Here is a 144179-nt window from a genome sequence, read left to right on the forward strand (position 1 = left end):
ACCTAACCGGCAGAAAATATTTTTTTGAAAAATCCCTAAGCCCCGGGGTCACAATTTCAGCAAACATCTGACTTTGGGCAATTCACTCAAAAATGGTGCCAAAAGCCTGAAAATGCTCTCCTGAAAGGTTTGGCACTCGAAACAGAAGGCTTTTTATCACAGGACAAGAAATCAGCCCTCAAAAACTTAAGCGGCAGAAAATATTTTTTTGAAAAAATCCCTAAGCCCCGGGGTCACAATTTCAGCAAACATCTGACTTTGGGCAATTCACTCAAAAATGGTGCCAACCGGTTTCAAATGCTCTCCTGAAAGGTTTGGCACTCGAAACAGAAGGCTTTTTATCACAGGACAAGAAATCAGCCCTGAAAAACCTAACCGGCAGAAAATATTTTTTTGAAAAATCCCTAAGCCCCGGGGTCACAATTTCAGCAAACATCTGACTTTGGGCAATTCACTCAAAAATGGTGCCAAAAGCCTGAAAATGCTCTCCTGAAAGGTTTGGCACTCGAAACAGAAGGCTTTTTATCACAGGACAAGAAATCAGCCCTCAAAAACTTAACCGGCAGAAAATATTTTTTTGAAAAAATTCCTAAGCCCCGGGGTCACAATTTCAGCAAACATCTGACTTTTGGCGATTCACTCAAAAATGGTGCCAACCGGTTTCAAATGCTCTCCTGAAAGGTTTGGCACTTGAAACAGAAGGCTTTTTATCACAGGACGAGAAATCAGCACTCAAAAACTTAACCGGCAGAAAATATTTTTTTGAAAAAACCCCTAAGCCCCGGGGTCACAATTTCAGCAAAAATCTGACTTTTGGCAATTCACTCAAAGATGGTGCCAAAAGCCTGAAAATGCTCTCCTGAAAGGTTTGGCACTCGAAACAGAAGGCTTTTTATCACAGGACAAGAAATCAGCCCTCAAAAACTTAAGCGGCAGAAAATATTTTTTTGAAAAAATCCCTAAGCCCCGGGGTCACAATTTCAGCAAACATCTGACTTTGGGCAATTCACTCAAAAATGGTGCCAACCGGTTTCAAATGCTCTCCTGAAAGGTTTGGCACTCGAAACAGAAGGCTTTTTATCACAGGACAAGAAATCAGCCCTCAAAAACTTAACCGGCAGAAAATATTTTTTTGAAAAAATCCCTAAGCCCCGGGGTCACAACTTCAGCAAAAATCTGAATTTTGGCAATTCACTCAAAAATGGTGCCAAAAGCCTGATAATGCTCTCCGGAAAGGTTTGGCACTCGAAACAGAAGGCTTTTTATCACAGGACAAGAAATCAGCCCTCAAAAAACTAACCGGCAGAAAATATTTCTTTGAAAAAATCCCTAAGCCCCGGGGTCACAATTTCAGCAAAAATCTGACTTTTGGCAATTCACTCAAAAATGGTGCCAAAAGCTTGAAAATGCTCTCCTGAAAGGTTTGACACGCGAAACAGAAGGCTTTTAATCACAGGACAAGAAATCAGCCCTCAAAAACTTAACCGGCAGAAATTTTTTTTTGAAAAAATCCCTAAGCCCCGGGGGCACAATTTCAGCAAAAATCTGACTTTTGGCAATTCACTCAAAAATGGTGGCAAAAGCTTGAAAATGCTCTCCTGAAAGGTTTGGCACGCGAAACAGAAGGCTTTTTATCAAAGGACAAGAAATCAGCCCTCAAAAACTTAACCGGTAGAAAATATTTTTTTGAAAAAACCCCTAAGCCCCGGGGTCACAATTTCAGCAAAAATCTGACTTTTGGCAATTCACTCAAAGATGGTGCCAAAAGCCTGAAAATGCTCTCCTGAAAGGTTTGGCACTTGAAACAGAAGGCTTTTTATCACAGGACAAGAAATCAGCCCTCAAAAACTTAACCGGCAGAAAATATTTAGTTGAAAATATCCCTAAGCCCCGGGGTCACAATTTCAGCAAAAATCTGACTTTTGGCAATTCATTCAAAAATGGTGGCAAAAGCTTGAAAATGCTCTCCTGAAAGGTTTGGCACGCGAAACAGAAGGCTTTTTATCAAAGGACAAGAAATCAGCCCTCAAAAACTTAACCGGTAGAAAATATTTTTTTGAAAAAACCCCTAAGCCCCGGGGTCACAATTTCAGCAAAAATCTGACCTTTGGCAATTCACTTAAAGATGGTGCCAAAAGCCTGAAAATGCTCTCCTGAAAGGTTTGGCACTCGAAACAGAAGGCTTTTTATCACAGGACAAGAAATCAGCCCTCAAAAACTTAAGCGGCAGAAAATATTTTTTTGAAAAAATCCCTAAGCCCCGGGGTCACAATTTCAGCAAACATCTGACTTTGGGCAATTCACTCAAAAATGGTGCCAAACGGTTTCAAATGCTCTCCTGAAAGGTTTGGCACTCGAAACAGAAGGCTTTTTATCACAGGACAAGAAATCAGCCCTCAAAAACCTAACCGGCAGAAAATATTTTTTTGAAAAATCCCTAAGCCCCGGGGTCACAATTTCAGCAAACATCTGACTTTGGGCAATTCACTCAAAAATGGTGCCAAAAGCCTGAAAATGCTCTCCTGAAAGGTTTGGCACTCGAAACAGAAGGCTTTTTATCACAGGACAAGAAATCAGCCCTCAAAAACTTAAGCGGCAGAAAATATTTTTTTGAAAAAATCCCTAAGCCCCGGGGTCACAATTTCAGCAAACATCTGACTTTGGGCAATTCACTCAAAAATGGTGCCAACCGGTTTCAAATGCTCTCCTGAAAGGTTTGGCACTCGAAACAGAAGGCTTTTTATCACAGGACAAGAAATCAGCCCTCAAAAACCTAACCGGCAGAAAATATTTTTTTGAAAAATCCCTAAGCCCCGGGGTCACAATTTCAGCAAACATCTGACTTTGGGCAATTCACTCAAAAATGGTGCCAAAAGCCTGAAAATGCTCTCCTGAAAGGTTTGGCACTCGAAACAGAAGGCTTTTTATCACAGGACAAGAAATCAGCCCTCAAAAACTTAACCGGCAGAAAATATTTTTTTGAAAAAATTCCTAAGCCCCGGGGTCACAATTTCAGCAAACATCTGACTTTTGGCGATTCACTCAAAAATGGTGCCAACCGGTTTCAAATGCTCTCCTGAAAGGTTTGGCACTTGAAACAGAAGGCTTTTTATCACAGGACGAGAAATCAGCACTCAAAAACTTAACCGGCAGAAAATATTTTTTTGAAAAAACCCCTAAGCCCCGGGGTCACAATTTCAGCAAAAATCTGACTTTTGGCAATTCACTCAAAGATGGTGCCAAAAGCCTGAAAATGCTCTCCTGAAAGGTTTGGCACTTGAAACAGAAGGCTTTTTATCACAGGACAAGAAATCAGCCCTCAAAAACATAACCGGCAGAAAATATTTTTTTGAAAAAATCCCTAAGCCCCGGGGTCACAATTTCAGCAAAAATCTGACTTTTGGCAATTCACTCAAAGATGGTGCCAAAAGCCTGAAAATGCTCTCCTGAAAGGTTTGGCACTCGAAACAGAAGGCTTTTTATCACAGGACAAGAAATCAGCCCTCAAAAACCTAAGCGGCAGAAAATATTTTTTTGAAAAAATCCCTAAGCCCCGAGGTCACAATTTCAGCAAAAATCTGACTTTTGGCAATTCATTCAAAAATGGTGGCAAAAGCTTGAAAATGCTCTCCTGAAAGGTTTGGCACGCGAAACAGAAGGCTTTTTATCAAAGGACAAGAAATCAGCCCTCAAAAACTTAACCGGTAGAAAATATTTTTTTGAAAAAACCCCTAAGCCCCGGGGTCACAATTTCAGCAAAAATCTGACCTTTGGCAATTCACTTAAAGATGGTGCCAAAAGCCTGAAAATGCTCTCCTGAAAGGTTTGGCACTCGAAACAGAAGGCTTTTTATCACAGGACAAGAAATCAGCCCTCAAAAACTTAAGCGGCAGAAAATATTTTTTTGAAAAAATCCCTAAGCCCCGGGGTCACAATTTCAGCAAACATCTGACTTTGGGCAATTCACTCAAAAATGGTGCCAAACGGTTTCAAATGCTCTCCTGAAAGGTTTGGCACTCGAAACAGAAGGCTTTTTATCACAGGACAAGAAATCAGCCCTCAAAAACCTAACCGGCAGAAAATATTTTTTTGAAAAATCCCTAAGCCCCGGGGTCACAATTTCAGCAAACATCTGACTTTGGGCAATTCACTCAAAAATGGTGCCAAAAGCCTGAAAATGCTCTCCTGAAAGGTTTGGCACTCGAAACAGAAGGCTTTTTATCACAGGACAAGAAATCAGCCCTCAAAAACTTAAGCGGCAGAAAATATTTTTTTGAAAAAATCCCTAAGCCCCGGGGTCACAATTTCAGCAAACATCTGACTTTGGGCAATTCACTCAAAAATGGTGCCAACCGGTTTCAAATGCTCTCCTGAAAGGTTTGGCACTCGAAACAGAAGGCTTTTTATCACAGGACAAGAAATCAGCCCTCAAAAACCTAACCGGCAGAAAATATTTTTTTGAAAAATCCCTAAGCCCCGGGGTCACAATTTCAGCAAACATCTGACTTTGGGCAATTCACTCAAAAATGGTGCCAAAAGCCTGAAAATGCTCTCCTGAAAGGTTTGGCACTCGAAACAGAAGGCTTTTTATCACAGGACAAGAAATCAGCCCTCAAAAACTTAACCGGCAGAAAATATTTTTTTGAAAAAATTCCTAAGCCCCGGGGTCACAATTTCAGCAAACATCTGACTTTTGGCGATTCACTCAAAAATGGTGCCAACCGGTTTCAAATGCTCTCCTGAAAGGTTTGGCACTTGAAACAGAAGGCTTTTTATCACAGGACGAGAAATCAGCACTCAAAAACTTAACCGGCAGAAAATCTTTTTTTGAAAAAACCCCTAAGCCCCGGGGTCACAATTTCAGCAAAAATCTGACTTTTGGCAATTCACTCAAAGATGGTGCCAAAAGCCTGAAAATGCTCTCCTGAAAGGTTTGGCACTTGAAACAGAAGGCTTTTTATCACAGGACAAGAAATCAGCCCTCAAAAACATAACCGGCAGAAAATATTTTTTTGAAAAAATCCCTAAGCCCCGGGGTCACAATTTCAGCAAAAATCTGACTTTTGGCAATTCACTCAAAGATGGTGCCAAAAGCCTGAAAATGCTCTCCTGAAAGGTTTGGCACTCGAAACAGAAGGCTTTTTATCACAGGACAAGAAATCAGCCCTCAAAAACCTAAGCGGCAGAAAATATTTTTTTGAAAAAATCCCTAAGCCCCGAGGTCACAATTTCAGCAAACATCTGACTTTTGGCAGTTCACTCAAAAATGGTGCCAACCGGTTTCAAATGCTCTCCTGAAAGGTTTGGCACTTGAAACAGAAGGCTTTTTATCCCAGGACGAGAAATCAGCACTCAAAAACTTAACCGGCAGAAAATATTTTTTTGAAAAAATCCCTAAACCCCGGGGTCACAATTTCAGCAAAAATCTGACTTTTGGCAATTCACTCAAAGATGGTGCCAAAAGCCTGAAAATGCTCTCCTGAAAGGTTTGGCACTCGAAACAGAAGGCTTTCTATCACAGGACAAGAAATCAGCCCTCAAAAACCTAAGCGGCAGAAAATATTTTTTTGAAAAAATCCCTAAGCCCCGAGGTCACAATTTCAGCAAAAATCTGACTTTTGGCAATTCATTCAAAAATGGTGGCAAAAGCTTGAAAATGCTCTCCTGAAAGGTTTGGCACGCGAAACAGAAGGCTTTTTATCAAAGGACAAGAAATCAGCCCTCAAAAACTTAACTGGTAGAAAATATTTTTTTGAAAAAACCCCTAAGCCCCGGGGTCACAATTTCAGCAAAAATCTGACTTTTGGCAATTCACTCAAAGATGGTGCCAAAAGCCTGAAAATGCTCTCCTGAAAGGTTTGGCACTTGAAACAGAAGGCTTCTTATCACAGGACAAGAAATCAGCCCTCAAAAACATAACCGGCAGAAAATATTTTTTTGAAAAAATCCCTAAGCCCCGGGGTGACAATTTCAGCAAAAATCTGACTTTTGGCAATTCACTCAAAGATGGTGCCAAAAGCCTGAAAATGCTCTCCTGAAAGGTTTGGCACTCGAAACAGAAGGCTTTTTATCACAGGACAAGAAATCAGCCCTCAAAAACCTAAGCGGCAGAAAATATTTTTTTGAAAAAATCCCTAAGCCCCGAGGTCACAATTTCAGCAAAAATCTGACTTTTGGCAATTCATTCAAAAATGGTGGCAAAAGCTTGAAAATGCTCTCCTGAAAGGTTTGGCACGCGAAACAGAAGGCTTTTTATCAAAGGACAAGAAATCAGCCCTCAAAAACTTAACCGGTAGAAAATATTTTTTTGAAAAAACCCCTAAGCCCCGGGGTCACAATTTCAGCAAAAATCTGACTTTTGGCAATTCACTCAAAGATGGTGCCAAAAGCCTGAAAATGCTCTCCTGAAAGGTTTGGCACTCGAAACAGAAGGCTTTTTGTCACAGGACAAGAAATCATCCCTCAAAAACATAAGCGGCAGAAAATATTTTTTTGAAAAAATCCGTAAGCCCCGGGGTCACAATTTCAGCAAAAATCTGACTTTTGGCAATTCATTCAAAAATGGTGGCAAAAGCTTGAAAATGCTCTCCTGAAAGGTTTGGCACGCGAAACAGAAGGCTTTTTATCACAGGACAAGAAATCAGCCCTCAAAAACTTAACCGGTAGAAAATATTTTTTTGAAAAAACCCCTAAGCCCCGGGGTCACAATTTCAGCAAAAATCTGACTTTGGGCAATTCACTCAAAAATGGTGCCAAAAGCCTGAAAATGCTCTCCTGAAAGGTTTGGCACTCGAAACAGAAGGCTTTTTATCACAGGACAAGAAATCAGCCCTCAAAAACTTAAGCGGCAGAAAATATTTTTTTGAAAAAATCCCTAAGCCCCGGGGTCACAATTTCAGCAAACATCTGACTTTGGGCAATTCACTCAAAAATGGTGCCAACCGGTTTCAAATGCTCTCCTGAAAGGTTTGGCACTCGAAACAGAAGGCTTTTTATCACAGGACAAGAAATCAGCCCTCAAAAACCTAAGCGGCAGAAAATATTTTTTTGAAAAATCCCTAAGCCCCGGGGTCACAATTTCAGCAAACATCTGACTTTGGGCAATTCACTCAAAAATGGTGCCAAAAGCCTGAAAATGCTCTCCTGAAAGGTTTGGCACTCGAAACAGAAGGCTTTTTATCACAGGACAAGAAATCAGCCCTCAAAAACTTAACCGGCAGAAAATATTTTTTTGAAAAAATCCCTAAGCCCCGGGGTCACAATTTCAGCAAACATCTGACTTTTGGCGATTCACTCAAAAATGGTGCCAACCGGTTTCAAATGCTCTCCTGAAAGGTTTGGCACTTGAAACAGAAGGCTTTTTATCACAGGACGAGAAATCAACACTCAAAAACTTAACCGGCAGAAAATATTTTTTTGAAAAAATCCCTAAGCCCCGGGGTCACAATTTCAGCAAAAATCTGAATTTTGGCAATTCACTCAAAAATGGTGCCAAAAGCCTGAAAATGCTCTCCTGAAAGGTTTGGCACTCGAAACAGAAGGCTTTTTATCACAGGACAAGAAATCAGCCCTCAAAAACTTAACCGGCAGAAAATATTTTTTTGAAAAAATCCCTAAGCCCCGGGGTCACAACTTCAGCAAAAATCTGAATTTTGGCAATTCACTCAAAAATGGTGCCAAAAGCCTGATAATGCTCTCCTGAAAGGTTTGGCACTCGAAACAGAAGGCTTTTTATCACAGGACAAGAAATCAGCCCTCAAAAAACTAACCGGCAGAAAATATTTCTTTGAAAAAATCCCTAAGCCCCGGGGTCACAATTTCAGCAAAAATCTGACTTTTGGCAATTCACTCAAAAATGGTGCCAAAAGCTTGAAAATGCTCTCCTGAAAGGTTTGGCACGCGAAACAGAAGGCTTTTTATCAAAGGACAAGAAATCAGCCCTCAAATACTTAACCGGTAGAAAATATTTTTTTGAAAAAACCCCTAAGCCCCGGGGTCACAATTTCAGCAAAAATCTGACTTTTGGCAATTCACTCAAAGATGGTGCCAAAAGCCTGAAAATGCTCTCCTGAAAGGTTTGGCACTTGAAACAGAAGGCTTCTTATCACAGGACAAGAAATCAGCCCTCAAAAACATAACCGGCAGAAAATATTTTTTTGAAAAAATCCCTAAGCCCCGGGGTGACAATTTCAGCAAAAATCTGACTTTTGGCAATTCACTCAAAGATGGTGCCAAAAGCCTGAAAATGCTCTCCTGAAAGGTTTGGCACTCGAAACAGAAGGCTTTTTATCACAGGACAAGAAATCAGCCCTCAAAAACCTAAGCGGCAGAAAATATTTTTTTGAAAAAATCCCTAAGCCCCGAGGTCACAATTTCAGCAAAAATCTGACTTTTGGCAATTCATTCAAAAATGGTGGCAAAAGCTTGAAAATGCTCTCCTGAAAGGTTTGGCACGCGAAACAGAAGGCTTTTTATCAAAGGACAAGAAATCAGCCCTCAAAAACTTAACCGGTAGAAAATATTTTTTTGAAAAAACCCCTAAGCCCCGGGGTCACAATTTCAGCAAAAATCTGACTTTTGGCAATTCACTCAAAGATGGTGCCAAAAGCCTGAAAATGCTCTCCTGAAAGGTTTGGCACTCGAAACAGAAGGCTTTTTGTCACAGGACAAGAAATCATCCCTCAAAAACATAAGCGGCAGAAAATATTTTTTTGAAAAAATCCCTAAGCCCCGGGGTCACAATTTCAGCAAAAATCTGACTTTTGGCAATTCATTCAAAAATGGTGGCAAAAGCTTGAAAATGCTCTCCTGAAAGGTTTGGCACGCGAAACAGAAGGCTTTTTATCACAGGACAAGAAATCAGCCCTCAAAAACTTAACCGGTAGAAAATATTTTTTTGAAAAAACCCCTAAGCCCCGGGGTCACAATTTCAGCAAAAATCTGACTTTTGGCAATTCACTCAAAGATGGTGCCAAAAGCCTGAAAATGCTCTCCTGAAAGGTTTGGCACTTGAAACAGAAGGCTTTTTATCACAGGACAAGAAATCAGCCCTCAAAAACCTCACCGGCAGAAAGTATTTTTTTGAAAAATCCCTAAGCCCCGGGGTCACAATTTCAGCAAACATCTGACTTTGGGCAATTCACTCAAAAATGGTGCCAAAAGCCTGAAAATGCTCTCCTGAAAGGTTTGGCACTCGAAACAGAAGGCTTTTTATCACAGGACAAGAAATCAGCCCTCAAAAACTTAAGCGGCAGAAAATATTTTTTTGAAAAAATCCCTAAGCCCCGGGGTCACAATTTCAGCAAACATCTGACTTTGGGCAATTCACTCAAAAATGGTGCCAACCGGTTTCAAATGCTCTCCTGAAAGGTTTGGCACTCGAAACAGAAGGCTTTTTATCACAGGACAAGAAATCAGCCCTCAAAAACCTAAGCGGCAGAAAATATTTTTTTGAAAAATCCCTAAGCCCCGGGGTCACAATTTCAGCAAACATCTGACTTTGGGCAATTCACTCAAAAATGGTGCCAAAAGCCTGAAAATGCTCTCCTGAAAGGTTTGGCACTCGAAACAGAAGGCTTTTTATCACAGGACAAGAAATCAGCCCTCAAAAACTTAACCGGCAGAAAATATTTTTTTGAAAAAATCCCTAAGCCCCGGGGTCACAATTTCAGCAAACATCTGACTTTTGGCGATTCACTCAAAGATGGTGCCAACCGGTTTCAAATGCTCTCCTGAAAGGTTTGGCACTTGAAACAGAAGGCTTTTTATCACAGGACGAGAAATCAACACTCAAAAACTTAACCGGCAGAAAATATTTTTTTGAAAAAATCCCTAAGCCCCGGGGTCACAATTTCAGCAAAAATCTGAATTTTGGCAATTCACTCAAAAATGGTGCCAAAAGCCTGAAAATGCTCTCCTGAAAGGTTTGGCACTCGAAACAGAAGGCTTTTTATCACAGGACAAGAAATCAGCCCTCAAAAACTTAACCGGCAGAAAATATTTTTTTGAAAAAATCCCTAAGCCCTGGGGTCACAACTTCAGCAAAAATCTGAATTTTGGCAATTCACTCAAAAATGGTGCCAAAAGCCTGATAATGCTCTCCTGAAAGGTTTGGCACTCGAAACAGAAGGCTTTTTATCACAGGACAAGAAATCAGCCCTCAAAAAACTAACCGGCAGAAAATATTTCTTTGAAAAAATCCCTAAGCCCCGGGGTCACAATTTCAGCAAAAATCTGACTTTTGGCAATTCACTCAAAAATGGTGCCAAAAGCTTGAAAATGCTCTCCTGAAAGGTTTGGCACGCGAAACAGAAGGCTTTTTATCAAAGGACAAGAAATCAGCCCTCAAATACTTAACCGGTAGAAAATATTTTTTTGAAAAAACCCCTAAGCCCCGGGGTCACAATTTCAGCAAAAATCTGACTTTTGGCAATTCACTCAAAGATGGTGCCAAAAGCCTGAATATGCTCTCCTGAAAGGTTTGGCACTTGAAACAGAAGGCTTTTTATCACAGGACAAGAAATCAGCCCTCAAAAACTTAACCGGCAGAAAATATTTAGTTGAAAATATCCCTAAGCCCCGGGGTCACAATTTCAGCAAAAATCTGACTTTTGGCAATTCATTCAAAAATGGTGGCAAAAGCTTGAAAATGCTCTCCTGAAAGGTTTGGCACGCGAAACAGAAGGCTTTTTATCAAAGGACAAGAAATCAGCCCTCAAAAACTTAACCGGTAGAAAATATTTTTTTGAAAAAACCCCTAAGCCCCGGGGTCACAATTTCAGCAAAAATCTGACTTTTGGCAATTCACTTAAAGATGGTGCCAAAAGCCTGAAAATGCTCTCCTGAAAGGTTTGGCACTCAAAACAGAAGGCTTTTTATCACAGGACAAGAAATCAGCCCTCAAAAACTTAAGCGGCAGAAAATATTTTTTTGAAAAAATCCCTAAGCCCCGGGGTCACAATTTCAGCAAACATCTGACTTTGGGCAATTCACTCAAAAATGGTGCCAACCGGTTTCAAATGCTCTCCTGAAAGGTTTGGCACTCGAAACAGAAGGCTTTTTATCACAGGACAAGAAATCAGCCCTCAAAAACCTCACCGGCAGAAAATATTTTTTTGAAAAATCCCTAAGCCCCGGGGTCACAATTTCAGCAAACATCTGACTTTGGGCAATTCACTCAAAAATGGTGCCAAAAGCCTGAAAATGCTCTCCTGAAAGGTTTGGCACTCGAAACAGAAGGCTTTTTATCACAGGACAAGAAATCAGCCCTCAAAAACTTAAGCGGCAGAAAATATTTTTTTGAAAAAATCCCTAAGCCCCGGGGTCACAATTTCAGCAAACATCTGACTTTGGGCAATTCACTCAAAAATGGTGCCAACCGGTTTCAAATGCTCTCCTGAAAGGTTTGGCACGCGAAACAGAAGGCTTTTAATCACAGGACAAGAAATCAGCCCTCAAAAACTTAACCGGCAGAAATTTTTTTTTGAAAAAATCCCTAAGCCCCGGGGTCACAATTTCAGCAAAAATCTGACTTTTGGCAATTCACTCAAAAATGGTGGCAAAAGCTTGAAAATGCTCTCCTGAAAGGTTTGGCACGCGAAACAGAAGGCTTTTTATCAAAGGACAAGAAATCAGCCCTCAAAAACTTAACCGGTAGAAAATATTTTTTTGAAAAAACCCCTAAGCCCCGGGGTCACAATTTCAGCAAAAATCTGACTTTTGGCAATTCACTCAAAGATGGTGCCAAAAGCCTGAATATGCTCTCCTGAAAGGTTTGGCACTTGAAACAGAAGGCTTTTTATCACAGGACAAGAAATCAGCCCTCAAAAACTTAACCGGCAGAAAATATTTAGTTGAAAATATCCCTAAGCCCCGGGGTCACAATTTCAGCAAAAATCTGACTTTTGGCAATTCATTCAAAAATGGTGGCAAAAGCTTGAAAATGCTCTCCTGAAAGGTTTGGCACGCGAAACAGAAGGCTTTTTATCAAAGGACAAGAAATCAGCCCTCAAAAACTTAACCGGTAGAAAATATTTTTTTGAAAAAACCCCTAAGCCCCGGGGTCACAATTTCAGCAAAAATCTGACTTTTGGCAATTCACTTAAAGATGGTGCCAAAAGCCTGAAAATGCTCTCCTGAAAGGTTTGGCACTCGAAACAGAAGGCTTTTTATCACAGGACAAGAAATCAGCCCTCAAAAACTTAAGCGGCAGAAAATATTTTTTTGAAAAAATCCCTAAGCCCCGGGGTCACAATTTCAGCAAAAATCTGACTTTTGGCAATTCACTCAAAAATGGTGCCAAAAGCTTGAAAATGCTCTCCTCAAAGGTTTGGCACGCGAAACAGAAGGCTTTTTATCACAGTACAAGAAATCAGCCCTCAAAAACCTAACCGGCAGAAAATATTTTTTTGAAAAATCCCTAAGCCCCGGGGTCACAATTTCAGCAAACATCTGACTTTGGGCAATTCACTCAAAAATGGTGCCAAAAGCCTGAAAATGCTCTCCTGAAAGGTTTGGCACTCGAAACAGAAGGCTTTTTATCACAGGACAAGAAATCAGCCCTCAAAAACTTAAGCGGCAGAAAATATTTTTTTGAAAAAATCCCTAAGCCCCGGGGTCACAATTTCAGCAAACATCTGACTTTGGGCAATTCACTCAAAAATGGTGCCAACCGGTTTCAAATGCTCTCCTGAAAGGTTTGGCACTCGAAACAGAAGGCTTTTTATCACAGGACAAGAAATCAGCCCTCAAAAACCTAACCGGCAGAAAATATTTTTTTGAAAAAATCCCGAAGCCCCGGGGTCACAATTTCAGCAAAAATCTGACTTTTGGCAATTCACTCAAAAATGGTGGCAAAAGCTTGAAAATGCTCTCCTGAAAGGTTTGGCACGCGAAACAGAAGGCTTTTTATCAAAGGACAAGAAATCAGCCCTCAAAAACTTAACCGGTAGAAAATATTTTTTTGAAAAAACCCCTAAGCCCCGGGGTCACAATTTCAGCAAAAATCTGACTTTTGGCAATTCACTCAAAGATGGTGCCAAAAGCCTGAATATGCTCTCCTGAAAGGTTTGGCACTTGAAACAGAAGGCTTTTTATCACAGGACAAGAAATCAGCCCTCAAAAACTTAACCGGCAGAAAATATTTAGTTGAAAATATCCCTAAGCCCCGGGGTCACAATTTCAGCAAAAATCTGACTTTTGGCAATTCATTCAAAAATGGTGGCAAAAGCTTGAAAATGCTCTCCTGAAAGGTTTGGCACGCGAAACAGAAGGCTTTTTATCAAAGGACAAGAAATCAGCCCTCAAAAACTTAACCGGTAGAAAATATTTTTTTGAAAAAACCCCTAAGCCCCGGGGTCACAATTTCAGCAAAAATCTGACTTTTGGCAATTCACTTAAAGATGGTGCCAAAAGCCTGAAAATGCTCTCCTGAAAGGTTTGGCACTCGAAACAGAAGGCTTTTTATCACAGGACAAGAAATCAGCCCTCAAAAACTTAAGCGGCAGAAAATATTTTTTTGAAAAAATCCCTAAGCCCCGGGGTCACAATTTCAGCAAACATCTGACTTTGGGCAATTCACTCAAAAATGGTGCCAACCGGTTTCAATTGCTCTCCTGAAAGGTTTGGCACTCGAAACAGAAGGCTTTTTATCACAGGACAAGAAATCAGCCCTCAAAAACCTAACCGGCAGAAAATATTTTTTTGAAAAATCCCTAAGGTCACAATTTCAGCAAACATCTGACTTTGGGCAATTCACTCAAAAATGGTGCCAAAAGCCTGAAAATGCTCTCCTGAAAGGTTTGGCACTCGAAACAGAAGGCTTTTTATCACAGGACAAGAAATCAGCCCTCAAAAACTTAAGCGGCAGAAAATATTTTTTTGAAAAAATCCCTAAGCCCCGGGGTCACAATTTCAGCAAACATCTGACTTTGGGCAATTCACTCAAAAATGGTGCCAACCGGTTTCAAATGCTCTCCTGAAAGGTTTGGCACTCGAAACAGAAGGCTTTTTATCACAGGACAAGAAATCAGCCCTCAAAAACCTAACCGGCAGAAAATATTTTTTTGAAAAATCCCTAAGCCCCGGGGTCACAATTTCAGCAAACATCTGACTTTGGGCAATTCACTCAAAAATGGTGCCAAAAGCCTGAAAATGCTCTCCTGAAAGGTTTGGCACTCGAAACAGAAGGCTTTTTATCACAGGACAAGAAATCAGCCCTCAAAAACTTAAGCGGCAGAAAATATTTTTTTGAAAAAACCCCTAAGCCCCGGGGTCACAATTTCAGCAAACATCTGACTTTGGGCAATTCACTCAAAAATGGTGCCAACCGGTTTCAAATGCTCTCCTGAAAGGTTTGGCACTCGAAACAGAAGGCTTTTTATCACAGGACAAGAAATCAGCCCTCAAAAACCTAACCGGCAGAAAATATTTTTTTGAAAAATCCCTAAGCCCCGGGGTCACAATTTCAGCAAACATCTGACTTTGGGCAATTCACTCAAAAATGGTGCCAAAAGCCTGAAAATGCTCTCCTGAAAGGTTTGGCACTCGAAACAGAAGGCTTTTTATCACAGGACAAGAAATCAGCCCTCAAAAACTTAACCGGCAGAAAATATTTTTTTGAAAAAATCCCTAAGCCCCGGGGTCACAATTTCAGCAAACATCTGACTTTTGGCGATTCACTCAAAAATGGTGCCAACCGGTTTCAAATGCTCTCCTGAAAGGTTTGGCACTTGAAACAGAAGGCTTTTTATCACAGGACGAGAAATCAGCACTCAAAAACTTAACCGGCAGAAAATATTTTTTTGAAAAAACCCCTAAGCCCCGGGGTCACAATTTCAGCAAAAATCTGACTTTTGGCAATTCATTCAAAAATGGTGCCAAAAGCTTGAAAATGCTCTCCTGAAAGGTTTGGCACGCGAAACAGAAGGCTTTTTATCAAAGGACAAGAAATCAGCCCTCAAAAACTTAACCGGTAGAAAATATTTTTTTGAAAAAACCCCTAAGCCCGGGGGTCACAATTTCAGCAAAAATCTGACTTTTGGCAATTCACTCAAAGATGGTGCCAAAAGCCTGAAAATGCTCTCCTGAAAGGTTTGGCACTCGAAACAGAAGGCTTTTTATCACAGGACAAGAAATCAGCCCTCAAAAACTTAACCGGCAGAAAATATTTTTTTGAAAAAATCCCTAAACCCCGGGGTCACAATTTCAGCAAAAATCTGACTTTTGGCAATTCACTCAAAGATGGTGCCAAAAGCCTGAAAATGCTCTCCTGAAAGGTTTGGCACTCGAAACAGAAGGCTTTCTATCACAGGACAAGAAATCAGCCCTCAAAAACCTAAGCGGCAGAAAATATTTTTTCGAAAAAATCCCTAAGCCCCGAGGTCACAATTTCAGCAAAAATCTGACTTTTGGCAATTCATTCAAAAATGGTGGCAAAAGCTTGAAGATGCTCTCCTGAAAGGTTTGGCACTCGAAACAGAAGGCTTTTTATCACAGGACAAGAAATCAGCCCTCAAAAACGTAACCGGCAGAAAATATTTTTTTGAAAAAATCCCTAAGCCCCGGGGTCACAATTTCAGCAAACATCTGACTTTGGGCAATTCACTCAAAAATGGTGCCAACCGGTTTCAATTGCTCTCCTGAAAGGTTTGGCACTCGAAACAGAAGGCTTTTTATCACAGGACAAGAAATCAGCCCTCAAAAACCTAACCGGCAGAAAATATTTTTTTGAAAAATCCCTAAGGTCACAATTTCAGCAAACATCTGACTTTGGGCAATTCACTCAAAAATGGTGCCAAAAGCCTGAAAATGCTCTCCTGAAAGGTTTGGCACTCGAAACAGAAGGCTTTTTATCACAGGACAAGAAATCAGCCCTCAAAAACTTAAGCGGCAGAAAATATTTTTTTGAAAAAATCCCTAAGCCCCGGGGTCACAATTTCAGCAAACATCTGACTTTGGGCAATTCACTCAAAAATGGTGCCAACCGGTTTCAAATGCTCTCCTGAAAGGTTTGGCACTCGAAACAGAAGGCTTTTTATCACAGGACAAGAAATCAGCCCTCAAAAACCTAACCGGCAGAAAATATTTTTTTGAAAAATCCCTAAGCCCCGGGGTCACAATTTCAGCAAACATCTGACTTTGGGCAATTCACTCAAAAATGGTGCCAAAAGCCTGAAAATGCTCTCCTGAAAGGTTTGGCACTCGAAACAGAAGGCTTTTTATCACAGGACAAGAAATCAGCCCTCAAAAACTTAAGCGGCAGAAAATATTTTTTTGAAAAAACCCCTAAGCCCCGGGGTCACAATTTCAGCAAACATCTGACTTTGGGCAATTCACTCAAAAATGGTGCCAACCGGTTTCAAATGCTCTCCTGAAAGGTTTGGCACTCGAAACAGAAGGCTTTTTATCACAGGACAAGAAATCAGCCCTCAAAAACCTAACCGGCAGAAAATATTTTTTTGAAAAATCCCTAAGCCCCGGGGTCACAATTTCAGCAAACATCTGACTTTGGGCAATTCACTCAAAAATGGTGCCAAAAGCCTGAAAATGCTCTCCTGAAAGGTTTGGCACTCGAAACAGAAGGCTTTTTATCACAGGACAAGAAATCAGCCCTCAAAAACTTAACCGGCAGAAAATATTTTTTTGAAAAAATCCCTAAGCCCCGGGGTCACAATTTCAGCAAACATCTGACTTTTGGCAATTCACTCAAAAATGGTGCCAACCGGTTTCAAATGCTCTCCTGAAAGGTTTGGCACTTGAAACAGAAGGCTTTTTATCACAGGACGAGAAATCAGCACTCAAAAACTTAACCGGCAGAAAATATTTTTTTGAAAAAACCCCTAAGCCCCGGGGTCACAATTTCAGCAAAAATCTGACTTTTGGCAATTCATTCAAAAATGGTGCCAAAAGCTTGAAAATGCTCTCCTGAAAGGTTTGGCACGCGAAACAGAAGGCTTTTTATCAAAGGACAAGAAATCAGCCCTCAAAAACTTAACCGGTAGAAAATATTTTTTTGAAAAAACCCCTAAGCCCGGGGGTCACAATTTCAGCAAAAATCTGACTTTTGGCAATTCACTCAAAGATGGTGCCAAAAGCCTGAAAATGCTCTCCTGAAAGGTTTGGCACTCGAAACAGAAGGCTTTTTATCACAGGACAAGAAATCAGCCCTCAAAAACTTAACCGGCAGAAAATATTTTTTTGAAAAAATCCCTAAACCCCGGGGTCACAATTTCAGCAAAAATCTGACTTTTGGCAATTCACTCAAACATGGTGCCAAAAGCCTGAAAATGCTCTCCTGAAAGGTTTGGCACTCGAAACAGAAGGCTTTCTATCACAGGACAAGAAATCAGCCCTCAAAAACCTAAGCGGCAGAAAATATTTTTTCGAAAAAATCCCTAAGCCCCGAGGTCACAATTTCAGCAAAAATCTGACTTTTGGCAATTCATTCAAAAATGGTGGCAAAAGCTTGAAGATGCTCTCCTGAAAGGTTTGGCACGCGAAACAGAAGGCTTTTTATCAAAGGACAAGAAATCAGCCCTCAAAAACTTAACCGGTAGAAAATATTTTTTTGAAAAAACCCCTAAGCCCCGGGTTCACAATTTCAGCAAAAATCTGACTTTTGGCAATTCACTCAAAGATGGTGCCAAAAGCCTGAAAATGCTCTCCTGAAAGGTTTGGCACTTGAAACAGAAGGCTTCTTATCACAGGACAAGAAATCAGCCCTCAAAAACATAACCGGCAGAAAATATTTTTTTGAAAAAATCCCTAAGCCCCGGGGTCACAATTTCAGCAAAAATCTGACTTTTGGCAATTCACTCAAAGATGGTGCCAAAAGCCTGAAAATGCTCTCCTGAAAGGTTTGGCACTCGAAACAGAAGGCTTTTTATCACAGGACAAGAAATCAGCCCTCAAAAACCTAAGCGGCAGAAAATATTTTTTTGAAAAAATCCCTAAGCCCCGAGGTCACAATTTCAGCAAAAATCTGACTTTTGGCAATTCATTCAAAAATGGTGGCAAAAGCTTGAAAATGCTCTCCTGAAAGGTTTGGCACGCGAAACAGAAGGCTTTTTATCAAAGGACAAGAAATCAGCCCTCAAAAACTTAACCGGTAGAAAATATTTTTTTGAAAAAACCCCTAAGCCCCGGGGTCACAATTTCAGCAAAAATCTGACTTTTGGCAATTCACTCAAAGATGGTGCCAAAAGCCTGAAAATGCTCTCCTGAAAGGTTTGGCACTCGAAACAGAAGGCTTTTTGTCACAGGACAAGAAATCATCCCTCAAAAACATAAGCGGCAGAAAATATTTTTTTGAAAAAATCCCTAAGCCCCGGGGTCACAATTTCAGCAAAAATCTGACTTTTGGCAATTCATTCAAATATGGTGGCAAAAGCCTGAAAATGCTCTCCTGAAAGGTTTGGCACTTGAAACAGAAGGCTTTTTATCACAGGACAAGAAATCAGCCCTCAAAAACCTAACCGGCAGAAAATATTTTTTTGAAAAATCCCTAAGCCCCGGGGTCACAATTTCAGCAAACATCTGACTTTGGGCAATTCACTCAAAAATGGTGCCAAAAGCCTGAAAATGCTCTCCTGAAAGGTTTGGCACTCGAAACAGAAGGCTTTTTATCACAGGACAAGAAATCAGCCCTCAAAAACTTAAGCGGCAGAAAATATTTTTTTGAAAAAATCCCTAAGCCCCGGGGTCACAATTTCAGCAAACATCTGACTTTTGGCGATTCACTCAAAAATGGTGCCAACCGGTTTCAAATGCTCTCCTGAAAGGTTTGGCACTTGAAACAGAAGGCTTTTTATCACAGGACGAGAAATCAGCACTCAAAAACTTAACCGGCAGAAAATATTTTTTTGAAAAAATCCCTAAGCCCCGGGGTCACAATTTCAGCAAAAATCTGAATTTTGGCAATTCACTCAAAAATGGTGCCAAAAGCCTGAAAATGCTCTCCTGAAAGGTTTGGCACTCGAAACAGAAGGCTTTTTATCACAGGACAAGAAATCAGCCCTCAAAAACTTAACCGGCAGAAAATATTTTTTTGAAAAAATCCCTAAGCCCCGGGGTCACAACTTCAGCAAAAATCTGAATTTTGGCAATTCACTCAAAAATGGTGCCAAAAGCCTGATAATGCTCTCCGGAAAGGTTTGGCACTCGAAACAGAAGGCTTTTTATCACAGGACAAGAAATCAGCCCTCAAAAAACTAACCGGCAGAAAATATTTCTTTGAAAAAATCCCTAAGCCCCGGGGTCACAATTTCAGCAAAAATCTGACTTTTGGCAATTCACTCAAAAATGGTGCCAAAAGCTTGAAAATGCTCTCCTGAAAGGTTTGGCACGCGAAACAGAAGGCTTTTAATCACAGGACAAGAAATCAGCCCTCAAAAACTTAACCGGCAGAAATTTTTTTTTGAAAAAATCCCTAAGCCCCGGGGTCACAATTTCAGCAAAAATCTGACTTTTGGCAATTCACTCAAAAATGGTGGCAAAAGCTTGAAAATGCTCTCCTGAAAGGTTTGGCACGCGAAACAGAAGGCTTTTTATCAAAGGACAAGAAATCAGCCCTCAAAAACTTAACCGGTAGAAAATATTTTTTTGAAAAAACCCCTAAGCCCCGGGGTCACAATTTCAGCAAAAATCTGACTTTTGGCAATTCACTCAAAGATGGTGCCAAAAGCCTGAATATGCTCTCCTGAAAGGTTTGGCACTTGAAACAGAAGGCTTTTTATCACAGGACAAGAAATCAGCCCTCAAAAACTTAACCGGCAGAAAATATTTAGTTGAAAATATCCCTAAGCCCCGGGGTCACAATTTCAGCAAAAATCTGACTTTTGGCAATTCATTCAAAAATGGTGGCAAAAGCTTGAAAATGCTCTCCTGAAAGGTTTGGCACGCGAAACAGAAGGCTTTTTATCAAAGGACAAGAAATCAGCCCTCAAAAACTTAACCGGTAGAAAATATTTTTTTGAAAAAACCCCTAAGCCCCGGGGTCACAATTTCAGCAAAAATCTGACTTTTGGCAATTCACTTAAAGATGGTGCCAAAAGCCTGAAAATGCTCTCCTGAAAGGTTTGGCACTCGAAACAGAAGGCTTTTTATCACAGGACAAGAAATCAGCCCTCAAAAACTTAAGCGGCAGAAAATATTTTTTTGAAAAAATCCCTAAGCCCCGGGGTCACAATTTCAGCAAACATCTGACTTTGGGCAATTCACTCAAAAATGGTGCCAACCGGTTTCAAATGCTCTCCTGAAAGGTTTGGCACTCGAAACAGAAGGCTTTTTATCACAGGACAAGAAATCAGCCCTCAAAAACCTAACCGGCAGAAAATATTTTTTTGAAAAATCCCTAAGCCCCGGGGTCACAATTTCAGCAAACATCTGACTTTGGGCAATTCACTCAAAAATGGTGCCAAAAGCCTGAAAATGCTCTCCTGAAAGGTTTGGCACTCGAAACAGAAGGCTTTTTATCACAGGACAAGAAATCAGCCCTCAAAAACTTAAGCGGCAGAAAATATTTTTTTGAAAAAATCCCTAAGCCCCGGGGTCACAATTTCAGCAAACATCTGACTTTTGGCAATTCACTCAAAGATGGTGCCAAAAGCCTGAAAATGCTCTCCTGAAAGGTTTGGCACTTGAAACAGAAGGCTTTTTATCACAGGACAAGAAATCAGCCCTCAAAAACATAACCGGCAGAAAATATTTTTTTGAAAAAATCCCTAAGCCCCGGGGTCACAATTTCAGCAAAAATCTGAATTTTGGCAATTCACTCAAAAATGGTGCCAAAAGCCTGAAAATGCTCTCCTGAAAGGTTTGGCACTCGAAACAGAAGGCTTTTTATCACAGGACAAGAAATCAGCCCTCAAAAACTTAACCGGCAGAAAATATTTTTTTGAAAAAATCCCTAAGCCCCGGGGTCACAACTTCAGCAAAAATCTGAATTTTGGCAATTCACTCAAAAATGGTGCCAAAAGCCTGATAATGCTCTCCGGAAAGGTTTGGCACTCGAAACAGAAGGCTTTTTATCACAGGACAAGAAATCAGCCCTCAAAAAACTAACCGGCAGAAAATATTTCTTTGAAAAAATCCCTAAGCCCCGGGGTCACAATTTCAGCAAAAATCTGACTTTTGGCAATTCACTCAAAAATGGTGCCAAAAGCTTGAAAATGCTCTCCTGAAAGGTTTGGCACGCGAAACAGAAGGCTTTTAATCACAGGACAAGAAATCAGCCCTCAAAAACTTAACCGGCAGAAATTTTTTTTTGAAAAAATCCCTAAGCCCCGGGGTCACAATTTCAGCAAAAATCTGACTTTTGGCAATTCACTCAAAAATGGTGGCAAAAGCTTGAAAATGCTCTCCTGAAAGGTTTGGCACGCGAAACAGAAGGCTTTTTATCAAAGGACAAGAAATCAGCCCTCAAAAACTTAACCGGTAGAAAATATTTTTTTGAAAAAACCCCTAAGCCCCGGGGTCACAATTTCAGCAAAAATCTGACTTTTGGCAATTCACTCAAAGATGGTGCCAAAAGCCTGAATATGCTCTCCTGAAAGGTTTGGCACTTGAAACAGAAGGCTTTTTATCACAGGACAAGAAATCAGCCCTCAAAAACTTAACCGGCAGAAAATATTTAGTTGAAAATATCCCTAAGCCCCGGGGTCACAATTTCAGCAAAAATCTGACTTTTGGCAATTCATTCAAAAATGGTGGCAAAAGCTTGAAAATGCTCTCCTGAAAGGTTTGGCACGCGAAACAGAAGGCTTTTTATCAAAGGACAAGAAATCAGCCCTCAAAAACTTAACCGGTAGAAAATATTTTTTTGAAAAAACCCCTAAGCCCCGGGGTCACAATTTCAGCAAAAATCTGACTTTTGGCAATTCACTTAAAGATGGTGCCAAAAGCCTGAAAATGCTCTCCTGAAAGGTTTGGCACTCGAAACAGAAGGCTTTTTATCACAGGACAAGAAAACAGCCCTCAAAAACTTAAGCGGCAGAAAATATTTTTTTGAAAAAATCCCTAAGCCCCGGGGTCACAATTTCACAAACATCTGACTTTGGGCAATTCACTCAAAAATGGTGCCAACCGGTTTCAAATGCTCTCCTGAAAGGTTTGGCACTCGAAACAGAAGGCTTTTTATCACAGGACAAGAAATCAGCCCTCAAAAACCTAACCGGCAGAAAATATTTTTTTGAAAAATCCCTAAGCCCCGGGGTCACAATTTCAGCAAACATCTGACTTTGGGCAATTCACTCAAAAATGGTGCCAAAAGCCTGAAAATGCTCTCCTGAAAGGTTTGGCACTTGAAACAGAAGGCTTTTTATCACAGGACAAGAAATCAGCCCTCAAAAACTTAAGCGGCAGAAAATATTTTTTTGAAAAAATCCCTAAGCCCCGGGGTCACAATTTCAGCAAACATCTGACTTTTGGCAATTCACTCAAAGATGGTGCCAAAAGCCTGAAAATGCTCTCCTGAAAGGTTTGGCACTTGAAACAGAAGGCTTTTTATCACAGGACAAGAAATCAGCCCTCAAAAACATAACCGGCAGAAAATATTTTTTTGAAAAAATCCCTAAGCCCCGGGGTCACAATTTCAGCAAAAATCTGACTTTTGGCAATTCATTCAAAAATGGTGGCAAAAGCTTGAAAATGCTCTCCTGAAAGGTTTGGCACGCGAAACAGAAGGCTTTTTATCAAAGGACAAGAAATCAGCCCTCAAAAACTTAACCGGTAGAAAATATTTTTTTGAAAAAACCCCTAAGCCCGGGGGTCACAATTTCAGCAAAAATCTGACTTTTGGCAATTCACTCAAAGATGGTGCCAAAAGCTTGAAAATGCTCTCCTGAAAGGTTTGGCACTTGAAACAGAAGGCTTTTTATCACAGGACAAGAAATCAGCCCTCAAAAACCTAACCGGCAGAAAATATTTTTTTGAAAAATCCCTAAGCCCCGGGGTCACAATTTCAGCAAACATCTGACTTTGGGCAATTCACTCAAAAATGGTGCCAAAAGCCTGAAAATGCTCTCCTGAAAGGTTTGGCACTCGAAACAGAAGGCTTTTTATCACAGGACAAGAAATCAGCCCTCAAAAACTTAAGCGGCAGAAAATATTTTTTTGAAAAAATCCCTTAGCCCCGGGGTCACAATTTCAGCAAACATCTGACTTTTGGCGATTCACTCAAAAATGGTGCCAACCGGTTTCAAATGCTCTCCTGAAAGGTTTGGCACTTGAAACAGAAGGCTTTTTATCACAGGACGAGAAATCAGCACTCAAAAACTTAACCGGTAGAAAATATTTTTTTGAAAAAACCCCTAAGCCCCGGGGTCACAATTTCAGCAAAAATCTGACTTTTGGCAATTCACTCAAAGATGGTGCCAAAAGCTTGAAAATCCTCTCTTGACAGGTTTGGCACTTGAAACAGAAGGCTTTTTATCACAGGACAAGAAATCAGCCCTCAAAAACCTAACCGGCAGAAAATATTTTTTTGAAAAATCCCTAAGCCGGGGTCACAATTTCAGCAAACATCTGACTTTGGGCAATTCACTCAAAAATGGTGCCAAAAGCCTGAAAATGCTCTCCTGAAAGGTTTGGCACTCGAAACAGAAGGCTTTTTATCACAGGACAAGAAATCAGGCCTCAAAAACTTAAGCGGCAGAAAATATTTTTTTGAAAAAATCCCTAAGCCCCGGGGTCACAATTTCAGCAAACATCTGACTTTGGGCAATTCACTCAAAAATGGTGCCAACCGGTTTCAAATGCTCTCCTGAAAGGTTTGGCACTCGAAACAGAAGGCTTTTTATCACAGGACAAGAAATCAGCCCTCAAAAACCTAACCGGCAGAAAATATTTTTTTGAAAAATCCCTAAGCCCCGGGGTCACAATTTCAGCAAACATCTGACTTTGGGCAATTCACTCAAAAATGGTGCCAAAAGCCTGAAAATGCTCTCCTGAAAGGTTTGGCACTCGAAACAGAAGGCTTTTTATCACAGGACAAGAAATCAGCCCTCAAAAACTTAAGCGGCAGAAAATATTTTTTTGAAAAAATCCCTAAGCCCCGGGGTCACAATTTCAGCAAAAATATGTCTTTTGGCAATTCACTCAAAAATGGTGCCAACCGGTTTCAAATGCTCTCCTGAAAGGTTTGGCACTTGAAACAGAAGGCTTTTTATCACAGGACGAGAAATCAGCACTCAAAAACTTAACCGGCAGAAAATATTTTTTTGAAAAAATCCCTAAGCCCCGGGGTCACAATTTCAGCAAACATCTGACTTTGGGCAATTCACTCAAAAATGGTGCCAACCGGTTTCAAATGCTCTCCTGAAAGGTTTGGCACTCGAAACAGAAGGCTTTTTATCACAGGACAAGAAATCAGCCCTCAAAAACCTAACCGGCAGAAAATATTTTTTTGAAAAATCCCTAAGCCCCGGGGTCACAATTTCAGCAAACATCTGACTTTGGGCAATTCACTCAAAAATGGTGCCAAAAGCCTGAAAATGCTCTCCTGAAAGGTTTGGCACTCGAAACAGAAGGCTTTTTATCACAGGACAAGAAATCAGCCCTCAAAAACTTAAGCGGCAGAAAATATTTTTTTGAAAAAATCCCTAAGCCCCGGGGTCACAATTTCAGCAAACATCTGACTTTTGGCAATTCACTCAAAGATGGTGCCAAAAGCCTGAAAATGCTCTCCTGAAAGGTTTGGCACTTGAAACAGAAGGCTTTTTATCACAGGACAAGAAATCAGCCCTCAAAAACATAACCGGCAGAAAATATTTTTTTGAAAAAATCCCTAAGCCCCGGGGTCACAATTTCAGCAAAAATCTGAATTTTGGCAATTCACTCAAAAATGGTGCCAAAAGCCTGAAAATGCTCTCCTGAAAGGTTTGGCACGCGAAACAGAAGGCTTTTTATCACAGGACAAGAAATCAGCCCTCAAAAACTTAACCGGCAGAAAATATTTTTTTGAAAAAATCCCTAAGCCCCGGGGTCACAACTTCAGCAAAAATCTGAATTTTGGCAATTCACTCAAAAATGGTGCCAAAAGCCTGATAATGCTCTCCGGAAAGGTTTGGCACTCGAAACAGAAGGCTTTTTATCACAGGACAAGAAATCAGCCCTCAAAAAACTAACCGGCAGAAAATATTTCTTTGAAAAAATCCCTAAGCCCCGGGGTCACAATTTCAGCAAAAATCTGACTTTTGGCAATTCACTCAAAAATGGTGCCAAAAGCTTGAAAATGCTCTCCTGAAAGGTTTGGCACGCGAAACAGAAGGCTTTTAATCACAGGACAAGAAATCAGCCCTCAAAAACTTAACCGGCAGAAATTTTTTTTTGAAAAAATCCCTAAGCCCCGGGGTCACAATTTCAGCAAAAATCTGACTTTTGGCAATTCACTCAAAAATGGTGGCAAAAGCTTGAAAATGCTCTCCTGAAAGGTTTGGCACGCGAAACAGAAGGCTTTTTATCAAAGGACAAGAAATCAGCCCTCAAAAACTTAACCGGTAGAAAATATTTTTTTGAAAAAACCCCTAAGCCCCGGGGTCACAATTTCAGCAAAAATCTGACTTTTGGCAATTCACTCAAAGATGGTGCCAAAAGCCTGAATATGCTCTCCTGAAAGGTTTGGCACTTGAAACAGAAGGCTTTTTATCACAGGACAAGAAATCAGCCCTCAAAAACTTAACCGGCAGAAAATATTTAGTTGAAAATATCCCTAAGCCCCGGGGTCACAATTTCAGCAAAAATCTGACTTTTGGCAATTCATTCAAAAATGGTGGCAAAAGCTTGAAAATGCTCTCCTGAAAGGTTTGGCACGCGAAACAGAAGGCTTTTTATCAAAGGACAAGAAATCAGCCCTCAAAAACTTAACCGGTAGAAAATATTTTTTTGAAAAAACCCCTAAGCCCCGGGGTCACAATTTCAGCAAAAATCTGACTTTTGGCAATTCACTTAAAGATGTTGCCAAAAGCCTGAAAATGCTCTCCTGAAAGGTTTGGCACTCGAAACAGAAGGCTTTTTATCACAGGACAAGAAATCAGCCCTCAAAAACTTAAGCGGCAGAAAATATTTTTTTGAAAAAATCCCTAAGCCCCGGGGTCACAATTTCACAAACATCTGACTTTGGGCAATTCACTCAAAAATGGTGCCAACCGGTTTCAAATGCTCTCCTGAAAGGTTTGGCACTCGAAACAGAAGGCTTTTTATCACAGGACAAGAAATCAGCCCTCAAAAACCTAACCGGCAGAAAATATTTTTTTGAAAAATCCCTAAGCCCCGGGGTCACAATTTCAGCAAACATCTGACTTTGGGCAATTCACTCAAAAATGGTGCCAAAAGCCTGAAAATGCTCTCCTGAAAGGTTTGGCACTCGAAACAGAAGGCTTTTTATCACAGGACAAGAAATCAGCCCTCAAAAACTTAAGCGGCAGAAAATATTTTTTTGAAAAAATCCCTAAGCCCCGGGGTCACAATTTCAGCAAACATCTGACTTTTGGCAATTCACTCAAAGATGGTGCCAAAAGCCTGAAAATGCTCTCCTGAAAGGTTTGGCACTTGAAACAGAAGGCTTTTTATCACAGGACAAGAAATCAGCCCTCAAAAACCTAACCGGCAGAAAATATTTTTTTGAAAAAATCCCTAAGCCCCGGGGTCACAATTTCAGCAAAAATCTGACTTTTGGCAATTCATTCAAAAATGGTGGCAAAAGCTTGAAAATGCTCTCCTGAAAGGTTTGGCACGCGAAACAGAAGGCTTTTTATCAAAGGACAAGAAATCAGCCCTCAAAAACTTAACCGGTAGAAAATATTTTTTTGAAAAAACCCCTAAGCCCGGGGGTCACAATTTCAGCAAAAATCTGACTTTTGGCAATTCACTCAAAGATGGTGCCAAAAGCTTGAAAATGCTCTCCTGAAAGGTTTGGCACTTGAAACAGAAGGCTTTTTATCACAGGACAAGAAATCAGCCCTCAAAAACCTAACCGGCAGAAAATATTTTTTTGAAAAATCCCTAAGCCCCGGGGTCACAATTTCAGCAAACATCTGACTTTGGGCAATTCACTCAAAAATGGTGCCAAAAGCCTGAAAATGCTCTCCTGAAAGGTTTGGCACTCGAAACAGAAGGCTTTTTATCACAGGACAAGAAATCAGCCCTCAAAAACTTAAGCGGCAGAAAATATTTTTTTGAAAAAATCCCTTAGCCCCGGGGTCACAATTTCAGCAAACATCTGACTTTTGGCGATTCACTCAAAAATGGTGCCAACCGGTTTCAAATGCTCTCCTGAAAGGTTTGGCACTTGAAACAGAAGGCTTTTTATCACAGGACGAGAAATCAGCACTCAAAAACTTAACCGGTAGAAAATATTTTTTTGAAAAAACCCCTAAGCCCCGGGGTCACAATTTCAGCAAAAATCTGACTTTTGGCAATTCACTCAAAGATGGTGCCAAAAGCTTGAAAATCCTCTCTTGACAGGTTTGGCACTTGAAACAGAAGGCTTTTTATCACAGGACAAGAAATCAGCCCTCAAAAACCTAACCGGCAGAAAATATTTTTTTGAAAAATCCCTAAGCCGGGGTCACAATTTCAGCAAACATCTGACTTTGGGCAATTCACTCAAAAATGGTGCCAAAAGCCTGAAAATGCTCTCCTGAAAGGTTTGGCACTCGAAACAGAAGGCTTTTTATCACAGGACAAGAAATCAGCCCTCAAAAACTTAAGCGGCAGAAAATATTTTTTTGAAAAAATCCCTAAGCCCCGGGGTCACAATTTCAGCAAACATCTGACTTTGGGCAATTCACTCAAAAATGGTGCCAACCGGTTTCAAATGCTCTCCTGAAAGGTTTGGCACTCGAAACAGAAGGCTTTTTATCACAGGACAAGAAATCAGCCCTCAAAAACCTAACCGGCAGAAAATATTTTTTTGAAAAATCCCTAAGCCCCGGGGTCACAATTTCAGCAAACATCTGACTTTGGGCAATTCACTCAAAAATGGTGCCAAAAGCCTGAAAATGCTCTCCTGAAAGGTTTGGCACTCGAAACAGAAGGCTTTTTATCACAGGACAAGAAATCAGCCCTCAAAAACTTAAGCGGCAGAAAATATTTTTTTGAAAAAATCCCTAAGCCCCGGGGTCACAATTTCAGCAAAAATATGTCTTTTGGCAATTCACTCAAAAATGGTGCCAACCGGTTTCAAATGCTCTCCTGAAAGGTTTGGCACTTGAAACAGAAGGCTTTTTATCACAGGACGAGAAATCAGCACTCAAAAACTTAACCGGCAGAAAATATTTTTTTGAAAAAATCCCTAAGCCCCGGGGTCACAATTTCAGCAAAAATCTGAATTTTGGCAATTCACTCAAAAATGGTGCCAAAAGCCTGAAAATGCTCTCCTGAAAGGTTTGGCACTCGAAACAGAAGGCTTTTTATCACAGGACAAGAAATCAGCCCTCAAAAACTTAACCGGCAGAAAATATTTTTTTGAAAAAATCCCTAAGCCCCGGGGTCACAATTTCAGCAAACATCTGACTTTTGGCGATTCACTCAAAAATGGTGCCAACCGGTTTCAAATGCTCTCCTGAAAGGTTTGGCACTTGAAACAGAAGGCTTTTTATCACAGGACGAGAAATCAGCACTCAAAAACTTAACCGGCAGAAAATATTTTTTTGAAAAAACCCCTAAGCCCCGGGGTCACGATTTCAGCAAAAATCTGAATTTTGGCAATTCACTCAAAAATGGTGCCAAAAGCCTGAAAATGCTCTCCTGAAAGGTTTGGCACTCGAAACAGAAGGCTTTTTATCACAGGACAAGAAATCAGCCCTCAAAAACTTAACCGGCAGAAAATATTTTTTTGAACAAATCCCTAAGCCCCGGGGTCACAATTTTAGCAAAAATCTGACTTTTGCCAATTCACTCAAAGATGGTGCCAAAAGCCTGAAAATGCTCTCCTGAAAGGTTTGGCACTTGAAACAGAAGGCTTTTTATCACAGGACAAGAAATCAGCCCTCAAAAACCTAACCGGCAGAAAATATTTTTTTGAAAAATCCCTAAGCCCCGGGGTCACAATTTCAGCAAACACCTGACTTTCGGCAATTCACTCAAAAATGGTGCCAAAAGCCTGAAAATGCTCTCATGAAAGGTTTGGCACTCGAAACAGAAGGCTTTTTATCACAGGACAAGAAATCAGCCCTCAAAAACTTAAGCGGCAGAAAATATTTTTTTGAAAAAATCCCTAAGCCCCGGGGTCACAATTTCAGCAAACATCTGACTTTGGGCAATTCACTCAAAAATGGTGCCAACCGGTTTCAAATGCTCTCCTGAAAGGTTTGGCACTCGAAACAGAAGGCTTTTTATCACAGGACAAGAAATCAGCCCTCAAAAACCTAACCGGCAGAAAATATTTTTTTGAAAAGTCCCTAAGCCCCGGGGTCACAATTTCAGCAAACATCTGACTTTGGGCAATTCACTCAAAAATGGTGCCAAAAGCCTGAAAATGCTCTCCTGAAAGGTTTGGCACTCGAAACAGAAGGCTTTTTATCACAGGACAAGAAATCAGCCCTCAAAAACTTAACCGGCAGAAAATATTTTTTTGAAAAAATCCCTAAGCCCCGGGGTCACAATTTCAGCAAACATCTGACTTTTGGCGATTCACTCAAAAATGGTGCCAACCGCTTTCAAATGCTCTCCTGAAAGGTTTGGCACTTGAAACAGAAGGCTTTTTATCACAGGACGAGAAATCAGCACTCAAAAACTTAACCGGCAGAAAATATTTTTTTGAAAAAATCCCTAAGCCCCGGGGTCACAATTTCAGCAAAAATCTGAATTTTGGCAATTCACTCAAAAATGGTGCCAAAAGCCTGAAAATGCTCTCCTGAAAGGTTTGGCACTCGAAACAGAAGGCTTTTTATCACAGGACAAGAAATCAGCCCTCAAAAACTTAACCGGCAGAAAATATTTTTTTGAAAAAATCCCTAAGCCCCGGGGTCACAATTTCAGCAAACATCTGACTTTTGGCGATTCACTCAAAAATGGTGCCAACCGGTTTCAAATGCTCTCCTGAAAGGTTTGGCACTTAAAACAGAAGGCTTTTTATCACGGGACGAGAAATCAGCACTCAAAAACTTAACCGGAGGAAATATTTTTTTGAAAAAATCCCTAAGCCCCGGGGTCACAATTTCAGCAAAAATCTGAATTTTGGCAATTCACTCAAAAATGGTGCCAAAAGCCTGAAAATGCTCTCCTGAAAGGTTTGGCACTCGAAACAGAAGGCTTTTTATCACAGGACAAGAAATCAGCCCTCCAAAACTTAACCGGCAGAAAATATTTTTTTGAAAAAATCCCTAAGCCCCGGGGTCACAATTTCAGCAAAAATCTGACTTTTGGCAATTCACTCAAAGATGGTGCCAAAAGCCTGAAAATGCTCTCCTGAAAGGTTTGGCACTCGAAACAGAAGGCTTTTTATCACAGGACAAGAAATCAGCCCTCAAAAAACTAACCGGCAGAAAATATTTCTTTGAAAAAATCCCTAAGCCCCGGGGTCACAATTTCAGCAAAAATCTGACTTTTGGCAATTCACTCAAAAATGGTGCCAAAAGCTTGAAAATGCTCTCCTGAAAGATTTGGCACGCGAAACAGAAGGCTTTTTATCAAAGGACAAGAAATCAGCCCTCAAAAACTTAACCGGTAGAAAATATTTTTTTGAAAAAATCCCTAAGCCCCGGGGTCACAACTTCAGCAAAAATCTGAATTTTGGCAATTCACTCAAAAATGGTGCCAAAAGCCTGAAAATGCTCTCCTGAAAGGTTTGGCACGCGAAACAGAAGGCTTTTTATCACAGGACAAGAAATCAGCCCTCAAAAAACTAACCGGCAGAAAATATTTCTTTGAAAAAATCCCGAAGCCCCGGGGTCACAATTTCAGCAAAAATCTGACTTTTGGCAATTCACTCAAAAATGGTGCCAAAAGCTTGAAAATGCTCTCCTCAAAGGTTTGGCACTCGAAACAGAAGGCTTTTTATCACAGGACAAGAAATCAGCCCTCAAAAAACTAACCGGCAGAAAATATTTCTTTGAAAAAATCCCTAAGCCCCGGGGTCACAATTTCAGCAAAAATCTGACTTTTGGCAATTCACTCAAAAATGGTGCCAAAAGCTTGAAAATGCTCTCCTCAAAGGTTTGGCACTCGAAACAGAAGGCTTTTTATCACAGGACAAGAAATCAGCCCTCAAAAACTTAACCGGCAGAAAATATTTTTTTGAAAAATCCCTAAGCCCCGGGGTCACAATTTCAGCAAACATCTGACTTTGGGCAATTTACTTAAAGATGTTGCCAAAAGCCTGAAAATGCTCTCCTGAAAGGTTTGGCACTCGAAACAGAAGGCTTTTTATCACAGGACAAGAAATCAGCCCTCAAAAACTTAAGCGGCAGAAAATATTTTTTTGAAAAAATCCCTAAGCCCCGGGGTCACAATTTCAGCAAACATCTGACTTTGGGCAATTCACTCAAAAATGGTGCCAACCGGTTTCAAATGCTCTCCTGAAAGGTTTGGCACTCGAAACAGAAGGCTTTTTATCACAGGACAAGAAATCAGCCCTCAAAAACCTAACCGGCAGAAAATATTTTTTTGAAAAATCCCTAAGCCCCGGGGTCACAATTTCAGCAAACATCTGACTTTGGGCAATTCACTCAAAAATGGTGCCAAAAGCCTGAAAATGCTCTCCTGAAAGGTTTGGCACTCGAAACAGAAGGCTTTTTATCACAGGACAAGAAATCAGCCCTCAAAAACTTAAGCGGCAGAAAATATTTTTTTGAAAAAATCCCTAAGCCCCGGGGTCACAATTTCAGCAAAAATATGTCTTTTGGCAATTCACTCAAAAATCGTGCCAACCGGTTTCAAATGCTCTCCTGAAAGGTTTTGCACTTGAAACAGAAGGCTTTTTATCACAGGACGAGAAATCAGCACTCAAAAACTTAACCGGCAGAAAATATTTTTTTGAAAAAATCCCTAAGCCCCGGGGTCACAATTTCAGCAAAAATCTGAATTTTGGCAATTCACTCAAAAATGGTGCCAAAAGCCTGAAAATGCTCTCCTGAAAGGTTTGGCACTCGAAACAGAAGGCTTTTTATCACAGGACAAGAAATCAGCCCTCAAAAACTTAACCGGCAGAAAATATTTTTTTGAAAAAACCCGTAAGCCCCGGGGTCACAATTTCAGCAAAAATCTGACTTTTGCCAATTCACTCAAAGATGGTGCCAAAAGCCTGAAAATGCTCTCCTGAAAGGTTTGGCACTTGAAACAGAAGGCTTTTTATCACAGGACAAGAAATCAGCCCTCAAAAACCTAACCGGCAGAAAAAATTTTTTTGAAAAATCCCTAAGCCCCGGGGTCACAATTTCAGCAAACATCTGACTTTCGGCAATTCACTCAAAAATGGTGCCAAAAGCCTGAAAATGCTCTCATGAAAGGTTTGGCACTCGAAACAGAAGGCTTTTTATCACAGGACAAGAAATCAGCCCTCAAAAACTTAAGCGGCAGAAAATATTTTTTTGAAAAAATCCCTAAGCCCCGGGGTCACAATTTCAGCAAACATCTGACTTTTGGCGATTCACTCAAAAATGGTGCCAACCGGTTTCAAATGCTCTCCTGAAAGGTTTGGCACTTGAAACAGAAGGCTTTTTATCACAGGACGAGAAATCAGCACTCAAAAACTTAACCGGAGGAAATATTTTTTTGAAAAAATCCCTAAGCCCCGGGGTCACAATTTCAGCAAAAATCTGAATTTTGGCAATTCACTCAAAAATGGTGCCAAAAGCCTGAAAATGCTCTCCTGAAAGGTTTGGCACTCGAAACAGAAGGCTTTTTATCACAGGACAAGAAATCAGCCCTCCAAAACTTAACCGGCAGAAAATATTTTTTTGAAAAAATCCCTAAGCCCCGGGGTCACAATTTCAGCAAAAATCTGACTTTTGGCAATTCACTCAAAGATGGTGCCAAAAGCCTGAAAATGCTCTCCTGAAAGGTTTGGCACTCGAAACAGAAGGCTTTTTATCACAGGACAAGAAATCAGCCCTCAAAAAACTAACCGGCAGAAAATATTTCTTTGAAAAAATCCCTAAGCCCCGGGGTCACAATTTCAGCAAAAATCTGACTTTTGGCAATTCACTCAAAAATGGTGCCAAAAGCTTGAAAATGCTCTCCTGAAAGATTTGGCACGCGAAACAGAAGGCTTTTTATCAAAGGACAAGAAATCAGCCCTCAAAAACTTAACCGGTAGAAAATATTTTTTTCTAAAAATCCCTAAGCCCCGGGGTCACAACTTCAGCAAAAATCTGAATTTTGGCAATTCACTCAAAAATGGTGCCAAAAGCCTGAAAATGCTCTCCTGAAAGGTTTGGCACGCGAAACAGAAGGCTTTTTATCACAGGACAAGAAATCAGCCCTCAAAAAACTAACCGGCAGAAAATATTTCTTTGAAAAAATCCCGAAGCCCCGGGGTCACAATTTCAGCAAAAATCTGACTTTTGGCAATTCACTCAAAAATGGTGCCAAAAGCTTGAAAATGCTCTCCTCAAAGGTTTGGCACTCGAAACAGAAGGCTTTTTATCACAGGACAAGAAATCAGCCCTCAAAAAACTAACCGGCAGAAAATATTTCTTTGAAAAAATCCCTAAGCCCCGGGGTCACAATTTCAGCAAAAATCTGACTTTTGGCAATTCACTCAAAAATGGTGCCAAAAGCTTGAAAATGCTCTCCTCAAAGGTTTGGCACTCGAAACAGAAGGCTTTTTATCACAGGACAAGAAATCAGCCCTCAAAAACCTAACCGGCAGAAAATATTTTTTTGAAAAATCCCTAAGCCCCGGGGTCACAATTTCAGCAAACATCTGACTTTGGGCAATTCACTCAAAAATGGTGCCAAAAGCCTGAAAATGCTCTCCTGAAAGGTTTGGCACTCGAAACAGAAGGCTTTTTATCACAGGACAAGAAATCAGCCCTCAAAAACTTAAGCGGCAGAAAATATTTTTTTGAAAAAATCCCTAAGCCCCGGGGTCACAATTTCAGCAAAAATATGTCTTTTGGCAATTCACTCAAAAATCGTGCCAACCGGTTTCAAATGCTCTCCTGAAAGGTTTTGCACTTGAAACAGAAGGCTTTTTATCACAGGACGAGAAATCAGCACTCAAAAACTTAACCGGCAGAAAATATTTTTTTGAAAAAATCCCTAAGCCCCGGGGTCACAATTTCAGCAAAAATCTGAATTTTGGCAATTCACTCAAAAATGGTGCCAACCGGTTTCAAATGCTCTCCTGAAAGGTTTGGCACTTGAAACAGAAGGCTTTTTATCACAGGACGAGAAATCAGCACTCAAAAACTTAACCGGCAGAAAATATTTTTTTGAAAAAACCCCTAAGCCCCGGGGTCACGATTTCAGCAAAAATCTGAATTTTGGCAATTCACTCAAAAATGGTGCCAAAAGCCTGAAAATGCTCTCCTGAAAGGTTTGGCACTCGAAACAGAAGGCTTTTTATCACAGGACAAGAAATCAGCCCTCAAAAACTTAACCGGCAGAAAATATTTTTTTGAAAAAATCCCTAAGCCCCGGGGTCACAATTTCAGCAAAAATCTGACTTTTGGCAATTCATTCAAAAATGGTGGCAAAAGCTTGAAAATGCTCTCCTGAAAGGTTTGGCACGCGAAACAGAAGGCTTTTTATCAAAGGACAAGAAATCAGCCCTCAAAAACTAAACCGGTAGAAAATATTTTTTTGAAAAAACCCGTAAGCCCCGGGGTCACAATTTCAGCAAAAATCTGACTTTTGCCAATTCACTCAAAGATGGTGCCAAAAGCCTGAAAATGCTCTCCTGAAAGGTTTGGCACTTGAAACAGAAGGCTTTTTATCACAGGACAAGAAATCAGCCCTCAAAAACCTAACCGGCAGAAAATATTTTTTTGAAAAATCCCTAAGCCCCGGGGTCACAATTTCAGCAAACATCTGACTTTCGGCAATTCACTCAAAAATGGTGCCAAAAGCCTGAAAATGCTCTCATGAAAGGTTTGGCACTCGAAACAGAAGGCTTTTTATCACAGGACAAGAAATCAGCCCTCAAAAACTTAAGCGGCAGAAAATATTTTTTTGAAAAAATCCCTAAGCCCCGGGGTCACAATTTCAGCAAACATCTGACTTTGGGCAATTCACTCAAAAATGGTGCCAACCGGTTTCAAATGCTCTCCTGAAAGGTTTGGCACTCGAAACAGAAGGCTTTTTATCACAGGACAAGAAATCAGCCTGTTAGGGATTGATTAGCTGCTTGTGCGTAAAAACGTGCTCCCTCAGAGTTTGTGCGACCCCACAAACCTCCGTGTGTGACGGAGCTCCTCAGACATGTCTGCTCTAGTCACTAGTAGAGTCCGACAGTGGCTGTCTGCGGAAGCGTTTCCAGCAAAGGAGCTCCTTAACGGAAACGCGTCTCCTGGACTCACGGCGTGACAGTTTCCGGCGAGGTGTGGGTCTCCCTATGGGAGACTCAGATACCTCCCCACTGTTCTCGCTGGAAGCTTCCCTGAGCCCTCCCTCCTGCTCGCATTCCCTCAGAGACCCACTCCTCCCCCTGCTGGTCCCTGCTTCAGCTGTTGAGTCTCTTTCTTCCTCCCTGAGTCCCTCCACCACCTGATGCTCCGATGGCAGTTCCCTGACATCCACCTCCCCTCCAGGGCCCCCCTCACCCCCTCCCATTTCCTCTCCCCTGGGAGGTGAAGGGCTAAAACCCCGAAACGAATCTTCCTCATCTTCCGACGTCTCGAACAATTCCCTCCATCGATCGTCGTCCTGGCTCGCTGAATCCTCTTCCTCTTCAGAATCTGGGAACCCCTCCAACTCCTCTTCCTCGTCGGTGGTGGCAAAGTATTCCCTTCGGAACCTCGCTACAGGCTGAGGTTTACGTGGGAACCTCTGATGAAAGGTCTCTATTAAAACTTCGTCATTGACATCCTCTGCCCTAACCCAGGTGTTTTCCGACTCCGGTTCCCCTTCCCACATTACCAAATACTCTACTTGATCTCCCTTCCACCTGGAATCGAGGATCTCCGCTACATGGTAGCTGTGTTCCTTCTCCTCCATTGCTGGTCCCCTAGTGACCCTCCCTTCACTGTCTCCTCTATACGGTGACAGCAACGACCTGTGAAAAACTGGGTGCAGCTTCATGTGGTTCAGTAACCGGAGCCTGAAAGCCACTGGATTGACCTGCTGCATGACTTCAAACGGACCCAGCCTTTTGGGTCTTAATTTCTTACAACCTCCTTTGAACGGCAACCCTTGGGTTGACAGCCACACCTGGTCCCCCACCCTGATGCTTTCACCTTCCCTTCGGTTTTTGTCTGCCTGCCTCTTATATTCCTCCTTAGCCCTGTTTAAGTTGAGTTGGAGCTGGCGATGGATCGCTTCCATTTCTTCAACGAACTGTTCTGCAGCTGGAACGCTCCAGTTCTCCCCCTCCCCCCCTGGGAAGGCTCTGGGATGGCACCCGTGATTAGCCAAAAAGGGGCTCATCCCCGTGGACACGTTCTCTGCATTGTTGTAGGCAAATTCTGCCAACGCCAGCTTCTCCACCCAATCATTCTCTCTGTCATTAACATAACACCTCAAATATTGTTGGAGAACCCCATTTGCTCTTTCCGCCTGCCCGTTGGTTTCTGGATGACGGGCCGTTGAAAAATTAACCTCTACATGCAGTAAGCTCATGAGCTTCCTCCAGAACCTGGAAGTAAATTGTTTCCCTCGGTCTGAAACCACCCTCAAGGGGGCGCCATGCAACCGAAACACATTCTCTACAAACAATTTGGCTGTTTCTTCTGCTGTGACCGCATGTGAGCAGGCTATAAAGTGGGCCATTTTAGTTAACAGGTCTACTACAACCATGATGGCTGTTTTCCCTCTAGACCTTGGCAGATCAGTCATGAAATCTATTGCCACTGCTTCCCACGGTCTTTCAGGTGTGGGCAGTGGTTCTAATAAACCAGCCGGCGCCCGCCTCTCCCCCTTGGCTCTTTGGCATTGTTCACACCCTCTCACATACTCCCGCACATCTTCCCTGACCTTGGGCCACCAAAATTCCCTGGTAACCAGCCACATGGTCTTGTGTTGCCCAAAATGCCCTGCTGTGGGGCTATCGTGCAGCTGCTTGAGTACCTTCTCCCTCAATTCCCCTTCAGGTATATATAACGCTCCCTTATAATACAATGCCCCGTTTCTCTCCTCAAAACCACCGGATTTGTCTTCCTCCCTCCTGAGATCCCTGAGTTTGTCCTGGGCGTATGCATCCTGCACCGTACCCTCTACCAATTCCCTTTGCCCCACCAAAGTCGCCCCACACACCCAGCGGTCCTCTGGAATGATATGGGTTTCTTCGGGTGCTCCCTCCCCCTCCAAATATTCAGGTTTGCGTGAGAGAGCGTCCGCCCTAACATTCTCTGGGCCTGGCACGTAACAAATCTCAAAGTTAAATTTGGAGAACTCCTGGGCCCATCTCAACTGCCTTTGGTTGAGCACTCGCGCAGTTCTCCAATACTCTAGATTTTTATGGTCCGTGCACACTTGCACCTTATGTTGTGCACCAACTAGCAGATGCCTCCATCTCCGGAACGCCTCATGAATAGCAAGAAGTTCTCGGTCGTACACCGTGTAGTTCCTCTCGGATTTGTTCAGCTTTCGCGAAAAGAAGGCACACGGTCGCCACTCTGACTCCTCCTTCCCCGGCTGCAGAAGAAGCACCGCCCCTATGGCTCTGTCAGATGCGTCTGTTTCAACCCTTAGCTTCTTTCGTAAATCCACATGCAGAAGTTGTTCTTCAGAGGCGAAGGCCCTTTTCAGCTCCTCAAACGCTCGCTCCGCCTCCGCCGTCCATACAAACTTCTTTTTACTGCTGAGACAGTCAGTGATGGGCGCCGTCAGATGGGCGAAGTTGCGGATGAACTTACGATAAAAGTTTCCAAACCCTAGGAACCTCTGCACATCCTTCTTGGTTTTGGGTGTTTTCCATTCCAGCACTGCCTGTACCTTGCCGGGATCCATGGCCAATCCCTTGTCTGACAGGCGGTACCCCAGGAATTCCACCTCCTTGGTATGGAACCGACACTTCTCCAGTTTGACCCACAGCCTGTTGGCTTGCAGTCTGCTCAACACTTCTCTGACGTCTCTCACATGTTGCTCCTCATTCTCCGAATACACCAACACATCATCTAGGAAAGCAACGCAATTCTTGTAGAGCAAAGGGCCCAGTACGTGGTTCATAAAAGATTGAAAACACGCTGAGCCTGCTTGTAATCCAAATGGCATAACGAGGTATTCAAATGCCCCCAAAGGGGTAAACATGGTGGTTTTCCATTCATCCCCTTTCCTTATGCGTATCAGGTTGTACGCCCCCCTTAGATCCAGCTTTGTAAAAATCTTTCCCTTCCTCACCCTGGTCAAAATATCATCAATTCTGGGCATAGGGAAAGCCACCGGTTCAGTCACTGCATTTAACCTCCTAAAATCGCATACAAGTCTCGGCTTGTCCGCGTTTTTTTTGTCCACAAAGAACACTGGGCTACCCCCTGCTGCTTTGGACTCTCTGATGAAGCCTCTCTTCAGGTTCTTGTCAATAAACCCTCGCAACTCCTGCATTTCTCTGTCTGACATGGCATACAACTTGCCCACGGGAAGCTGTGCTCCAGGGAGTAAATTGATCTGGCAATCAAAGGGTCTATGAGGTGGTAGTTGGTCAGCTTCCTTCTCGCTGAACACGTCGCTGAGATCTGCATACTGTGGTGGTACCTTCACCTTCTCCATTACTTCAGTCCCTGCTAGGGTGGCTTGGGCCCCTGCTGAACCCTTTTCCCCTTTGCAGTGTTCTAAGCAATGTGCTGAACCAAAGGACACCACTCTTTGATGCCAGCCAACCAGCGGATCATGTAGAGCTAGCCAGCTCATTCCCAAAATAATGGGAGCGCCTCCCAGGGTGGCCACATTAAACGCTATCAGTTCTGTGTGCCTTGCCACCCTCATTATCATTGGGACAGTCTGCAAGCTGACTCCTCCTCCCAACAACTCCCTGCCATCAATCGTGGTCACCTGCAGGGGGTTGCTTAAAGGGATAGTCTGTATCTGGTGTTCAGCAGCGAACTCCTTGCTCATAAAATTGCAGGAGCTGCCTGAGTCCAATAGCGCCTTTATTTTTAGGGGGTGCCCATTTTGCAGCTCTAGCGACACTTCAATCACTAGAGCAGGTCGAGGAGCTTCTGGCACGGGCACTTTCACTGCTCTTTGGCCTGGCTGCAGTGCCCCGATTGTGGCAACCAGGCGTTGGCTTTTACCTGCTCCGTTCCCCCCTGTTCTCCCCCCTCAACAGCTCCCACCATCCCTTGCCATTCCTTCCTCTGGGGGCAGACTCTGGCAAAGTGGCCTGGCTGTTGGCAGAGATAGCATTTCCGGGGGCCCTTTCCCTCCTTCTTAGCCCCCTCGCTGGTTTTTGAAAATGCGCGCGCGCGCGCTGTTCCGATTTCCATCGGCTCTGCCGGCGGGAAAGCTGGCTCAGGAATGTCTGGAATGCGGAACTCCTTCCAACGTTCCCCTCTCCCTTCCCGCCTCTCCAAGGCTCTTGCCTCCTGCCGCGCTCCTATGGTCAGCGCAGATTTGGTCAGCTGATCCATAGACTCCGCCCTGGGGCTCCGTGACAGCTCGTCTTTCACCGCCGAAGAAAGACCTTCTTCAAATAGCATTTGAATGGGTGCCGCCGATAAATCCCAACTCAGTCTGTGAATCAGCATAGTAAACTCAGTCCAGTACTCACGGACAGATCGACTTCCCTGCTTACAAGCCATTAGCTGTCTGCGCACCGCCCCTTCCTCAATATCGCTGGAAAACATGATATCCATTGCACGAAAGAACTTCCTCGTGTCCTTTAGTATGTCATTGTGCGTTGCCATTAGGGGTCGAACCCAGTCTCTCGCCCCTTTCTCAAGATGCCCAATTACGAAAGCAACTCGCGATTCCTCATCAGGGAACTCATCGAACTGCACATTAATGGCATATTGCATCTCTGTCCTAAAGGCATGGTAATCCTTGGGGTCCCCCCCAAATTTTTGCACCAATCCTGGTACCTTTCTGGGGAATTGAGTGGCTCTCCCCTTCTTGTCTGCATCCTGAGCCCTTCTCTCCTCCAGCCTCGCCGTCTGCAGCGCCAGTTGGACCTCCAACGCTCGGTATCTATCTTCCAAGCTTGGACCAGCTCCAGCCCCCGCTCCTCCGGTTCCGGTTGGTTCGCTCATGATGCTTTCTCTTGCACAGGCAGCGTACAGAGACTGTCGGACTGCTGTTAGGGATTGATTAGCTGCTTGTGCGTAAAAACGTGCTCCCTCAGAGTTTGTGCGACCCCACAAACCTCCGTGTGTGACGGAGCTCCTCAGACATGTCTGCTCTAGTCACTAGTAGAGTCCGACAGTGGCTGTCTGCGGAAGCGTTTCCAGCAAAGGAGCTCCTTAACGGAAACGCGTCTCCTGGACTCACGGCGTGACAGTTTCCGGCGAGGTGTGGGTCTCCCTATGGGAGACTCAGATACCTCCCCACTGTTCTCGCTGGAAGCTTCCCTGAGCCCTCCCTCCTGCTCGCATTCCCTCAGAGACCCACTCCTCCCCCTGCTGGTCCCTGCTTCAGCTGTTGAGTCTCTTTCTTCCTCCCTGAGTCCCTCCACCACCTGATGCTCCGATGGCAGTTCCCTGACACAGCCCTCAAAAACCTAACCGGCAGAAAATATTTTTTTGAAAAAATCCCTAAGCCCTGGGGTCACAATTTCAGCAAAAATCTGACTTTGGGCAATTCACTCAAAAATGGTGCCAAAAGCCTGAAAATGCTCTCCTGAAAGGTTTGGCACTCGAAACAGAAGGCTTTTTATCACAGGACAAGAAATCAGCCCTCAAAAACTTAACCGGCAGAAAATATTTTTTTGAAAAAATCCCTAAGCCCCGGGGTCACAATTTCAGCAAACATCTGACTTTTGGCGATTCACTCAAAAATGGTGCCAACCGGTTTCAAATGCTCTCCTGAAAGGTTTGGCACTTGAAACAGAAGGCTTTTTATCACAGGACGAGAAATCAGCACTCAAAAACTTAACCGGAGGAAATATTTTTTTGAAAAAATCCCTAAGCCCCGGGGTCACAATTTCAGCAAAAATCTGAATTTTGGCAATTCACTCAAAAATGGTGCCAAAAGCCTGAAAATGCTCTCCTGAAAGGTTTGGCACTCGAAACAGAAGGCTTTTTATCACAGGACAAGAAATCAGCCCTCCAAAACTTAACCGGCAGAAAATATTTTTTTGAAAAAATCCCTAAGCCCCGGGGTCACAATTTCAGCAAAAATCTGACTTTTGGCAATTCACTCAAAGATGGTGCCAAAAGCCTGAAAATGCTCTCCTGAAAGGTTTGGCACTCGAAACAGAAGGCTTTTTATCACAGGACAAGAAATCAGCCCTCAAAAAACTAACCGGCAGAAAATATTTTTTTGAAAAAATCCCTAAGCCCCGGGGTCACAACTTCAGCAAAAATCTGAATTTTGGCAATTCACTCAAAAATGGTGCCAAAAGCCTGAAAATGCTCTCCTGAAAGGTTTGGCACTCGAAACAGAAGGCTTTTTATCACACGACAAGAAATCAGCCCTCAAAAAACTAACCGGCAGAAAATATTTCTTTGAAAAAATCCCTAAGCCCCGGGGTCACAATTTCAGCAAACATCTGACTTTTGGCGATTCACTCAAAAATGGTGCCAACCGGTTTCAAATGCTCTCCTGAAAGGTTTGGCACTTGAAACAGAAGGCTTTTTATCACAGGACGAGAAATCAGCACTCAAAAACTTAACCGGCAGAAAATATTTTTTTGAAAAAATCCCTAAGCCCCGGGGTCACAATTTCAGCAAAAATCTGAATTTTGGCAATTCACTAAAAAATGGTGCCAAAAGCCTGAAAATGCTCTCCTGAAAGGTTTGGCACTCGAAACATAAGGCTTTTTATCACAGGACAAGAAATCAGCCCTCCAAAACTTAACCGGCAGAAAATATTTTTTTGAAAAAATCCCTAAGCCCCGGGGTCACAATTTCAGCAAAAATCTGACTTTTGGCAATTCACTCAAAGATGGTGCCAAAAGCCTGAAAATGCTCTCCTGAAAGGTTTGGCACTCGAAACAGAAGGCTTTTTATCACAGGACAAGAAATCAGCCCTCAAAAACTTAAGCGGCAGAAAATATTTTTTTGAAAAATATTTCAGCAAACATCTGACTTTGGGCAATTCACTCAAAAATGGTGCCAACCGGTTTCAAATGCTCTCCTGAAAGGTTTGGCACTCGAAACAGAAGGCTTTTTATCACAGGACAAGAAATCAGCCCTCAAAAACCAAACCGGCAGAAAATATTTTTTTGAGAAATCCCTAAGCCCCGGGGTCACAATTTCAGCAAACAACTGACTTTGGGCAATTCACTCAAAAATGGTGCCATAAGCCTGAAAATGCTCTCCTGAAAGGTTTGGCACTCGAAACAGAAGGCTTTTTATCACAGGACAAGAAATCAGCCCTCAAAAACTTAACCGGCAGAAAATATTTTTTTGAAAAAATCCCTAAGCCCCGGGGTCACAATTTCAGCAAAAATCTGAATTTTGGCAATTCACTCAAAAATGGTGCCAAAAGCTTGAAAATGCTCTCCTGAAAGGTTTGGCACGCGAAACAGAAGGCTTTTTATCACAGGACAAGAAATCAGCCCTCAAAAACTTAACCGGCAGAAAATATTTTTTTGAAAAAATCCCTAAGCCCGGGGGTCACAATTTCAGCAAAAATCTGACTTTTGGCAATTCACTCAAAGATGGTGCCAAAAGCCTGAAAATGCTCTCCTGAAAGGTTTGGCACTCGAAACAGAAGGCTTTTTATCACAGGACAAGAAATCAGCCCTCAAAAACTTAAGCGGCAGAAAATATTTTTTTGAAAAAATCCCTAAGCCCCGGGGTCACAATTTCAGCAAACATCTGACTTTGGGCAATTCACTCAAAAATGGTGCCAACCGGTTTCAAATGCTCTCCTGAAAGGTTTGGCACTCGAAACAGAAGGCTTTTTATCACAGGACAAGAAATCAGCCCTCAAAAACCTAACCGGCAGAAAATATTTTTTTGAGAAATCCCTAAGCCCCGGGGTCACAATTTCAGCAAACATCTGACTTTGGGCAATTCACTCAAAAATGGTGCCATAAGCCTGAAAATGCTCTCCTGAAAGGTTTGGCACTCGAAACAGAAGGCTTTTTATCACAGGACAAGAAATCAGCCCTCAAAAACTTAACCGGCAGAAAATATTTTTTTGAAAAAATCCCTAAGCCCCGGGGTCACAATTTCAGCAAAAATCTGACTTTTGGCAATTCACTCAAAAATGGTGCCAAAAGCCTGAAAATGCTCTCCTGAAAGGTTTGGCACTCGAAACAGAAGGCTTTTTATCACAGGACAAGAAATCAGCCCTCAAAAACTTAACCGGCAGAAAATATTTTTTTGAAAAAATCCCTAAGCCCCGGGGTCACAATTTCAGCAAAAATCTGACTTTTGGCAATTCACTCAAAGATGGTGCCAAAAGCCTGAAAATGCTCTCCTGAAAGGTTTGGCACTCGAAACAGAAGGCTTTTTATCACAGGACAAGAAATCAGCCCTCAAAAAACTAACCGGCAGAAAATATTTCTTTGAAAAAATCCCTAAGCCCCGGGGTCACAATTTCAGCAAAAATCTGACTTTTGGCAATTCACTCAAAAATGGTGCCAAAAGCTTGAAAATGCTCTCCTGAAAGATTTGGCACGCGAAACAGAAGGCTTTTTATCAAAGGACAAGAAATCAGCCCTCAAAAACTTAACCGGTAGAAAATATTTTTTTGAAAAAATCCCTAAGCCCCGGGGTCACAACTTCAGCAAAAATCTGAATTTTGGCAATTCACTCAAAAATGGTGCCAAAAGCCTGAAAATGCTCTCCTGAAAGGTTTGGCACTCGAAACAGAAGGCTTTTTATCACAGGACAAGAAATCAGCCCTCAAAAAACTAACCGGCAGAAAATATTTCTTTGAAAAAATCCCTAAGCCCCGGGGTCACAATTTCAGCAAAAATCTGACTTTGGGCAATTCACTCAAAAATGGTGCCAACCGGTTTCAAATGCTCTCCTGAAAGGTTTGGCACGCGAAACAGAAGGCTTTTTATCACAGGACAAGAAATCAGCCCTCAAAAACCTAACCGGCAGAAAATATTTTTTTGAGAAATCCCTAAGCCCCGGGGTCACAATTTCAGCAAACATCTGACTTTGGGCAATTCACTCAAAAATGGTGCCAAAAGCCTGAATATGCTCTCCTGAAAGGTTTGGCACTCGAAACAGAAGGCTTTTTATCACAGGACAAGAAATCAGCCCTCAAAAACTTAACCGGCAGAAAATATTTTTTTGAAAAATCCCTAAGCCCCGGGGTCACAATTTCAGCAAACATCTGACTTTGGGCAATTCACTCAAAAATGGTGCCAAAAGCCTGAAAATGCTCTCCTGAAAGGTTTGGCACTCGAAACAGAAGGCTTTTTATCACAGGACAAGAAATCAGCCCTCAAAAAACTAACCGGCAGAAAATATTTCTTTGAAAAAATCCCTAAGCCCCGGGGTCACAATTTCAGCAAAAATCTGACTTTGGGCAATTCACTCAAAAATGGTGCCAACCGGTTTCAAATGCTCTCCTGAAAGGTTTGGCACGCGAAACAGAAGGCTTTTTATCACAGGACAAGAAATCAGCCCTCAAAAACCTAACCGGCAGAAAATATTTTTTTGAGAAATCCCTAAGCCCCGGGGTCACAATTTCAGCAAACATCTGACTTTGGGCAATTCACTCAAAAATGGTGCCAAAAGCCTGAATATGCTCTCCTGAAAGGTTTGGCACTCGAAACAGAAGGCTTTTTATCACAGGACAAGAAATCAGCCCTCAAAAACTTAACCGGCAGAAAATATTTTTTTGAAAAATCCCTAAGCCCCGGGGTCACAATTTCAGCAAACATCTGACTTTGGGCAATTCACTCAAAAATGGTGCCAAAAGCCTGAAAATGCTCTCCTGAAAGGTTTGGCACTCGAAACAGAAGGCTTTTTATCACAGGACAAGAAATCAGCCCTCAAAAAACTAACCGGCAGAAAATATTTCTTTGAAAAAATCCCTAAGCCCCGGGGTCACAATTTCAGCAAAAATCTGACTTTTGGCAATTCACTCAAAAATGGTGCCAAAAGCTTGAAAATGCTCTCCTGAAAGGTTTGGCACGCGAAACAGAAGGCTTTTTATCACAGGACAAGAAATCAGCCCTCAAAAACTTAAGCGGCAGAAAATATTTTTTTGAAAAAATCCCTAAGCCCCGGGGTCACAATTTCAGCAAACATCTGACTTTTGGCAATTCACTCAAAAATGGTGCCAACCGGTTTCAAATGCTCTCCTGAAAGGTTTGGCACTCGAAACAGAAGGCTTTTTATCACAGGACAAGAAATCAGCCCTCAAAAACCTAACCGGCAGAAAATATTTTTTTGAGAAATCCCTAAGCCCCGGGGTCACAATTTCAGCAAACATCTGACTTTGGGCAATTCACTCAAAAATGGTGCCATAAGCCTGAAAATGCTCTCCTGAAAGGTTTGGCACTCGAAACAGAAGGCTTTTTATCACAGGACAAGAAATCAGCCCTCAAAAACTTAACCGGCAGAAAATATTTTTTTGAAAAAATCCCTAAGCCCCGGGGTCACAATTTCAGCAAAAATCTGACTTTTGGCAATTCACTCAAAGATGGTGCCAAAAGCCTGAAAATGCTCTCCTGAAAGGTTTGGCACTCGAAACAGAAGGCTTTTTATCACAGGACAAGAAATCAGCCCTCAAAAACTTAAGCGGCAGAAAATATTTTTTTGAAAAAATCCCTAAGCCCCAGGGTCACAATTTCAGCAAAAATATGTCTTTTGGCAATTCACTCAAAAATCGTGCCAACCGGTTTCAAATGCTCTCCTGAAAGGTTTTGCACTTGAAACAGAAGGCTTTTTATCACAGGACGAGAAATCAGCACTCAAAAACTTAACCGGCAGAAAATATTTTTTTGAAAAAATCCCTAAGCCCCGGGGTCACAATTTCAGCAAAAATCTGAATTTTGGCAATTCACTCAAAAATGGTGCCAAAAGCCTGAAAATGCTCTCCTGAAAGGTTTGGCACTCGAAACAGAAGGCTTTTTATCACAGGACAAGAAATCAGCCCTCAAAAACTTAACCGGCAGAAAATATTTTTTTGAAAAAATCCCTAAGCCCCGGGGTCACAATTTCAGCAAAAATCTGACTTTTGGCAATTCATTCAAAAATGGTGGCAAAAGCTTGAAAATGCTCTCCTGAAAGGTTTGGCACGCGAAACAGAAGGCTTTTTATCAAAGGACAAGAAATCAGCCCTCAAAAACTAAACCGGTAGAAAATATTTTTTTGAAAAAACCCGTAAGCCCCGGGGTCACAATTTCAGCAAAAATCTGACTTTTGCCAATTCACTCAAAGATGGTGCCAAAAGCCTGAAAATGCTCTCCTGAAAGGTTTGGCACTTGAAACAGAAGGCTTTTTATCACAGGACAAGAAATCAGCCCTCAAAAACCTAACCGGCAGAAAATATTTTTTTGAAAAATCCCTAAGCCCCGGGGTCACAATTTCAGCAAACATCTGACTTTCGGCAATTCACTCAAAAATGGTGCCAAAAGCCTGAAAATGCTCTCATGAAAGGTTTGGCACTCGAAACAGAAGGCTTTTTATCACAGGACAAGAAATCAGCCCTCAAAAACTTAAGCGGCAGAAAATATTTTTTTGAAAAAATCCCTAAGCCCCGGGGTCACAATTTCAGCAAACATCTGACTTTGGGCAATTCACTCAAAAATGGTGCCAACCGGTTTCAAATGCTCTCCTGAAAGGTTTGGCACTCGAAACAGAAGGCTTTTTATCACAGGACAAGAAATCAGCCTGTTAGGGATTGATTAGCTGCTTGTGCGTAAAAACGTGCTCCCTCAGAGTTTGTGCGACCCCACAAACCTCCGTGTGTGACGGAGCTCCTCAGACATGTCTGCTCTAGTCACTAGTAGAGTCCGACAGTGGCTGTCTGCGGAAGCGTTTCCAGCAAAGGAGCTCCTTAACGGAAACGCGTCTCCTGGACTCACGGCGTGACAGTTTCCGGCGAGGTGTGGGTCTCCCTATGGGAGACTCAGATACCTCCCCACTGTTCTCGCTGGAAGCTTCCCTGAGCCCTCCCTCCTGCTCGCATTCCCTCAGAGACCCACTCCTCCCCCTGCTGGTCCCTGCTTCAGCTGTTGAGTCTCTTTCTTCCTCCCTGAGTCCCTCCACCACCTGATGCTCCGATGGCAGTTCCCTGACATCCACCTCCCCTCCAGGGCCCCCCTCACCCCCTCCCATTTCCTCTCCCCTGGGAGGTGAAGGGCTAAAACCCCGAAACGAATCTTCCTCATCTTCCGACGTCTCGAACAATTCCCTCCATCGATCGTCGTCCTGGCTCGCTGAATCCTCTTCCTCTTCAGAATCTGGGAACCCCTCCAACTCCTCTTCCTCGTCGGTGGTGGCAAAGTATTCCCTTCGGAACCTCGCTACAGGCTGAGGTTTACGTGGGAACCTCTGATGAAAGGTCTCTATTAAAACTTCGTCATTGACATCCTCTGCCCTAACCCAGGTGTTTTCCGACTCCGGTTCCCCTTCCCACATTACCAAATACTCTACTTGATCTCCCTTCCACCTGGAATCGAGGATCTCCGCTACATGGTAGCTGTGTTCCTTCTCCTCCATTGCTGGTCCCCTAGTGACCCTCCCTTCACTGTCTCCTCTATACGGTGACAGCAACGACCTGTGAAAAACTGGGTGCAGCTTCATGTGGTTCGGTAACCGGAGCCTGAAAGCCACTGGATTGACCTGCTGCATGACTTCAAACGGACCCAGCCTTTTGGGTCTTAATTTCTTACAACCTCCTTTGAACGGCAACCCTTGGGTTGACAGCCACACCTGGTCCCCCACCCTGATGCTTTCACCTTCCCTTCGGTTTTTGTCTGCCTGCCCCTTATATTCCTTCTTAGCCCTGTTTAAGTTGAGTTGGAGCTGGCGATGGATCGCTTCCATTTCTTCAACGAACTGTTCTGCAGCTGGAACGCTCCAGTTCTCCCCCTCCCCCCCTGGGAAGGCTCTGGGATGGCACCCGTGATTAGCCAAAAAGGGGCTCATCCCCGTGGACACGTTCTCTGCATTGTTGTAGGCAAATTCTGCCAACGCCAGCTTCTCCACCCAATCATTCTCTCTGTCATTAACATAACACCTCAAATATTGTTGGAGAACCCCATTTGCTCTTTCCGCCTGCCCGTTGGTTTCTGGATGACGGGCCGTTGAAAAATTAACCTCTACATGCAGTAAGCTCATGAGCTTCCTCCAGAACCTGGAAGTAAATTGTTTCCCTCGGTCTGAAACCACCCTCAAGGGGGCGCCATGCAACCGAAACACATTCTCTACAAACAATTTGGCTGTTTCTTCTGCTGTGACCGCATGTGAGCAGGCTATAAAGTGGGCCATTTTAGTTAACAGGTCTACTACAACCATGATGGCTGTTTTCCCTCTAGACCTTGGCAGATCAGTCATGAAATCTATTGCCACTGCTTCCCACGGTCTTTCAGGTGTGGGCAGTGGTTCTAATAAACCAGCCGGCGCCCGCCTCTCCCCCTTGGCTCTTTGGCATTGTTCACACCCTCTCACATACTCCCGCACATCTTCCCTGACCTTGGGCCACCAAAATTCCCTGGTAACCAGCCACATGGTCTTGTGTTGCCCAAAATGCCCTGCTGTGGGGCTATCGTGCAGCTGCTTGAGTACCTTCTCCCTCAATTCCCCTTCAGGTATATATAACGCTCCCTTATAATACAATGCCCCGTTTCTCTCCTCAAAACCACCGGATTTGTCTTCCTCCCTCCTGAGATCCCTGAGTTTGTCCTGGGCGTATGCATCCTGCACCGTACCCTCTACCAATTCCCTTTGCCCCACCAAAGTCGCCCCACACACCCAGCGGTCCTCTGGAATGATATGGGTTTCTTCGGGTGCTCCCTCCCCCTCCAAATATTCAGGTTTGCGTGAGAGAGCGTCCGCCCTAACATTCTCTGGGCCTGGCACGTAACAAATCTCAAAGTTAAATTTGGAGAACTCCTGGGCCCATCTCAACTGCCTTTGGTTGAGCACTCGCGCAGTTCTCCAATACTCTAGATTTTTATGGTCCGTGCACACTTGCACCTTATGTTGTGCACCAACTAGCAGATGCCTCCATCTCCGGAACGCCTCATGAATAGCAAGAAGTTCTCGGTCGTACACCGTGTAGTTCCTCTCGGATTTGTTCAGCTTTCGCGAAAAGAAGGCACACGGTCGCCACTCTGACTCCTCCTTCCCCGGCTGCAGAAGAAGCACCGCCCCTATGGCTCTGTCAGATGCGTCTGTTTCAACCCTTAGCTTCTTTCGTAAATCCACATGCAGAAGTTGTTCTTCAGAGGCGAAGGCCCTTTTCAGCTCCTCAAACGCTCGCTCCGCCTCCGCCGTCCATACAAACTTCTTTTTACTGCTGAGACAGTCAGTGATGGGCGCCGTCAGATGGGCGAAGTTGCGGATGAACTTACGATAAAAGTTTCCAAACCCTAGGAACCTCTGCACATCCTTCTTGGTTTTGGGTGTTTTCCATTCCAGCACTGCCTGTACCTTGCCGGGATCCATGGCCAATCCCTTGTCTGACAGGCGGTACCCCAGGAATTCCACCTCCTTGGTATGGAACCGACACTTCTCCAGTTTGACCCACAGCCTGTTGGCTTGCAGTCTGCTCAACACTTCTCTGACGTCTCTCACATGTTGCTCCTCATTCTCCGAATACACCAACACATCATCTAGGAAAGCAACGCAATTCTTGTAGAGCAAAGGGCCCAGTACGTGGTTCATAAAAGATTGAAAACACGCTGAGCCTGCTTGTAATCCAAATGGCATAACGAGGTATTCAAATGCCCCCAAAGGGGTAAAACATGGTGGTTTTCCATTCATCCCCTTTCCTTATGCGTATCAGGTTGTACGCCCCCCTTAGATCCAGCTTTGTAAAAATCTTTCCCTTCCTCACCCTGGTCAAAATATCATCAATTCTGGGCATAGGGAAAGCCACCAGTTCAGTCACTGCATTTAACCTCCTAAAATCGCATACAAGTCTCGGCTTGTCCGCGTTTTTTTTGTCCACAAAGAACACTGGGCTACCCCCTGCTGCTTTGGACTCTCTGATGAAGCCTCTCTTCAGGTTCTTGTCAATAAACCCTCGCAACTCCTGCATTTCTCTGTCTGACATGGCATACAACTTGCCCACGGGAAGCTGTGCTCCAGGGAGTAAATTGATCTGGCAATCAAAGGGTCTATGAGGTGGTAGTTGGTCAGCTTCCTTCTCGCTGAACACGTCGCTGAGATCTGCATACTGTGGTGGTACCTTCACCTTCTCCATTACTTCAGTCCCTGCTAGGGTGGCTTGGGCCCCTGCTGAACCCTTTTCCCCTTTGCAGTGTTCTAAGCAATGTGCTGAACCAAAGGACACCACTCTTTGATGCCAGCCAACCAGCGGATCATGTAGAGCTAGCCAGCTCATTCCCAAAATAATGGGAGCGCCTCCCAGGGTGGCCACATTAAACGCTATCAGTTCTGTGTGCCTTGCCACCCTCATTATCATTGGGACAGTCTGCAAGCTGACTCCTCCTCCCAACAACTCCCTGCCATCAATCGTGGTCACCTGCAGGGGGTTGCTTAAAGGGATAGTCTGTATCTGGTGTTCAGCAGCGAACTCCTTGCTCATAAAATTGCAGGAGCTGCCTGAGTCCAATAGCGCCTTTATTTTTAGGGGGTGCCCATTTTGCAGCTCTAGCGACACTTCAATCACTAGAGCAGGTCGAGGAGCTTCTGGCACGGGCACTTTCACTGCTCTTTGGCCTGGCTGCAGTGCCCCGATTGTGGCAACCAGGCGTTGGCTTTTACCTGCTCCGTTCCCCCCTGTTCTCCCCCCTCAACAGCTCCCACCATCCCTTGCCATTCCTTCCTCTGGGGGCAGACTCTGGCAAAGTGGCCTGGCTGTTGGCAGAGATAGCATTTCCGGGGGCCCTTTCCCTCCTTCTTAGCCCCCTCGCTGGTTTTTGAAAATGCGCGCGCGCGCGCTGTTCCGATTTCCATCGGCTCTGCCGGCGGGAAAGCTGGCTCAGGAATGTCTGGAATGCGGAACTCCTTCCAACGTTCCCCTCTCCCTTCCCGCCTCTCCAAGGCTCTTGCCTCCTGCCGCGCTCCTATGGTCAGCGCAGATTTGGTCAGCTGATCCATAGACTCCGCCCTGGGGCTCCGTGACAGCTCGTCTTTCACCGCCGAAGAAAGACCTTCTTCAAATAGCATTTGAATGGGTGCCGCCGATAAATCCCAACTCAGTCTGTGAATCAGCATAGTAAACTCAGTCCAGTACTCACGGACAGATCGACTTCCCTGCTTACAAGCCATTAGCTGTCTGCGCACCGCCCCTTCCTCAATATCGCTGGAAAACATGATATCCATTGCACGAAAGAACTTCCTCGTGTCCTTTAGTATGTCATTGTGCGTTGCCATTAGGGGTCGAACCCAGTCTCTCGCCCCTTTCTCAAGATGCCCAATTACGAAAGCAACTCGCGATTCCTCATCAGGGAACTCATCGAACTGCACATTAATGGCATATTGCATCTCTGTCCTAAAGGCATGGTAATCCTTGGGGTCCCCCCCAAATTTTTGCACCAATCCTGGTACCTTTCTGGGGAATTGAGTGGCTCTCCCCTTCTTGTCTGCATCCTGAGCCCTTCTCTCCTCCAGCCTCGCCGTCTGCAGCGCCAGTTGGACCTCCAACGCTCGGTATCTATCTTCCAAGCTTGGACCAGCTCCAGCCCCCGCTCCTCCGGTTCCGGTTGGTTCGCTCATGATGCTTTCTCTTGCACAGGCAGCGTACAGAGACTGTCGGACTGCTGTTAGGGATTGATTAGCTGCTTGTGCGTAAAAACGTGCTCCCTCAGAGTTTGTGCGACCCCACAAACCTCCGTGTGTGACGGAGCTCCTCAGACATGTCTGCTCTAGTCACTAGTAGAGTCCGACAGTGGCTGTCTGCGGAAGCGTTTCCAGCAAAGGAGCTCCTTAACGGAAACGCGTCTCCTGGACTCACGGCGTGACAGTTTCCGGCGAGGTGTGGGTCTCCCTATGGGAGACTCAGATACCTCCCCACTGTTCTCGCTGGAAGCTTCCCTGAGCCCTCCCTCCTGCTCGCATTCCCTCAGAGACCCACTCCTCCCCCTGCTGGTCCCTGCTTCAGCTGTTGAGTCTCTTTCTTCCTCCCTGAGTCCCTCCACCACCTGATGCTCCGATGGCAGTTCCCTGACACAGCCCTCAAAAACCTAACCGGCAGAAAATATTTTTTTAAAAAAAATCCCTAAACCCCGGGGTCACAATTTCAGCAAAAATCTGACTTTGGGCAATTCACTCAAAAATGGTGCCAAAAGCCTGAAAATGCTCTCCTGAAAGGTTTGGCACTCGAAACAGAAGGCTTTTTATCACAGGACAAGAAATCAGCCCTCAAAAACTTAACCGGCAGAAAATATTTTTTTGAAAAAATCCCTAAGCCCCGGGGTCACAATTTCAGCAAACATCTGACTTTTGGCGATTCACTCAAAAATGGTGCCAACCGGTTTCAAATGCTCTCCTGAAAGGTTTGGCACTTGAAACAGAAGGCTTTTTATCACAGGACGAGAAATCAGCACTCAAAAACTTAACCGGAGGAAATATTTTTTTGAAAAAATCCCTAAGCCCCGGGGTCACAATTTCAGCAAAAATCTGAATTTTGGCAATTCACTCAAAAATGGTGCCAAAAGCCTGAAAATGCTCTCCTGAAAGGTTTGGCACTCGAAACAGAAGGCTTTTTATCACAGGACAAGAAATCAGCCCTCCAAAACTTAACCGGCAGAAAATATTTTTTTGAAAAAATCCCTAAGCCCCGGGGTCACAATTTCAGCAAAAATCTGACTTTTGGCAATTCACTCAAAGATGGTGCCAAAAGCCTGAAAATGCTCTCCTGAAAGGTTTGGCACTCGAAACAGAAGGCTTTTTATCACAGGACAAGAAATCAGCCCTCAAAAAACTAACCGGCAGAAAATATTTCTTTGAAAAAATCCCTAAGCCCCGGGGTCACAATTTCAGCAAAAATCTGACTTTTGGCAATTCACTCAAAAATGGTGCCAAAAGCTTGAAAATGCTCTCCTGAAAGATTTGGCACGCGAAACAGAAGGCTTTTTATCAAAGGACAAGAAATCAGCCCTCAAAAACTTAACCGGTAGAAAATATTTTTTTGAAAAAATCCCTAAGCCCCGGGGTCACAACTTCAGCAAAAATCTGAATTTTGGCAATTCACTCAAAAATGGTGCCAAAAGCCTGAAAATGCTCTCCTGAAAGGTTTGGCACTCGAAACAGAAGGCTTTTTATCACACGACAAGAAATCAGCCCTCAAAAAACTAACCGGCAGAAAATATTTCTTTGAAAAAATCCCTAAGCCCCGGGGTCACAATTTCAGCAAACATCTGACTTTTGGCGATTCACTCAAAAATGGTGCCAACCGGTTTCAAATGCTCTCCTGAAAGGTTTGGCACTCAAAAATGGTGCCATAAGCCTGAAAATGCTCTCCTGAAAGGTTTGGCACTCGAAACAGAAGGCTTTTTATCACAGGACAAGAAATCAGCCCTCAAAAACTTAACCGGCAGAAAATATTTTTTTGAAAAAATCCCTAAGCCCCGGGGTCACAATTTCAGCAAACATCTGACTTTTGGCGATTCACTCAAAAATGGTGCCAACCGGTTTCAAATGCTCTCCTGAAAGGTTTGGCACTTGAAACAGAAGGCTTTTTATCACAGGACGAGAAATCAGCACTCAAAAACTTAACCGGCAGAAAATATTTTTTTGAAAAAATCCCTAAGCCCCGGGGTCACAATTTCAGCAAAAATCTGAATTTTGGCAATTCACTCAAAAATGGTGCCAAAAGCCTGAAAATGCTCTCCTGAAAGGTTTGGCACTCGAAACATAAGGCTTTTTATCACAGGACAAGAAATCAGCCCTCCAAAACTTAACCGGCAGAAAATATTTTTTTGAAAAAATCCCTAAGCCCCGGGGTCACAATTTCAGCAAAAATCTGACTTTTGGCAATTCACTCAAAGATGGTGCCAAAAGCCTGAAAATGCTCTCCTGAAAGGTTTGGCACTCGAAACAGAAGGCTTTTTATCACAGGACAAGAAATCAGCCCTCAAAAACTTAAGCGGCAGAAAATATTTTTTTGAAAAATATTTCAGCAAACATCTGACTTTGGGCAATTCACTCAAAAATGGTGCCAACCGGTTTCAAATGCTCTCCTGAAAGGTTTGGCACTCGAAACAGAAGGCTTTTTATCACAGGACAAGAAATCAGCCCTCAAAAACCTAACCGGCAGAAAATATTTTTTTGAGAAATCCCTAAGCCCCGGGGTCACAATTTCAGCAAACATCTGACTTTGGGCAATTCACTCAAAAATGGTGCCATAAGCCTGAAAATGCTCTCCTGAAAGGTTTGGCACTCGAAACAGAAGGCTTTTTATCACAGGACAAGAAATCAGCCCTCAAAAACTTAACCGGCAGAAAATATTTTTTTGAAAAAATCCCTAAGCCCCGGGGTCACAATTTCAGCAAAAATCTGAATTTTGGCAATTCACTCAAAAATGGTGCCAAAAGCCTGAAAATGCTCTCCTGAAAGGTTTGGCACTCGAAACATAAGGCTTTTTATCACAGGACAAGAAATCAGCCCTCAAAAACTTAACCGGCAGAAAATATTTTTTTGAAAAAATCCCTAAGCCCCGGGGTCACAATTTCAGCAAACATCTGACTTTTGGCGATTCACTCAAAAATGGTGCCAACCGGTTTCAAATGCTCTCCTGAAAGGTTTGGCACTTGAAACAGAAGGCTTTTTATCACAGGACGAGAAATCAGCACTCAAAAACTTAACCGGAGGAAATATTTTTTTGAAAAAATCCCTAAGCCCCGGGGTCACAATTTCAGCAAAAATCTGAATTTTGGCAATTCACTCAAAAATGGTGCCAAAAGCCTGAAAATGCTCTCCTGAAAGGTTTGGCACTCGAAACAGAAGGCTTTTTATCACAGGACAAGAAATCAGCCCTCCAAAACTTAACCGGCAGAAAATATTTTTTTGAAAAAATCCCTAAGCCCCGGGGTCACAATTTCAGCAAAAATCTGACTTTTGGCAATTCACTCAAAAATGGTGCCAAAAGCCTGAAAATGCTCTCCTGAAAGGTTTGGCACTCGAAACAGAAGGCTTTTTATCACACGACAAGAAATCAGCCCTCAAAAAACTAACCGGCAGAAAATATTTCTTTGAAAAAATCCCTAAGCCCCGGGGTCACAATTTCAGCAAAAATCTGACTTTTGGCAATTCACTCAAAAATGGTGCCAAAAGCTTGAAAATGCTCTCCTGAAAGGTTTGGCACTCGAAACAGAAGGCTTTTTATCACAGGACAAGAAATCAGCCCTCAAAAACTTAAGCGGCAGAAAATATTTTTTTGAAAAATATTTCAGCAAACATCTGACTTTGGGCAATTCACTCAAAAATGGTGCCAACCGGTTTCAAATGCTCTCCTGAAAGGTTTGGCACTCGAAACAGAAGGCTTTTTATCACAGGACAAGAAATCAGCCCTCAAAAACCTAACCGGCAGAAAATATTTTTTTGAGAAATCCCTAAGCCCCGGGGTCACAATTTCAGCAAAAATCTGAATTTTGGCAATTCACTCAAAAATGGTGCCAAAAGCCTGAAAATGCTCTCCTGAAAGGTTTGGCACTCGAAACATAAGGCTTTTTATCACAGGACAAGAAATCAGCCCTCAAAAACTTAACCGGCAGAAAATATTTTTTTGAAAAAATCCCTAAGCCCCGGGGTCACAATTTCAGCAAACATCTGACTTTTGGCGATTCACTCAAAAATGGTGCCAACCGGTTTCAAATGCTCTCCTGAAAGGTTTGGCACTTGAAACAGAAGGCTTTTTATCACAGGACGAGAAATCAGCACTCAAAAACTTAACCGGAGGAAATATTTTTTTGAAAAAATCCCTAAGCCCCGGGGTCACAATTTCAGCAAAAATCTGAATTTTGGCAATTCACTCAAAAATGGTGCCAAAAGCCTGAAAATGCTCTCCTGAAAGGTTTGGCACTCGAAACAGAAGTCTTTTTATCACAGGACAAGAAATCAGCCCTCCAAAACTTAACCGGCAGAAAATATTTTTTTGAAAAAATCCCTAAGCCCCGGGGTCACAATTTCAGCAAAAATCTGACTTTTGGCAATTCACTCAAAGATGGTGCCAAAAGCCTGAAAATGCTCTCCTGAAAGGTTTGGCACTCGAAACAGAAGGCTTTTTATCACAGGACAAGAAATCAGCCCTCAAAAAACTAACCGGCAGAAAATATTTCTTTGAAAAAATCCCTAAGCCCCGGGGTCACAATTTCAGCAAAAATCTGACTTTTGGCAATTCACTCAAAAATGGTGCCAAAAGCTTGAAAATGCTCTCCTGAAAGATTTGGCACGCGAAACAGAAGGCTTTTTATCAAAGGACAAGAAATCAGCCCTCAAAAACTTAACCGGTAGAAAATATTTTTTTGAAAAAATCCCTAAGCCCCGGGGTCACAACTTCAGCAAAAATCTGAATTTTGGCAATTCACTCAAAAATGGTGCCAAAAGCCTGAAAATGCTCTCCTGAAAGGTTTGGCACTCGAAACAGAAGGCTTTTTATCACAGGACAAGAAATCAGCCCTCAAAAACTTAACCGGCAGAAAATATTTTTTTGAAAAATCCCTAAGCCCCGGGGTCACAATTTCAGCAAACATCTGACTTTGGGCAATTCACTCAAAAATGGTGCCAAAAGCCTGAAAATGCTCTCCTGAAAGGTTTGGCACTCGAAACAGAAGGCTTTTTATCACAGGACAAGAAATCAGCCCTCAAAAAACTAACCGGCAGAAAAGATTTCTTTGAAAAAATCCCTAAGCCCCGGGGTCACAATTTCAGCAAAAATCTGACTTTTGGCAATTCACTCAAAGATGGTGCCAAAAGCTTGAAAATGCTCTCCTGAAAGGTTTGGCACGCGAAACAGAAGGCTTTTTATCACAGGACAAGAAATCAGCCCTCAAAAACTTAAGCGGCAGAAAATATTTTTTTGAAAAAATCCCTAAGCCCCGGGGTCACAATTTCAGCAAACATCTGACTTTTGGCAATTCACTCAAAAATGGTGCCAACCGGTTTCAAATGCTCTCCTGAAAGGTTTGGCACTCGAAACAGAAGGCTTTTTATCACAGGACAAGAAATCAGCCCTCAAAAACCTAACCGGCAGAAAATATTTTTTTGAGAAATCCCTAAGCCCCGGGGTCACAATTTCAGCAAACATCTGACTTTGGGCAATTCACTCAAAAATGGTGCCAAAAGCCTGAATATGCTCTCCTGAAAGGTTTGGCACTCGAAACAGAAGGCTTTTTATCACAGGACAAGAAATCAGCCCTCAAAAACTTAACCGGCAGAAAATATTTTTTTGAAAAAATCCCTAAGCCCCGGGGTCACAATTTCAGCAAAAATCTGAATTTTGGCAATTCACTCAAAAATGGTGCCAAAAGCCTGAAAATGCTCTCCTGAAAGGTTTGGCACTCGAAACAGAAGGCTTTTTATCACAGGACAAGAAATCAGCCCTCAAAAACTTAAGCGGCAGAAAATATTTTTTTGAAAAAATCCCTAAGCCCCGGGGTCACAATTTCAGCAAACATCTGACTTTTGGCAATTCACTCAAAAATGGTGCCAACCGGTTTCAAATGCTCTCCTGAAAGGTTTGGCACTCGAAACAGAAGGCTTTTTATCACAGGACAAGAAATCAGCCCTCAAAAACCTAACCGGCAGAAAATATTTTTTTGAGAAATCCCTAAGCCCCGGGGTCACAATTTCAGCAAACATCTGACTTTGGGCAATTCACTCAAAAATGGTGCCATAAGCCTGAAAATGCTCTCCTGAAAGGTTTGGCACTCGAAACAGAAGGCTTTTTATCACAGGACAAGAAATCAGCCCTCAAAAACTTAACCGGCAGAAAATATTTTTTTGAAAAAATCCCTAAGCCCCGGGGTCACAATTTCAGCAAAAATCTGACTTTTGGCAATTCACTCAAAGATGGTGCCAAAAGCCTGAAAATGCTCTCCTGAAAGGTTTGGCACTCGAAACAGAAGGCTTTTTATCACAGGACAAGAAATCAGCCCTCAAAAACTTAAGCGGCAGAAAATATTTTTTTGAAAAAATCCCTAAGCCCCGGGGTCACAATTTCAGCAAAAATATGTCTTTTTGCAATTCACTCAAAAATCGTGCCAACCGGTTTCAAATGCTCTCCTGAAAGGTTTTGCACTTGAAACAGAAGGCTTTTTATCACAGGACGAGAAATCAGCACTCAAAAACTTAACCGGCAGAAAATATTTTTTTGAAAAAATCCCTAAGCCCCGGGGTCACAATTTCAGCAAAAATCTGAATTTTGGCAATTCACTCAAAAATGGTGCCAAAAGCCTGAAAATGCTCTCCTGAAAGGTTTGGCACTCGAAACAGAAGGCTTTTTATCACAGGAAAAGAAATCAGCCCTCAAAAACTTAACCGGCAGAAAATATTTTTTTGAAAAAATCCCTAAGCCCCGGGGTCACAATTTCAGCAAACATCTGACTTTTGGCGATTCACTCAAAAATGGTGCTAACCGGTTTCAAATGCTCTCCTGAAAGGTTTGGCACTCGAAACAGAAGGCTTTTTATCACAGGACAAGAAATCAGCCCTCAAAAACTTAACCGGCAGAAAATATTTTTTTGAAAAAATCCCTAAGCCCCGGGGTCACAATTTCAGCAAAAATCTGACTTTTGGCAATTCATTCAAAAATGGTGGCAAAAGCTTGAAAATGCTCTCCTGAAAGGTTTGGCACGCGAAACAGAAGGCTTTTTATCAAAGGACAAGAAATCAGCCCTCAAAAACTAAACCGGTAGAAAATATTTTTTTAAAAAAACCCGTAAGCCCCGGGGTCACAATTTCAGCAAAAATCTGACTTTTGCCAATTCACTCAAAGATGGTGCCAAAAGCCTGAAAATGCTCTCCTGAAAGGTTTGGCACTTGAAACAGAAGGCTTTTTATCACAGGACAAGAAATCAGCCCTCAAAAACCTAACCGGCAGAAAATATTTTTTTGAAAAAATCCCTAAGCCCCGGGGTCACAATTTCAGCAAACATCTGACTTTTGGCGATTCACTCAAAAATGGTGCCAACCGGTTTCAAATGCTCTCCTGAAAGGTTTGGCACTTGAAACAGAAGGCTTTTTATCACAGGACGAGAAATCAGCACTCAAAAACTTAACCGGCAGAAAATATTTTTTTGAAAAAATCCCTAAGCCCCGGGGTCACAATTTCAGCAAAAATCTGAATTTTGGCAATTCACTCAAAAATGGTGCCAAAAGCCTGAAAATGCTCTCCTGAAAGGTTTGGCACTCGAAACATAAGGCTTTTTATCACAGGACAAGAAATCAGCCCTCCAAAACTTAACCGGCAGAAAATATTTTTTTGAAAAAATCCCTAAGCCCCGGGGTCACAGTTTCAGCAAAAATCTGACTTTTGGCAATTCACTCAAAGATGGTGCCAAAAGCCTGAAAATGCTCTCCTGAAAGGTTTGGCACTCGAAACAGAAGGCTTTTTATCACAGGACAAGAAATCAGCCCTCAAAAACTTAAGCGGCAGAAAATATTTTTTTGAAAAATATTTCAGCAAACATCTGACTTTGGGCAATTCACTCAAAAATGGTGCCAACCGGTTTCAAATGCTCTCCTGAAAGGTTTGGCACTCGAAACAGAAGGCTTTTTATCACAGGACAAGAAATCAGCCCTCAAAAACCTAACCGGCAGAAAATATTTTTTTGAGAAATCCCTAAGCCCCGGGGTCACAATTTCAGCAAACATCTGACTTTGGGCAATTCACTCAAAAATGGTGCCATAAGCCTGAAAATGCTCTCCTGAAAGGTTTGGCACTCGAAACAGAAGGCTTTTTATCACAGGACAAGAAATCAGCCCTCAAAAACTTAACCGGCAGAAAATATTTTTTTGAAAAAATCCCTAAGCCCCGGGGTCACAATTTCAGCAAAAATCTGAATTTTGGCAATTCACTCAAAAATGGTGCCAAAAGCCTGAAAATGCTCTCCTGAAAGGTTTGGCACTCGAAACATAAGGCTTTTTATCACAGGACAAGAAATCAGCCCTCAAAAACTTAACCGGCAGAAAATATTTTTTTGAAAAAATCCCTAAGCCCGGGGGTCACAATTTCAGCAAAAATCTGACTTTTGGCAATTCACTCAAAGATGGTGCCAAAAGCCTGAAAATGCTCTCCTGAAAGGTTTGGCACTCGAAACAGAAGGCTTTTTATCACAGGACAAGAAATCAGCCCTCAAAAACTTAAGCGGCAGAAAATATTTTTTTGAAAAAATCCCTAAGCCCCGGGGTCACAATTTCAGCAAACATCTGACTTTGGGCAATTCACTCAAAAATGGTGCCAACCGGTTTCAAATGCTCTCCTGAAAGGTTTGGCACTCGAAACAGAAGGCTTTTTATCACAGGACAAGAAATCAGCCCTCAAAAACCTAACCGGCAGAAAATATTTTTTTGAGAAATCCCTAAGCCCCGGGGTCACAATTTCAGCAAACATCTGACTTTGGGCAATTCACTCAAAAATGGTGCCATAAGCCTGAAAATGCTCTCCTGAAAGGTTTGGCACTCGAAACAGAAGGCTTTTTATCACAGGACAAGAAATCAGCCCTCAAAAACTTAACCGGCAGAAAATATTTTTTTGAAAAAATCCCTAAGCCCCGGGGTCACAATTTCAGCAAAAATCTGACTTTTGGCAATTCACTCAAAAATGGTGCCAAAAGCCTGAAAATGCTCTCCTGAAAGGTTTGGCACTCGAAACAGAAGGCTTTTTATCACAGGACAAGAAATCAGCCCTCAAAAACTTAACCGGCAGGAAATATTTTTTTGAAAAAATCCCTAAGCCCCGGGGTCACAATTTCAGCAAAAATCTGACTTTTGGCAATTCACTCAAAGATGGTGCCAAAAGCCTGAAAATGCTCTCCTGAAAGGTTTGGCACTCGAAACAGAAGGCTTTTTATCACAGGACAAGAAATCAGCCCTCAAAAACCTAACCGGCAGAAAATATTTCTTTGAAAAAATCCCTAAGCCCCGGGGTCACAATTTCAGCAAAAATCTGACTTTTGGCAATTCACTCAAAAATGGTGCCAAAAGCTTGAAAATGCTCTCCTGAAAGATTTGGCACGCGAAACAGAAGGCTTTTTATCAAAGGACAAGAAATCAGCCCTCAAAAACTTAACCGGTAGAAAATATTTTTTTGAAAAAATCCCTAAGCCCCGGGGTCACAACTTCAGCAAAAATCTGAATTTTGGCAATTCACTCAAAAATGGTGCCAAAAGCCTGAAAATGCTCTCCTGAAAGGTTTGGCACTCGAAACAGAAGGCTTTTTATCACAGGACAAGAAATCAGCCCTCAAAAAACTAACCGGCAGAAAATATTTCTTTGAAAAAATCCCTAAGCCCCGGGGTCACAATTTCAGCAAAAATCTGACTTTTGGCAATTCACTCAAAAATGGTGCCAAAAGCTTGAAAATGCTCTCCTGAAAGGTTTGGCACGCGAAACAGAAGGCTTTTTATCACAGGACAAGAAATCAGCCCTCAAAAACTTAACCGGCAGAAAATATTTTTTTGAAAAATCCCTAAGCCCCGGGGTCACAATTTCAGCAAACATCTGACTTTGGGCAATTCACTCAAAAATGGTGCCAAAAGCCTGAAAATGCTCTCCTGAAAGGTTTGGCACTCGAAACAGAAGGCTTTTTATCACAGGAGAAGAAATCAGCCCTCAAAAAACTAACCGGCAGAAAATATTTCTTTGAAAAAATCCCTAAGCCCCGGGGTCACAATTTCAGCAAAAATCTGACTTTTGGCAATTCACTCAAAGATGGTGCCAAAAGCTTGAAAATGCTCTCCTGAAAGGTTTGGCACGCGAAACAGAAGGCTTTTTATCACAGGACAAGAAATCAGCCCTCAAAAACTTAAGCGGCAGAAAATATTTTTTTGAAAAAATCCCTAAGCCCCGGGGTCACAATTTCAGCAAACATCTGACTTTTGGCAATTCACTCAAAAATGGTGCCAACCGGTTTCAAATGCTCTCCTGAAAGGTTTGGCACTCGAAACAGAAGGCTTTTTATCACAGGACAAGAAATCAGCCCTCAAAAACCTAACCGGCAGAAAATATTTTTTTGAGAAATCCCTAAGCCCCGGGGTCACAATTTCAGCAAACATCTGACTTTGGGCAATTCACTCAAAAATGGTGCCAAAAGCCTGAATATGCTCTCCTGAAAGGTTTGGCACTCGAAACAGAAGGCTTTTTATCACAGGACAAGAAATCAGCCCTCAAAAACTTAACCGGCAGAAAATATTTTTTTGAAAAAATCCCTAAGCCCCGGGGTCACAATTTCAGCAAAAATCTGAATTTTGGCAATTCACTCAAAAATGGTGCCAAAAGCCTGAAAATGCTCTCCTGAAAGGTTTGGCACTCGAAACAGAAGGCTTTTTATCACAGGACAAGAAATCAGCCCTCAAAAACTTAAGCGGCAGAAAATATTTTTTTGAAAAAATCCCTAAGCCCCGGGGTCACAATTTCAGCAAACATCTGACTTTTGGCAATTCACTCAAAAATGGTGCCAACCGGTTTCAAATGCTCTCCTGAAAGGTTTGGCACTCGAAACAGAAGGCTTTTTATCACAGGACAAGAAATCAGCCCTCAAAAACCTAACCGGCAGAAAATATTTTTTTGAGAAATCCCTAAGCCCCGGGGTCACAATTTCAGCAAACATCTGACTTTGGGCAATTCACTCAAAAATGGTGCCATAAGCCTGAAAATGCTCTCCTGAAAGGTTTGGCACTCGAAACAGAAGGCTTTTTATCACAGGACAAGAAATCAGCCCTCAAAAACTTAACCGGCAGAAAATATTTTTTTGAAAAAATCCCTAAGCCCCGGGGTCACAATTTCAGCAAAAATCTGACTTTTGGCAATTCACTCAAAGATGGTGCCAAAAGCCTGAAAATGCTCTCCTGAAAGGTTTGGCACTCGAAACAGAAGGCTTTTTATCACAGGACAAGAAATCAGCCCTCAAAAACTTAAGCGGCAGAAAATATTTTTTTGAAAAAATCCCTAAGCCCCGGGGTCACAATTTCAGCAAAAATATGTCTTTTGGCAATTCACTCAAAAATCGTGCCAACCGGTTTCAAATGCTCTCCTGAAAGGTTTTGCACTTGAAACAGAAGGCTTTTTATCACAGGACGAGAAATCAGCACTCAAAAACTTAACCGGCAGAAAATATTTTTTTGAAAAAATCCCTAAGCCCCGGGGTCACAATTTCAGCAAAAATCTGAATTTTGGCAATTCACTCAAAAATGGTGCCAAAAGCCTGAAAATGCTCTCCTGAAAGGTTTGGCACTCGAAACAGAAGGCTTTTTATCACAGGAAAAGAAATCAGCCCTCAAAAACTTAACCGGCAGAAAATATTTTTTTGAAAAAATCCCTAAGCCCCGGGGTCACAATTTCAGCAAACATCTGACTTTTGGCGATTCACTCAAAAATGGTGCTAACCGGTTTCAAATGCTCTCCTGAAAGGTTTGGCACTCGAAACAGAAGGCTTTTTATCACAGGACAAGAAATCAGCCCTCAAAAACTTAACCGGCAGAAAATATTTTTTTGAAAAAATCCCTAAGCCCCGGGGTCACAATTTCAGCAAAAATCTGACTTTTGGCAATTCATTCAAAAATGGTGGCAAAAGCTTGAAAATGCTCTCCTGAAAGGTTTGGCACGCGAAACAGAAGGCTTTTTATCAAAGGACAAGAAATCAGCCCTCAAAAACTAAACCGGTAGAAAATATTTTTTTAAAAAAACCCGTAAGCCCCGGGGTCACAATTTCAGCAAAAATCTGACTTTTGCCAATTCACTCAAAGATGGTGCCAAAAGCCTGAAAATGCTCTCCTGAAAGGTTTGGCACTTGAAACAGAAGGCTTTTTATCACAGGACAAGAAATCAGCCCTCAAAAACCTAACCGGCAGAAAATATTTTTTTGAGAAATCCCTAAGCCCCGGGGTCACAATTTCAGCAAACATCTGACTTTGGGCAATTCACTCAAAAATGGTGCCAAAAGCCTGAATATGCTCTCCTGAAAGGTTTGGCACTCGAAACAGAAGGCTTTTTATCACAGGACAAGAAATCAGCCCTCAAAAACTTAACCGGCAGAAAATATTTTTTTGAAAAAATCCCTAAGCCCCGGGGTCACAATTTCAGCAAAAATCTGAATTTTGGCAATTCACTCAAAAATGGTGCCAAAAGCCTGAAAATGCTCTCCTGAAAGGTTTGGCACTCGAAACAGAAGGCTTTTTATCACAGGACAAGAAATCAGCCCTCAAAAACTTAACCGGCAGAAAATATTTTTTTGAAAAAATCCCTAAGCCCCGGGGTCACAATTTCAGCAAACATCTGACTTTTGGCAATTCACTCAAAAATGGTGCCAACCGGTTTCAAATGCTCTCCTGAAAGGTTTGGCACTCGAAACAGAAGGCTTTTTATCACAGGACAAGAAATCAGCCCTCAAAAACCTAACCGGCAGAAAATATTTTTTTGAGAAATCCCTAAGCCCCGGGGTCACAATTTCAGCAAACATCTGACTTTGGGCAATTCACTCAAAAATGGTGCCATAAGCCTGAAAATGCTCTCCTGAAAGGTTTGGCACTCGAAACAGAAGGCTTTTTATCACAGGACAAGAAATCAGCCCTCAAAAACTTAACCGGCAGAAAATATTTTTTTGAAAAAATCCCTAAGCCCCGGGGTCACAATTTCAGCAAAAATCTGACTTTTGGCAATTCACTCAAAGATGGTGCCAAAAGCCTGAAAATGCTCTCCTGAAAGGTTTGGCACTCGAAACAGAAGGCTTTTTATCACAGGACAAGAAATCAGCCCTCAAAAACTTAAGCGGCAGAAAATATTTTTTTGAAAAAATCCCTAAGCCCCGGGGTCACAATTTCAGCAAAAATCTGAATTTTGGCAATTCACTCAAAAATCGTGCCAACCGGTTTCAAATGCTCTCCTGAAAGGTTTTGCACTTGAAACAGAAGGCTTTTTATCACAGGACGAGAAATCAGCACTCAAAAACTTAACCGGCAGAAAATATTTTTTTGAAAAAATCCCTAAGCCCCGGGGTCACAATTTCAGCAAAAATCTGAATTTTGGCAATTCACTCAAAAATGGTGCCAAAAGCCTGAAAATGCTCTCCTGAAAGGTTTGGCACTCGAAACAGAAGGCTTTTTATCACAGGACAAGAAATCAGCCCTCAAAAACTTAACCGGCAGAAAATATTTTTTTGAAAAAATCCCTAAGCCCCGGGGTCACAATTTCAGCAAACATCTGACTTTTGGCGATTCACTCAAAAATGGTGCTAACCGGTTTCAAATGCTCTCCTGAAAGGTTTGGCACTCGAAACAGAAGGCTTTTTATCACAGGACAAGAAATCAGCCCTCAAAAACTTAACCGGCAGAAAATATTTTTTTGAAAAAATCCCTAAGCCCCGGGGTCACAATTTCAGCAAAAATCTGACTTTTGGCAATTCATTCAAAAATGGTGGCAAAAGCTTGAAAATGCTCTCCTGAAAGGTTTGGCACGCGAAACAGAAGGCTTTTTATCAAAGGACAAGAAATCAGCCCTCAAAAACTAAACCGGTAGAAAATATTTTTTTAAAAAAACCCGTAAGCCCCGGGGTCACAATTTCAGCAAAAATCTGACTTTTGCCAATTCACTCAAAGATGGTGCCAAAAGCCTGAAAATGCTCTCCTGAAAGGTTTGGCACTTGAAACAGAAGGCTTTTTATCACAGGACAAGAAATCAGCCCTCAAAAACCTAACCGGCAGAAAATATTTTTTTGAAAAATCCCTAAGCCCCGGGGTCACAATTTCAGCAAACATCTGACTTTCGGCAATTCACTCAAAAATGGTGCCAAAAGCCTGAAAATGCTCTCATGAAAGGTTTGGCACTCGAAACAGAAGGCTTTTTATCACAGGACAAGAAATCAGCCCTCAAAAACTTAAGCGGCAGAAAATATTTTTTTGAAAAAATCCCTAAGCCCCGGGGTCACAATTTCAGCAAACATCTGACTTTGGGCAATTCACTCAAAAATGGTGCCAACCGGTTTCAAATGCTCTCCTGAAAGGTTTGGCACTCGAAACAGAAGGCTTTTTATCACAGGACAAGAAATCAGCCCTCAAAAACCTAACCGGCAGAAAATATTTTTTTGAAAAATCCCTAAGCCCCGGGGTCACAATTTCAGCAAAAATCTGACTTTGGGCAATTCACTCAAAAATGGTGCCAAAAGCCTGAAAATGCTCTCCTGAAAGGTTTGGCACTCGAAACAGAAGGCTTTTTATCACAGGACAAGAAATCAGCCCTCAAAAACTTAACCGGCAGAAAATATTTTTTTGAAAAAATCCCTAAGCCCCGGGGTCACAATTTCAGCAAACATCTGACTTTTGGCGATTCACTCAAAAATGGTGCCAACCGGTTTCAAATGCTTTCCTGAAAGGTTTGGCACTTGAAACAGAAGGCTTTTTATCACAGGACGAGAAATCAGCACTCAAAAACTTAACCGGCAGAAAATATTTTTTTGAAAAAATCCCTAAGCCCCGGGGTCACAATTTCAGCAAAAATCTGAATTTTGGCAATTCACTCAAAAATGGTGCCAAAAGCCTGAAAATGCTCTCCTGAAAGGTTTGGCACTCGAAACAGAAGGCTTTTTATCACAGGACAAGAAATCAGCCCTCAAAAACGTAACCGGCAGAAAATATTTTTTTGAAAAAATCCCTAAGCCCCGGGGTCACAATTTCAGCAAACATCTGACTTTTGGCGATTCACTCAAAAATGGTGCCAACCGGTTTCAAATGCTCTCCTGAAAGGTTTGGCACTTGAAACAGAAGGCTTTTTATCACAGGACGAGAAATCAGCACTCAAAAACTTAACCGGAGGAAATATTTTTTTGAAAAAATCCCTAAGCCCCGGGGTCACAATTTCAGCAAAAATCTGAATTTTGGCAATTCACTCAAAAATGGTGCCAAAAGCCTGAAAATGCTCTCCTGAAAGGTTTGGCACTCGAAACAGAAGGCTTTTTATCACAGGACAAGAAATCAGCCCTCCAAAACTTAACCGGCAGAAAATATTTTTTTGAAAAAATCCCTAAGCCCCGGGGTCACAATTTCAGCAAAAATCTGACTTTTGGCAATTCACTCAAAGATGGTGCCAAAAGCCTGAAAATGCTCTCCTGAAAGGTTTGGCACTCAAAACAGAAGGCTTTTTATCACAGGACAAGAAATCAGCCCTCAAAAAACTAACCGGCAGAAAATATTTCTTTGAAAAAATCCCTAAGCCCCGGGGTCACAATTTCAGCAAACATCTGACTTTGGGCAATTCACTCAAAAATGGTGCCAAAAGCTTGAAAATGCTCTCCTGAAAGATTTGGCACGCGAAACAGAAGGCTTTTTATCAAAGGACAAGAAATCAGCCCTCAAAAACTTAACCGGTAGAAAATATTTTTTTGAAAAAATCCCTAAGCCCCGGGGTCACAACTTCAGCAAAAATCTGAATTTTGGCAATTCACTCAAAAATGGTGCCAAAAGCCTGAAAATGCTCTCCTGAAAGGTTTGGCACTCGAAACAGAAGGCTTTTTATCACACGACAAGAAATCAGCCCTCAAAAAACTAACCGGCAGAAAATATTTCTTTGAAAAAATCCCTAAGCCCTGGGGTCACAATTTCAGCAAACATCTGACTTTGGGCAATTCACTCAAAAATGGTGCCAAAAGCCTGAAAATGCTCTCCTGAAAGGTTTGGCACTCGAAACAGAAGGCTTTTTATCACAGGACAAGAAATCAGCCCTCAAAAACTTAACCGGCAGAAAATATTTTTTTGAAAAAATCCCTAAGCCCCGGGGTCACAATTTCAGCAAACATCTGACTTTTGGCGATTCACTCAAAAATGGTGCCAACCGGTTTCAAATGCTCTCCTGAAAGGTTTGGCACTTGAAACAGAAGGCTTTTTATCACAGGACGAGAAATCAGCACTCAAAAACTTAACCGGAGGAAATATTTTTTTGAAAAAATCCCTAAGCCCCGGGGTCACAATTTCAGCAAAAATCTGAATTTTGGCAATTCACTCAAAAATGGTGCCAAAAGCCTGAAAATGCTCTCCTGAAAGGTTTGGCACTCGAAACAGAAGGCTTTTTATCACAGGACAAGAAATCAGCCCTCCAAAACTTAACCGGCAGAAAATATTTTTTTGAAAAAATCCCTAAGCCCCGGGGTCACAATTTCAGCAAAAATCTGACTTTTGGCAATTCACTCAAAGATGGTGCCAAAAGCCTGAAAATGCTCTCCTGAAAGGTTTGGCACTCGAAACAGAAGGCTTTTTATCACAGGACAAGAAATCAGCCCTCAAAAAACTAACCGGCAGAAAATATTTCTTTGAAAAAATCCCTAAGCCCCGGGGTCACAATTTCAGCAAACATCTGACTTTGGGCAATTCACTCAAAAATGGTGCCAAAAGCTTGAAAATGCTCTCCTGAAAGATTTGGCACGCGAAACAGAAGGCTTTTTATCAAAGGACAAGAAATCAGCCCTCAAAAACTTAACCGGTAGAAAATATTTTTTTGAAAAAATCCCTAAGCCCCGGGGTCACAACTTCAGCAAAAATCTGAATTTTGGCAATTCACTCAAAAATGGTGCCAAAAGCCTGAAAATGCTCTCCTGAAAGGTTTGGCACTCGAAACAGAAGGCTTTTTATCACACGACAAGAAATCAGCCCTCAAAAAACTAACCGGCAGAAAATATTTCTTTGAAAAAATCCCTAAGCCCTGGGGTCACAATTTCAGCAAACATCTGACTTTGGGCAATTCACTCAAAAATGGTGCCAAAAGCCTGAAAATGCTCTCCTGAAAGGTTTGGCACTCGAAACAGAAGGCTTTTTATCACAGGACAAGAAATCAGCCCTCAAAAACTTAACCGGCAGAAAATATTTTTTTGAAAAAATCCCTAAGCCCCGGGGTCACAATTTCAGCAAACATCTGACTTTTGGCGATTCACTCAAAAATGGTGCCAACCGGTTTCAAATGCTCTCCTGAAAGGTTTGGCACTTGAAACAGAAGGCTTTTTATCACAGGACGAGAAATCAGCACTCAAAAACTTAACCGGCAGAAAATATTTTTTTGAAAAAATCCCTAAGCCCCGGGGTCACAATTTCAGCAAAAATCTGAATTTTGGCAATTCACTCAAAAATGGTGCCAAAAGCCTGAAAATGCTCTCCTGAAAGGTTTGGCACTCGAAACATAAGGCTTTTTATCACAGGACAAGAAATCAGCCCTCCAAAACTTAACCGGCAGAAAATATTTTTTTGAAAAAATCCCTAAGCCCCGGGGTCACAATTTCAGCAAAAATCTGACTTTTGGCAATTCACTCAAAGATGGTGCCAAAAGCCTGAAAATGCTCTCCTGAAAGGTTTGGCACTCGAAACAGAAGGCTTTTTATCACAGGACAAGAAATCAGCCCTCAAAAACTTAAGCGGCAGAAAATATTTTTTTGAAAAAATCCCTAAGCCCCGGGGTCACAATTTCAGCAAACATCTGACTTTGGGCAATTCACTCAAAAATGGTGCCAACCGGTTTCAAATGCTCTCCTGAAAGGTTTGGCACTCGAAACAGAAGGCTTTTTATCACAGGACAAGAAATCAGCCCTCAAAAACCTAACCGGCAGAAAATATTTTTTTGAGAAATCCCTAAGCCCCGGGGTCACAATTTCAGCAAACATGTGACTTTGGGCAATTCACTCAAAAATGGTGCCATAAGCCTGAAAATGCTCTCCTGAAAGGTTTGGCACTCGAAACAGAAGGCTTTTTATCACAGGACAAGAAATCAGCCCTCAAAAACTTAACCGGCAGAAAATATTTTTTTGAAAAAATCCCTAAGCCCCGGGGTCACAATTTCAGCAAAAATCTGAATTTTGGCAATTCACTCAAAAATGGTGCCAAAAGCCTGAAAATGCTCTCCTGAAAGGTTTGGCACTCGAAACATAAGGCTTTTTATCACAGGACAAGAAATCAGCCCTCAAAAACTTAACCGGCAGAAAATATTTTTTTGAAAAAATCCCTAAGCCCCGGGGTCACAATTTCAGCAAAAATCTGACTTTTGGCAATTCACTCAAAGATGGTGCCAAAAGCCTGAAAATGCTCTCCTGAAAGGTTTGGCACTCGAAACAGAAGGCTTTTTATCACAGGACAAGAAATCAGCCCTCAAAAACTTAAGCGGCAGAAAATATTTTTTTGAAAAAATCCCTAAGCCCCGGGGTCACAATTTCAGCAAACATCTGACTTTGGGCAATTCACTCAAAAATGGTGCCAACCGGTTTCAAATGCTCTCCTGAAAGGTTTGGCACTCGAAACAGAAGGCTTTTTATCACAGGACAAGAAATCAGCCCTCAAAAACCTAACCGGCAGAAAATATTTTTTTGAGAAATCCCTAAGCCCCGGGGTCACAATTTCAGCAAACATCTGACTTTGGGCAATTCACTCAAAAATGGTGCCATAAGCCTGAAAATGCTCTCCTGAAAGGTTTGGCACTCGAAACAGAAGGCTTTTTATCACAGGACAAGAAATCAGCCCTCAAAAACTTAACCGGCAGAAAATATTTTTTTGAAAAAATCCCTAAGCCCCGGGGTCACAATTTCAGCAAAAATCTGACTTTTGGCAATTCACTCAAAAATGGTGCCAAAAGCCTGAAAATGCTCTCCTGAAAGGTTTGGCACTCGAAACAGAAGGCTTTTTATCACAGGACAAGAAATCAGCCCTCAAAAACTTAACCGGCAGAAAATATTTTTTTGAAAAAATCCCTAAGCCCCGGGGTCACAATTTCAGCAAAAATCTGACTTTTGGCAATTCACTCAAAGATGGTGCCAAAAGCCTGAAAATGCTCTCCTGAAAGGTTTGGCACTCGAAACAGAAGGCTTTTTATCACAGGACAAGAAATCAGCCCTCAAAAAACTAACCGGCAGAAAATATTTCTTTGAAAAAATCCCTAAGCCCCGGGGTCACAATTTCAGCAAAAATCTGACTTTTGGCAATTCACTCAAAAATGGTGCCAAAAGCTTGAAAATGCTCTCCTGAAAGATTTGGCACGCGAAACAGAAGGCTTTTTATCAAAGGACAAGAAATCAGCCCTCAAAAACTTAACCGGTAGAAAATATTTTTTTGAAAAAATCCCTAAGCCCCGGGGTCACAACTTCAGCAAAAATCTGAATTTTGGCAATTCACTCAAAAATGGTGCCAAAAGCCTGAAAATGCTCTCCTGAAAGGTTTGGCACTCGAAACAGAAGGCTTTTTATCACAGGACAAGAAATCAGCCCTCAAAAAACTAACCGGCAGAAAATATTTCTTTGAAAAAATCCCTAAGCCCCGGGGTCACAATTTCAGCAAAAATCTGACTTTTGGCAATTCACTCAAAAATGGTGCCAAAAGCTTGAAAATGCTCTCCTGAAAGGTTTGGCACGCGAAACAGAAGGCTTTTTATCACAGGACAAGAAATCAGCCCTCAAAAACTTAACCGGCAGAAAATATTTTTTTGAAAAATCCCTAAGCCCCGGGGTCACAATTTCAGCAAACATCTGACTTTGGGCAATTCACTCAAAAATGGTGCCAAAAGCCTGAAAATGCTCTCCTGAAAGGTTTGGCACTCGAAACAGAAGGCTTTTTATCACAGGACAAGAAATCAGCCCTCAAAAAACTAACCGGCAGAAAATATTTCTTTGAAAAAATCCCTAAGCCCCGGGGTCACAATTTCAGCAAAAATCTGACTTTTGGCAATTCACTCAAAAATGGTGCCAAAAGCTTGAAAATGCTCTCCTGAAAGGTTTGTCACGCGAAACAGAAGGCTTTTTATCACAGGACAAGAAATCAGCCCTCAAAAACTTAACCGGCAGAAAATATTTTTTTGAAAAAATCCCTAAGCCCCGGGGTCACAATTTCAGCAAAAATCTGACTTTTGGCAATTCACTCAAAAATGGTGCCAAAAGCCTGAAAATGCTCTCCTGAAAGGTTTGGCACTCGAAACAGAAGGCTTTTTATCACAGGACAAGAAATCAGCCCTCAAAAACTTAACCGGCAGAAAATATTTTTTTGAAAAAATCCCTAAGCCCCGGGGTCACAATTTCAGCAAAAATCTGACTTTTGGCAATTCACTCAAAGATGGTGCCAAAAGCCTGAAAATGCTCTCCTGAAAGGTTTGGCACTCGAAACAGAAGGCTTTTTATCACAGGACAAGAAATCAGCCCTCAAAAAAACTAACCGGCAGAAAATATTTCTTTGAAAAAATCCCTAAGCCCCGGGGTCACAATTTCAGCAAAAATCTGACTTTTGGCAATTCACTCAAAAATGGTGCCAAAAGCTTGAAAATGCTCTCCTGAAAGATTTGGCACGCGAAACAGAAGGCTTTTTATCAAAGGACAAGAAATCAGCCCTCAAAAACTTAACCGGTAGAAAATATTTTTTTGAAAAAATCCCTAAGCCCCGGGGTCACAACTTCAGCAAAAATCTGAATTTTGGCAATTCACTCAAAAATGGTGCCAAAAGCCTGAAAATGCTCTCCTGAAAGGTTTGGCACTCGAAACAGAAGGCTTTTTATCACAGGACAAGAAATCAGCCCTCAAAAAACTAACCGGCAGAAAATATTTCTTTTGAAAAAATCCCTAAGCCCCGGGGTCACAATTTCAGCAAAAATCTGACTTTTGGCAATTCACTCAAAAATGGTGCCAAAAGCTTGAAAATGCTCTCCTGAAAGGTTTGGCACGCGAAACAGAAGGCTTTTTATCACAGGACAAGAAATCAGCCCTCAAAAACTTAACCGGCAGAAAATATTTTTTTGAAAAATCCCTAAGCCCCGGGGTCACAATTTCAGCAAACATCTGACTTTGGGCAATTCACTCAAAAATGGTGCCAAAAGCCTGAAAATGCTCTCCTGAAAGGTTTGGCACTCGAAACAGAAGGCTTTTTATCACAGGACAAGAAATCAGCCCTCAAAAAACTAACCGGCAGAAAATATTTCTTTGAAAAAATCCCTAAGCCCCGGGGTCACAATTTCAGCAAAAATCTGACTTTTGGCAATTCACTCAAAAATGGTGCCAAAAGCTTGAAAATGCTCTCCTGAAAGGTTTGTCACGCGAAACAGAAGGCTTTTTATCACAGGACAAGAAATCAGCCCTCAAAAACTTAAGCGGCAGAAAATATTTTTTTGAAAAAATCCCTAAGCCCCGGGGTCACAATTTCAGCAAACATCTGACTTTTGGCAATTCACTCAAAAATGGTGCCAACCGGTTTCAAATGCTCTCCTGAAAGGTTTGGCACTCGAAACAGAAGGCTTTTTATCACAGGACAAGAAATCAGCCCTCAAAAACCTAACCGGCAGAAAATATTTTTTTGAGAAATCCCTAAGCCCCGGGGTCACAATTTCAGCAAACATCTGACTTTGGGCAATTCACTCAAAAATGGTGCCATAAGCCTGAATATGCTCTCCTGAAAGGTTTGGCACTCGAAACAGAAGGCTTTTTATCACAGGACAAGAAATCAGCCCTCAAAAACTTAACCGGCAGAAAATATTTTTTTGAAAAAATCCCTAAGCCCCGGGGTCACAATTTCAGCAAAAATCTGAATTTTGGCAATTCACTCAAAAATGGTGCCAAAAGCCTGAAAATGCTCTCCTGAAAGGTTTGGCACTCGAAACATAAGGCTTTTTATCACAGGACAAGAAATCAGCCCTCAAAAACTTAACCGGCAGAAAATATTTCTTTGAAAAAACCCCTAAGCCCCGGGGTCACAATTTCAGCAAAAATCTGACTTTTGGCAATTCACTCAAAAATGGTGCCAAAAGATTGAAAATGCTCTCCTGAAAGGTTTGGCACGCGAAACAGAAGGCTTTTTATCACAGGACAAGAAATCAGCCCTCAAAAACTTAACCGGCAGAAAATATTTTTTTGAAAAATCCCTAAGCCCCGGGGTCACAATTTCAGCAAACATCTGACTTTGGGCAATTCACTCAAAAATGGTGCCAAAAGCCTGAAAATGCTCTCCTGAAAGGTTTGGCACTCGAAACATAAGGCTTTTTATCACAGGACAAGAAATCAGCCCTCAAAAACTTAACCGGCAGAAAATATTTCTTTGAAAAAACCCCTAAGCCCCGGGGTCACAATTTCAGCAAAAATCTGACTTTTGGCAATTCACTCAAAAATGGTGCCAAAAGCTTGAAAATGCTCTCCTGAAAGGTTTGGCACGCGAAACAGAAGGCTTTTTATCACAGGACAAGAAATCAGCCCTCAAAAACTTAACCGGCAGAAAATATTTTTTTGAAAAATCCCTAAGCCCCGGGGTCACAATTTCAGCAAACATCTGACTTTGGGCAATTCACTCAAAAATGGTGCCAAAAGCCTGAAAATGCTCTCCTGAAAGGTTTGGCACTCGAAACAGAAGGCTTTTTATCACAGGACAAGAAATCAGCCCTCAAAAACTTAACCGGCAGAAAATATTTTTTTGAAAAATCCCTAAGCCCCGGGGTCACAATTTCAGCAAAAATCTGACTTTTGGCAATTCACTCAAAAATGGTGCCAAAAGCTTGAAAATGCTCTCCTGAAAGGTTTGGCACGCGAAACAGAAGGCTTTTTATCACAGGACAAGAAATCAGCCCTCAAAAACTTAAGCGGCAGAAAATATTTTTTTGAAAAAATCCCTAAGCCCCGGGGTCACAATTTCAGCAAACATCTGACTTTTGGCAATTCACTCAAAAATGGTGCCAACCGGTTTCAAATGCTCTCCTGAAAGGTTTGGCACTCGAAACAGAAGGCTTTTTATCACAGGACAAGAAATCAGCCCTCAAAAACCTAACCGGCAGAAAATATTTTTTTGAGAAATCCCTAAGCCCCGGGGTCACAATTTCAGCAAACATCTGACTTTGGGCAATTCACTCAAAAATGGTGCCATAAGCCTGAAAATGCTCTCCTGAAAGGTTTGGCACTCGAAACAGAAGGCTTTTTATCACAGGACAAGAAATCAGCCCTCAAAAACTTAACCGGCAGAAAATATTTTTTTGAAAAAATCCCTAAGCCCCGGGGTCACAATTTCAGCAAAAATCTGACTTTTGGCAATTCACTCAAAAATGGTGCCAAATGCCTGAAAATGCTCTCCTGAAAGGTTTGGCACTCGAAACAGAAGGCTTTTTATCACAGGACAAGAAATCAGCCCTCAAAAACTTAACCGGCAGAAAATATTTTTTTGAAAAAATCCCTAAGCCCCGGGGTCACAATTTCAGCAAAAATCTGACTTTTGGCAATTCACTCAAAGATGGTGCCAAAAGCCTGAAAATGCTCTCCTGAAAGGTTTGGCACTCGAAACAGAAGGCTTTTTATCACAGGACAAGAAATCAGCCCTCAAAAAACTAACCGGCAGAAAATATTTCTTTGAAAAAATCCCTAAGCCCCGGGGTCACAATTTCAGCAAAAATCTGATTTTTCGCAATTCACTCAAAAATGGTGCCAAAAGCTTGAAAATGCTCTCCTGAAAGATTTGGCACGCGAAACAGAAGGCTTTTTATCAAAGGACAAGAAATCAGCCCTCAAAAACTTAACCGGTAGAAAATATTTTTTTGAAAAAATCCCTAAGCCCCGGGGTCACAACTTCAGCAAAAATCTGAATTTTGGCAATTCACTCAAAAATGGTGCCAAAAGCCTGAAAATGCTCTCCTGAAAGGTTTGGCACTCGAAACAGAAGGCTTTTTATCACAGGACAAGAAATCAGCCCTCAAAAAACTAACCGGCAGAAAATATTTCTTTGAAAAAATCCCTAAGCCCCGGGGTCACAATTTCAGCAAAAATCTGACTTTTGGCAATTCACTCAAAGATGGTGCCAAAAGCCTGAAAATGCTCTCCTGAAAGGTTTGGCACTCGAAACAGAAGGCTTTTTATCACAGGACAAGAAATCAGCCCTCAAAAAACTAACCGGCAGAAAATATTTCTTTGAAAAAATCCCTAAGCCCCGGGGTCACAATTTCAGCAAAAATCTGACTTTTGGCAATTCACTCAAAGATGGTGCCAAAAGCCTGAAAATGCTCTCCTGAAAGGTTTGGCACTCGAAACAGAAGGCTTTTTATCACAGGACAAGAAATCAGCCCTCAAAAACCTAACCGGCAGAAAATATTTTTTTGAGAAATCCCTAAGCCCCGGGGTCACAATTTCAGCAAACATCTGACTTTGGGCAATTCACTCAAAAATGGTGCCATAAGCCTGAAAATGCTCTCCTGAAAGGTTTGGCACTCGAAACAGAAGGCTTTTTATCACAGGACAAGAAATCAGCCCTCAAAAACTTAACCGGCAGAAAATATTTTTTTGAAAAAATCCCTAAGCCCCGGGGTCACAATTTCAGCAAAAATCTGACTTTTGGCAATTCACTCAAAAATGGTGCCAAATGCCTGAAAATGCTCTCCTGAAAGGTTTGGCACTCGAAACAGAAGGCTTTTTATCACAGGACAAGAAATCAGCCCTCAAAAACTTAACCGGCAGAAAATATTTTTTTGAAAAAATCCCTAAGCCCCGGGGTCACAATTTCAGCAAAAATCTGACTTTTGGCAATTCACTCAAAGATGGTGCCAAAAGCCTGAAAATGCTCTCCTGAAAGGTTTGGCACTCGAAACAGAAGGCTTTTTATCACAGGACAAGAAATCAGCCCTCAAAAAACTAACCGGCAGAAAATATTTCTTTGAAAAAATCCCTAAGCCCCGGGGTCACAATTTCAGCAAAAATCTGATTTTTCGCAATTCACTCAAAAATGGTGCCAAAAGCTTGAAAATGCTCTCCTGAAAGATTTGGCACGCGAAACAGAAGGCTTTTTATCAAAGGACAAGAAATCAGCCCTCAAAAACTTAACCGGTAGAAAATATTTTTTTGAAAAAATCCCTAAGCCCCGGGGTCACAACTTCAGCAAAAATCTGAATTTTGGCAATTCACTCAAAAATGGTGCCAAAAGCCTGAAAATGCTCTCCTGAAAGGTTTGGCACTCGAAACAGAAGGCTTTTTATCACAGGACAAGAAATCAGCCCTCAAAAAACTAACCGGCAGAAAATATTTCTTTGAAAAAATCCCTAAGCCCCGGGGTCACAATTTCAGCAAAAATCTGACTTTTGGCAATTCACTCAAAAATGGTGCCAAAAGCTTGAAAATGCTCTCCTGAAAGGTTTGGCACGCGAAACAGAAGGCTTTTTATCACAGGACAAGAAATCAGCCCTCAAAAACTTAACCGGCAGAAAATATTTTTTTAAAAAAACCCGTAAGCCCCGGGGTCACAATTTCAGCAAAAATCTGACTTTTGGCAATTCATTCAAAAATGGTGGCAAAAGCTTGAAAATGCTCTCCTGAAAGGTTTGGCACTCGAAACAGAAGGCTTTTTATCACAGGACAAGAAATCAGCCCTCAAAAAACTAACCGGCAGAAAATATTTCTTTGAAAAAATCCCTAAGCCCCGGGGTCACAATTTCAGCAAAAATCTGACTTTTGGCAATTCATTCAAAAATGGTGGCAAAAGCTTGAAAATGCTCTCCTGAAAGGTTTGGCACGCGAAACAGAAGGCTTTTTATCAAAGGACAAGAAATCAGCCCTCAAAAACTAAACCGGTAGAAAATATTTTTTTAAAAAAACCCGTAAGCCCCGGGGTCACAATTTCAGCAAAAATCTGACTTTTGCCAATTCACTCAAAGATGGTGCCAAAAGCCTGAAAATGCTCTCCTGAAAGGTTTGGCACTTGAAACAGAAGGCTTTTTATCACAGGACAAGAAATCAGCCCTCAAAAACCTAACCGGCAGAAAATATTTTTTTGAAAAATCCCTAAGCCCCGGGGTCACAATTTCAGCAAACATCTGACTTTCGGCAATTCACTCAAAAATGGTGCCAAAAGCCTGAAAATGCTCTCATGAAAGGTTTGGCACTCGAAACAGAAGGCTTTTTATCACAGGACAAGAAATCAGCCCTCAAAAACTTAAGCGGCAGAAAATATTTTTTTGAAAAAATCCCTAAGCCCCGGGGTCACAATTTCAGCAAACATCTGACTTTGGGCAATTCACTCAAAAATGGTGCCAACCGGTTTCAAATGCTCTCCTGAAAGGTTTGGCACTCGAAACAGAAGGCTTTTTATCACAGGACAAGAAATCAGCCCTCAAAAACCTAACCGGCAGAAAATATTTTTTTGAAAAATCCCTAAGCCCCGGGGTCACAATTTCAGCAAAAATCTGACTTTGGGCAATTCACTCAAAAATGGTGCCAAAAGCCTGAAAATGCTCTCCTGAAAGGTTTGGCACTCGAAACAGAAGGCTTTTTATCACAGGACAAGAAATCAGCCCTCAAAAACTTAACCGGCAGAAAATATTTTTTTGAAAAAATCCCTAAGCCCCGGGGTCACAATTTCAGCAAACATCTGACTTTTGGCGATTCACTCAAAAATGGTGCCAACCGGTTTCAAATGCTTTCCTGAAAGGTTTGGCACTTGAAACAGAAGGCTTTTTATCACAGGACGAGAAATCAGCACTCAAAAACTTAACCGGCAGAAAATATTTTTTTGAAAAAATCCCTAAGCCCCGGGGTCACAATTTCAGCAAAAATCTGAATTTTGGCAATTCACTCAAAAATGGTGCCAAAAGCCTGAAAATGCTCTCCTGAAAGGTTTGGCACTCGAAACAGAAGGCTTTTTATCACAGGACAAGAAATCAGCCCTCAAAAACGTAACCGGCAGAAAATATTTTTTTGAAAAAATCCCTAAGCCCCGGGGTCACAATTTCAGCAAACATCTGACTTTTGGCGATTCACTCAAAAATGGTGCCAACCGGTTTCAAATGCTCTCCTGAAAGGTTTGGCACTTGAAACCGAAGGCTTTTTATCACAGGACGAGAAATCAGCACTCAAAAACTTAACCGGAGGAAATATTTTTTTGAAAAAATCCCTAAGCCCCGGGGTCACAATTTCAGCAAAAATCTGAATTTTGGCAATTCACTCAAAAATGGTGCCAAAAGCCTGAAAATGCTCTCCTGAAAGGTTTGGCACTCAAAACAGAAGGCTTTTTATCACAGGACAAGAAATCAGCCCTCAAAAAACTAACCGGCAGAAAATATTTCTTTGAAAAAATCCCTAAGCCCCGGGGTCACAATTTCAGCAAACATCTGACTTTGGGCAATTCACTCAAAAATGGTGCCAAAAGCTTGAAAATGCTCTCCTGAAAGATTTGGCACGCGAAACAGAAGGCTTTTTATCAAAGGACAAGAAATCAGCCCTCAAAAACTTAACCGGTAGAAAATATTTTTTTGAAAAAATCCCTAAGCCCCGGGGTCACAACTTCAGCAAAAATCTGAATTTTGGCAATTCACTCAAAAATGGTGCCAAAAGCCTGAAAATGCTCTCCTGAAAGGTTTGGCACTCGAAACAGAAGGCTTTTTATCACACGACAAGAAATCAGCCCTCAAAAAACTAACCGGCAGAAAATATTTCTTTGAAAAAATCCCTAAGCCCTGGGGTCACAATTTCAGCAAACATCTGACTTTGGGCAATTCACTCAAAAATGGTGCCAAAAGCCTGAAAATGCTCTCCTGAAAGGTTTGGCACTCGAAACAGAAGGCTTTTTATCACAGGACAAGAAATCAGCCCTCAAAAACTTAACCGGCAGAAAATATTTTTTTGAAAAAATCCCTAAGCCCCGGGGTCACAATTTCAGCAAACATCTGACTTTTGGCGATTCACTCAAAAATGGTGCCAACCGGTTTCAAATGCTCTCCTGAAAGGTTTGGCACTTGAAACAGAAGGCTTTTTATCACAGGACGAGAAATCAGCACTCAAAAACTTAACCGGCAGAAAATATTTTTTTGAAAAAATCCCTAAGCCCCGGGGTCACAATTTCAGCAAAAATCTGAATTTTGGCAATTCACTCAAAAATGGTGCCAAAAGCCTGAAAATGCTCTCCTGAAAGGTTTGGCACTCGAAACATAAGGCTTTTTATCACAGGACAAGAAATCAGCCCTCCAAAACTTAACCGGCAGAAAATATTTTTTTGAAAAAATCCCTAAGCCCCGGGGTCACAATTTCAGCAAAAATCTGACTTTTGGCAATTCACTCAAAGATGGTGCCAAAAGCCTGAAAATGCTCTCCTGAAAGGTTTGGCACTCGAAACAGAAGGCTTTTTATCACAGGACAAGAAATCAGCCCTCAAAAACTTAAGCGGCAGAAAATATTTTTTTGAAAAAATCCCTAAGCCCCGGGGTCACAATTTCAGCAAACATCTGACTTTGGGCAATTCACTCAAAAATGGTGCCAACCGGTTTCAAATGCTCTCCTGAAAGGTTTGGCACTCGAAACAGAAGGCTTTTTATCACAGGACAAGAAATCAGCCCTCAAAAACCTAACCGGCAGAAAATATTTTTTTGAGAAATCCCTAAGCCCCGGGGTCACAATTTCAGCAAACATCTGACTTTGGGCAATTCACTCAAAAATGGTGCCATAAGCCTGAAAATGCTCTCCTGAAAGGTTTGGCACTCGAAACAGAAGGCTTTTTATCACAGGACAAGAAATCAGCCCTCAAAAACTTAACCGGCAGAAAATATTTTTTTGAAAAAATCCCTAAGCCCCGGGGTCACAATTTCAGCAAAAATCTGAATTTTGGCAATTCACTCAAAAATGGTGCCAAAAGCCTGAAAATGCTCTCCTGAAAGGTTTGGCACTCGAAACATAAGGCTTTTTATCACAGGACAAGAAATCAGCCCTCAAAAACTTAACCGGCAGAAAATATTTTTTTGAAAAAATCCCTAAGCCCCGGGGTCACAATTTCAGCAAAAATCTGACTTTTGGCAATTCACTCAAAGATGGTGCCAAAAGCCTGAAAATGCTCTCCTGAAAGGTTTGGCACTCGAAACAGAAGGCTTTTTATCACAGGACAAGAAATCAGCCCTCAAAAACTTAAGCGGCAGAAAATATTTTTTTGAAAAAATCCCTAAGCCCCGGGGTCACAATTTCAGCAAACATCTGACTTTGGGCAATTCACTCAAAAATGGTGCCAACCGGTTTCAAATGCTCTCCTGAAAGGTTTGGCACTCGAAACAGAAGGCTTTTTATCACAGGACAAGAAATCAGCCCTCAAAAACCTAACCGGCAGAAAATATTTTTTTGAGAAATCCCTAAGCCCCGGGGTCACAATTTCAGCAAACATCTGACTTTGGGCAATTCACTCAAAAATGGTGCCATAAGCCTGAAAATGCTCTCCTGAAAGGTTTGGCACTCGAAACAGAAGGCTTTTTATCACAGGACAAGAAATCAGCCCTCAAAAACTTAACCGGCAGAAAATATTTTTTTGAAAAAATCCCTAAGCCCCGGGGTCACAATTTCAGCAAAAATCTGACTTTTGGCAATTCACTCAAAAATGGTGCCAAAAGCCTGAAAATGCTCTCCTGAAAGGTTTGGCACTCGAAACAGAAGGCTTTTTATCACAGGACAAGAAATCAGCCCTCAAAAACTTAACCGGCAGAAAATATTTTTTTGAAAAAATCCCTAAGCCCCGGGGTCACAATTTCAGCAAAAATCTGACTTTTGGCAATTCACTCAAAGATGGTGCCAAAAGCCTGAAAATGCTCTCCTGAAAGGTTTGGCACTCGAAACAGAAGGCTTTTTATCACAGGACAAGAAATCAGCCCTCAAAAACTTAACCGGCAGAAAATATTTTTTTGAAAAAATCCCTAAGCCCCGGGGTCACAATTTCAGCAAAAATCTGACTTTTGGCAATTCACTCAAAAATGGTGCCAAAAGCCTGAAAATGCTCTCCTGAAAGGTTTGGCACTCGAAACAGAAGGCTTTTTATCACAGGACAAGAAATCAGCCCTCAAAAACTTAACCGGCAGAAAATATTTTTTTGAAAAAATCCCTAAGCCCCGGGGTCACAATTTCAGCAAAAATCTGACTTTTGGCAATTCACTCAAAGATGGTGCCAAAAGCCTGAAAATGCTCTCCTGAAAGGTTTGGCACTCGAAACAGAAGGCTTTTTATCACAGGACAAGAAATCAGCCCTCAAAAAACTAACCGGCAGAAAATATTTCTTTGAAAAAATCCCTAAGCCCCGGGGTCACAATTTCAGCAAAAATCTGACTTTTGGCAATTCACTCAAAAATGGTGCCAAAAGCTTGAAAATGCTCTCCTGAAAGATTTGGCACGCGAAACAGAAGGCTTTTTATCAAAGGACAAGAAATCAGCCCTCAAAAACTTAACCGGTAGAAAATATTTTTTTGAAAAAATCCCTAAGCCCCGGGGTCACAACTTCAGCAAAAATCTGAATTTTGGCAATTCACTCAAAAATGGTGCCAAAAGCCTGAAAATGCTCTCCTGAAAGGTTTGGCACTCGAAACAGAAGGCTTTTTATCACAGGACAAGAAATCAGCCCTCAAAAAACTAACCGGCAGAAAATATTTCTTTGAAAAAATCCCTAAGCCCCGGGGTCACAATTTCAGCAAAAATCTGACTTTTGGCAATTCACTCAAAAATGGTGCCAAAAGCTTGAAAATGCTCTCCTGAAAGGTTTGGCACGCGAAACAGAAGGCTTTTTATCACAGGACAAGAAATCAGCCCTCAAAAACTTAACCGGCAGAAAATATTTTTTTGAAAAATCCCTAAGCCCCGGGGTCACAATTTCAGCAAACATCTGACTTTGGGCAATTCACTCAAAAATGGTGCCAAAAGCCTGAAAATGCTCTCCTGAAAGGTTTGGCACTCGAAACAGAAGGCTTTTTATCACAGGACAAGAAATCAGCCCTCAAAAAACTAACCGGCAGAAAATATTTCTTTGAAAAAATCCCTAAGCCCCGGGGTCACAATTTCAGCAAAAATCTGACTTTTGGCAATTCACTCAAAAATGGTGCCAAAAGCTTGAAAATGCTCTCCTGAAAGGTTTGGCACGCGAAACAGAAGGCTTTTTATCACAGGACAAGAAATCAGCCCTCAAAAAATTAAGCGGCAGAAAATATTTTTTTGAAAAAATCCCTAAGCCCCGGGGTCACAATTTCAGCAAACATCTGACTTTTGGCAATTCACTCAAAAATGGTGCCAACCGGTTTCAAATGCTCTCCTGAAAGGTTTGGCACTCGAAACAGAAGGCTTTTTATCACAGGACAAGAAATCAGCCCTCAAAAACCTAACCGGCAGAAAATATTTTTTTGAGAAATCCCTAAGCCCCGGGGTCACAATTTCAGCAAACATCTGACTTTGGGCAATTCACTCAAAAATGGTGCCATAAGCCTGAAAATGCTCTCCTGAAAGGTTTGGCACTCGAAACAGAAGGCTTTTTATCACAGGACAAGAAATCAGCCCTCAAAAACTTAACCGGCAGAAAATATTTTTTTGAAAAAATCCCTAAGCCCCGGGGTCACAATTTCAGCAAAAATCTGAATTTTGGCAATTCACTCAAAAATGGTGCCAAAAGCCTGAAAATGCTCTCCTGAAAGGTTTGGCACTCGAAACATAAGGCTTTTTATCACAGGACAAGAAATCAGCCCTCAAAAACTTAACCGGCAGAAAATATTTTTTTGAAAAAATCCCTAAGCCCCGGGGTCACAATTTCAGCAAAAATCTGACTTTTGGCAATTCACTCAAAGATGGTGCCAAAAGCCTGAAAATGCTCTCCTGAAAGGTTTGGCACTCGAAACAGAAGGCTTTTTATCACAGGACAAGAAATCAGCCCTCAAAAACTTAAGCGGCAGAAAATATTTTTTTGAAAAAATCCCTAAGCCCCGGGGTCACAATTTCAGCAAACATCTGACTTTGGGCAATTCACTCAAAAATGGTGCCAACCGGTTTCAAATGCTCTCCTGAAAGGTTTGGCACTCGAAACAGAAGGCTTTTTATCACAGGACAAGAAATCAGCCCTCAAAAACCTAACCGGCAGAAAATATTTTTTTGAGAAATCCCTAAGCCCCGGGGTCACAATTTCAGCAAACATCTGACTTTGGGCAATTCACTCAAAAATGGTGCCATAAGCCTGAAAATGCTCTCCTGAAAGGTTTGGCACTCGAAACAGAAGGCTTTTTATCACAGGACAAGAAATCAGCCCTCAAAAACTTAACCGGCAGAAAATATTTTTTTGAAAAAATCCCTAAGCCCCGGGGTCACAATTTCAGCAAAAATCTGACTTTTGGCAATTCACTCAAAAATGGTGCCAAAAGCCTGAAAATGCTCTCCTGAAAGGTTTGGCACTCGAAACAGAAGGCTTTTTATCACAGGACAAGAAATCAGCCCTCAAAAACTTAACCGGCAGAAAATATTTTTTTGAAAAAATCCCTAAGCCCCGGGGTCACAATTTCAGCAAAAATCTGACTTTTGGCAATTCACTCAAAGATGGTGCCAAAAGCCTGAAAATGCTCTCCTGAAAGGTTTGGCACTCGAAACAGAAGGCTTTTTATCACAGGACAAGAAATCAGCCCTCAAAAAACTAACCGGCAGAAAATATTTCTTTGAAAAAATCCCTAAGCCCCGGGGTCACAATTTCAGCAAAAATCTGACTTTTGGCAATTCACTCAAAAATGGTGCCAAAAGCCTGAAAATGCTCTCCTGAAAGGTTTGGCACTCGAAACATAAGGCTTTTTATCACAGGACAAGAAATCAGCCCTCAAAAACTTAACCGGCAGAAAATATTTTTTTGAAAAAATCCCTAAGCCCCGGGGTCACAATTTCAGCAAAAATCTGACTTTTGGCAATTCACTCAAAGATGGTGCCAAAAGCCTGAAAATGCTCTCCTGAAAGGTTTGGCACTCGAAACAGAAGGCTTTTTATCACAGGACAAGAAATCAGCCCTCAAAAACTTAAGCGGCAGAAAATATTTTTTTGAAAAAATCCCTAAGCCCCGGGGTCACAATTTCAGCAAACATCTGACTTTGGGCAATTCACTCAAAAATGGTGCCAACCGGTTTCAAATGCTCTCCTGAAAGGTTTGGCACTCGAAACAGAAGGCTTTTTATCACAGGACAAGAAATCAGCCCTCAAAAACCTAACCGGCAGAAAATATTTTTTTGAGAAATCCCTAAGCCCCGGGGTCACAATTTCAGCAAACATCTGACTTTGGGCAATTCACTCAAAAATGGTGCCATAAGCCTGAAAATGCTCTCCTGAAAGGTTTGGCACTCGAAACAGAAGGCTTTTTATCACAGGACAAGAAATCAGCCCTCAAAAACTTAACCGGCAGAAAATATTTTTTTGAAAAAATCCCTAAGCCCCGGGGTCACAATTTCAGCAAAAATCTGACTTTTGGCAATTCACTCAAAAATGGTGCCAAAAGCCTGAAAATGCTCTCCTGAAAGGTTTGGCACTCGAAACAGAAGGCTTTTTATCACAGGACAAGAAATCAGCCCTCAAAAACTTAACCGGCAGAAAATATTTTTTTGAAAAAATCCCTAAGCCCCGGGGTCACAATTTCAGCAAAAATCTGACTTTTGGCAATTCACTCAAAGATGGTGCCAAAAGCCTGAAAATGCTCTCCTGAAAGGTTTGGCACTCGAAACAGAAGGCTTTTTATCACAGGACAAGAAATCAGCCCTCAAAAAACTAACCGGCAGAAAATATTTCTTTGAAAAAATCCCTAAGCCCCGGGGTCACAATTTCAGCAAAAATCTGACTTTTGGCAATTCACTCAAAAATGGTGCCAAAAGCTTGAAAATGCTCTCCTGAAAGATTTGGCACGCGAAACAGAAGGCTTTTTATCAAAGGACAAGAAATCAGCCCTCAAAAACTTAACCGGTAGAAAATATTTTTTTGAAAAAATCCCTAAGCCCCGGGGTCACAACTTCAGCAAAAATCTGAATTTTGGCAATTCACTCAAAAATGGTGCCAAAAGCCTGAAAATGCTCTCCTGAAAGGTTTGGCACTCGAAACAGAAGGCTTTTTATCACAGGACAAGAAATCAGCCCTCAAAAAACTAACCGGCAGAAAATATTTCTTTGAAAAAATCCCTAAGCCCCGGGGTCACAATTTCAGCAAAAATCTGACTTTTGGCAATTCACTCAAAAATGGTGCCAAAAGCTTGAAAATGCTCTCCTGAAAGGTTTGGCACGCGAAACAGAAGGCTTTTTATCACAGGACAAGAAATCAGCCCTCAAAAACTTAACCGGCAGAAAATATTTTTTTGAAAAATCCCTAAGCCCCGGGGTCACAATTTCAGCAAACATCTGACTTTGGGCAATTCACTCAAAAATGGTGCCAAAAGCCTGAAAATGCTCTCCTGAAAGGTTTGGCACTCGAAACAGAAGGCTTTTTATCACAGGACAAGAAATCAGCCCTCAAAAAACTAACCGGCAGAAAATATTTCTTTGAAAAAATCCCTAAGCCCCGGGGTCACAATTTCAGCAAAAATCTGACTTTTGGCAATTCACTCAAAAATGGTGCCAAAAGCTTGAAAATGCTCTCCTGAAAGGTTTGGCACGCGAAACAGAAGGCTTTTTATCACAGGACAAGAAATCAGCCCTCAAAAACTTAAGCGGCAGAAAATATTTTTTTGAAAAAATCCCTAAGCCCCGGGGTCACAATTTCAGCAAACATCTGACTTTTGGCAATTCACTCAAAAATGGTGCCAACCGGTTTCAAATGCTCTCCTGAAAGGTTTGGCACTCGAAACAGAAGGCTTTTTATCACAGGACAAGAAATCAGCCCTCAAAAACCTAACCGGCAGAAAATATTTTTTTGAGAAATCCCTAAGCCCCGGGGTCACAATTTCAGCAAACATCTGACTTTGGGCAATTCACTCAAAAATGGTGCCATAAGCCTGAATATGCTCTCCTGAAAGGTTTGGCACTCGAAACAGAAGGCTTTTTATCACAGGACAAGAAATCAGCCCTCAAAAACTTAACCGGCAGAAAATATTTTTTTGAAAAAATCCCTAAGCCCCGGGGTCACAATTTCAGCAAAAATCTGAATTTTGGCAATTCACTCAAAAATGGTGCCAAAAGCCTGAAAATGCTCTCCTGAAAGGTTTGGCACTCGAAACATAAGGCTTTTTATCACAGGACAAGAAATCAGCCCTCAAAAACTTAACCGGAAGAAAATATTTCTTTGAAAAAACCCCTAAGCCCCGGGGTCACAATTTCAGCAAAAATCTGACTTTTGGCAATTCACTCAAAAATGGTGCCAAAAGCTTGAAAATGCTCTCCTGAAAGGTTTGGCACGCGAAACAGAAGGCTTTTTATCACAGGACAAGAAATCAGCCCTCAAAAACTTAACCGGCAGAAAATATTTTTTTGAAAAATCCCTAAGCCCCGGGGTCACAATTTCAGCAAACATCTGACTTTGGGCAATTCACTCAAAAATGGTGCCAAAAGCCTGAAAATGCTCTCCTGAAAGGTTTGGCACTCGAAACATAAGGCTTTTTATCACAGGACAAGAAATCAGCCCTCAAAAACTTAACCGGCAGAAAATATTTCTTTGAAAAAACCCCTAAGCCCCGGGGTCACAATTTCAGCAAAAATCTGACTTTTGGCAATTCACTCAAAAATGGTGCCAAAAGCTTGAAAATGCTCTCCTGAAAGGTTTGGCACGCGAAACAGAAGGCTTTTTATCACAGGACAAGAAATCAGCCCTCAAAAACTTAACCGGCAGAAAATATTTTTTTGAAAAATCCCTAAGCCCCGGGGTCACAATTTCAGCAAACATCTGACTTTGGGCAATTCACTCAAAAATGGTGCCAAAAGCCTGAAAATGCTCTCCTGAAAGGTTTGGCACTCGAAACAGAAGGCTTTTTATCACAGGACAAGAAATCAGCCCTCAAAAACTTAACCGGCAGAAAATATTTTTTTGAAAAATCCCTAAGCCCCGGGGTCACAATTTCAGCAAAAATCTGACTTTTGGCAATTCACTCAAAAATGGTGCCAAAAGCTTGAAAATGCTCTCCTGAAAGGTTTGGCACGCGAAACAGAAGGCTTTTTATCACAGGACAAGAAATCAGCCCTCAAAAACTTAAGCGGCAGAAAATATTTTTTTGAAAAAATCCCTAAGCCCCGGGGTCACAATTTCAGCAAACATCTGACTTTTGGCAATTCACTCAAAAATGGTGCCAACCGGTTTCAAATGCTCTCCTGAAAGGTTTGGCACTCGAAACAGAAGGCTTTTTATCACAGGACAAGAAATCAGCCCTCAAAAACCTAACCGGCAGAAAATATTTTTTTGAGAAATCCCTAAGCCCCGGGGTCACAATTTCAGCAAACATCTGACTTTGGGCAATTCACTCAAAAATGGTGCCATAAGCCTGAAAATGCTCTCCTGAAAGGTTTGGCACTCGAAACAGAAGGCTTTTTATCACAGGACAAGAAATCAGCCCTCAAAAACCTAACCGGCAGAAAATATTTTTTTGAAAAAATCCCTAAGCCCCGGGGTCACAATTTCAGCAAAAATCTGACTTTTGGCAATTCACTCAAAAATGGTGCCAAATGCCTGAAAATGCTCTCCTGAAAGGTTTGGCACTCGAAACAGAAGGCTTTTTATCACAGGACAAGAAATCAGCCCTCAAAAACTTAACCGGCAGAAAATATTTTTTTGAAAAAATCCCTAAGCCCCGGGGTCACAATTTCAGCAAAAATCTGACTTTTGGCAATTCACTCAAAGATGGTGCCAAAAGCCTGAAAATGCTCTCCTGAAAGGTTTGGCACTCGAAACAGAAGGCTTTTTATCACAGGACAAGAAATCAGCCCTCAAAAAACTAACCGGCAGAAAATATTTCTTTGAAAAAATCCCTAAGCCCCGGGGTCACAATTTCAGCAAAAATCTGATTTTTCGCAATTCACTCAAAAATGGTGCCAAAAGCTTGAAAATGCTCTCCTGAAAGATTTGGCACGCGAAACAGAAGGCTTTTTATCAAAGGACAAGAAATCAGCCCTCAAAAACTTAACCGGTAGAAAATATTTTTTTGAAAAAATCCCTAAGCCCCGGGGTCACAACTTCAGCAAAAATCTGAATTTTGGCAATTCACTCAAAAATGGTGCCAAAAGCCTGAAAATGCTCTCCTGAAAGGTTTGGCACTCGAAACAGAAGGCTTTTTATCACAGGACAAGAAATCAGCCCTCAAAAAACTAACCGGCAGAAAATATTTCTTTGAAAAAATCCCTAAGCCCCGGGGTCACAATTTCAGCAAAAATCTGACTTTTGGCAATTCACTCAAAAATGGTGCCAAAAGCTTGAAAATGCTCTCCTGAAAGGTTTGGCACGCGAAACAGAAGGCTTTTTATCACAGGACAAGAAATCAGCCCTCAAAAACTTAACCGGCAGAAAATATTTTTTTGAAAAAATCCCTAAGCCCCGGGGTCACAATTTCAGAAAAAATCTGAATTTTGGCAATTCACTCAAAAATGGTGCCAAAAGCCTGAAAATGCTCTCCTGAAAGGTTTGGCACTCGAAACATAAGGCTTTTTATCACACGACAAGAAATCAGCCCTCAAAAACTTAACCGGCAGAAAATATTTCTTTGAAAAAATCCCTAAGCCCCGGGGTCACAATTTCAGCAAAAATCTGACTTTTGGCAATTCACTCAAAAATGGAGCCAAAAGCTTGAAAATGCTCTCCTGAAAGGTTTGGCACGCGAAACAGAAGGCTTTTTATCACAGGACAAGAAATCAGCCCTCAAAAACTTAACCGGCAGAAAATATTTTTTTGAAAAATCCCTAAGCCCCGGGGTCACAATTTCAGCAAACATCTGACTTTGGGCAATTCACTCAAAAATGGTGCCAAAAGCCTGAAAATGCTCTCCTGAAAGGTTTGGCACTCGAAACAGAAGGCTTTTTATCACAGGACAAGAAATCAGCCCTCAAAAAACTAACCGGCAGAAAATATTTCTTTGAAAAAATCACTAAGCCCCGGGGTCACAATTTCAGCAAAAATCTGACTTTTGGCAATTCACTCAAAAATGGTGCCAAAAGCTTGAAAATGCTCTCCTGAAAGGTTTGGCATGCGAAACAGAAGGCTTTTTATCACAGGACAAGAAATCAGCCCTCAAAAACTTAAGCGGCAGAAAATATTTTTTTGAAAAAATCCCTAAGCCCCGGGGTCACAATTTCAGCAAACATCTGACTTTGGGCAATTCACTCAAAAATGGTGCCAACCGGTTTCAAATGCTCTCCTGAAAGGTTTGGCACTCGAAACAGAAGGCTTTTTATCACAGGACAAGAAATCAGCCCTCAAAAACCTAACCGGCAGAAAATATTTTTTTGAGAAATCCCTAAGCCCCGGGGTCACAATTTCAGCAAACATCTGACTTTGGGCAATTCACTCAAAAATGGTGCCATAAGCCTGAAAATGCTCTCCTGAAAGGTTTGGCACTCGAAACAGAAGGCTTTTTATCACAGGACAAGAAATCAGCCCTCAAAAACTTAACCGGCAGAAAATATTTTTTTGAAAAAATCCCAAAGCCCCGGGGTCACAATTTCAGCAAAAATCTGAATTTTGGCAATTCACTCAAAAATGGTGCCAAAAGCCTGAAAATGCTCTCCTGAAAGGTTTGGCACTCGAAACAGAAGGCTTTTTATCACAGGACAAGAAATCAGCCCTCAAAAACTTAACCGGCAGAAAATATTTTTTTGAAAAAATCCCTAAGCCCCGGGGTCACAATTTCAGCAAAAATCTGACTTTTGGCAATTCACTCAAAGATGGTGCCAAAAGCCTGAAAATGCTCTCCTGAAAGGTTTGGCACTCGAAACAGAAGGCTTTTTATCACAGGACAAGAAATCAGCCCTCAAAAAACTAACCGGCAGAAAATATTTCTTTGAAAAAATCCCTAAGCCCCGGGGTCACAATTTCAGCAAAAATCTGAATTTGGCAATTCACTCAAAAATGGTGCCAAAAGCTTGAAAATGCTCTCCTGAAAGATTTGGCACGCGAAACAGAAGGCTTTTTATCAAAGGACAAGAAATCAGCCCTCAAAAACTTAACCGGTAGAAAATATTTTTTTGAAAAAATCCCTAAGCCCCGGGGTCACAACTTCAGCAAAAATCTGAATTTTGGCAATTCACTCAAAAATGGTGCCAAAAGCCTGAAAATGCTCTCCTGAAAGGTTTGGCACTCGAAACAGAAGGCTTTTTATCACAGGACAAGAAATCAGCCCTCAAAAAACTAACCGGCAGAAAATATTTCTTTGAAAAAATCCCTAAGCCCCGGGGTCACAATTTCAGCAAAAATCTGACTTTTGGCAATTCACTCAAAAATGGTGCCAAAAGCTTGAAAATGCTCTCCTGAAAGGTTTGGCACGCGAAACAGAAGGCTTTTTATCACAGGACAAGAAATCAGCCCTCAAAAACTTAACCGGCAGAAAATATTTTTTTGAAAAATCCCTAAGCCCCGGGGTCACAATTTCAGCAAACATCTGACTTTGGGCAATTCACTCAAAAATGGTGCCAAAAGCCTGAAAATGCTCTCCTGAAAGGTTTGGCACTCGAAACAGAAGGCTTTTTATCACAGGACAAGAAATCAGCCCTCAAAAAACTAACCGGCAGAAAATATTTCTTTGAAAAAATCCCTAAGCCCCGGGGTCACAATTTCAGCAAAAATCTGACTTTTGGCAATTCACTCAAAAATGGTGCCAAAAGCTTGAAAATGCTCTCCTGAAAGGTTTGGCATGCGAAACAGAAGGCTTTTTATCACAGGACAAGAAATCAGCCCTCAAAAACTTAAGCGGCAGAAAATATTTTTTTGAAAAAATCCCTAAGCCCCGGGGTCACAATTTCAGCAAACATCTGACTTTGGGCAATTCACTCAAAAATGGTGCCAACCGGTTTCAAATGCTCTCCTGAAAGGTTTGGCACTCGAAACAGAAGGCTTTTTATCACAGGACAAGAAATCAGCCCTCAAAAACCTAACCGGCAGAAAATATTTTTTTGAGAAATCCCTAAGCCCCGGGGTCACAATTTCAGCAAACATCTGACTTTGGGCAATTCACTCAAAAATGGTGCCATAAGCCTGAAAATGCTCTCCTGAAAGGTTTGGCACTCGAAACAGAAGGCTTTTTATCACAGGACAAGAAATCAGCCCTCAAAAACTTAACCGGCAGAAAATATTTTTTTGAAAAAATCCCTAAGCCCCGGGGTCACAATTTCAGCAAAAATCTGAATTTTGGCAATTCACTCAAAAATGGTGCCAAAAGCCTGAAAATGCTCTCCTGAAAGGTTTGGCACTCGAAACAGAAGGCTTTTTATCACAGGACAAGAAATCAGCCCTCAAAAACTTAACCGGCAGAAAATATTTTTTTGAAAAAATCCCTAAGCCCCGGGGTCACAATTTCAGCAAAAATCTGACTTTTGGCAATTCACTCAAAGATGGTGCCAAAAGCCTGAAAATGCTCTCCTGAAAGGTTTGGCACTCGAAACAGAAGGCTTTTTATCACAGGACAAGAAATCAGCCCTCAAAAAACTAACCGGCAGAAAATATTTCTTTGAAAAAATCCCTAAGCCCCGGGGTCACAATTTCAGCAAAAATCTGACTTTTGGCAATTCACTCAAAAATGGTGCCAAAAGCTTGAAAATGCTCTCCTGAAAGATTTGGCACGCGAAACAGAAGGCTTTTTATCAAAGGACAAGAAATCAGCCCTCAAAAACTTAACCGGTAGAAAATATTTTTTTGAAAAAATCCCTAAGCCCCGGGGTCACAACTTCAGCAAAAATCTGAATTTTGGCAATTCACTCAAAAATGGTGCCAAAAGCCTGAAAATGCTCTCCTGAAAGGTTTGGCACTCGAAACAGAAGGCTTTTTATCACAGGACAAGAAATCAGCCCTCAAAAAACTAACCGGCAGAAAATATTTCTTTGAAAAAATCCCTAAGCCCCGGGGTCACAATTTCAGCAAAAATCTGACTTTTGGCAATTCACTCAAAAATGGTGCCAAAAGCTTGAAAATGCTCTCCTGAAAGGTTTGGCACGCGAAACAGAAGGCTTTTTATCACAGGACAAGAAATCAGCCCTCAAAAACTTAACCGGCAGAAAATATTTTTTTGAAAAATCCCTAAGCCCCGGGGTCACAATTTCAGCAAACATCTGACTTTGGGCAATTCACTCAAAAATGGTGCCAAAAGCCTGAAAATGCTCTCCTGAAAGGTTTGGCACTCGAAACAGAAGGCTTTTTATCACAGGACAAGAAATCAGCCCTCAAAAAACTAACCGGCAGAAAATATTTCTTTGAAAAAATCCCTAAGCCCCGGGGTCACAATTTCAGCAAAAATCTGACTTTTGGCAATTCACTCAAAAATGGTGCCAAAAGCTTGAAAATGCTCTCCTGAAAGGTTTGGCATGCGAAACAGAAGGCTTTTTATCACAGGACAAGAAATCAGCCCTCAAAAACTTAAGCGGCAGAAAATATTTTTTTGAAAAAATCCCTAAGCCCCGGGGTCACAATTTCAGCAAACATCTGACTTTGGGCAATTCACTCAAAAATGGTGCCAACCGGTTTCAAATGCTCTCCTGAAAGGTTTGGCACTCGAAACAGAAGGCTTTTTATCACAGGACAAGAAATCAGCCCTCAAAAACCTAACCGGCAGAAAATATTTTTTTGAGAAATCCCTAAGCCCCGGGGTCACAATTTCAGCAAAAATCTGAATTTTGGCAATTCACTCAAAAATGGTGCCAAAAGCCTGAAAATGCTCTCCTGAAAGGTTTGGCACTCGAAACAGAAGGCTTTTTATCACAGGACAAGAAATCAGCCCTCAAAAACTTAACCGGCAGAAAATATTTTTTTGAAAAAATCCCTAAGCCCCGGGGTCACAATTTCAGCAAAAATCTGACTTTTGGCAATTCACTCAAAGATGGTGCCAAAAGCCTGAAAATGCTCTCCTGAAAGGTTTGGCACTCGAAACAGAAGGCTTTTTATCACAGGACAAGAAATCAGCCCTCAAAAAACTAACCGGCAGAAAATATTTCTTTGAAAAAATCCCTAAGCCCCGGGGTCACAATTTCAGCAAAAATCTGACTTTTGGCAATTCACTCAAAAATGGTGCCAAAAGCTTGAAAATGCTCTCCTGAAAGATTTGGCACGCGAAACAGAAGGCTTTTTATCAAAGGACAAGAAATCAGCCCTCAAAAACTTAACCGGTAGAAAATATTTTTTTGAAAAAATCCCTAAGCCCCGGGGTCACAACTTCAGCAAAAATCTGAATTTTGGCAATTCACTCAAAAATGGTGCCAAAAGCCTGAAAATGCTCTCCTGAAAGGTTTGGCACTCGAAACAGAAGGCTTTTTATCACAGGACAAGAAATCAGCCCTCAAAAAACTAACCGGCAGAAAATATTTCTTTGAAAAAATCCCTAAGCCCCGGGGTCACAATTTCAGCAAAAATCTGACTTTTGGCAATTCACTCAAAAATGGTGCCAAAAGCTTGAAAATGCTCTCCTGAAAGGTTTGGCACGCGAAACAGAAGGCTTTTTATCACAGGACAAGAAATCAGCCCTCAAAAACTTAACCGGCAGAAAATATTTTTTTGAAAAATCCCTAAGCCCCGGGGTCACAATTTCAGCAAACATCTGACTTTGGGCAATTCACTCAAAAATGGTGCCAAAAGCCTGAAAATGCTCTCCTGAAAGGTTTGGCACTCGAAACAGAAGGCTTTTTATCACAGGACAAGAAATCAGCCCTCAAAAAACTAACCGGCAGAAAATATTTCTTTGAAAAAATCCCTAAGCCCCGGGGTCACAATTTCAGCAAAAATCTGACTTTTGGCAATTCACTCAAAAATGGTGCCAAAAGCTTGAAAATGCTCTCCTGAAAGGTTTGGCATGCGAAACAGAAGGCTTTTTATCACAGGACAAGAAATCAGCCCTCAAAAACTTAAGCGGCAGAAAATATTTTTTTGAAAAAATCCCTAAGCCCCGGGGTCACAATTTCAGCAAACATCTGACTTTGGGCAATTCACTCAAAAATGGTGCCAACCGGTTTCAAATGCTCTCCTGAAAGGTTTGGCACTCGAAACAGAAGGCTTTTTATCACAGGACAAGAAATCAGCCCTCAAAAACCTAACCGGCAGAAAATATTTTTTTGAGAAATCCCTAAGCCCCGGGGTCACAATTTCAGCAAACATCTGACTTTGGGCAATTCACTCAAAAATGGTGCCATAAGCCTGAAAATGCTCTCCTGAAAGGTTTGGCACTCGAAACAGAAGGCTTTTTATCACAGGACAAGAAATCAGCCCTCAAAAACTTAACCGGCAGAAAATATTTTTTTGAAAAAATCCCTAAGCCCCGGGGTCACAATTTCAGCAAAAATCTGAATTTTGGCAATTCACTCAAAAATGGTGCCAAAAGCCTGAAAATGCTCTCCTGAAAGGTTTGGCACTCGCAACAGAAGGCTTTTTATCACAGGACAAGAAATCAGCCCTCCAAAACTTAACCGGCAGAAAATATTTTTTTGAAAAAATCCCTAAGCCCCGGGGTCACAATTTCAGCAAAAATCTGACTTTTGGCAATTCACTCAAAGATGGTGCCAAAAGCCTGAAAATGCTCTCCTGAAAGGTTTGGCACTCGAAACAGAAGGCTTTTTATCACAGGACAAGAAATCAGCCCTCAAAAAACTAACCGGCAGAAAATATTTCTTTGAAAAAATCCCTAAGCCCCGGGGTCACAATTTCAGCAAAAATCTGACTTTTGGCAATTCACTCAAAAATGGTGCCAAAAGCTTGAAAATGCTCTCCTGAAAGATTTGGCACGCGAAACAGAAGGCTTTTTATCAAAGGACAAGAAATCAGCCCTCAAAAACTTAACCGGTAGAAAATATTTTTTTGAAAAAATCCCTAAGCCCCGGGGTCACAACTTCAGCAAAAATCTGAATTTTGGCAATTCACTCAAAAATGGTGCCAAAAGCCTGAAAATGCTCTCCTGAAAGGTTTGGCACTCGAAACAGAAGGCTTTTTATCACAGGACAAGAAATCAGCCCTCAAAAAACTAACCGGCAGAAAATATTTCTTTGAAAAAATCCCTAAGCCCCGGGGTCACAATTTCAGCAAAAATCTGACTTTTGGCAATTCACTCAAAAATGATGCCAAAAGCTTGAAAATGCTCTCCTGAAAGGTTTGGCACGCGAAACAGAAGGCTTTTTATCACAGGACAAGAAATCAGCCCTCAAAAACTTAACCGGCAGAAAATATTTTTTTGAAAAATCCCTAAGCCCCGGGGTCACAATTTCAGCAAACATCTGACTTTGGGCAATTCACTCAAAAATGGTGCCAAAAGCCTGAAAATGCTCTCCTGAAAGGTTTGGCACTCGAAACAGAAGGCTTTTTATCACAGGACAAGAAATCAGCCCTCAAAAAACTAACCGGCAGAAAATATTTCTTTGAAAAAATCCCTAAGCCCCGGGGTCACAATTTCAGCAAAAATCTGACTTTTGGCAATTCACTCAAAAATGGTGCCAACCGGTTTCAAATGCTCTCCTGAAAGGTTTGGCACTTGAAACAGAAGGCTTTTCATCACAGGACGAGAAATCAGCACTCAAAAACTTAACCGGCACAAAATATTTTTTTGAAAAAATCCCTAAGCCCCGGGGTCACAATTTCAGCAAAAATCTGAATTTTGGCAATTCACTCAAAAATGGTCCCAAAAGCCTGAAAATGCTCTCCTGAAAGGTTTGGCACTCGAAACAGAAGGCTATTTATCACAGGACAAGAAATCAGCCCTCAAAAACTTAACCGGCAGAAAATATTTTTTTGAAAAAATCCCTAAGCCCCGGGGTCACAATTTCAGCAAAAGTCTGACTTTTGGCAATTCACTCAAAGATGGTGCCAAAAGCCTGAAAATGCTCTCCTGAAAGGTTTGGCACTCGAAACAGAAGGCTTTTGATCACAGGACAAGAAATCAGCCCTCAAAAACTTAAGCGGCAGAAAATATTTTTTTGAAAAAATCCCTAAGCCCCGGGGTCACAATTTCAGCAAACATCTGACTTTGGGCAATTCACTCAAAAATGGTGCCAACCGGTTTCAAATGCTCTCCTGAAAGGTTTGGCACTCGAAACAGAAGGCTTTTTATCACAGGACAAGAAATCAGCCCTCAAAAACCTAACCGGCAGAAAATATTTTTTTGAAAAATCCCTAAGCCCCGGGGTCACAATTTCAGCAAACATCTGACTTTTGGCAATTCACTCAAAAATGGTGCCAACCGGTTTCAAATGCTCTCCTGAAAGGTTTGGAACTTGAAACAGAAGGCTTTTTATCACAGGACGAGAAATCAGCCCTCAAAAACTTAACCGGCAGAAAATATTTTTTTGAAAAAATCCCTAAGCCCCGGGGTCACAATTTCAGCAAACATCTGACTTTGGGCAATTCACTCAAAAATGGTGCCAAAAGCCTGAAAATGCTCTCCTGAAAGGTTTGGCACTTGAAACAGAAGGCTTTTTATCACAGGACAAGAAATCAGCCCTCAAAAACTTAACCGGCAGAAAATATTTTTTTGAAAAAATCCCTAAGCCCCGGGGTCACAATTTCAGCAAAAATCTGACTTTTGGCAATTCACTCAAAGATGGTGCCAAAAGCCTGAAAATGCTCTCCTGAAAGGTTTGGCACTCGAAACAGAAGGCTTTTTATCACAGGACAAGAAATCAGCCCTCAAAAAACTAACCGGCAGAAAATATTTCTTTGAAAAAATCCCTAAGCCCCGGGGTCACAATTTCAGCAAAAATCTGACTTTTGGCAATTCACTCAAAAATGGTGCCAAACGCCTGAAAATGCTCTCCTGAAAGGTTTGGCACGCGAAACAGAAGGCTTTTTATCACAGGACAAGAAATCAGCCCTCAAAAAACTAACCGGTAGAAAATATTTCTTTGAAAAAATCCCGAAGCCCCGGGGTCACAATTTCAGCAAAAATCTGACTTTTGGCAATTCACTCAAAAATGGTGCCAAAAGCTTGAAAATGCTCTCCTCAAAGGTTTGGCACTCGAAACAGAAGGCTTTTTATCACAGGACAAGAAATCAGCCCTCAAAAAACTAACCGGCAGAAAATATTTCTTTGAAAAAATCCCTAAGCCCCGGGGTCACAATTTCAGCAAAAATCTGACTTTTGGCAATTCACTCAAAAATGGTGCCAAAAGCTTGAAAATGCTCTCCTCAAAGGTTTGGCACTCGAAACAGAAGGCTTTTTATCACAGGACAAGAAATCAGCCCTCAAAAACTTAACCGGCAGAAAATATTTTTTTGAAAAATCCCTAAGCCCCGGGGTCACAATTTCAGCAAACATCTGACTTTGGGCAATTTACTTAAAGATGTTGCCAAAAGCCTGAAAATGCTCTCCTGAAAGGTTTGGCACTCGAAACAGAAGGCTTTTTATCACAGGACAAGAAATCAGCCCTCAAAAACTTAAGCGGCAGAAAATATTTTTTTGAAAAAATCCCTAAGCCCCGGGGTCACAATTTCAGCAAACATCTGACTTTGGGCAATTCACTCAAAAATGGTGCCAACCGGTTTCAAATGCTCTCCTGAAAGGTTTGGCACTCGAAACAGAAGGCTTTTTATCACAGGACAAGAAATCAGCCCTCAAAAACCTAACCGGCAGAAAATATTTTTTTGAAAAATCCCTAAGCCCCGGGGTCACAATTTCAGCAAACATCTGACTTTGGGCAATTCACTCAAAAATGGTGCCATAAGCCTGAAAATGCTCTCCTGAAAGGTTTGGCACTCGAAACAGAAGGCTTTTTATCACAGGACAAGAAATCAGCCCTCAAAAACTTAACCGGCAGAAAATATTTTTTTGAAAAAATCCCTAAGCCCCGGGGTCACAATTTCAGCAAACATCTGACTTTTGGCAATTCACTCAAAAATGGTGCCAACCGGTTTCAAATGCTCTCCTGAAAGGTTTGGCACTTGAAACAGAAGGCTTTTTATCACAGGACGAGAAATCAGCACTCAAAAACTTAACCGGCAGAAAATATTTTTTTGAAAAAATCCCTAAGCCCCGGGGTCACAATTTCAGCAAAAATCTGAATTTTGGCAATTCACTCAAAAATGTTGCCAAAAGCCTAAAAATGCTCTCCTGAAAGGTTTGGCACTTGAAACAGAAGGCTTTTTATCACAGGACAAGAAATCAGCCCTCAAAAACTTAACCGGCAGAAAATATTTTTTTGAAAAAATCCCTAAGCCCCGGGCTCACAATTTCAGCAAAAATCTGACTTTTGGCAATTCACTCAAAGATGGTGCCAAAAGCCTGAAAATGCTCTCCTGAAAGGTTTGGCACTCGAAACAGAAGGCTTTTTATCACAGGACAAGAAATCAGCCCTCAAAAAACTAACCGGCAGAAAATATTTCTTTGAAAAAATCCCTAAGCCCCGGGGTCACAATTTCAGCAAAAATCTGACTTTTGGCAATTCACTCAAAAATGGTGCCAAAAGCTTGAAAATGCTCTCCTGAAAGGTTTGGCACTCGAAACAGAAGGCTTTTTATCACAGGACAAGAAATCAGCCCTCAAAAACTTAACCGGCAGAAAATATTTTTTTGAAAAATCCCTAAGCCCCGGGGTCACAATTTCAGCAAACATCTGACTTGGGGCAATTTACTTAAAGATGTTGCCAAAAGCCTGAAAATGCTCTCCTGAAAGGTTTGGCACTCGAAACAGAAGGCTTTTTATCACAGGACAAGAAATCAGCCCTCAAAAACTTAAGCGGCAGAAAATATTTTTTTGAAAAAATCCCTAAGCCCCGGGGTCACAATTTCAGCAAACATCTGACTTTGGGCAATTCACTCAAAAATGGTGCCAACCGGTTTCAAATGCTCTCCTGAAAGGTTTGGCACTCGAAACAGAAGGCTTTTTATCACAGGACAAGAAATCAGCCCTCAAAAACCTAACCGGCAGAAAATATTTTTTTGAAAAATCCCTAAGCCCCGGGGTCACAATTTCAGCAAACATCTGACTTTGGGCAATTCACTCAAAAATGGTGCCATAAGCCAGAAAATGCTCTCCTGAAAGGTTTGGCACTCGAAACAGAAGGCTTTTTATCACAGGACAAGAAATCAGCCCTCAAAAACTTAACCGGCAGAAAATATTTTTTTGAAAAAATCCCTAAGCCCCGGGGTCACAATTTCAGCAAACATCTGACTTTTGGCAATTCACTCAAAAATGGTGCCAACCGGTTTCAAATGCTCTCCTGAAAGGTTTGGCACTTGAAACAGAAGGCTTTTTATCACAGGACGAGAAATAAGCACTCAAAAACTTAACCGGCAGAAAATATTTTTTTGAAAAAATCCCTAAGCCCCGGGGTCACAATTTCAGCAAAAATCTGAATTTTGGCAATTCACTCAAAAATGGTGCCAAAAGCCTGAAAATGCTCTCCTGAAAGGTTTGGCACTTGAAACAGAAGGCTTTTTATCACAGGACAAGAAATCAGCCCTCAAAAACTTAACCGGCAGAAAATATTTTTTTGAAAAAATCCCTAAGCCCCGGGCTCACAATTTCAGCAAAAATCTGACTTTTGGCAATTCACTCAAAGATGGTGCCAAAAGCCTGAAAATGCTCTCCTGAAAGGTTTGGCACTCGAAACAGAAGGCTTTTTATCACAGGACAAGAAATCAGCCCTCAAAAAACTAACCGGCAGAAAATATTTCTTTGAAAAAATCCCTAAGCCCCGGGGTCACAATTTCAGCAAAAATCTGACTTTTGGCAATTCACTCAAAAATGGTGCCAAAAGCTTGAAAATGCTCTCCTGAAAGGTTTGGCACGCGAAAGAGAAGGCTTTTTATCACAGGACAAGAAATCAGCCCTCAAAAAACTAACCGGCAGAAAATATTTCTTTGAAAAAATCCCTAAGCCCCGGGGTCACAACTTCAGCAAAAATCTGAATTTTGGCAATTCCCTCAAAAATGGTGCCAAAAGCCTGAAAATGCTCTCCTGAAAGGTTTGGCACTCGAAACAGAAGGCTTTTTATCACAGGACAAGAAATCAGCCCTCAAAAACATAACCGGCAGAAAATATTTTTTTGAAAAAATCCCTTAGCCCCGGGGTCACAATTTCAGCAAAAATCTGACTTTTGGCAATTCACTCAAAAATGGTGCCAAAAGCTTGAAAATGCTCTCCTCAAAGGTTTGGCACTCGCAACAGAAGGCTTTTTATCACAGGACAAGAAATCAGCCCTCAAAAACCTAACCGGCAGAAAATATTTTTTTGAAAAATCCCTAAGCCCCGGGGTTTGGCACTTGAAACAGAAGGCTTTTTATCACAGGACAAGAAATCAGCCCTCAAAAACTTAACCGGCAGAAAATATTTTTTTGAAAAAATCCCTAAGCCCCGGGGTCACAATTTCAGCAAACATCTGACTTTTGGCAATTCACTCAAAAATGGTGCCAAAAGCCTGAAAATGCTCTCCTCAATGGTTTGGCACTCGAAACAGAAGGCTTTTTATCACAGGAAAAGAAATCAGCCCTCAAAAACCTAACCGGCAGAAAATATTTTTTTGAAAAAATCCCTAAGCCCCGGGGTTTGGCACTCGAAACAGAAGGCTTTTTCTCACAGGACAAGAAATCAGCCCTCAAAAACATAACCGGCAGAAAATATTTTTTTGAAAAAATCCCTAAGCCCCGGGGTTTGGCACTCGAAACAGAAGGCGTTTTATCACAGGAAAAGAAATCAGCCCTCAAAAACTTAAGCGGCAGAAAATATTTTTTTGAAAAAATCCCTAAGCCCCGGGGTCACAATTTCAGCAAACATCTGACTTTGGGCAATTCACTCAAAAATGGTGCCAACCGGTTTCAAATGCTCTCCTGAAAGGTTTGGCACTCGAAACAGAAGGCTTTTTATCACAGGACAAGAAATCAGCCCTCAAAAACCTAACCGGCAGAAAATATTTTTTTGAAAAATCCCTAAGCCCCGGGGTCACAATTTCAGCAAAAATCTGACTTTTGGCAATTCATTTAAAAATGGTGGCAATAGCTTGAAAATGCTCTCCTGAAAAGTTTGGCACGCGAAACAGAAGGCTTTTTATCAAAGGACAAGAAATCAGCCCTCAAAAACTTAACCGGTAGAAAATATTTTTTTGAAAAACCCCCTAAGCCCCGGGGTCACAATTTCAGCAAAAATCTGACTTTTGGCAATTCACTCAAAGATGGTGCCAAAAGCCTGAAAATGCTCTCCTGAAAGGTTTGGCACTTGAAACAGAAGGCTTTTTATCACAGGACAAGAAATCAGCCCTCAAAAACTTAACCGGCAGAAAATATTTTTTTGAAAAAACCCCTAAGCCCCGGGGTCACAATTTCAGCAAAAATCTGACTTTTGGCAATTCACTCAAAAATGGTGCCAAAAGCCTGAAAATGCTCTCCTGAAAGGTTTGGCACTCGAAACAGAAGGCTTTTTATCACAGGACAAGAAATCAGCCCTCAAAAACTTAACCGGTAGAAAATATTTTTTTGAAAAAACCCCTAAGCCCCGGGGTCACAATTTCAGCAAAAATCTGACTTTGGGCAATTCACTCAAAGATGGTGCCAAAAGCCTGAAAATGCTCTCCTGAAAGGTTTGGCACTTGAAACAGAAGGCTTTTTATCACAGGACAAGAAATCAGCCCTCAAAAACTTAACCGGCAGAAAATATTTTTTTGAAAAAACCCCTAAGCCCCGGGGTCACAATTTCAGCAAAAATCTGACTTTTGGCAATTCACTCAAAAATGGTGCCAAAAGCCTGAAAATGCTCTCCTGACAGGTTTGGCACTCGAAAGAGAAGGCTTTTTATCACAGGACAAGAAATCAGCCCTCAAAAACATAACCGGCAGAAAATATTTTTTTGAAAAAGTCCCTAAGCCCCGGGGTCACAATTTTAGCAAAAATCTGACTTTGGGCAATTCACTCAAAGATGGTGCCAAAAGCCTGAAAATGCTCTCCTGACAGGTTTGGCACTCGAAACAGAAGGCTTTTTATCACAGGACAAGAAATCAGCCCTCAAAAACCTAACCGGCAGAAAATATTTTTTTGAAAAATCCCTAAGCCCCGGGGTCACAATTTCAGCAAACATCTCACTTTGGGCAATTCACTCAAAAATGGTGCCAACCGGTTTCAAATGCTCTCCTGAAAGGTTTGGCACTCGAAAAAGAAGGCTTTTTATCACACGACAAGAAATCAGCCCTCAAAAACCTAACCGGCAGAAAACATTTTTTTGAAAAATCCCTAAGCCGGGGTCACAATTTCAGCAAAAATCTGACTTTTGGCAATTCACTCAAAGATGGTGCCAAAAGCCTGAAAATGCTCTCCTGAAAGGTTTGGCACTTGAAACAGAAGGCTTTTTATCACAGGACAAGAAATCAGCCCTCAAAAACTTAACCGGCAGAAAATATTTTTTTGAAAAAACCCCTAAGCCCCGGGGTCACAATTTCAGCAAAAATCTGACTTTTGGCAATTCACTCAAAAATGGTGCCAAAAGCCTGAAAATGCTCTCCTGAAAGGTTTGGCACTCGAAACAGAAGGCTTTTTATCACAGGACAAGAAATCAGCCCTCAAAAACCTAACCGGCAGAAAATATTTTTTTGAAAAATCCCTAAGCCCCGGGGTCACAATTTCAGCAAACATCTCACTTTGGGCAATTCACTCAAAAATGGTGCCAACCGGTTTCAAATGCTCTCCTGAAAGGTTTGGCACTCGAAAAAGAAGGCTTTTTATCACACGACAAGAAATCAGCCCTCAAAAACCTAACCGGCAGAAAACATTTTTTTGAAAAATCCCTAAGCCGGGGTCACAATTTCAGCAAAAATCTGACTTTTGGCAATTCACTCAAAGATGGTGCCAAAAGCCTGAAAATGCTCTCCTGAAAGGTTTGGCACTTGAAACAGAAGGCTTTTTATCACAGGACAAGAAATCAGCCCTCAAAAACTTAACCGGCAGAAAATATTTTTTTGAAAAAACCCCTAAGCCCCGGGGTCACAATTTCAGCAAAAATCTGACTTTGGGCAATTCACTCAAAGATGGTGCCAAAAGCCTGAAAATGCTTTCCTGAAAGGTTTGGCACTTGAAACAGAAGGCTTTTTATCACAGGACAAGAAATCAGCCCTCAAAAACTTAACCGGCAGAAAATATTTTTTTGAAAAAACCCCTAAGCCCCGGGGTCACAATTTCAGCAAAAATCTGACTTTTGGCAATTCACTCAAAAATGGTGCCAAAAGCCTGAAAATGCTCTCCTGACAGGTTTGGCACTCGAAAGAGAAGGCTTTTTATCACAGGACAAGAAATCAGCCCTCAAAAACATAACCGGCAGAAAATATTTTTTTGAAAAAGTCCCTAAGCCCCGGGGTCACAATTTTAGCAAAAATCTGACTTTGGGCAATTCACTCAAAGATGGTGCCAAAAGCCTGAAAATGCTCTCCTGACAGGTTTGGCACTCGAAACAGAAGGCTTTTTATCACAGGACAAGAAATCAGCCCTCAAAAACCTAACCGGCAGAAAATATTTTTTTGAAAAATCCCTAAGCCGGGGTCACAATTTCAGCAAACATCTCACTTTGGGCAATTCACTCAAAAATGGTGCCAACCGGTTTCAAATGCTCTCCTGAAAGGTTTGGCACTCGAAAAAGAAGGCTTTTTATCACACGACAAGAAATCAGCCCTCAAAAACCTAACCGGCAGAAAATATTTTTTTGAAAAATCCCTAAGCCGGGGTCACAATTTCAGCAAACATCTGACTTTTGGCAATTCACTCAAAAATGGTGCCAACCGGTTTCAAATGCTCTCCTGAAAGGTTTGGCACTTGAAACAGAAGGCTTTTTATCACAGGACGAGAAATCAGCACTCAAAAACTTAACCGGCAGAAAATATTTTTTTGAAAAAATCCCTAAGCCCCGGGGTCACAATTTCAGCAAACATCTCACTTTGGGCAATTCACTCAAAAATGGTGCCAACCGGTTTCAAATGCTCTCCTGAAAGGTTTGGCACTCGAAAAAGAAGGCTTTTTATCACACGACAAGAAATCAGCCCTCAAAAACCTAACCGGCAGAAAACATTTTTTTGAAAAATCCCTAAGCCGGGGTCACAATTTCAGCAAAAATCTGACTTTTGGCAATTCACTCAAAGATGGTGCCAAAAGCCTGAAAATGCTCTCCTGAAAGGTTTGGCACTTGAAACAGAAGGCTTTTTATCACAGGACAAGAAATCAGCCCTCAAAAACTTAACCGGCAGAAAATATTTTTTTGAAAAAACCCCTAAGCCCCGGGGTCACAATTTCAGCAAAAATCTGACTTTTGGCAATTCACTCAAAAATGGTGCCAAAAGCCTGAAAATGCTCTCCTGAAAGGTTTGGCACTCGAAACAGAAGGCTTTTTATCACAGGACAAGAAATCAGCCCTCAAAAACCTAACCGGCAGAAAATATTTTTTTGAAAAATCCCTAAGCCCCGGGGTCACAATTTCAGCAAACATCTCACTTTGGGCAATTCACTCAAAAATGGTGCCAACCGGTTTCAAATGCTCTCCTGAAAGGTTTGGCACTCGAAAAAGAAGGCTTTTTATCACACGACAAGAAATCAGCCCTCAAAAACCTAACCGGCAGAAAACATTTTTTTGAAAAATCCCTAAGCCGGGGTCACAATTTCAGCAAAAATCTGACTTTTGGCAATTCACTCAAAGATGGTGCCAAAAGCCTGAAAATGCTCTCCTGAAAGGTTTGGCACTTGAAACAGAAGGCTTTTTATCACAGGACAAGAAATCAGCCCTCAAAAACTTAACCGGCAGAAAATATTTTTTTGAAAAAACCCCTAAGCCCCGGGGTCACAATTTCAGCAAAAATCTGACTTTGGGCAATTCACTCAAAGATGGTGCCAAAAGCCTGAAAATGCTTTCCTGAAAGGTTTGGCACTTGAAACAGAAGGCTTTTATCACAGGACAAGAAATCAGCCCTCAAAAACTTAACCGGCAGAAAATATTTTTTTGAAAAAACCCCTAAGCCCCGGGGTCACAATTTCAGCAAAAATCTGACTTTTGGCAATTCACTCAAAAATGGTGCCAAAAGCCTGAAAATGCTCTCCTGACAGGTTTGGCACTCGAAAGAGAAGGCTTTTTATCACAGGACAAGAAATCAGCCCTCAAAAACATAACCGGCAGAAAATATTTTTTTGAAAAAGTCCCTAAGCCCCGGGGTCACAATTTTAGCAAAAATCTGACTTTGGGCAATTCACTCAAAGATGGTGCCAAAAGCCTGAAAATGCTCTCCTGACAGGTTTGGCACTCGAAACAGAAGGCTTTTTATCACAGGACAAGAAATCAGCCCTCAAAAACCTAACCGGCAGAAAATATTTTTTTGAAAAATCCCTAAGCCGGGGTCACAATTTCAGCAAACATCTCACTTTGGGCAATTCACTCAAAAATGGTGCCAACCGGTTTCAAATGCTCTCCTGAAAGGTTTGGCACTCGAAAAAGAAGGCTTTTTATCACACGACAAGAAATCAGCCCTCAAAAACCTAACCGGCAGAAAATATTTTTTTGAAAAATCCCTAAGCCGGGGTCACAATTTCAGCAAACATCTGACTTTTGGCAATTCACTCAAAAATGGTGCCAACCGGTTTCAAATGCTCTCCTGAAAGGTTTGGCACTTGAAACAGAAGGCTTTTTATCACAGGACGAGAAATCAGCACTCAAAAACTTAACCGGCAGAAAATATTTTTTTGAAAAAATCCCTAAGCCCCGGGGTCACAATTTCAGCAAAAATCTGAATTTTGGCAATTCACTCAAAAATGGTGCCAAAAGCCTGAAAATGCTCTCCTGAAAGGTTTGGCACTTGAAACAGAAGGCTTTTTATCACAGGACAAGAAATCAGCCCTCAAAAACTTAACCGGCAGAAAATATTTTTTTGAAAAAATCCCTAAGCCCCGGGCTCACAATTTCAGCAAAAATCTGACTTTTGGCAATTCACTCAAAGATGGTGCCAAAAGCCTGAAAATGCTCTCCTGAAAGGTTTGGCACTCGAAACAGAAGGCTTTTTATCACAGGACAAGAAATCAGCCCTCAAAAAACTAACCGGCAGAAAATATTTCTTTGAAAAAATCCCTAAGCCCCGGGGTCACAATTTCAGCAAAAATCTGACTTTTGGCAATTCACTCAAAAATGGTGCCAAAAGCTTGAAAATGCTCTCCTGAAAGGTTTGGCACGCGAAAGAGAAGGCTTTTTATCACAGGACAAGAAATCAGCCCTCAAAAAACTAACCGGCAGAAAATATTTCTTTGAAAAAATCCCTAAGCCCCGGGGTCACAACTTCAGCAAAAATCTGAATTTTGGCAATTCCCTCAAAAATGGTGCCAAAAGCCTAAAAATGCTCTCCTGAAAGGTTTGGCACTCGAAACAGAAGGCTTTTTATCACAGGACAAGAAATCAGCCCTCAAAAACATAACCGGCAGAAAATATTTTTTTGAAAAAATCCCTTAGCCCCGGGGTCACAATTTCAGCAAAAATCTGACTTTTGGCAATTCACTCAAAAATGGTGCCAAAAGCTTGAAAATGCTCTCCTCAAAGGTTTGGCACTCGCAACAGAAGGCTTTTTATCACAGGACAAGAAATCAGCCCTCAAAAACCTAACCGGCAGAAAATATTTTTTTGAAAAATCCCTAAGCCCCGGGGTTTGGCACTTGAAACAGAAGGCTTTTTATCACAGGACAAGAAATCAGCCCTCAAAAACTTAACCGGCAGAAAATATTTTTTTGAAAAAATCCCTAAGCCCCGGGGTCACAATTTCAGCAAACATCTGACTTTTGGCAATTCACTCAAAAATGGTGCCAAAAGCCTGAAAATGCTCTCCTCAATGGTTTGGCACTCGAAACAGAAGGCTTTTTATCACAGGAAAAGAAATCAGCCCTCAAAAACCTAACCGGCAGAAAATATTTTTTTGAAAAAATCCCTAAGCCCCGGGGTTTGGCACTCGAAACAGAAGGCTTTTTATCACAGGACAAGAAATCAGCCCTCAAAAACATAACCGGCAGAAAATATTTTTTTGAAAAAATCCCTAAGCCCCGGGGTTTGGCACTCGAAACAGAAGGCGTTTTATCACAGGAAAAGAAATCAGCCCTCAAAAACTTAAGCGGCAGAAAATATTTTTTTGAAAAAATCCCTAAGCCCCGGGGTCACAATTTCAGCAAACATCTGACTTTGGGCAATTCACTCAAAAATGGTGCCAACCGGTTTCAAATGCTCTCCTGAAAGGTTTGGCACTCGAAAAAGAAGGCTTTTTATCACACGACAAGAAATCAGCCCTCAAAAACCTAACCGGCAGAAAACATTTTTTTGAAAAATCCCTAAGCCGGGGTCACAATTTCAGCAAAAATCTGACTTTTGGCAATTCACTCAAAGATGGTGCCAAAAGCCTGAAAATGCTCTCCTGAAAGGTTTGGCACTTGAAACAGAAGGCTTTTTATCACAGGACAAGAAATCAGCCCTCAAAAACTTAACCGGCAGAAAATATTTTTTTGAAAAAACCCCTAAGCCCCGGGGTCACAATTTCAGCAAAAATCTGACTTTGGGCAATTCACTCAAAGATGGTGCCAAAAGCCTGAAAATGCTTTCCTGAAAGGTTTGGCACTTGAAACAGAAGGCTTTTTATCACAGGACAAGAAATCAGCCCTCAAAAACTTAACCGGCAGAAAATATTTTTTTGAAAAAACCCCTAAGCCCCGGGGTCACAATTTCAGCAAAAATCTGACTTTTGGCAATTCACTCAAAAATGGTGCCAAAAGCCTGAAAATGCTCTCCTGACAGGTTTGGCACTCGAAAGAGAAGGCTTTTTATCACAGGACAAGAAATCAGCCCTCAAAAACATAACCGGCAGAAAATATTTTTTTGAAAAAGTCCCTAAGCCCCGGGGTCACAATTTTAGCAAAAATCTGACTTTGGGCAATTCACTCAAAGATGGTGCCAAAAGCCTGAAAATGCTCTCCTGACAGGTTTGGCACTCGAAACAGAAGGCTTTTTATCACAGGACAAGAAATCAGCCCTCAAAAACCTAACCGGCAGAAAATATTTTTTTGAAAAATCCCTAAGCCGGGGTCACAATTTCAGCAAACATCTCACTTTGGGCAATTCACTCAAAAATGGTGCCAACCGGTTTCAAATGCTCTCCTGAAAGGTTTGGCACTCGAAAAAGAAGGCTTTTTATCACACGACAAGAAATCAGCCCTCAAAAACCTAACCGGCAGAAAATATTTTTTTGAAAAATCCCTAAGCCGGGGTCACAATTTCAGCAAACATCTGACTTTTGGCAATTCACTCAAAAATGGTGCCAACCGGTTTCAAATGCTCTCCTGAAAGGTTTGGCACTTGAAACAGAAGGCTTTTTATCACAGGACGAGAAATCAGCACTCAAAAACTTAACCGGCAGAAAATATTTTTTTGAAAAAATCCCTAAGCCCCGGGGTCACAATTTCAGCAAACATCTCACTTTGGGCAATTCACTCAAAAATGGTGCCAACCGGTTTCAAATGCTCTCCTGAAAGGTTTGGCACTCGAAAAAGAAGGCTTTTTATCACACGACAAGAAATCAGCCCTCAAAAACCTAACCGGCAGAAAACATTTTTTTGAAAAATCCCTAAGCCGGGGTCACAATTTCAGCAAAAATCTGACTTTTGGCAATTCACTCAAAGATGGTGCCAAAAGCCTGAAAATGCTCTCCTGAAAGGTTTGGCACTTGAAACAGAAGGCTTTTTATCACAGGACAAGAAATCAGCCCTCAAAAACTTAACCGGCAGAAAATATTTTTTTGAAAAAACCCCTAAGCCCCGGGGTCACAATTTCAGCAAAAATCTGACTTTTGGCAATTCACTCAAAAATGGTGCCAAAAGCCTGAAAATGCTCTCCTGAAAGGTTTGGCACTCGAAACAGAAGGCTTTTTATCACAGGACAAGAAATCAGCCCTCAAAAACCTAACCGGCAGAAAATATTTTTTTGAAAAATCCCTAAGCCCCGGGGTCACAATTTCAGCAAACATCTCACTTTGGGCAATTCACTCAAAAATGGTGCCAACCGGTTTCAAATGCTCTCCTGAAAGGTTTGGCACTCGAAAAAGAAGGCTTTTTATCACACGACAAGAAATCAGCCCTCAAAAACCTAACCGGCAGAAAACATTTTTTTGAAAAATCCCTAAGCCGGGGTCACAATTTCAGCAAAAATCTGACTTTTGGCAATTCACTCAAAGATGGTGCCAAAAGCCTGAAAATGCTCTCCTGAAAGGTTTGGCACTTGAAACAGAAGGCTTTTTATCACAGGACAAGAAATCAGCCCTCAAAAACTTAACCGGCAGAAAATATTTTTTTGAAAAAACCCCTAAGCCCCGGGGTCACAATTTCAGCAAAAATCTGACTTTGGGCAATTCACTCAAAGATGGTGCCAAAAGCCTGAAAATGCTTTCCTGAAAGGTTTGGCACTTGAAACAGAAGGCTTTTATCACAGGACAAGAAATCAGCCCTCAAAAACTTAACCGGCAGAAAATATTTTTTTGAAAAAACCCCTAAGCCCCGGGGTCACAATTTCAGCAAAAATCTGACTTTTGGCAATTCACTCAAAAATGGTGCCAAAAGCCTGAAAATGCTCTCCTGACAGGTTTGGCACTCGAAAGAGAAGGCTTTTTATCACAGGACAAGAAATCAGCCCTCAAAAACATAACCGGCAGAAAATATTTTTTTGAAAAAGTCCCTAAGCCCCGGGGTCACAATTTTAGCAAAAATCTGACTTTGGGCAATTCACTCAAAGATGGTGCCAAAAGCCTGAAAATGCTCTCCTGACAGGTTTGGCACTCGAAACAGAAGGCTTTTTATCACAGGACAAGAAATCAGCCCTCAAAAACCTAACCGGCAGAAAATATTTTTTTGAAAAATCCCTAAGCCGGGGTCACAATTTCAGCAAACATCTCACTTTGGGCAATTCACTCAAAAATGGTGCCAACCGGTTTCAAATGCTCTCCTGAAAGGTTTGGCACTCGAAAAAGAAGGCTTTTTATCACACGACAAGAAATCAGCCCTCAAAAACCTAACCGGCAGAAAATATTTTTTTGAAAAATCCCTAAGCCGGGGTCACAATTTCAGCAAACATCTGACTTTTGGCAATTCACTCAAAAATGGTGCCAACCGGTTTCAAATGCTCTCCTGAAAGGTTTGGCACTTGAAACAGAAGGCTTTTTATCACAGGACGAGAAATCAGCACTCAAAAACTTAACCGGCAGAAAATATTTTTTTGAAAAAATCCCTAAGCCCCGGGGTCACAATTTCAGCAAAAATCTGAATTTTGGCAATTCACTCAAAAATGGTGCCAAAAGCCTGAAAATGCTCTCCTGAAAGGTTTGGCACTTGAAACAGAAGGCTTTTTATCACAGGACAAGAAATCAGCCCTCAAAAACTTAACCGGCAGAAAATATTTTTTTGAAAAAATCCCTAAGCCCCGGGCTCACAATTTCAGCAAAAATCTGACTTTTGGCAATTCACTCAAAGATGGTGCCAAAAGCCTGAAAATGCTCTCCTGAAAGGTTTGGCACTCGAAACAGAAGGCTTTTTATCACAGGACAAGAAATCAGCCCTCAAAAAACTAACCGGCAGAAAATATTTCTTTGAAAAAATCCCTAAGCCCCGGGGTCACAATTTCAGCAAAAATCTGACTTTTGGCAATTCACTCAAAAATGGTGCCAAAAGCTTGAAAATGCTCTCCTGAAAGGTTTGGCACGCGAAAGAGAAGGCTTTTTATCACAGGACAAGAAATCAGCCCTCAAAAAACTAACCGGCAGAAAATATTTCTTTGAAAAAATCCCTAAGCCCCGGGGTCACAACTTCAGCAAAAATCTGAATTTTGGCAATTCCCTCAAAAATGGTGCCAAAAGCCTAAAAATGCTCTCCTGAAAGGTTTGGCACTCGAAACAGAAGGCTTTTTATCACAGGACAAGAAATCAGCCCTCAAAAACATAACCGGCAGAAAATATTTTTTTGAAAAAATCCCTTAGCCCCGGGGTCACAATTTCAGCAAAAATCTGACTTTTGGCAATTCACTCAAAAATGGTGCCAAAAGCTTGAAAATGCTCTCCTCAAAGGTTTGGCACTCGCAACAGAAGGCTTTTTATCACAGGACAAGAAATCAGCCCTCAAAAACCTAACCGGCAGAAAATATTTTTTTGAAAAATCCCTAAGCCCCGGGGTTTGGCACTTGAAACAGAAGGCTTTTTATCACAGGACAAGAAATCAGCCCTCAAAAACTTAACCGGCAGAAAATATTTTTTTGAAAAAATCCCTAAGCCCCGGGGTCACAATTTCAGCAAACATCTGACTTTTGGCAATTCACTCAAAAATGGTGCCAAAAGCCTGAAAATGCTCTCCTCAATGGTTTGGCACTCGAAACAGAAGGCTTTTTATCACAGGAAAAGAAATCAGCCCTCAAAAACCTAACCGGCAGAAAATATTTTTTTGAAAAAATCCCTAAGCCCCGGGGTTTGGCACTCGAAACAGAAGGCTTTTTATCACAGGACAAGAAATCAGCCCTCAAAAACATAACCGGCAGAAAATATTTTTTTGAAAAAATCCCTAAGCCCCGGGGTTTGGCACTCGAAACAGAAGGCGTTTTATCACAGGAAAAGAAATCAGCCCTCAAAAACTTAAGCGGCAGAAAATATTTTTTTGAAAAAATCCCTAAGCCCCGGGGTCACAATTTCAGCAAACATCTGACTTTGGGCAATTCACTCAAAAATGGTGCCAACCGGTTTCAAATGCTCTCCTGAAAGGTTTGGCACTCGAAACAGAAGGCTTTTTATCACAGGACAAGAAATCAGCCCTCAAAAACCTAACCGGCAGAAAATATTTTTTTGAAAAATCCCTAAGCCCCGGGGTCACAATTTCAGCAAACATCTGACTTTGGGCAATTCACTCAAAAATGGTGCCATAAGCCTGAAAATGCTCTCCTGAAAGGTTTGGCACTCGAAACAGAAGGCTTTTTATCACAGGACAAGAAATCAGCCCTCAAAAACTTAACCGGCAGAAAATATTTTTTTGAAAAAATCCCTAAGCCCCGGGGTCACAATTTCAGCAAACATCTGACTTTTGGCAATTCACTCAAAAATGGTGCCAACCGGTTTCAAATGCTCTCCTGAAAGGTTTGGCACTTGAAACAGAAGGCTTTTTATCACAGGACAAGAAATCAGCCCTCAAAAACTTAACCGGCAGAAAATATTTTTTTGAAAAAATCCCTAAGCCCCGGGGTCACAATTTCAGCAAACATCTGACTTTGGGCAATTCACTCAAAAATGGTGCCAAAAGCCTGAAAATGCTCTCCTGAAAGGTTTGGCACTTGAAACAGAAGGCTTTTTATCACAGGACAAGAAATCAGCCCTCAAAAACTTAACCGGCAGAAAATATTTTTTTGAAAATATCCCTAAGCCCCGGGGTCACAATTTCAGCAAAAATCTGACTTTTGGCAATTCACTCAAAGATGGTGCCAAAAGCCTGAAAATGCTCTCCTGAAAGGTTTGGCACTCGAAACAGAAGGCTTTTTATCACAGGACAAGAAATCAGCCCTCAAAAAACTAACCGGCAGAAAATATTTCTTTGAAAAAATCCCTAAGCCCCTGGGTCACAATTTCAGCAAAAATCTGACTTTTGGCAATTCACTCAAAAATGGTGCCAAACGCCTGAAAATGCTCTCCTGAAAGGTTTGGCACGCGAAACAGAAGGCTTTTTATCACAGGACAAGAAATCAGCCCTCAAAAAACTAACCGGCAGAAAATATTTCTTTGAAAAAATCCCGAAGCCCCGGGGTCACAATTTCAGCAAAAATCTGACTTTGGGCAATTCACTCAAAAATGGTGCCAAAAGCTTGAAAATGCTCTCCTCAAAGGTTTGGCACTCGAAACAGAAGGCTTTTTATCACAGGACAAGAAATCAGCCCTCAAAAAACTAACCGGCAGAAAATATTTCTTTGAAAAAATCCCTAAGCCCCGGGGTCACAATTTCAGCAAAAATCTGACTTTTGGCAATTCACTTAAAAATGGTGCCAAAAGCTTGAAAATGCTCTCCTCAAAGGTTTGGCACTCGAAACAGAAGGCTTTTTATCACAGGACAAGAAATCAGCCCTCAAAAACTTAACCGGCAGAAAATATTTTTTTGAAAAATCCCTAAGCCCCGGGGTCACAATTTCAGCAAACATCTGACTTTGGGCAATTTACTTAAAGATGTTGCCAAAAGCCTGAAAATGCTCTCCTGAAAGGTTTGGCACTCGAAACAGAAGGCTTTTTATCACAGGACAAGAAATCAGCCCTCAAAAACTTAAGCGGCAGAAAATATTTTTTTGAAAAAATCCCTAAGCCCCGGGGTCACAATTTCAGCAAACATCTGACTTTGGGCAATTCACTCAAAAATGGTGCCAACCGGTTTCAAATGCTCTCCTGAAAGGTTTGGCACTCGAAACAGAATGCTTTTTATCACAGGACAAGAAATCAGCCCTCAAAAACCTAACCGGCAAAAAATATTTTTTTGAAAAATCCCTAAGCCCCGGGGTCACAATTTCAGCAAACATCTGACTTTGGGCAATTCACTCAAAAATGGTGCCATAAGCCTGAAAATGCTCTCCTGAAAGGTTTGGCACTCGAAACAGAAGGCTTTTTATCACAGGACAAGAAATCAGCCCTCAAAAACTTAACCGGCAGAAAATATTTTTTTGAAAAAATCCCTAAGCCCCGGTGTCAAAATTTCAGCAAACATCTGACTTTTGGCAATTCACTCAAAAATGGTGCCAACCGGTTTCAAATGCTCTCCTGAAAGGTTTGGCACTTGAAACAGAAGGCTTTTTATCACAGGACGAGAAATCAGCACTCAAAAACTTAACCGGCAGAAAATATTTTTTTGAAAAAATCCCTAAGCCCCGGGGGGTCACAATTTCAGCAAAAATCTGAATTTTGGCAATTCACTCAAAAATGGTGCCAAAAGCCTGAAAATGCTCTCCTGAAAGGTTTGGCACTTGAAACAGAAGGCTTTTTATCACAGGACAAGAAATCAGCCCTCAAAAACTTAACCGGCAGAAAATATTTTTTTGAAAAAATCCCTAAGCCCCGTGGTCACAATTTCAGCAAAAATCTGACTTTTGGCAATTCACTCAAAGATGGTGCCAAAAGCCTGAAAATGCTCTCTTGAAAGGTTTGGCACTCGAAACAGAAGGCTTTTTATCACAGGACAAGAAATCAGCCCTCAAAAAACTAACCGGCAGAAAATATTTCTTTGAAAAAATCCCTAAGCCCCGGGGTCACAACTTCAGCAAAAATCTGAATTTTGGCAATTCCCTCAAAAATGGTGCCAAAAGCCTGAAAATGCTCTCCTGAAAGGTTTGGCACTCGAAACAGAAGGCTTTTTATCACAGGACAAGAAATCAGCCCTCAAAAACATAACCGGCAGAAAATATTTTTTTGAAAAAATCCCTTAGCCCCGGGGTCACAATTTCAGCAAAAATCTGACTTTTGGCAATTCACTCAAAAATGGTGCCAAAAGCTTGAAAATGCTCTCCTCAAAGGTTTGGCACTCGCAACAGAAGGCTTTTTATCACAGGACAAGAAATCAGCCCTCAAAAAGCTAACCGGCAGAAAATATTTTTTTGAAAAATCCCTAAGCCCCGGGGTTTGGCACTTGAAACAGAAGGCTTTTTATCACAGGACAAGAAATCAGCCCTCAAAAACTTAACCGGCAGAAAATATTTTTTTGAAAAAATCCCTAAGCCCCGGGGTTACAATTTCAGCAAACATCTGACTTTTGGCAATTCACTCAAAAATGGTGCCAAAAGCCTGAAAATGCTCTCCTCAATGGTTTGGCACTCGAAACAGAAGGCTTTTTATCACAGGAAAAGAAATCAGCCCTCAAAAACCTAACCGGCAGAAAATATTTTTTTGAAAAAAGCCCTAAGCCCCAGGGTCACAATTTCAGCAAAAATCTGAATGTTGGCAATTCACTCAAAAATGGTGCCAAAAGCCTGAAAATGCTCTCCTGAAAGGTTTGGCATTCGAAACAGAATGCTTTTTATCACAGGACAAGAAATCAGCCCTCAAAAACATAACCGGCAGAAAATATTTTTTTGAAAAAATCCCTAAGCCCCGGGGTCACAATTTTAGCAAAAATCTGACTTTTGGCAATTCACTCAAAGATGGTGCCAAAAGCCTGAAAATGCTCTCCTGAAAGGTTTGGCACTTGAAACAGAAGGCTTTTTATCACAGGACGAGAAATCAGCACTCAAAAACTTAACCGGCAGAAAATATTTTTTTGAAAAAATCCCTAAGCCCCGGGGTCACAATTTCAGCAAAAATCTGACTTTTGGCAATTCACTCAAAAATGGTGCCAAAAGCCTGAAAATGCTCTCCTGAAAGGTTTGGCATGCGAAACAGAAGGCTTTTTATCAAAGGACAAGAAATCAGCCCTCAAAAACTTAACCGGTAGAAAATATTTTTTTGAAAAAACCCCTAAGCCCCGGGGTCACAATTTCAGCAAAAATCTGACTTTTGGCAATTCACTCAAAGATGGTGCCAAAAGCCTGAAAATGCTCTCCTGAAAGGTTTGGCACTTGAAACAGAAGGCTTTTTATCACAGGACAAGAAATCAGCCCTCAAAAACATAACCGGCAGAAAATATTTTTTTGAAAAAATCCCTAAGCCCCGGGGTCACAATTTCAGCAAAAATCTGACTTTTGGCAATTCATTTAAAAATGGTGGCAATAGCTTGAAAATGCTCTCCTGAAAGGTTTGGCACGCGAAACAGAAGGCTTTTTATCAAAGGACAAGAAATCAGCCCTCAAAAACTTAACCGGTAGAAAATATTTTTTTGAAAAACCCCCTAAGCCCCGGGGTCACAATTTCAGCAAAAATCTGACTTTTGGCAATTCACTCAAAGATGGTGCCAAAAGCCTGAAAATGCTCTCCTGAAAGGTTTGGCACTTGAAACAGAAGGCTTTTTATCACAGGACAAGAAATCAGCCCTCAAAAACTTAACCGGCAGAAAATATTTTTTTGAAAAAACCCCTAAGCCCCGGGGTCACAATTTCAGCAAAAATCTGACTTTTGGCAATTCACTCAAAAATGGTGCCAAAAGCCTGAAAATGCTCTCCTGAAAGGTTTGGCACTCGAAACAGAAGGCTTTTTATCACAGGACAAGAAATCAGCCCTCAAAAACTTAACCGGTAGAAAATATTTTTTTGAAAAAACCCCTAAGCCCCGGGGTCACAATTTCAGCAAAAATCTGAATTTTGGCAATTCACTCAAAAATGGTGCCAAAAGCCTGAAAATGCTCTCCTGAAAGGTTTGGCACTTGAAACAGAAGGCTTTTTATCACAGGACAAGAAATCAGCCCTCAAAAACTTAACCGGCAGAAAATATTTTTTTGAAAAAATCCCTAAGCCCCGTGGTCACAATTTCAGCAAAAATCTGACTTTTGGCAATTCACTCAAAGATGGTGCCAAAAGCCTGAAAATGCTCTCTTGAAAGGTTCGGCACTCGAAACAGAAGGCTTTTTATCACAGGACAAGAAATCAGCCCTCAAAAACATAACCGGCAGAAAATATTTTTTTGAAAAAATCCCTAAGCCCCGGGGTCACAATTTCAGCAAAAATCTGACTTTTGGCAATTCACTCAAAAATGGTGCCAAAAGCTTGAAAATGCTCTCCTCAAAGGTTTGGCACTCGCAACAGAAGGCTTTTTATCACAGGACAAGAAATCAGCCCTCAAAAAGCTAACCGGCAGAAAATATTTTTTTGAAAAATCCCTAAGCCCCGGGGTTTGGCACTTGAAACAGAAGGCTTTTTATCACAGGACAAGAAATCAGCCCTCAAAAACTTAACCGGCAGAAAATATTTTTTTGAAAAAATCCCTAAGCCCCGGGGTTACAATTTCAGCAAACATCTGACTTTTGGCAATTCACTCAAAAATGGTGCCAAAAGCCTGAAAATGCTCTCCTCAATGGTTTGGCACTCGAAACAGAAGGCTTTTTATCACAGGAAAAGAAATCAGCCCTCAAAAACCTAACCGGCAGAAAATATTTTTTTGAAAAAAGCCCTAAGCCCCGGGGTCACAATTTCAGCAAAAATCTGAATGTTGGCAATTCACTCAAAAATGGTGCCAAAAGCCTGAAAATGCTCTCCTGAAAGGTTTGGCATTCGAAACAGAATGCTTTTTATCACAGGACAAGAAATCAGCCCTCAAAAACATAACCGGCAGAAAATATTTTTTTGAAAAAATCCCTAAGCCCCGGGGTCACAATTTTAGCAAAAATCTGACTTTTGGCAATTCACTCAAAGATGGTGCCAAAAGCCTGAAAATGCTCTCCTGAAAGGTTTGGCACTCGAAACAGAAGGCTTTTTATCACAGGACAAGAAATCAGCCCTCAAAAACTTAACCGGCAGAAAATATTTTTTTGAAAAAATCCCTAAGCCCCGGGGTCACAATTTCAGCAAACATCTGACTTTTGGCAATTCACTCAAAAATGGTGCCATCCGGTTTCAAATGCTCTCCTGAAAGGTTTGGCACTTGAAACAGAAGGCTTTTTATCACAGGACGAGAAATCAGCACTCAAAAACTTAACCGGCAGAAAATATTTTTTTGAAAAAATCCCTAAGCCCCGGGGTCACAATTTCACCAAAAATCTGAATGTTGGCAATTCACTCAAAAATGGTGCCAAAAGCCTGAAAATGCTCTCCTGAAAGGTTTGGCACGCGAAACAGAAGGCTTTTTATCAAAGGACAAGAAATCAGCCCTCAAAAACTTAACCGGTAGAAAATATTTTTTTGAAAAAACCCCTAAGCCCCGGGGTCACAATTTCAGCAAAAATCTGACTTTTGGCAATTCACTCAAAGATGGTGCCAAAAGCCTGAAAATGCTCTCCTGAAAGGTTTGGCACTTGAAACAGAAGGCTTTTTATCACAGGACAAGAAATCAGCCCTCAAAAACATAACCGGCAGAAAATATTTTTTTGAAAAAATCCCTAAGCCCCGGGGTCACAATTTCAGCAAAAATCTGACTTTTGGCAATTCATTTAAAAATGGTGGCAATAGCTTGAAAATGCTCTCCTGAAAGGTTTGGCACGCGAAACAGAAGGCTTTTTATCAAAGGACAAGAAATCAGCCCTCAAAAACTTAACCGGTAGAAAATATTTTTTTGAAAAACCCCCTAAGCCCCGGGGTCACAATTTCAGCAAAAATCTGACTTTTGGCAATTCACTCAAAGATGGTGCCAAAAGCCTGAAAATGCTCTCCTGAAAGGTTTGGCACTTGAAACAGAAGGCTTTTTATCACAGGACAAGAAATCAGCCCTCAAAAACTTAACCGGCAGAAAATATTTTTTTGAAAAAACCCCTAAGCCCCGGGGTCACAATTTCAGCAAAAATCTGACTTTTGGCAATTCACTCAAAAATGGTGCCAAAAGCCTGAAAATGCTCTCCTGAAAGGTTTGGCACTCGAAACAGAAGGCTTTTTATCACAGGACAAGAAATCAGCCCTCAAAAACTTAACCGGTAGAAAATATTTTTTTGAAAAAACCCCTAAGCCCCGGGGTCACAATTTCAGCAAAAATCTGACTTTGGGCAATTCACTCAAAGATGGTGCCAAAAGCCTGAAAATGCTCTCCTGAAAGGTTTGGCACTTGAAACAGAAGGCTTTTTATCACAGGACAAGAAATCAGCCCTCAAAAACTTAACCGGCAGAAAATATTTTTTTGAAAAAACCCCTAAGCCCCGGGGTCACAATTTCAGCAAAAATCTGACTTTTGGCAATTCACTCAAAAATGGTGCCAAAAGCCTGAGTATGCTCTCCTGACAGGTTTGGCACTCGAAAGAGAAGGCTTTTTATCACAGGACAAGAAATCAGCCCTCAAAAACATAACCGGCAGAAAATATTTTTTTGAAAAAGTCCCTAAGCCCCGGGGTCACAATTTTAGCAAAGATCTGACTTTGGGCAATTCACTCAAAGATGGTGCCAAAAGCCTGAAAATGCTCTCCTGACAGGTTTGGCACTCGAAACAGAAGGCTTTTTATCACAGGACAAGAAATCAGCCCTCAAAAACCTAACCGGCAGAAAATATTTTTTTGAAAAATCCCTAAGCCCCGGGGTCACAATTTCAGCAAACATCTCACTTTGGGCAATTCACTCAAAAATGGTGCCAACCGGTTTCAAATGCTCTCCTGAAAGGTTTGGCACTCGAAAAAGAAGGCTTTTTATCACACGACAAGAAATCAGCCCTCAAAAACCTAACCGGCAGAAAATATTTTTTTGAAAAATCCCTAAGCCGGGGTCACAATTTCAGCAAACATCTGACTTTGGGCAATTCACTCAAAAATGGTGCCAAAAGCCTGAAAATGCTCTCCTGAAAGGTTTGGCACTCGAAACAGAAGGCTTTTTATCACAGGACAAGAAATCAGCCCTCAAAAACTTAACCGGTAGAAAATATTTTTTTGAAAAAATCCCTAAGCCCCGGGGTCACAATTTCAGCAAAAATCTGACTTTGGGCAATTCACTCAAAGATGGTGCCAAAAGCCTGAAAATGCTTTCCTGAAAGGTTTGGCACTTGAAACAGAAGGCTTTTTATCACAGGACAAGAAATCAGCCCTCAAAAACTTAACCGGCAGAAAATATTTTTTTGAAAAAACCCCTAAGCCCCGGGGTCACAATTTCAGCAAAAATCTGACTTTTGGCAATTCACTCAAAAATGGTGCCAAAAGCCTGAAAATGCTCTCCTGACAGGTTTGGCACTCGAAAGAGAAGGCTTTTTATCACAGGACAAGAAATCAGCCCTCAAAAACATAACCGGCAGAAAATATTTTTTTGAAAAAGTCCCTAAGCCCCGGGGTCACAATTTTAGCAAAAATCTGACTTTGGGCAATTCACTCAAAGATGGTGCCAAAAGCCTGAAAATGCTCTCCTGACAGGTTTGGCACTCGAAACAGAAGGCTTTTTATCACAGGACAAGAAATCAGCCCTCAAAAACCTAACCGGCAGAAAATATTTTTTTGAAAAATCCCTAAGCCCCGGGGTCACAATTTCAGCAAACATCTCACTTTGGGCAATTCACTCAAAAATGGTGCCAACCGGTTTCAAATGCTCTCCTGAAAGGTTTGGCACTCGAAAAAGAAGGCTTTTTATCACACGACAAGAAATCAGCCCTCAAAAACCTAACCGGCAGAAAATATTTTTTTGAAAAATCCCTAAGCCGGGGTCACAATTTCAGCAAACATCTGACTTTGGGCAATTCACTCAAAAATGGTGCCAAAAGCCTGAAAATGCTCTCCTGAAAGGTTTGGCACTCGAAACAGAAGGCTTTTTATCACAGGACAAGAAATCAGCCCTCAAAAACTTAACCGGCAGAAAATATTTTTTTGAAAAAATCCCTAAGCCCCGGGGTCACAATTTCAGCAAACATCTGACTTTTGGCAATTCACTCAAAAATGGTGCCAACCGGTTTCAAATGCTCTCCTGAAAGGTTTGGTACTTGAAACAGAAGGCTTTTTATCACAGGACGAGAAATCAGCACTCAAAAACTTAACCGGCAGAAAATTTTTTTTGAAAAAATCCCTAAGCCCCGGGGTCACAATTTCAGCAAAAATCTGAATTTTGGCAATTCACTCAAAAATGGTGCCAAAAGCCTGAAAATGCTCTCCTGAAAGGTTTGGGACTCGAAACAGAAGGCTTTTTATCACAGGACAAGAAATCAGCCCTCAAAAACTTAACCGGCAGAAAATATTTTTTTGAAAAAATCCCTAAGCCCCGGGGTCACAATTTCAGCAAAAATCTGACTTTTGGCAATTCACTCAAAAATGGTGCCAAAAGCCTGAAAATGCTCTCCTGAAAGGTTTGGCACTCGAAACAGAAGGCTTTTTATCACAGGACAAGAAATCAGCCCTCAAAAACTTAACCGGTAGAAAATATTTTTTTGAAAAAATCCCTAAGCCCCGGGGTCACAATTTCAGCAAAAATCTGACTTTGGGCAATTCACTCAAAGATGGTGCCAAAAGCCTGAAAATGCTTTCCTGAAAGGTTTGGCACTTGAAACAGAAGGCTTTTTATCACAGGACAAGAAATCAGCCCTCAAAAACTTAACCGGCAGTAAATATTTTTTTGAAAAAACCCCTAAGCCCCGGGGTCACAATTTCAGCAAAAATCTGACTTTTGGCAATTCACTCAAAAATGGTGCCAAAAGCCTGAAAATGCTCTCCTGACAGGTTTGGCACTCGAAAGAGAAGGCTTTTTATCACAGGACAAGAAATCAGCCCTCAAAAACATAACCGGCAGAAAATATTTTTTTGAAAAAGTCCCTAAGCCCCGGGGTCACAATTTTAGCAAAAATCTGACTTTGGGCAATTCACTCAAAGATGGTGCCAAAAGCCTGAAAATGCTCTCCTGACAGGTTTGGCACTCGAAACAGAAGGCTTTTTATCACAGGACAAGAAATCAGCCCTCAAAAACCTAACCGGCAGAAAATATTTTTTTGAAAAATCCCTAAGCCCCGGGGTCACAATTTCAGCAAACATCTCACTTTGGGCAATTCACTCAAAAATGGTGCCAACCGGTTTCAAATGCTCTCCTGAAAGGTTTGGCACTCGAAAAAGAAGGCTTTTTATCACACGACAAGAAATCAGCCCTCAAAAACCTAACCGGCAGAAAATATTTTTTTGAAAAATCGCTAAGCCGGGGTCACAATTTCAGCAAACATCTGACTTTGGGCAATTCACTCAAAAATGGTGCCAAAAGCCTGAAAATGCTCTCCTGAAAGGTTTGGCACTCGAAACAGAAGGCTTTTTATCACAGGACAAGAAATCAGCCCTCAAAAACTTAACCGGCAGAAAATATTTTTTTGAAAAAATCCCTAAGCCCCGGGGTCACAATTTCAGCAAACATCTGACTTTTGGCAATTCACTCAAAAATGGTGCCAACCGGTTTCAAATGCTCTCCTGAAAGGTTTGGTACTTGAAACAGAAGGCTTTTTATCACAGGACGAGAAATCAGCACTCAAAAACTTAACCGGCAGAAAATATTTTTTTGAAAAAATCCCTAAGCCCCGGGGTCACAATTTCAGCAAAAATCTGAATTTTGGCAATTCACTCAAAAATGGTGCCAAAAGCCTGAAAATGCTCTCCTGAAAGGTTTGGGACTCGAAACAGAAGGCTTTTTATCACAGGACAAGAAATCAGCCCTCAAAAACTTAACCGGCAGAAAATATTTTTTTGAAAAAATCCCTAAGCCCCGGGGTCACAATTTCAGCAAAAATCTGACTTTTGGCAATTCACTCAAAAATGGTGCCAAAAGCTTGAAAATGCTCTCCTGAAAGGTTTGGCACGCGAAACAGAAGGCTTTTTATCAAAGGACAAGAAATCAGCCCTCAAAAACTTAACCGGTAGAAAATATTTTTTTGAAAAAATCCCTAAGCCCCGGGGTCACAACTTCAGCAAAAATCTGAATTTTGGCAATTCACTCAAAAATGGTGCCAAAAGCCTGAAAATGCTCTCCTGAAAGGTTTGGCACTCGCAACAGAAGGCTTTTTATCACAGGACAAGAAATCAGCCCTCAAAAACATAACCGGCAGAAAATATTTCTTTGAAAAAATCCCTAAGCCCCGGGGTCACAATTTCAGCAAAAATCTGACTTTTGGCAATTCACTCAAAAATGGTGTCAAAAGCTTGAAAATGCTCTCCTGAAAGGTTTGGCACTCGAAACAGAAGGCTTTTTATCACAGGACAAGAAATCAGCCCTCAAAAACCTAACCGGCAGAAAATATTTTTTTGAAAAATCCCTAAGCCCCGGGGTCACAATTTCAGCAAACATCTCACTTTGGGCAATTCACTCAAAAATGGTGCCAACCGGTTTCAAATGCTCTCCTGAAAGGTTTGGCACTCGAAACAGAAGGCTTTTTATCACAGGAGAAGAAATCAGCCCTCAAAAACCTAACCGGCAGAAAATATTTTTTTGAAAAATCCCTAAGCCGGGGTCACAATTTCAGCAAACATCTGACTTTGGGCAATTCACTCAAAAATGGTGCCAAAAGCCTGAAAATGCTCTCCTGAAAGGTTTGGCACTCGAAACAGAAGGCTTTTTATCACAGGACAAGAAATCAGCCCTCAAAAACTTAACCGGCAGAAAATATTTTTTTGAAAAAATCCCTAAGCCCCGGGGTCACAATTTCAGCAAACATCTGACTTTTGGCAATTCACTCAAAAATGGTGCCAACCGGTTTCAAATGCTCTCCTGAAAGGTTTGGCACTTGAAACAGAAGGCTTTTTATCACAGGACGAGAAATCAGCACTCAAAAACTTAACCGGCAGAAAATATTTTTTTGAAAAAATCCCTAAGCCCCGGGGTCACAATTTCAGCAAAAATCTGACTTTTGGCAATTCACTCAAAAATGGTGCCAAAAGCTTGAAAATGCTCTCCTGAAAGGTTTGGCACGCGAAACAGAAGGCTTTTTATCAAAGGACAAGAAATCAGCCCTCAAAAACTTAACCGGTAGAAAATATTTTTTTGAAAAAATCCCTAAGCCCCGGGGTCACAACTTCAGCAAAAATCTGAATTTTGGCAATTCACTCAAAAATGGTGCCAAAAGCCTGAAAATGCTCTCCTGAAAGGTTTGGCACTCGCAACAGAAGGCTTTTTATCACAGGACAAGAAATCAGCCCTCAAAAAACTAACCGGCAGAAAATATTTCTTTGAAAAAATCCCTAAGCCCCGGGGTCACAATTTCAGCAAAAATCTGACTTTTGGCAATTCACTCAAAAATGGTGTCAAAAGCTTGAAAATGCTCTCCTGAAAGGTTTGGCACTCGAAACAGAAGGCTTTTTATCACAGGACAAGAAATCAGCCCTCAAAAACATAACCGGCAGAAAATATTTTTTTGAAAAAATCCCTAAGCCCCGGGGTCACAATTTCAGCAAAAATCTGACTTTTGGCAATTCACTCAAAAATGGTGTCAAAAGCTTGAAAATGCTCTCCTGAAAGGTTTGGCACTCGAAACAGAAGGCTTTTTATCACAGGACAAGAAATCAGCCCTCAAAAACCTAACCGGCAGAAAATATTTTTTTGAAAAATCCCTAAGCCCCGGGGTCACAATTTCAGCAAACATCTCACTTTGGGCAATTCACTCAAAAATGGTGCCAACCGGTTTCAAATGCTCTCCTGAAAGGTTTGGCACTCGAAACAGAAGGCTTTTTATCACAGAAGAAGAAATCAGCCCTCAAAAACCTAACCGGCAGAAAATATTTTTTTGAAAAATCCCTAAGCCGGGGTCACAATTTCAGCAAACATCTGACTTTGGGCAATTCACTCAAAAATGGTGCCAAAAGCCTGAAAATGCTCTCCTGAAAGGTTTGGCACTCGAAACAGAAGGCTTTTTATCACAGGACAAGAAATCAGCCCTCCAAAACTTAACCGGCAGAAAATATTTTTTTGAAAAAATCCCTAAGCCCCGGGGTCACAATTTCAGCAAACATCTGACTTTTGGCAATTCACTCAAAAATGGTGCCAACCGGTTTCAAATGCTCTCCTGAAAGGTTTGGCACTTGAAACAGAAGGCTTTTTATCACAGGACGAGAAATCAGCACTCAAAAACTTAACCGGCAGAAAATTTTTTTTTGAAAAAATCCCTAAGCCCCGGGGTCACAATTTCAGCAAAAATCTGAATTTTGGCAATTCACTCAAAAATGGTGCCAAAAGCCTGAAAATGCTCTCCTGAAAGGTTTGGCACTCGCAACAGAAGGCTTTTTATCACAGGACAAGAAATCAGCCCTCAAAAAACTAACCGGCAGAAAATATTTCTTTGAAAAAATCCCTAAGCCCCGGGGTCACAATTTCAGCAAAAATCTGACTTTTGGCAATTCACTCAAAAATGGTGCCAAAAGCTTGAAAATGCTCTCCTGAAAGGTTTGGCACGCGAAACAGAAGGCTTTTTATCACAGGACAAGAAATCAGCCCTCAAAAACCTAACCGGCAGAAAATATTTTTTTGAAAAATCCCTAAGCCCCGGGGTTTGGCACTTGAAACAGAAGGCTTTTTATCACAGGACAAGAAATCAGCCCTCAAAAACTTAACCGGCAGAAAATATTTTTTTGAAAAAATCCCTAAGCCCCGGGGTCACAATTTCAGCAAAAATCTGACTTTTGGCAATTCACTCAAAGATGGTGCCAAAAGCCTGAAAATGCTCTCGTGAAAGGTTTGGCACTCGAAACAGAAGGCTTTTTATCACAGGAAAAGAAATCAGCCCTCAAAAAACTAACCGGCAGAAAATATTTCTTTGAAAAAATCCCTAAGCCCCGGGGTCACAATTTCAGCAAACATCTGACTTTGGGCAATTCACTCAAAAATGGTGCCAACCGGTTTCAAATGCTCTCCTGAAAGGTTTGGCACTCGAAACAGAAGGCTTTTTATCACAGGACAAGAAATCAGCCCTCAAAAACCTAACCGGCAGAAAATATTTTTTTGAAAAATCCCTAAGCCGGGGTCACAATTTCAGCAAACATCTGACTTTGGGCAATTCACTCAAAAATGGTGCCAAAAGCCTGAAAATGCTCTCCTGAAAGGTTTGGCACTCGAAACAGAAGGCTTTTTATCACAGGACAAGAAATCAGCCCTCCAAAACTTAACCGGCAGAAAATATTTTTTTGAAAAAATCCCTAAGCCCCGGGGTCACAATTTCAGCAAACATCTGACTTTTGGCAATTCACTCAAAAATGGTGCCAACCGGTTTCAAATGCTCTCCTGAAAGGTTTGGCACTTGAAACAGAAGGCTTTTTATCACAGGACGAGAAATCAGCACTCAAAAACTTAACCGGCAGAAAATATTTTTTTGAAAAAATCCCTAAGCCCCGGGGTCACAATTTCCGCAAAAATCTGACTTTTGGCAATTCACTCAAAGATGGTGCCAAAAGCCTGAAAATGCTCTCCTGAAAGGTTTGGCACTCGAAACAGAAGGCTTTTTATCACAGGACAAGAAATCAGCCCTCAAAAACATAACCGGCAGAAAATATTTTTTTGAAAAAATCCCTAAGCCCCGGGGTCACAATTTTAGCAAAAATCTGACTTTTGGCAATTCACTCAAAGATGGTGCCAAAAGCCAGAAAATGCTCTCCTGAAAGGTTTGGCACTTGAAACAGAAGGCTTTTTATCACAGGACAAGAAATCAGCCCTCAAAAACCTAACCGGCAGAAAATATTTTTTTGAAAAATCCCTAAGCCCCGGGGTTTGGCACTTGAAACAGAAGGCTTTTTATCACAGGACAAGAAATCAGCCCTCAAAAACTTAACCGGCAGAAAATATTTTTTTGAAAAAATCCCTAAGCCCCGGGGTCACAATTTCAGCAAAAATCTGACTTTTGGCAATTCACTCAAAGATGGTGCCAAAAGCCTGAAAATGCTCTCCTGAAAGGTTTGGCACTTGAAACAGAAGGATTTTTATCACAGGACAAGAAATCAGCCCTCAAAAACTTAACCGGCAGAAAATATTTTTTTGAAAAAATCCCTAAGCCCCGGGGTCACAATTTCAGCAAAAATCTGACTTTTGGCAATTCACTCAAAAATGGTGCCAAAAGCTTGAAAATGCTCTCCTCAAAGGTTTGGCACTTGAAACAGAAGGCTTTTTATCACAGGACAAGAAATCAGCCCTCAAAAACTTAACCGGAAGAAAATATTTTTTTGAAAAAATCCCTAAGCCCCGGCGTCACAATTTCAGCAAAAATCTGACTTTTGGCAATTCACTCAAAAATGGTGCCAAAAGCTTGAAAATGCTCTCCTCAAAGGTTTGGCACTCGAAACAGAAGGCTTTTTATCACAGGACAAGAAATCAGCCCTCAAAAACCTAACCGGCAGAAAATATTTTTTTGAAAAATCCCTAAGCCCCGGGGTCACAATTTCAGCAAACATCTGACTTTGGGCAATTCACTCAAAAATGGTGCCAACCGGTTTCAAATGCTCTCCTGAAAGGTTTGGCACTCGAAACAGAAGGTTTTTATCACAGGACAAGAAATCAGCCCTCAAAAACCTAACCGGCAGAAAATATTTTTTTGAAAAATCCCTAAGCCGGGGTCACAATTTCAGCAAACATCTGACTTTGGGCAATTCACTCAAAAATGGTGCCAAAAGCCTGAAAATGCTCTCCTGAAAGGTTTGGCACTCGAAACAGAAGGCTTTTTATCACAGGACAAGAAATCAGCCCTCAAAAACTTAACCGGCAGAAAATATTTCTTTGAAAAAATCCCTAAGCCCCGGGGTCACAATTTCAGCAAAAATCTGACTTTTGGCAATTCACTCAAAAATGGTGCCAAAAGCTTGAAAATGCTCTCCTGAAAGGTTTGGCACGCGAAACAGAAGGCTTTTTATCAAAGGACAATAAATCAGCCCTCAAAAACTTAACCGGTAGAAAATATTTTTTTGAAAAAATCCCTAAGCCCCGGGGTCACAACTTCAGCAAAAATCTAAATTTTGGCAATTCACTCAAAAATGGTGCCAAAAGCCTGAAAATGCTCTCCTGAAAGGTTTGGCACTCGCAACAGAAGGCTTTTTATCACAGGAGAAGAAATCAGCCCTCAAAAAACTAACCGGCAGAAAATATTTCTTTGAAAAAATCCTTAAGCCCCGGGGTCACAATTTCAGCAAAAATCTAACTTTTGGCAATTCACTCAAAAATGGTGCCAAAAGCTTGAAAATGCTCTCCTGAAAGGTTTGGCACGCGAAACAGAAGGCTTTTTATCACAGGACAAGAAATCAGCCCTCAAAAACTTAACCGGCAGAAAATATTTTTTTGAAAAAATCCCTAAGCCCCGGGGTCACAATTTCAGCAAAAATCTGACTTTTGGCAATTCACTCAAAAATGGTGCCAAAAGCCTGAAAATGCTCTCCTGAAAGGTTTGGCACTCGAAACAGAAGGCTTTTTATCACAGGACAAGAAATCAGCCCTCAAAAACATAACCGGCAGAAAATATTTTTTTGAAAAAATCCCTAAGCCCCGGGGTCACAATTTTAGCAAAAATCTGACTTTTGGCAATTCACTCAAAGATGGTGCCAAAAGCCTGAAAATGCTCTCCTGAAAGGTTTGGCACTCGAAACAGAAGGCTTTTTATCACAGGACAAGAAATCAGCCCTCAAAAACTTAACCGGCAGAAAATATTTTTTTGAAAAAATCCCTAAGCCCCGGGGTCACAATTTCAGCAAAAATCTGACTTTTGGCAATTCACTCAAAGATGGTGCCAAAAGCCTGAAAATGCTCTCCTGAAAGGTTTGGCACTTGAAACAGAAGGATTTTTATCACAGGACAAGAAATCAGCCCTCAAAAACTTAACCGGCAGAAAATATTTTTTTGAAAAAATCCCTAAGCCCCGGGGTCACAATTTCAGCAAAAATCTGACTTTTGGCAATTCACTCAAAAATGGTGCCAAAAGCTTGAAAATGCTCTCCTCAAAGGTTTGGCACTTGAAACAGAAGGCTTTTTATCACAGGACAAGAAATCAGCCCTCAAAAACTTAACCGGAAGAAAATATTTTTTTGAAAAAATCCCTAAGCCCCGGCGTCACAATTTCAGCAAAAATCTGACTTTTGGCAATTCACTCAAAAATGGTGCCAAAAGCTTGAAAATGCTCTCCTCAAAGGTTTGGCACTCGAAACAGAAGGCTTTTTATCACAGGACAAGAAATCAGCCCTCAAAAACCTAACCGGCAGAAAATATTTTTTTGAAAAATCCCTAAGCCCCGGGGTCACAATTTCAGCAAACATCTGACTTTGGGCAATTCACTCAAAAATGGTGCCAACCGGTTTCAAATGCTCTCCTGAAAGGTTTGGCACTCGAAACAGAAGGTTTTTATCACAGGACAAGAAATCAGCCCTCAAAAACCTAACCGGCAGAAAATATTTTTTTGAAAAATCCCTAAGCCGGGGTCACAATTTCAGCAAACATCTGACTTTGGGCAATTCACTCAAAAATGGTGCCAAAAGCCTGAAAATGCTCTCCTGAAAGGTTTGGCACTCGAAACAGAAGGCTTTTTATCACAGGACAAGAAATCAGCCCTCAAAAACTTAACCGGCAGAAAATATTTCTTTGAAAAAATCCCTAAGCCCCGGGGTCACAATTTCAGCAAAAATCTGACTTTTGGCAATTCACTCAAAAATGGTGCCAAAAGCTTGAAAATGCTCTCCTGAAAGGTTTGGCACGCGAAACAGAAGGCTTTTTATCAAAGGACAATAAATCAGCCCTCAAAAACTTAACCGGTAGAAAATATTTTTTTGAAAAAATCCCTAAGCCCCGGGGTCACAACTTCAGCAAAAATCTAAATTTTGGCAATTCACTCAAAAATGGTGCCAAAAGCCTGAAAATGCTCTCCTGAAAGGTTTGGCACTCGCAACAGAAGGCTTTTTATCACAGGAGAAGAAATCAGCCCTCAAAAAACTAACCGGCAGAAAATATTTCTTTGAAAAAATCCTTAAGCCCCGGGGTCACAATTTCAGCAAAAATCTAACTTTTGGCAATTCACTCAAAAATGGTGCCAAAAGCTTGAAAATGCTCTCCTGAAAGGTTTGGCACGCGAAACAGAAGGCTTTTTATCACAGGACAAGAAATCAGCCCTCAAAAACTTAACCGGCAGAAAATATTTTTTTGAAAAAATCCCTAAGCCCCGGGGTCACAATTTCAGCAAAAATCTGACTTTTGGCAATTCACTCAAAAATGGTGCCAAAAGCCTGAAAATGCTCTCCTGAAAGGTTTGGCACTCGAAACAGAAGGCTTTTTATCACAGGACAAGAAATCAGCCCTCAAAAACATAACCGGCAGAAAATATTTTTTTGAAAAAATCCCTAAGCCCCGGGGTCACAATTTTAGCAAAAATCTGACTTTTGGCAATTCACTCAAAGATGGTGCCAAAAGCCTGAAAATGCTCTCCTGAAAGGTTTGGCACTCGAAACAGAAGGCTTTTTATCACAGGACAAGAAATCAGCCCTCAAAAACTTAACCGGCAGAAAATATTTTTTTGAAAAAATCCCTAAGCCCCGGGGTCACAATTTCAGCAAACATCTGACTTTTGGCAATTCACTCAAAGATGGTGCCAAAAGCCTGAAAATGCTCTCCTGAAAGGTTTGGCACTTGAAACAGAAGGCTTTTTATCACAGGACAAGAAATCAGCCCTCAAAAACATAACCGGCAGAAAATATTTTTTTGAAAAAATCCCTAAGCCCCGGGGTCACAATTTCAGCAAAAATCTGACTTTTGGCAATTCACTCAAAAATGGTGCCAAAAGCTTGAAAATGCTCTCCTCAAAGGTTTGGCACTTGAAACAGAAGGCTTTTTATCACAGGACAAGAAATCAGCCCTCAAAAACTTAACCGGAAGAAAATATTTTTTTGAAAAAAACCCTAAGCCCCGGGGTCACAATTTCAGCAAAAATCTGACTTTTGGCAATTCACTCAAAAATGGTGCCAAAAGCTTGAAAATGCTCTCCTCAAAGGTTTGGCACTCGAAACAGAAGGCTTTTTATCACAGGACAAGAAATCAGCCCTCAAAAACCTAACCGGCAGAAAATATTTTTTTGAAAAATCCCTAAGCCCCGGGGTCACAATTTCAGCAAACATCTCACTTTGGGCAATTCACTCAAAAATGGTGCCAACCGGTTTCAAATGCTCTCCTGAAAGGTTTGGCACTCGAAAAAGAAGGCTTTTTATCACACGACAAGAAATCAGCCCTCAAAAACCTAACCGGCAGAAAATATTTTTTTGAAAAATCCCTAAGCCGGGGTCACAATTTCAGCAAACATCTGACTTTGGGCAATTCACTCAAAAATGGTGCCAAAAGCCTGAAAATGCTCTCCTGAAAGGTTTGGCACTCGAAACAGAAGGCTTTTTATCACAGGACAAGAAATCAGCCCTCAAAAACTTAACCGGCAGAAAATATTTTTTTGAAAAAATCCCTAAGCCCCGGGGTCACAATTTCAGCAAACATCTGACTTTTGGCAATTCACTCAAAAATGGTGCCAAAAGCTTGAAAATGCTCTCCTGAAAGGTTTGGCACGCGAAACAGAAGGCTTTTTATCAAAGGACAAGAAATCAGCCCTCAAAAACTTAACCGGTAGAAAATATTTTTTTGAAAAAATCCCTAAGCCCCGGGGTCACAACTTCAGCAAAAATCTGAATTTTGGCAATTCACTCAAAAATGGTGCCAAAAGCCTGAAAATGCTCTCCTGAAAGGTTTGGCACTCGCAACAGAAGGCTTTTTATCACAGGACAAGAAATCAGCCCTCAAAAAACTAACCGGCAGAAAATATTTCTTTGAAAAAATCCCTAAGCCCCGGGGTCACAATTTCAGCAAAAATCTGACTTTTGGCAATTCACTCAAAAATGGTGTCAAAAGCTTGAAAATGCTCTCCTGAAAGGTTTGGCACTCGAAACAGAAGGCTTTTTATCACAGGACAAGAAATCAGCCCTCAAAAACATAACCGGCAGAAAATATTTTTTTTGAAAAAATCCCTAAGCCCCGGGGTCACAATTTCAGCAAAAATCTGACTTTTGGCAATTCACTCAAAAATGGTGTCAAAAGCTTGAAAATGCTCTCCTGAAAGGTTTGGCACTCGAAACAGAAGGCTTTTTATCACAGGACAAGAAATCAGCCCTCAAAAACCTAACCGGCAGAAAATATTTTTTTGAAAAATCCCTAAGCCCCGGGGTCACAATTTCAGCAAACATCTCACTTTGGGCAATTCACTCAAAAATGGTGCCAACCGGTTTCAAATGCTCTCCTGAAAGGTTTGGCACTCGAAACAGAAGGCTTTTTATCACAGGAGAAGAAATCAGCCCTCAAAAACCTAACCGGCAGAAAATATTTTTTTGAAAAAATCCCTAAGCCCCGGGGTCACAATTTCAGCAAACATCTGACTTTTGGCAATTCACTCAAAAATGGTGACAACCGGTTTCAAATGCTCTCCTGAAAGGTTTGGCACTTGAAACAGAAGGCTTTTTATCACAGGACGAGAAATCAGCACTCAAAAACTTAACCGGCAGAAAATATTTTTTTGAAAAAATCCCTAAGCCCCGGGGTCACAATTTCAGCAAAAATCTGACTTTGGGCAATTCACTCAAAAATGGTGCCAAAAGCCTGAAAATGCTCTCCTGAAAGGTTTGGCACTCGAAACAGAAGGCTTTTTATCACAGGACAAGAAATCAGCCCTCAAAAACTTAACCGGCAGAAAATATTTTTTTGAAAAAATCCCTAAGCCCCGGGGTCACAATTTCAGCAAACATCTGACTTTTGGCAATTCACTCAAAAATGGTGCCAACCGGTTTCAAATGCTCTCCTGAAAGGTTTGGCACTTGAAACAGAAGGCTTTTTATCACAGGACGAGAAATCAGCACTCAAAAACTTAACCGGCAGAAAATATTTTTTTGAAAAAATCCCTAAGCCCCGGGGTCACAATTTCAGCAAAAATCTGAATTTTGGCAATTCACTCAAAAATGGTGCCAAAAGCCTGAAAATGCTCTCCTGAAAGGTTTGGCACTCGAAACAGAAGGCTTTTTATCACAGGACAAGAAATCAGCCCTCAAAAACTTAACCGGCAGAAAATATTTTTTTGAAAAAATCCCTAAGCCCCGGGGTCACAATTTTAGCAAAAATCTGACTTTTGGCAATTCACTCAAAGATGGTGCCAAAAGCCTGAAAATGCTCTCCTGAAAGGTTTGGCACTCGAAACAGAAGGCTTTTTATCACAGGACAAGAAATCAGCCCTCAAAAAACTAACCGGCAGAAAATATTTCTTTGAAAAAATCCCTAAGCCCCGGGGTCACAATTTCAGCAAAAATCTGACTTTTGGCAATTCACTCAAAAATGGTGCCAAAAGCTTGAAAATGCTCTCCTGAAAGGTTTGGCACGCGAAACAGAAGGCTTTTTATCAAAGGACAAGAAATCAGCCCTCAAAAACTTAACCGGTAGAAAATATTTTTTTGAAAAGATCCCTAAGCCCCGGGGTCACAACTTCAGCAAAAATCTGAATTTTGGCAATTCACTCAAAAATGGTGCCAAAAGCCTGAAAATGCTCTCCTGAAAGGTTTGGCACTCGCAACAGAAGGCTTTTTATCACAGGACAAGAAATCAGCCCTCAAAAAACTAACCGGCAGAAAATATTTCTTTGAAAAAATCCCTAAGCCCCGGGGTCACAATTTCAGCAAAAATCTGACTTTTGGCAATTCACTCAAAAATGGTGCCAAAAGCTTGAAAATGCTCTCCTGAAAGGTTTGGCACGCGAAACAGAAGGCTTTTTATCACAGGACAAGAAATCAGCCCTCAAAAACCTAACCGGCAGAAAATATTTTTTTGAAAAATCCCTAAGCCCCGGGGTTTGGCACTTGAAACAGAAGGCTTTTTACCACAGGACAAGAAATCAGCCCTCAAAAACTAAACCGGCAGAAAATATTTTTTTGAAAAAATCCCTAAGCCCCGGGGTCACAATTTCAGCAAAAATCTGACTTTTGGCAATTCACTCAAAGATGGTGCCAAAAGCCTGAAAATGCTCTCGTGAAAGGTTTGGCACTCGAAACAGAAGGCTTTTTATCACAGGACAAGAAATCAGCCCTCAAAAAACTAACCGGCAGAAAATATTTCTTTGAAAAAATCCCTAAGCCCCGGGGTCACAATTTCAGCAAACATCTGACTTTGGGCAATTCACTCAAAAATGGTGCCAACCGGTTTCAAATGCTCTCCTGAAAGGTTTGGCACTCGAAACAGAAGGCTTTTTATCACAGGACAAGAAATCAGCCCTCAAAAACCTAACCGGCAGAAAATATTTTTTTGAAAAATCCCTAAGCCGGGGTCACAATTTCAGCAAACATCTGACTTTGGGCAATTCACTCAAAAATGGTGCCAAAAGCCTGCAAATGCTCTCCTGAAAGGTTTGGCACTCGCAACAGAAGGCTTTTTATCACAGGACAAGAAATCAGCCCTCAAAAAACTAACCGGCAGAAAATATTTCTTTGAAAAAATCCCTAAGCCCCGGGGTCACAATTTCAGCAAAAATCTGACTTTTGGCAATTCACTCAAAAATGGTGCCAAAAGCTTGAAAATGCTCTCCTGAAAGGTTTGGCACGCGAAACAGAAGGCTTTTTATCACAGGACAAGAAATCAGCCCTCAAAAACCTAACCGGCAGAAAATATTTTTTTGAAAAAATCCCTAAGCCCCGGGGTCACAATTTCAGCAAAAATCTGACTTTTGGCAATTCACTCAAAAATGGTGCCAAAAGCTTGAAAATGCTCTCCTCAAAGGTTTGGCACTCGAAACAGAAGGCTTTTTATCACAGGACAAGAAATCAGCCCTCAAAAACCTAACCGGCAGAAAATATTTTTTTGAAAAATCCCTAAGCCGGGGTCACAATTTCAGCAAACATCTGACTTTGGGCAATTCACTCAAAGATGGTGCCAAAAGCCTGAAAATGCTCTCCTGAAAGGTTTGGCACTCGAAACAGAAGGCTTTTTATCACAGGACAAGAAATCAGCCCTCAAAAACTTAACCGGCAGAAAATATTTTTTTGAAAAAATCCCTAAGCCCCGGGGTCACAATTTTAGCAAAAATCTGACTTTTGGCAATTCACTCAAAGATGGTGCCAAAAGCCTGAAAATGCTCTCCTGAAAGGTTTGGCACTCGAAACAGAAGGCTTTTTATCACAGGACAAGAAATCAGCCCTCAAAAACTTAACCGGCAGAAAATATTTTTTTGAAAAAATCCCTAAGCCCCGGGGTCAAAATTTCAGGAAACATCTGACTTTTGGCAATTCACTCAAAAATGGTGCCATCCGGTTTCAAATGCTCTCCTGAAAGGTTTGGCACTTGAAACAGAAGGCTTTTTATCACAGGACGAGAAATCAGCACTCAAAAACTTAACCGGCAGAAAATATTTTTTTGAAAAAATCCCTAAGCCCCGGGGTCACAATTTCAGCAAAAATCTGACTTTTGGCAATTCATTCAAAAATGGTGGCAAAAGCTTGAAAATGCTCTCCTGAAAGGTTTGGCACGCGAAACAGAAGGCTTTTTATCAAAGGACAAGAAATCAGCCCTCAAAAACTTAACCGGTAGAAAATATTTTTTTGAAAAAACCCCTAAGCCCCGGGGTCACAATTTCAGCAAAAATCTGACTTTTGGCAATTCACTCAAAGATGGTGCCAAAAGCCTGAAAATGCTCTCCTGAAAGGTTTGGCACTTGAAACAGAAGGCTTTTTATCACAGGACAAGAAATCAGCCCTCAAAAACATAACCGGCAGAAAATATTTTTTTGAAAAAATCCCTAAGCCCCGGGGTCACAATTTCAGCAAAAATCTGACTTTTGGCAATTCACTCAAAAATGGTGCCAAAAGCCTGAAAATGCTCTCCTGAAAGGTTTGGCACTCGAAACAGAAGGCTTTTTATCACAGGACAAGAAATCAGCCCTCAAAAACATAACCGGCAGAAAATATTTTTTTGAAAAAATCCCTAAGCCCCGGGGTCACAATTTTAGCAAAAATCTGACTTTTGGCAATTCACTCAAAGATGGTGCCAAAAGCCTGAAAATGCTCTCCTGAAAGGTTTGGCACTTGAAACAGAAGGCTTTTTATCACAGGACAAGAAATCAGCCCTCAAAAACTTAACCGGCAGAAAATATTTTTTTGAAAAAATCCCTAAGCCCCGGGGTCACAATTTCAGCAAAAATCTGACTTTTGGCAATTCACTCAAAAATGGTGCCAAAAGCTTGAAAATGCTCTCCTCAAAGGTTTGGCACTTGAAACAGAAGGCTTTTTATCACAGGACAAGAAATCAGCCCTCAAAAACTTAACCGGCAGAAAATATTTTTTTGAAAAAATCCCTAAGCCCCGGGGTCACAATTTCAGCAAAAATCTGACTTTTGGCAATTCATTTAAAAATGGTGGCAATAGCTTGAAAATGCTCTCCTGAAAGGTTTGGCACGCGAAACAGAAGGCTTTTTATCAAAGGACAAGAAATCAGCCCTCAAAAACTTAACCGGTAGAAAATATTTTTTTGAAAAAACCCCTAAGCCCCGGGGTCACAATTTCAGCAAAAATCTGACTTTTGGCAATTCACTCAAAAATGGTGCCAAAAGCCTGAAAATGCTCTCCTGAAAGGTTTGGCACTCGAAACAGAAGGCTTTTTATCACAGGACAAGAAATCAGCCCTCAAAAACATAACCGGCAGAAAATATTTTTTTCAAAAAATCCCTAAGCCCCGGGGTCACAATTTTAGCAAAAATCTGACTTTTGGCAATTCACTCAAAGATGGTGCCAAAAGCCTGAAAATGCTCTCCTGAAAGGTTTGGCACTTGAAACAGAAGGCTTTTTATCACAGGACAAGAAATCAGCCCTCAAAAACTTAACCGGCAGAAAATATTTTTTTGAAAAAATCCCTAAGCCCCGGGGTCACAATTTCAGCAAAAATCTGACTTTTGGCAATTCATTCAAAAATGGTGCCAAAAGCTTGAAAATGCTCTCCTCAAAGGTTTGGCACTTGAAACAGAAGGCTTTTTATCACAGGACAAGAAATCAGCCCTCAAAAACTTAACCGGCAGAAAATATTTTTTTGAAAAAATCCCTAAGCCCCGGGGTCACAATTTCAGCAAAAATCTGACTTTTGGCAATTCACTCAAAAATGGTGCCAAAAGCTTGAAAATGCTCTCATCAAAGGTTTGGCACTCGAAACAGAAGGCTTTTTATCACAGGACAAGAAATCAGCCCTCAAAAACCTAACCGGCAGAAAATATTTTTTTGAAAAATCCCTAAGCCCCGGGGTTTCGCACTTGAAACAGAAGGCTTTTTATCACAGGACAAGAAATCAGCCCTCAAAAACTTAACCGGCAGAAAATATTTTTTTGAAAAAATCCCTAAGCCCCGGGGTCACAATTTCAGCAAAAATCTGACTTTTGGCAATTCACTCAAAAATGGTGCCAAAAGCCTGAAAATGCTCTCCTCAATGGTTTGGCACTCAAAACAGAAGGCTTTTTATCACAGGACAAGAAATCAGCCCTCAAAAACCTAACCGGCAGAAAATATTTTTTTGAAAAAATCCCTAAGCCCCGGGGTTTAGCACTCGAAACAGAAGGCTTTTTATCACAGGACAAGAAATCAGCCCTCAAAAACATAACCGGCAGAAAATATTTTTTTGAAAAAATCCCTAAGCCCCGGGGTCACAATTTTAGCAAAAATCTGAATTTTGGTAATTCACTCAAAGATGGTGCCAAAAGCCTGAAAATGCTCTCCTGAAAGGTTTGGCACTTGAAACAGAAGGCTTTTTATCACAGGACAAGAAATCAGCCCTCAAAAACTTAACGGCAGAAAATATTTTTTTGAAAAAACACCTAAGCCCCGAGGTCACAATTTCAGCAAAAATCTGACTTTTGGCAATTCACTCAAAAATGGTGCCAAAATCCTGAAAATGCTCTCCTGAAAGGTTTGGCACTCGAAACAGAAGGCTTTTTATCACAGGACAAGAAATCAGCCCTCAAAAACCTAACCGGCAGAAAATATTTTTTTGAAAAAATCCCTAAGCCCCGGGGTCACAATTTCAGCAAAAATCTGACTTTTGGCAATTCACTCAAAAATGGTGCCAAAAGCTTGAAAATGCTCTCCTCAAAGGTTTGGCACTTGAAACAGAAGGCTTTTTATCACAGGACAAGAAATCAGCCCTCAAAAACTTAACCGGCAGAAAATATTTTTTTGAAAAAATCCCTAAGCCCCGGGGTCACAATTTCAGCAAAAATCTGACTTTTGGCAATTCACTCAAAAATGGTGCCAAAAGCTTGAAAATGCTCTCCTCAAAGGTTTGGCACTCGAAACAGAAGGCTTTTTATCACAGGACAAGAAATCAGCCCTCAAAAACCTAACCGGCAGAAAATATTTTTTTGAAAAATCCCTAAGCCCCGGGGTTTCGCACTTGAAACAGAAGGCTTTTTATCACAGGACAAGAAATCAGCCCTCAAAAACTTAACCGGCAGAAAATATTTTTTTGAAAAAATCCCTAAGCCCCGGGGTCACAATTTCAGCAAAAATCTGACTTTTGGCAATTCACTCAAAAATGGTGCCAAAAGCCTGAAAATGCTCTCCTCAATGGTTTGGCACTCGAAACAGAAGGCTTTTTATCACAGGACAAGAAATCAGCCCTCAAAAACCTAACCGGCAGAAAATATTTTTTTGAAAAAATCCCTAAGCCCCGGGGTTTAGCACTCGAAACAGAAGGCTTTTTATCACAGGACAAGAAATCAGCCCTCAAAAACATAACCGGCAGAAAATATTTTTTTGAAAAAATCCCTAAGCCCCGGGGTCACAATTTTAGCAAAAATCTGAATTTTGGTAATTCACTCAAAGATGGTGCCAAAAGCCTGAAAATGCTCTCCTGAAAGGTTTGGCACTTGAAACAGAAGGCTTTTTATCACAGGACAAGAAATCAGCCCTCAAAAACTTAACGGCAGAAAATATTTTTTTGAAAAAACACCTAAGCCCCGGGGTCACAATTTCAGCAAAAATCTGACTTTTGGCAATTCACTCAAAAATGGTGCCAAAATCCTGAAAATGCTCTCCTGAAAGGTTTGGCACTCGAAACAGAAGGCTTTTTATCACAGGACAAGAAATCAGCCCTCAAAAACCTAACCGGCAGAAAATATTTTTTTGAAAAAATCCCTAAGCCCCGGGGTCACAATTTCAGCAAAAATCTGAATTTTGGCAATTCACTCAAAAATGGTGCCAAAAGCCTGAAAATGCTCTCCTGAAAGGTTTGGCACTTGAAACAGAAGGCTTTTTATCACAGGACAAGAAATCAGCCCTCAAAAACCTAAGCGGCAGAAAATATTTTTTTGAAAAAATCCCTAAGCCCCGGGGTCACAATTTCAGCAAAAATCTGACCTTTGGCAATTCACTCAAAAATGGTGGCAAAAGCTTGAAAATGCTCTCCTGAAAGGTTTGGCACGAGAAACTGAAGGCTTTTTATCAAAGGACAAGAAATCAGCCCTTAAAAACTTAACCGGTAGAAAATATTTTTTTGAAAAAATCCCTAAGCCCCGGGGTCACAACTTCAGCAAAAATCTGAATTTTGGCAATTCACTCAAAAATGGTGCCAAAAGCCTCAAAATGCTCTCCTGAAAGGTTTGGCACTCGAAACAGAAGGCTTTTTATCACAGGACAAGAAATCAGCCCTCAAAAACATAACCGGCAGAAAATATTTTTTTGAAAAAATCCCTAAGCCCCGGGGTCACAATTTCAGCAAAAATCTGACTTTTGGCAATTCACTCAAAAATGGTGCCAAAAGCTTGAAAATGCTCTCCTCAAAGGTTTGGCACTCGAAACAGAAGGCTTTTTATCACAGGACAAGAAATCAGCCCTCAAAAACCTAACCGGCAGAAAATATTTTTTTGAAAAATCCCTAAGCCCCGGGGTTTCGCACTTGAAACAGAAGGCTTTTTATCACAGGACAAGAAATCAGCCCTCAAAAACATAACCGGCAGAAAATATTTTTTTGAAAAAATCCCTAAGCCCCGGGGTCACAATTTTAGCAAAAATCTGACTTTTGGTAATTCACTCAAAGATGGTGCCAAAAGCCTGAAAATGCTCTCCTGAAAGGTTTGGCACTTGAAACAGAAGGCTTTTTATCACAGGACAAGAAATCAGCCCTCAAAAACCTAAGCGGCAGAAAATATTTTTTTGAAAAAATCCCTAAGCCCCGGGGTCACAATTTCAGCAAAAATCTGACCTTTGGCAATTCACTCAAAAATGGTGCCAAAAGCTTGAAAATGCTCTCCTGAAAGGTTTGGCACGCGAAATAGAAGGCTTTTTATCAAAGGACAAGAAATCAGCCCTCAAAAACTTCACCGGTAGAAAATATTTTTTTGAAAAAATCCCTAAGCCCCGGGATCACAACTTCAGCAAAAATCTGAATTTTGGCAATTCACTCAAAAATGGTGCCAAAAGCCTGAAAATGCTCTCCTGAAAGGTTTGGCACTCGAAACAGAAGGCTTTTTATCACAGGACAAGAAATCAGCCCTCAAAAACATAACCGGCAGAAAATATTTCTTTGAAAAAATCCCTAAGCCCCGGGGTCACAACTTCAGCAAAAATCTGAATTTTGGCAATTCACTCAAAAATGGTGCCAAAAGCCTGAAAATGCTCTCCTGAAAGGTTTGGCACTCGAAACAGAAGGCTTTTTATCACAGGACAAGAAATCAGCCCTCAAAAACATAACCGGCAGAAAATATTTTGTTGAAAAAATCCCTAAGCCCCGGGGTCACAATTTCAGCAAAAATCTGACTTTTGGCAATTCACTCAAAGATGGTGCCAAAAGCCTGAAAATGCTCTCCTGAAAGGTTTGGCACTCGAAACAGAAGGATTTTTATCACAGGACCAGAAATCAGCCCTCAAAAACATAACCGGCAGAAAATATTTTTTTGAAAAAATCCCTAAGCCCCGGGGTCACAATTTCAGCAAAAATCTGACTTTTGGCAATTCACTCAAAGATGGTGCCAAAAGCCTGAAAATGCTCTCCTGAAAGGTTTGGCACTCGAAACAGAAGGCTTTTTATCACAGGACAAGAAATCAGCCCTCAAAAACATAACCGGCAGAAAATATTTTTTTTAAAAAAATCCCTAAGCCCCGGGGTCACAATTTCAGCAAAAATCTGACTTTTGGCAATTCACTCAAAGATGGTGCCAAAAGCCTGAAAATGCTCTCCTGAAAGGTTTGGCACTTGAAACAGAAGGCTTTTTATCACAGGACAGGAAATCAGCCCTCAAAAACTTAACCGGCAGAAAATATTTTTTTGAAAAAATCCCTAAGCCCCGGGGTCACAATTTCAGCAAAAATCTGACTTTTGGCAATTCACTCAAAAATGGTGCCAAAAGCTTGAAAATGCTCTCCTCAAAGGTTTGGCACTCGAAACAGAAGGCTTTTTATCACAGGACAAGAAATCAGCCCTCAAAAACCTAACCGGCAGAAAATATTTTTTTGAAAAAATCCCTAAGCCCCGGGGTCACAATTTCAGCAAAAATCTGACTTTTGGCAATTCACTCAAAGATGTTGCCAAAAGCCTGAAAATGCTCTCCTGAAAGGTTTGGCAATCGAAACAGAAGGCTTTTTATCACAGGACAAGAAATCAGCCCTCAAAAAACTAACCGGCAGAAAATATTTTTTTGAAAAAATACCTAAGCCCCCGGGTCACAATTTTAGCAAAAATCTGACTTTTGGCAATTCATTCAAAAATGGTGCCAAAAGCCTGAAAATGCTCTCCTGAAAGGTTTGGCACTCGAAACAGAAGGCTTTTTATCACAGGACAAGAAATCAGCCCTCAAAAACATAACCGGCAGAAAATATTTTTTTGAAAAAATCCCTAAGCCCCGGGGTCACAATTTCAGAAAAAATCTGACTTTTGGCAATTCACTCAAAGATGGTGCCAAAAGCCTGAAAATGCTCTCCTGAAAGGTTTGGCACTTGAAACAGAAGGCTTTTTATCACAGGACAAGAAATCAGCCCTCAAAAACTTAACCGGCAGAAAATATTTTTTTGAAAAAATCCCTATGCCCCGGGGTCACAATTTCAGCAAAAATCTGACTTTTGGCAATTTACTCAAAAATGGTGCCAAAAGCCTGAAAATGCTCTCCTGAAAGGTTTGGCACTCGAAACAGAAGGCTTTTTATCACAGGACAAGAAATCAGCCCTCAAAAACTTAACCGGCAGAAAATATTTTTTTGAAAAAATCCCTAAGCCCCGGGGTCACAATTTCAGCAAAAATCTGACTTTTGGCAATTCACTCAAAGATGGTGCCAAAAGCCTGAAAATGCTCTCCTGAAAGGTTTGGCACTCGAAACAGAAGGCTTTTTATCACAGGACAAGAAATCAGCCCGCAAAAAACTAACCGGCAGAAAATATTTCTTTGAAAAAATCCCTAAGCCCCGGGGTCACAATTTCAGCAAAAATCTGACTTTTGGCAATTCACTCAAAAATGGTGCCAAAATCTTGAAAATGCTCTCCTGAAAGGTTTGGCACGCGAAACAGAAGGCTTTTTATCAAAGGACAAAAAATCAGCCCTCAAAAACTTAACCGGTAGAAAATATTTTTTTGAAAAAATCCCTAAGCCCCGGGGTCACAACTTCAGCAAAAATCTGAATTTTGGCAATTCACTCAAAAATGGTGCCAAAAGCCTGAAAATGCTCTCCTGAAAGGTTTGGCACTCGAAACAGAAGGCTTTTTATCACAGGACAAGAAATCAGCCCTCAAAAACATAACCGGCAGAAAATATTTTTTTGAAAAAATCCCTTAGCCCCGGGGTCACAATTTCAGCAAAAATCTGACTTTTGGCAATTCACTCAAAAATGGTGCCAACAGCTTGAAAATGCTCTCCTCAAAGGTTTGGCACTCGAAACAGAAGGCTTTTTATCACAGGACAAGAAATCAGCCCTCAAAAACCTAACCGGCAGAAAATATTTTTTTGAAAAATCCCTAAGCCCCGGGGTCACAATTTCAGCAAAAATCTGAATTTTGGCAATTCACTCAAAGATGGTGCCAAAAGCCTGAAAATGCTCTCCTGAAAGGTTTGGCACTTGAAACAGAAGGCTTTTTATCACAGGACAAGAAATCAGCCCTCAAAAACTTAACCGGCAGAAAATATTTTTTTGAAAAAATCCCTAAGCCCCGGGGTCACAATTTCAGTAAAAATCTGACTTTTGGCAATTCACTCAAAGATGTTGCCAAAAGCCTGAAAATGCTCTCCTGAAAGGTTTGGCAATCGAAACAGAAGGCTTTTTATCACAGGAAAAGAAATCAGCCCTCAAAAACCTAACCGGCAGAATATATTTTTTTGAAAAAATCCCTAAGCCCCGGGGTTTGGCACTCGAAACAGAAGGCTTTTTATCACAGGACAAGAAATCAGCCCTCAAAAACATAACCGGCAGAAAATATTTTGTTGAAAAAATCCCTAAGCCCCGGGG

Source organism: Podarcis liolepis (genome assembly GCF_965112155.1).
Source record: "Podarcis liolepis genome assembly, chromosome: 15".
NCBI lineage: Eukaryota > Metazoa > Chordata > Lepidosauria > Squamata > Lacertidae > Podarcis > Podarcis liolepis.